The sequence below is a fragment of the Xenopus laevis genome, chromosome 9_10S, assembly GCF_017654675.1.
Source record: "Xenopus laevis strain J_2021 chromosome 9_10S, Xenopus_laevis_v10.1, whole genome shotgun sequence".
In the NCBI taxonomy this organism is placed as follows: domain Eukaryota; kingdom Metazoa; phylum Chordata; class Amphibia; order Anura; family Pipidae; genus Xenopus; species Xenopus laevis.
In genome coordinates, this window is record NC_054388.1 from 77,020,525 (window position 1) to 77,164,703 (window position 144,179).

Here is a 144,179-nt window from a genome sequence, read left to right on the forward strand (position 1 = left end):
GGACTAGGAAATTGTGATGCCCAAACTTGTCTATGTGTAATATTAGTAGTGTAATATTAATATCTTCTACCCCTGGTATTACCACATGATTCAATATTATAGCCTTGCTGTACATATACAGGATTTTTTATCCAGAAACCTATTATTCAGAAGGCACCGAATTATGGTAAGGCCGTCTCCCATAAATGTCATTTCAATCAAATAATTCACATTTTTAAAAAGCATTTCCTTTTTGAAATAAATAAACAATACATTGTATTTGATTCCCAACTAAGATATGATTAATCCTATTAGGTTTATTGTTTAAATTATTTTTAAGCAGACTTAGAAGGTATGAAGATCCAAATTACAGAAAGGTAACAGGTCCCATACATCATTTCTGTCTCTAAATCGCTACAGTACCAAATATGTGTATAGAGTGCCCATGCATATGGAAAAGTAGACAAAGGCATCTTTGTATTCTTTTTGAATGCTTGCATTTTATTATAAGTCATACAGAACAGTTCTCTGTTACTAAATATATTCCGATTTAATACAAATATGTTATAGCGCTGTGGTTTTTATATGGCCTCGCTAAGTTTTTTTTTCCGCTGTCAACAATAGTTTATGTAGGATGAAAGGCTGTTGAGGTCAGAATGTTGTTTATAAAGATAACTAGAATTCCATGCATAAAGTATGGCAGAACTGTGATTTTGAGAGAAAAGAATCAGACTTACCAACAGGTTTACAGTTTCCTATAAACAACAAAAGGGGCTTAACTTTAATTCCTTGCTGTAAATACTTTACTATACTTTCTATGCTCCCTTTGATTCTCTAAGTTGGCTGCAGATGGAATGGTCACCCAGATGCTAGATACACACTTGTACACTATGGTAAGTATACACTTTTGCTTTCTTTAATTAAATTTTGCATAACCATCAATCATTGTCCTGCTGAGGGGAACCTGCATAATTGCTGTCTTGTAAGTTACATACTGAGATCCATAATATATGTCTTTTAATTACCCATAATTTCCTTTCTTTTTTGAAACTAATAACACGACTGTCTATTGGGACTAAAGAAACAAAGAATAGGATGAACTATATTTAACATTAAGAATGTATACCTTCCAGCCATGTTTGTTTAAACTGCACACGTATTTTAATTAACAGATGCTTGGAGACACAGAACTCTTATGGGAAGGAATGTCTCTGCCTTTTCAAGACCTTTTCTTGTACTGCACTCTCTTGTGGTTTGATTATTAAATACAAGAAAAATTACAATGAGAAGAACTTAATTACAGCTGCTTGTACAATCGGCTCCCTCCCAGCCCCTGATTAAACAAAACAAGTCACATGAAGATGAAAAAGGAGCTAAGGGACTGAAAAACCATCAGCTGTGAAGATCGGTGACCTGGTCATAATCCTACTTCTTCACCCTAGAAACAGTGCAAGATTATATTTAAAAAAATGCAATTACTTCTTTCTCTATATATTGTGGATTAGGGAGCGTTGCATACAAAAGTAATTTAGAGTTGGCTATCCAAAAGTAAGTAGTGGCAATAGATTAACCTTCAAAATTACAATTTAAAAAAAAAAAAAAAAAAAGTTTTTTGCTATAAATGTGTATATTGTTTAATTTTGACAAAACAGGGCATTCCTGAAAAAATAGGATGGGATTATAGTTGCTTTCCAGTCACTATGTACTTACCTGGATCAGTTAACAGCATAATGGATGCCAATTTAATTAATATGATACCCTTGTGTGACCTTATTCTTAGCCAGATGATCAGATCTTGGCCATCACTTAGGTGGCCAGATATGAAAAGCTTTACCTAAGGACACAGTAATTAGTGGAATTGAAGGGCTCATATTAAAGGACTATTCTCTTAAGGGTCAGGGCACACAGGCAGATTCGGGGAGATTAGTCTCCCCGCGACAAATCTCCTCTTCTTCTGGGCGACTAATCTCCCCGAACTGCCTCCCCTGCCTTCCCGCCTGCTAAAATGAGAATTGCCGACGGGATGGCACTCTGTGAATCATTTTCCATAGTCACTCGAAATCGGCTCACAAGGAAATTTTGGGCGACTTCGGAAAACGTTTCGCTCCGAGTGTAATCCTGCCGGCGATTTTCATTTCAGACAGCAGGGAGGCAGTTCGGGCAGATTAGTCACCCGGAAGAAGAGGAGATTTGTCGCCGGGCCCCCGAATCTTCCTGTGTGCCCTGACCCTTAGACTTAAACTGACCATACACGGGTAGATTTAAGATGTCGATATGGCCCCTTCAGACCAAGTCAGCAGCTTATCTCCTCATGTCCTCCCTGACTGCTTTCTTTCTATCTATATGATAGGTTTGAAATTCCTGTCAAATGGGCTTGTATAGAGAACAATTATGATGTGATTGTTGGTCCTTGCACAATCAGTAGGATTTGGCATACAATGTAGGTGGCCAAATAGAGCAAAGATCTGCTTGTTTGATGGCTTTGTCAAACAGGGGATCGTAAAATGTATTGGCCAAAGTGCTTACAGGTATATACTGAATCTATATTAAGCTTGGTTGTAATTTTCTGTAATTATGCCCAGAGATTTATTAGAAGGCAATATTATATGGCTTTCATCTATATGCTTATTTGTGCAAGACAAAGTAGTATTGGGCTACGGTATTTCCAAAGTTTCCAAAATGTTCTGTTGTAGTCAGAGGAATTTTAAAATAGCTAAAAAGATATTTCTTTACAAAGTAAAATAGTAAATTATTAGTGAAATCCAATTACTTCACTAGCATTTCTCTGACTCCCTCAACAAAATGATTAACATGTATTGAAACATAGTGGGGCTCATTTATAAACTTAACACAGAGCAGATTGGTGAATATATTTGCCCTGCGCATGGTTACATTTATAAAGCTGAATAAGAGTGTGTGCACTGAATGTCAAATTTTTTTCACAATGCGAATGTCTATAATAGCTTTTTAAATATGTCAAAAAATGCAAATGGCGCTTGAATTACACCACAACTTTGGTGGTGAAGAAAATATTCGAAAAAAACTGAAAAATATTGAGAATTTACATTACTGTCTACACTATTTTCATGCACAATAACCTTGCACAGTGGGCGCACTCACGCAAACACCCGTCTCATTTGCGAAAATGTATTCACAATGCAAATTCTCAAAAACCTTAAAGACAGGCACAGCAGTGCAATATATTAACGTTCAGGAAAAAGCATGTGCAGTACAACCATTTGTGAATAACTATGCACTGGGCGAACTTTATAAATGACCCCCAGTGAGTTTATTCTCTCATAAAGTTCTTCATCCTCCCACAGACATTACTGGAATTTTATTTGGTCTAAGATGGGAAAATAAATATCATCAATATTTTGACATAAAAATAGTAGAATTTAAATGACATATTTCCATTCAAATAGAAGAAGCAAGAAAAAAATGGAGAATTGTAACCAATTGCAGCCCAGTGAATGGACATTGCAAGATGTACTATGTTAAATCTATGTCAAATTCACATATTCATTTTCTAATCTTTTTGAGATTGCTCTGTGGGCAAAACACATCTGCATTGGTTGTTCTTCACATTATTATTTGCAAAGCATGCAATTATTTCAATAAAACTTCTAGAGGTTGGTAAATAAGTTTAATACAATAGATCAAAATGGAGAAATGAAGAAATCCCCAAAAGGGGGGGGGCATTCAGCCAATGAGATGTTAGTGACCAATACTAAACTTAACAAGGAGGAGAGACCCAATATGTAGAACAATACACAAGCTAGTAGAAGCAAGAGTCAGGGACAAACCTCAGTGCTCGAGCAGCAGCATTACTAATGCAAGGAAATGATGAAACAAAAGAGCTAAAATAGGAAAGTTATCACTAGCTCAAATCCCAATAATGCCTTTGAAATACTAAGCCTTCTCTGCCCTTAACTGAATATGGGTTTTGTGCCTTTCTGTAAACTTGTTATTCATTTCCCTTTATTTTACAGTGATGACTAAAAATAAATACATGTGAGACTCTGAATTATTTACATATTGTAAGTCAAACAAATCCTTCTTATTAAATAGAGGTTAATCTTCCTGACTATATTGCGGTCTGTTGGCCTCATAATTTAGTGTCTTAACTGCTTTGCATTTTAACATTGTTGGTATTATTTTTAGTTTGAATTGTAGCCCAAAAAGCTTTTTAATAAGATAAATGTTGACTTCCAAAAAACAAGGTGTCTGTCGGTCCCTTTAAACATTGTTTCTGAAAGCTAACTTCAAATGATTGCTTGTTCCTAGATGCTCTCCCTCACTTGCATGTTTAATTAGCTGCATTAGAAATAATTAGGTCCAGCAGCTTTCATACATAATTGCTTCCTCTTATATTTGAGCATGATGTGATTTTATTGTTTAAAACATATTTTTAGTGTATTATTAACAATAATAACCTTGTTTAGAGTAGAAACTTTTCTGTTCTATTTGTCATGGTAATTGTCCTTCTATGGTATAGAAAAATCTAGGCGACTCGTAACATAATCCTGTTAATATGCGTTACAGGTTTACATCCAAATCCAGCCAATTTATTTAACCTACTTCTCCTAAACAGGTACAAACATCCAAAATGAATATGCAATTTTGTTCGCTATATGCCATGCTCTTTATGGCTACAATTTTTCTTTCACACATATCTTGCATTTGTTTAAAAAGTTTCTAATCTGTCCCTTCATCAGCAGGGTTAGGACCATTAAATGTCTTGAATATACTGGGTAGGTCACACCACTAATTGCAACTGCATCAGCCAAAGGAAGTTTGACCATTGTCTGCAAGTGCAGAATAGGACAATTGTGTATGGATTTCTGGATGGTAAAGATGAACATATCCTAAGGTCATTACAATAAGGCCTATGGCCATTACAATGCTCAGCACAACCACCAGGTACTCTGAGAATATTATTAATTGGTACCCCTATGTTTGCCACAATTATCAAATTACAGCAAACTATAGTAACAGTAAGGTAAGGTTTTAAGGTTAAATGAAAGGCACTTTACAAATTTATTACAGCCATGAGTATGACAGTCACAGGTCAGCATTTTGGGGGATAAAGATCACCTTTGTCCTTTCAGTTCATCTCCTCTTTCTTGCTTTTTGCTAACTGTTCTACATCTCTTTTCTCAAAACACAAAAATAAAACATTAAACGAAGACCGCAAAAAGCCCTTAAGAAATACATTTTTTCAACATTTTATTTATTTTGCACTGAATCTAATTATCCCTAATCCTGATAGATTTTATGCTTTTTAAAATTCTTCGGAATGCAACAAGATTGTAGGAGTGAAAATGCGTGGGGACTGATTGAGAGAGCGTAATTAATGTGAAGAAGGTAATAATCTCAATCATTTATTTCCGCAGGAAAAATGTGCGCAGCTAAACTTGAGAGAAAAGATCATTTGTATATAACATTAATATTTATATGCAGTTATGGATATAGAGGGTGCTTCTGTATTGTGACCCATAAACCAAAATGTGTGCTCTATGAAAATCTGCATAACACTGAGAGCAGTCCAAACATGAGATTTAGCACAGCCATTAGAATACGATTCCTGTCTTTTTGGAGAACTGACTACAGACCTCCACAGACATTTAAAAAAAAAAAACAGTACAGATATGAATCAAATACAACTCTTAGGGGCACATTTACAAAGCTCGAGTGAAGGATTCGAATTAAAAAAACTTCGAATTTCGAAGTGTGTTTTGGGCTACTTCGACCTTCGACTACGACTCGACTACGAATCGAACGATTCGAACTAAAAATTGTTCGACTATTTGACCATTCGATAATCGAAGTACTGTCTCTTTAAGAAAAACTTCGACCCCCTACTTCAGCAGCTAAAAGCTACCGAAGTCAATGTTAGCCTATGGGGAAGGTCCCCATAGGCTTGCCTGAGATTTTTTGATCGAAGGATATTCCTTCGATCGTTGGATTAAAATCCAACGCAGGATTTGCGCTAAATCGTTCGACTTCGATATTCGAAGTCGAACGATTTTAGTTCCTAGTCGAATATCGAGGGTTAATTAACCCTCGATATTCGACTCTTGATGAAACGGCCCCTTAGTATTACTTGCGGAGGTGCCCATAGTTGCTTAACAAATGTCTTACCCTAAGGAAGCTAATATTTTTATAACCCAAACACTTAGAACAGCTGTAACATTTTATTGTCCCAACAGTAACACAAATGTAGGATCTATTGTCCAGAATGCTCAGAACCAAGGGTTTTCCAGATAAGGGATTTTTCAGAATTTGAATTACCATACAATCTGCTAAGAATCATGTAATCATTAAATAAACCCAATAGGATTATTTTGCCACCAGTAAGGATAAAAGTGATACTGACACTAAAAATCTACTTTTTAAAATATGACTGTACATTAAAAGTTACCTATAGAGCATGTTGATTGTTTTTTGCTGAGAGGTTTGTTTTTGTAAGCAATTGTTAGTTGAAGTTTCTAAACCTGACTGTTTTGCCAACCTGACTGTCCCATCTGAGCCTGCCAGTTAAAGTTTCTCATACTAACGGACTCCTGACGCACTAATATGGCAGCCCCCTAATACAGGAACACGGGGCATCAGGCAGGTAATGTAAAAGCATTGCGCAAATACTTTATGGCAAAGTTATAAGTTGCTTTCAAAAGCAATATTATTATAGATGTAAAAAAGAGTTTAATTTCTCGTGTCAGTATCTATTTAACTATATTTTAGTTGGTATCAAGTACAAGGTACTGTTTTATTATTACAGAGAAAAAGGAAATATTTTTTTAATTTTGATTTAATTAAAATGGAGCCTATGGGAGATGGCCTTCCCTTAATTCTGGATAATGGATTTTCAGATAACATATCCCATATCTGTATAGAGTTACCGTATATACCAAGAACTGTATAAGCCGAGTTTTTCAGCATCTAAAATGTGCTGTAAAAGTCTACATCGGCTTATACTTGAGTCAGTGGGCAGTAGCTGAGATTGCAGTCACTTTTAATCATTAGTATACCAACAGTTTGCTTGGGGAGAGCCTGTAATATCACACAGCGCCCTCTGTTGGTTATATGAAAGAATAACAGTGACTGCAATATCACACAGCGCCATCTGTTGGTTATATGAAAGAATAACAGTGCACCCTCTGTTGGTTATATGAAAGAATAACAGTGACTGCAATATCACACAGCACCCTCTGTTGGTTATATGAAAGAATAACAGTGACTGCAATATCACACAGCGCCATCTGTTGGTTATATGTAAGAAAAACAGTGACTGCAATATCACACAGCACCCTCTGTTGGTTATATGAAAGAATAACAGTGACTGCAATATCACACAGCGCCCTCTGTTGGTTATATGAAAGAATAACAGTGACTACAATATCACACAGCGCCATCTGTTGGTTATATGAAAGAATAACAGTGACTGCAATATCACACAGTGCCCTCTGTTGGTTATATGAAAGAATAACAGTGACTGCAATATCACACAGCACCCTCTGTTGGTTATATGAAAGAATAACAGTGACTGCAATATCACACAGTGCCCTCTGTTGGTTATATGAAAGAATAACAGTGACTACAATATCACACAGCGCCATCTGTTGGTTATATGAAAGAATAACAGTGACTGCAATATCACACAGGGGACAGGGGTGACGAACGGCAGTGGGCCTAGGGGCGCCCACTATGTAAATCCGGCCCTATTTTTAAGTGTTCTCAGAGGAGAAGAGTTGGGCTTATTCTTTAAAAATCCAATAAATTAGACATCCACAACCAGCATAATATTATAAGAATCCAATTTTATCAGTAATGAAATGAACCAAAAAGATTAGTGTGCCATAGTCAGAGATGCTTTGGTTTGCTACTCCAGTACATTGTAATGTGACCATAGAACAAAGACATAGTTACATAGTTACATAGTTAAATCAGGTTGAAAAAAGTCCATCAAGTTCAACTGCTCCAAATGAAAACCCAGCATCCATACACACACCCCTCCATACCTTCACATAAATTCTATATACCCATACCTATACTAACTATAGAGTTAAGTATCACAATAACCTTTGATATTATGTCTGTCCAAGAAATTATCCAAGCCCCTCTTAAATGCATTAACAGAATCAGCCATCACAACATCACCCGGCAGTGCATTCCACATATCAAGTTGTTCATGGGTTGAGATTATGATTTTAGTCACTGTAATTCACAAGTAAACATATTAAATTAAGACTAAACTTTTCTTGCCTGATAATATTTAAAATTAAAAAAATATAATATAAGGAGGGGTTGGTTGTATTTTTTTCCAGCATGCCGAGGACTGTGGTTCTCACACAAATAAAAGGCATGTAGATATGTCAACAAGATACTATATATTCACAGCTGGAAATCTCTGACAACACAACTGTTTGTATCTCCATGACTTTATGCAGAGAGAAGAGTTCTTTGGCCCCATGCTACAGGTTAAATGAAATCAGCTACAAAGACCTATCAATCCTCACTCACCATCTGTTCCCATGGCTGTTGTGTGAATCAAAATGAGAAGACTATACTTTTGTAAGGTGTGTTCAGACAGGGAGGAGATGCCAAACCCTGCTGACAATGTTTGGATAGTCATCAATAGCAAGTGTAAGGCTGAGCAATTGGTCACCGCATATGGGTTTGTTATATAACTAGTACTTGATTAATGTCTAGATCAATGAGCTTGTATAGAATGATCGATTCTGTCATTAACAATATCTCCAAGTTGATCAATTATAGTGTGTCAATAGCATTCAAGTCTCATTCTGCTTAACTAAGAGAGAACAGTAAACACAAGTGCATTCACCTCCTTCTCTCTCTGATGTTTCTTTACTGATTTATAAAACAGATCTGTGGTTAGACCAAAGTTAAGCAAAGTGGAGCCTACTGAGAATGCTTTTTAAGGCTCAAATTGATTTTTTTGCATGAAATCCCAGGAGTGACTACATTATCTCTAACATTCTAGTTATTTTGTTGGAACAGAGACAAATATCTAGATTATTTTGTCATATGATTTTGTTCTCAAATCAGCTTTCTATTATTTTTCAAGTTCACTGACCTGGTTCAGTGTTATTAAATTCATGTAGCTGTAAACACAACACATTAGGAAATATAAATGCTAATTGGGAACAAATAAACAAGAATTCTTTTTATTAAAAAAAAAAAAATCCTTGTGTTCTTTAGATCCCCTGGGCAGAGTAACAGAAATAGCAGAAAACAGGGGTTCAAACAGGGACGACAGCTGCAATGAGTGATTGCAACCAACTGTTTCCATATGCTTTGCAGTAATATAATCCCCTCATCAATGCCCTGGTACCTTTTATTTATGCAATATAAGTATGTATTACAGACTGTTTTACACTAAATTTCAGAATAGCTAGGATAAGAGAACATAGATTAAACTATTATTGGATCCTTCATGTATGTTTAAAGGAACAGTAACACCAATAAATGAAAGTGCATCAAAGTAATTACAATAGAATGTCCTGCTGCCCTGCACTAGTAAAAGTTCTGTGTTTGCTTCAGAAAGAAATAAGCTCCTGTGTAGCCATGGGGCAGTCATTTAAGCTGGAAAAGAGGAGGAAAGGCACAGGTTACATAGCAAATAACAGATAAGCCTGGTAAAATACCATTCTGTTCTAGAGATATTATCTGTTATTTGATACGTAACCTGTACCTTTTCTCCTTATTAATATTTTGGTGTTGCTGTTCCTTTAAAAAACAAATACAATTAGATATGTAGTGAAAATTGGTGTATGGACCTGCTGTTTCAAAGCACAGATCTCACTGATTTTATTACTTTATATTCAGGGCCGGATTTACATAGTGGGCACCCCTAGGCCCACTGCCGTTCATCGCCCCTGTCCCCCCTCCTTTATTCATGCACATTTTCATAATCTGGACTGGAGCAATGGGGATTGGCGCACAGGAAATATAAAAAATGATTGTACCTCCAGCGCATCCCCCAGTGTTTTTGAAACAATGTGTGTGTGGTTGGGCAGCATGCCGCCCCCCTAAAGTCCTGCCGCCCCAGGACCTGGGCCTAGGTGGCCTTTCCACAAATCCGGCCTGTGTATATTACCCTTTTAGTACTTTTAAATAAACACTGCAGTGACTGACTCCAATTCCAGTCCATTTGTTCTACTTCAGGGTGGAGCTGCTCATAGAGGCAGGTGTGTGTACAGTGCCCAGATAGATTAACATTCAACTTTGTTTCTATGTTAATTGGATCAAAGCATTTATTGGTGGCAGGTACCATTTTATGATACCAGTTATACTATTTTATGATACCAGGTTCAATTAGCAAAGTAAATGATTGAGGCTACGGAGCCTTTAATCACATGGGGCACTTGTACTGTCAGGATAACGATGGTTCTGAATTTGCACTATTAAAAGACTTGGAGCTGCTAGTGTATCTTTATAGATACCTGTTGTGAGATATTATAGATATAATATGACATAGATATAATATATAGATTAAAGGGGTTGTTCACCTTTAAGGTAACTTTTATTATGTTATAGAATGGCCAATTCTAATCAACTTTTCAATTGTTTTTCATTATTTATTTTTTATAGTTTTCATAGTTAATTGCCTTTTTCTTCTGGCTCTTTGCTGCTTTCAAATGGGCGTTGATGACTCCCTTCTAAAAAAAAAAACAAATGCTCTGTAAGGCTACAAATGCATTTTTATTGTTACTTTTTATCACTGATCCTTTTATTCAGGCCATTCTATTCATATTCCAGTCTCTTATTCAAATCAATGCATGGTTGCTAGGGTAATTTGGACCCTAGTTACCAGATTGGTTAAGATGCAAATGAAAGAGCTGCTGAATAAAAAGCTAAATAACTTAAAAACCTTCAATAATAAAACATGAAAACTAATTGCCAATTGTCTCAGAATATCATTCTCTACATCATACTAAAAGTTATCTCAAAGGTGAACAACCCTTTTAAGCACTTCTGCTGTGCACTCAGGTACAGATGCTATCTTCATAAATGGCCTATAAATAGCTTATAAATGAAGCCAAAGTGGCCTTATAGAGCAACAGCATTAACAATAGCTTAGTAAAGTATGCACGAACACACTATGATGCTGAAATCTATAACAATGGGCTGATAAATAAATCTGGAGATTTAAACCTCTTGGGTGGGAAAGTGTGTCCCTGTGATTGGGGTCAGGCACCAGGCTGCCAGTCAGTATGAGACAACACAAATGTGATACATCAGCCTCACAGGCCCATCAGCAGAGAGCAGACAGCTTTCCACTGGAGACTGTCGTCCAGCTGTAATGTTCCACTCAAGGTGCAAAGAGAGATGCTAAGCTGTAGAAAGGTGTCGATAACCCTGCATCATATTTATACAGATACAGATACACTGAGCCAAGGGGCACAACGATGCATGCAACAAAGCCTCTTCTATCATGCTCCTTATTTCCATATATCAGTTTACAATTCATTGCCTTCATGTCGAGATCAATATTACACACCAATTAATCTTTTGAAAAAGGAGAGCAGATATACATAAAACAATGAACATAATGTAGAAAAAAGAAGATAATCATGAAGAAGAAATACGAGTTTTAAATTATTGTTTGAAATGAATGAGTGACTTGTATAAAATAAAAATGAGTAAATAACATGAAGCAATTAAATACTTTGTTCTTTCACAAGAGTTCCTATTAAGGAGAACATCGGATCAAAAAAGTGGGTGAAATTAATTTTGATTATGGAAAATATAAATCCTTTTTTTTTTGCTCAATGTTACTGTGGAAACCACTGGGGAAAAAAAAGAGTAATGTACAGGGTACCCTGGAATTAACACTTATGTTGAGGAGTGAATTACACACATTAAGGGGCACATTTACTTAGTTTGAGTGGAGGAATAGAATAAAAAAAACTTCGAATTTCGAATGTTTTTTTTGGCTACTTCGACCATCAAATTGGCTACTTTGACCTTTGACCTTCGACTATGACTTTGAATCGTACGATTCGAACTAAAAATCGTTCGACTATTCGACCATTCGATAGTCAAAGTACTGTCTCTTTAAAAAAACTTCAACCCCCTAGTTCGCCACCTTAAACCTACCGAAGTCAATGTTAGCCTATGGGGAAGGTCCCCATAGGCTTAGCAATCTTTTTTTTGGTCGAATAAAAATCGTTCGATCGATGGATTAAAATCCTTCGAATCGAACGATTCGAAAGATTTAATCGTTCAATCAAACGATTTTTCGTGCGGCGAACGAATTTCGGTAAATCCTTTGACTTCGAAGTCGAAGGATTTCCATTCAACAGTCGAATATCGAGGGTTAATTAACCCTCGATATTCGACCATAAGTAAATTTGCCCCTAAGATGCACACTATTTAGTTGGTGATCACAGGGACACTGGAATTCTGGGTAAAACACATGCATTGTGGGTAAAATACATGGAGTCCAAATTATTAACCAAGTTCCCCTCCCAAGAAAATCCAACATTCAAAGCACATTCCTGCTGTAATGCAATGCCATTGTTCTTGATGCTCCCATGTCCCCTTTGATACACTCTACACAATAATGACTTACGTCATAATTATTATTATCAGAAGAGCAAAACTGCAGAGACAAGTGGGATCAACCCTAGCTAAGTGTCAGGCATATTCTTGGGTTTAAAGGCTCAGCATAATAACTGAAGCATTTGAAGAAAATGAAAAACCTTTTGCATATTATTTATGAGGCTGTAAAACTACAGTACAGGTATGGGATCCATTATCCGGAAACCCGTTATCCAGAAAGTTCCTGATTATGGAAAGGCTGTCTCCCATAGACTCCATTATGATAAATGAATCCACATTTTTAAAAACGATTTCCTTTTTCTCTGTAATAATAAAACAGTAGCTTGTACTTGATCCAAACTAAGATATAATTAATCCTTATTGGAAGCAAAACCAGCCTATTGGGTTTATTTAATGTTTACATGATTTTCTAGTAGACTTAAGGTATAATTATCCAAATTATGGAAAGATCTGTTATCCGGAAAACCCCATGGCCCACAAATTCTGGATAACAGGTCCCATACCTGTATATATCATCAGCCAAACTAAATATAGATAAAGCCCCCCTTTTGTCTCATTCTTGTTGCACTCATACACTAATTAAGCTGCTTACCCCACACTGACTTAGTTTCCCATTCTGCTCATCTGCTAGCACAACCTCTGCTGCTGCAAACATCTTTGCCATGAGGTAGTGTGGTACATACAAATGGGAGCTGAGCATCCTCACTGCCAGATAATACTCCGGGCAAACTCAACAATCGGACAGGAAAATCAAGGAAAGAAAAGGACCTGAGAGATTGACTTGGCATGTCAAGCAGATATTTCACTGTATACAACTGTTATACACAGAAACACATTCAGTATATCAGCCCTGAGCTAATCTTACATATTTAATATTTAACTTTTCAGATGGTATGTTCTAATGAGTAGATGCACTCTTTGACTTCTTCTTCAATTCAAACTGTGTTTGTATGTTATCCATCCATGTGTACAGTATATCCATCAATAATAAAGTGCTTTGGAATATGTTGGTCTTATTTTAAATAATAGTAATAATGATTCTGCCATTATTATTCATAAAAAAAATGGAGCAGCTGTAGCAATGAAGGTGAATTTGCACATAACACGTGATACGGGAATTAATAGCTGTATATCCATTAATGTTCCACACACAGCTGTTCCTTTTCTGTCCTTTTGATTTGGAACACTAGCTCCACAAACAACAAACCTGTCAGTGATTGGAATATTTACCCATCTGCTCTTGATTTAAAAATATACACTGTAAAATATTCAGAAGCAACTTACATGCTTCTCTTTCAAATTAGATTTGACATATACATAATGGATCAATACAGTAATAAAAAAAAATTCTCATTGAGCTTTATGTGCTACATAATGCTGCTCTCTATTTTTAGACAAAGGGAGCCCCCCTCTATATTAAAGCACCCAAAGCAATGTAAGTTAATAGGGCTTACCCAAGATCACAAGGCAGCTGGCACAAAAAACTAGGCTTCCCATTATACTGCAATCCAACATGGAATTAAAGAAGCTCAAGAGCTTGCATGGGTGATAAAGAGATTGAGTAAATATTCACGAGAGGGAATCATTTTCAAATGAGAGAATTTGATGAACAAAGTGTAATGCACTGAAACTGGAAATAGAGGCATAATAAATAGAGCTGTGTGTACATTTATAGAATAAATAACTTTGCTTAATAGTGAGCTTGGAAACGTGGAAATTTGTGAAGGAAATTATTTGCACAAACTGCATGTCTGTAGTATTCAGATAACCCCTAAAAACTAAGGACATCTCTATGAAGGTGAAGCGATAGACTTTGGAACCAGAATTACAGTTTGTCTTTATCTGTAGGATTATTGGCCAGATGCTGTAAGGAAGGTTGTAAAGAAAGTGGCACCTAATGTGAGGTTATATTAGAGGTTAGGTTACATTACAGACTGACTCCTCAGGGGTTGGGATAGCTGAATAGAGTGGGAAACCAGCAATCAAGGTTGACTGGATACCGAAAAGTCTTTAAATAGTATTGCCCAGTCTTCTTGTGAGGCACCTCCGCCGTAGGTGCAAATAAGTAATCCACCAAAAAATAGAACACAAGAAGATAGGCGCTGAGGCAGGATTAACTGCTAAATCATCAGTGTTTATTTGCCAACACTACATGTTTCGAACCATAGAAGGCTCTTTGTCAAGTGTGGAGACTATCAGTGCATCATTACTTAAAAGGTGTTAGACAGGAAGTGACACAATATAATGGAAACGAACTTTCCAATTATTAACCCTTGCCTAAAAGATTAGTGAAAAAAATTATTTAGAAAAACATACTGAAGCGTGACAATGTCAAATACAGATTTTTGTTTGGTACAAATAAAGTCTTTTGAAGCGTTTCAATGGTGTCTGTTGTGTGTCTTTACTTTTTGCGATAAGTCTTTAAGGTGGAAGTAGGAAAAACAGTGACTGTGAAGATAAAAATATCATAGGGAATAAAAAACAATTTATTATCCAGGTTTAGTACTGCCTAAAAAAGCCTACCAAGCCCTCTTTTCATCACAAATTCTTAACAACAGAGTTCCATTAGTACGAAAAATTACTAGGCCTTAAATGCCATTGGTTTATTATATATATGTTTAACAAATTTATTGAGCCCATACGTTACCATTAGAAGTTTTCAAACATATCTTGGCTATTAATACTGATCAATATCTGGAAGAGAAGAGTAATGCACATATTAGGACCGTTTATAAAGAACTTTTTATAAGAAACTTTTTACGCTCCAAGACTCATTCAAGCCTTTTGGATTCATAGTGTTTAGTTTCTTAATCCAGTACATTTCCCGTTGTAACAATTTGGTTTTCGCATCCCCTCCCCTAGGAGGGTTTTGTACTACTTCTAGTACAAGCCATTTCAACTGATTGACATTGTGTTTCATTTCTGCGAAGTGCCTCGCAACTGCTGTATCTGTGTAGGTGTCTTTTTTATAATTTCGGATATACCCTCGATGTTCCTTAATCCGTATTTTTATTTGCCTAGCAGTTTGCCCTACGTATGCCATTCCACACGGGCATTTAAGTAGGTAGACTACGTTGCATGTGTCGCATGTTGCATAATTTTTTAAAAACAAGGGGGTGCCATATAAGGGGTGATTAACCCTATCTCCCTTGATAATAGATGCGCAACACACACAATTAAGGCAAGCAAATGTTCCCTTTTTAGGTTTTCCCAAAAATCTTTGTGTGCTGCTCTTTGGGGGGTCAATTTCAGATGGGCATAATATGTCCCGTATGCACTCGCCCCTTTTATAGCTAAACATAGGATTATTAGGGTAACACTTCCCTATTGTTCTATCCTGCTGGATAATGGGCCAATATTTTAACACAATTTTTTCTATGGCTTTACTATGTGACCCATATGTAGAAACAAATGGTAAACTCTTTTTCTCTTCTTTTTTGGTTTTATACATTAAAAGGTCTTTTCTATCGACTTTGTTAGTCTCTTGTATACAATTATGTATTTGCTTGCGATTATAGCCTCTATCTAGAAACCTTCCTCTCAGTGTTTCCGTGGCACTAATCAGGCTCCCTGTGTTTGAGGATATCCTACGAGCCCGTAGGAACTGCCCTCTAGGGATAGCCTTAATTATATTTGGTGCGTGAAAGCTGTTTAGCATGTAAGACATTGTTCCTGTCAGTCTCCTTACGATACAGGCTGGTGCATACTTGGCCCTCCACAATTTCAAGGTGTACATCCAAAAAATTCAGCGTTTTACCTCCTACTTCCAATGTAAATTTAATGGTGTTATGTGCCTTGTTTGCTTCATTTACCATTTCATGAAAGATATCTAGGGGGCCTTTCCACAGAATCAAGACATCATCGACATATCTATAATATTGGTATATGTACCGCTTAAAGCGACTTTCTAAGAATAAGGTTTTCTCTAAATGGTACACAAACAAATTGGCAAAAGAGGGTGCTACCGCAGCACCCATGGACGTGCCCTGGCGTTGCCAGTAAAACTCTCCAGCAAACCTGAAGTAATTTCTTTGTAGTACCATTGTAAGGGAATCAAGTATAAAGTATATGAGGTGTGGAGAGAGATTAGTTTCTAAAAGGGCTTCTTCCACCACCCTTAACCCCTCATTCTGTGGTATAGATGTATACAGGCTCTGTATGTCTATGCTTACAAGCTGGACATCCAATGGTAGATTCTGTATTTCATTCATTTTTACAAGTAATTCTGTGGTGTCTTTAAGGCAAACCGGTATCCCCTTTACCAACGGTTGCAAATAAGAATCTACAAACTTAGATAATGGTTCCAAGACTGAGCCCAGCCCTGATACTATTGGTCTACCTGGGGGGTTTGTTAGACTTTTGTGAATTTTTGGGAGTAAATATAGTACTGGTATTCTTGGAAATTCAGTAGTTAAATACTCTTTAACATTTGTGGATATTATGTTACTAACCCATGCCTCATTTATCATTAGGTCAATATCTTTCTTAATCTGGGCAGTAGGGTCACCGGCTATTTTTTCATAGTGGCCAGGGGTAGTTAGCTGGTTAAAGCTTCAGTTATATAGCTTTTTTTATCCATCACTACTGTAGCCCCCCCTTTATCAGCTTTACGTATAACAATGGTGTTATTATTTTTTAAAGCAGTTAAGGCCTTGCGCTCTATATATGAAAGGTTTGCCTGTGGTCGTTTATATTTAGAAGACTCCCAGACTTTTTGAACTTCATGTAAAACTACGTTTTCAAATGTATTGAGAGAGACATTATCAAGGTCAGGTACAAAAGTACTATGTTTCTTAAATATGTCCATGGGCGCAGCTATATTCAAGCTTTCACTTGGTGCTTTAGTTGAAAAATAAGCTTTCAATTTTAAGTCTCTCAAAAATCTTTGAAACTGGATTTCCCAATCAGTATAGTCTGAGATATAGGAGGGGATAAAATTTAAACCCTTATTCAGCACGCTCAGTTCTGCATTAGACAGTTCCAAAGAGGAAATATTAATCACAAGGTTCTTTACCTGCTCTACTTGCGATTCCTCTTTGGGTACTGTGTTCTCCCCGTATTGTCTTTGTTGCGGCTCTTTTTCCGGTCCCCGTCCTGTGTATTGTTGCGCTGCTCTAAAAAACAAGAAGACGCAGAGGAGCTGGATGATGCCTGTGATGCGGTCAGTGACTCCTCGCTGCCTGTACTTAGGCCGGGTAAGACGCTGTGTTTCTTTCGTTGCGCGTTCGCCCCTTGTTTGCCAGCGTGTTCTACCATCGGGTGCAGGTTTCCTCTCTGTGGACGGTCGGAGGATTCGGGCAGTCCGGGTCGTGATTGCCTCTGTGTCCGCTGCCATTTCCGTTCCTCCTTCCACGAATACAGTCTGCCTTCCCGGTAGTCTTTGGCGTCCCGTTCAAACTTTGCGCGTTTTTTTTCTTTGATACTCTCGCGTAATTTCGCCAGCAGTTGGTTATGCTCTTGCAGGCACTCTTTAACCTTTTCTGCTCCGCGTTCCTCTAGCAGCTTGGTCTGCAGTTCTGAGATTGTTGTACGGATATCTTGTAATTTTATGCTAAGTCTTTCAACGGTTAACACCATTAGGTCAATACTGCATTTGTTACAAATCTCTTGCCACTTTTGTTGCAGGATTGTATCTTCTGCACATAGATTAGGTTTTAATTCCGATCGCAAACCTCTGGGAATACGTCTGACCTTTATGTACTCAGCCAATGTGCACACGTGTAAACTTAGGTGAGTTTCTTTTCTTTGATAGTATAATAGTTCTTTCGCCAAGTTGTTTTGTGTGGGCTGGTTTTCAAATAGCGAGGTTTCTGCATTTACCTCCGCTAAGATCCTATCGATGTCTTCATCCTTATAGGCGAATGTCACGGCTCCAAAATTAGGTGGGCTGGAAGCAGTGTCTTCTGACATACCTTTTCTTTCGTAATAACGGTTACCAGTCTGGCGGAACAATTCACACAGCAATCAAGGTTGACTGGATACCGAAAAGTCTTTAAATAGTATTGCCCAGTCTTCTTGTGAGGCACCTCCGCCGTAGGTGCAAATAAGTAATCCACCAAAAAATAGAACACAAGAAGATAGGCGCTGAGGCAGGATTAACTGCTAAATCATCAGTGTTTATTTGCCAACACTACATGTTTCGAACCATAGAAGGCTCTTTGTCAAGTGTGGAGACAATCAGTGCATCATTACTTAAAAGGTGTTAGACAGGAAGTGACACAATATAATGGAAACGAACTTTCCAATTATTAACCCTTGCCTAAAAGATTAGTGAAAAAAATTATTTAGAAAAACATACTGAAGCGTGACAATGTCAAATACAGATTTTTGTTTGGTACAAATAAAGTCTTTTGAAGCGTTTCAATGGTGTCTGTTGTGTGTCTTTACTTTTTGCGATAAGTCTAAGTGGGAAACCAGTAGGCTTACAATTTTACAATTACAGTAGCCAGTAGGCTTACAATTTTATCAGGAAGGGTGGTTTATGATATCAAATACTAAACTTGCACTATGGTGTAAAGATATTATTATAAAGAGATTTAAATGGACTGTATCGCCTTTACTATAAACATTGTGGAGTTTTTTTATATTCATTTAAATATGTGTTCTGTCATTTCTTGCAGATACTTGTAGAATTTCATACTGTCCAACATTTCATTAATAATAAATTAGACATTTTATGGCATGTCGACCATCTGTCTGGCCATGACAAATTATGCACAGACAAGTCACAATGTGCCACTGACCCAGCCCACTTTGTGGTAATCGATTGACTTCCATTATACATGGTTTATACATGCTTCTCTCTTTTTAATATTTAGGTTTTTTTCCAAACCATGGGGATAATAGGGAATAATAAGAATAATAGGAATATGAATTGTAGTTGTCAGTATTCTGCAGACACTCAACACTCCCATGTCCCACCACCCTCCCATGTCCTTGTGCAGCAGTGCACCCCATGTTCAAGGCGGCTACAAGCATTCAATGTGATGTCAGTGGATAAGCAGGAGAAAAATAAAAAGCAAAGGGACATATATATAGAGTGGTGAGAACATGAGAGAATATAAAGAGCAGAGTTCATAAGGAATATGGACAGATCGTGGCAGAGATCTGAGAAAAATTAGAGGGCCATGTCTGACCCCTCCTATAATAGCCATATCCGTATGGTTGTCCAATTGTAGTGCACAGTATATTGGTGGATAAAATGCTGACATTAAAAAAAACAGGAGCAGGGGCGTAACTAACAGAGGAAGCAGACCCTGTGGCTGCAGGGGGGCCCAGGAGGTATAGGGGCCCCATTAGGCCCTAATTCATATACAATTTGAATAAATATTGGATAGACAGGCCAACCTCTAGTCATTTTGGTGGCCTGAAAAATAATTTGCTGTTGGCCCTAGTAATATCTAGTTCCACCTCTGAACAGGAGTATCTAAGAAAATCTAATACTGCTTAATTTTGTCCTGGATTGAATGAATTTTGGAAGATACCTGTAGTTAACAATTTCGGGAATTGTCGCTTTTCAAGAAAATGCATTCTGCATTCAGTACAAGTCAATTGATACAATTTCTAAATGCCCCTGTGAGCCCCTACCTACATCTGACTTCAACTTAATTTCGGTTAGTCTTTTTTGAATTTCAAAGTTTTTTCAATTCGAAATTCGACCCTCGATAAATATGCCCCTAAATGTTGCAGAATCGTAACAGTTTAGAGTCTGCACCTGAAATTACTGAGCTGCCTGACTGAGACACCAGAGACACCGACATTAAACTTTAAACTTTGATTTTAGAAAAACAGTAAAAAATAAATAATGGAAAGTAATTGAAAAAAGTCTTTATTTCTGGGGAACAATCTGAAAACACCAGAACTGAAAAAAGTGTTTGGAAGGTGAACAACCCATTTAAAGGAATGACAATATAATGTACTGTTGCCCTGTACTGGTAAAACTGGTGTGTTTGCCTCAGAAACTCTACAATAGTTTATATAAACAAGCTGCTGTGTAGCCATGGGGGCAGCCAATCAAGCACAGGATACACAGTAGATAACAGATACGTTCCAAAAAATCCCATTTGTTTTCTGCTGTGTATCCGGTGTATTTTCTCCTTTTTCAGCTTTAAATGGCTGCCCCCATGGCCACAAAAGCAGCTTGTTTATATAAACGGTTGGAAGAGTTTTTGAAACAAACACAAGCACAACAGTACATTATATTTGCAATACTTTGAAACACTTTCATTTTTTGGTGTTACTGTTGCTTTGATGTGTGAAAAAAGTCAATGAGTGATTTTTCTTGCAAACTTTGAGCTTTTTTTTTAGTCGCACCTTTTTCTGTGCAAAATACAATGAAGTCAATTGACATTTTTTAAAAAAATGTACAGCAAAATGGTGCGTGTTGATTTCATGAAAATTCTTGCCGATGGGGAAATGCAGAATTTTGACAATGAAGCCATACCTGGCAAAAAAAGTTTAGCTCGTTGCAATTCCGAACGCCTAATATCTGGGTCCATATTTTGGTTTCTGTGGTTTGTAATTTTGGAGTGTTCCAGGCCAGTTGGAGGATTCCAGGCCAGTTCCTGCAATATAGCATTATTACTTCAAAATACTAAATACTATCTGAAAATAGTCACATGCTGAGTTCATAGGTTGGAGAATGATACCAAACAAGAGGGGTGTCTGCTAATCTATCCCAACCCCCATCCTGCCTGGTATCATCACAAAGATCACTTTCTGTATTCCATATATTGTCTCAAAACGGATTCCCCTGCCTTTGGTTATGAGCTTCCTGATCTGGCCCCGGCAAATCTTGTAGCAAGACGGATCCGCCACCTACTTACACAGCTCCCTGCTGGAACCCTAATTATTATATTGTGCCCAGTTTAACTCTTACAATGCTAAAACACTACTGCTCTCACATGACAGTATAGTTGATTTAGTTAGAAGTATGCCTGCCCCTGGTCAGTTAGTGAAATTGAGGCTTTTCATTGTATGGTATAATTTAATTTTAACTTGTGTTTCATCAGGAACAAAAAAGATTGGCTGAAGACAGAAAAGTAAAACAGGTTTCTCATGGCACAGTTCTAAAATCGAATACACTTAAAATTGATACAGAAGCTCATAGCGGGAACAGTAACAAGGTGTCAGCATTGCCCGCAGCTTTATTGTACTGAATTTCCTTCATAATTCAGTGGATTCCTGCAGGGCAGTTTGCAGGCAGAGAAGGTGTTAAGTAGGCAGTAAGCATACTTCTCTGTTAACTCTTTCCCTCACTGCAGGAGTCTGAGGAAAATGATAGAATTGCTGTTCTCTTGCCAGGAGAGTGACATATCAAGCCACACACCGAAGCATGAACTAAATCCAAAGTGATTTCACTGTGCACTGTAATAAACTGATTAGCAGGTAGAACTAAAGCTAAAGTGTGAAATAATATACTGTATGCATGCTTAATAAGCAATAATCAGGCCCCAAAGGAACAGCAACAGAAGCAGGCTTTAATGATTAGATTTTATCTAAATAGGAGATTTAAAGGACAAGGAAAGGCTAATACACAGCTTGTGGCAATTTGTTAGGTACCGCTCAGGCAATTGAAAGGTTTACTTTTTTTACATGGGCTGGTGCCCCAAAAATGCACTGAGCCACTGTCTACATTTCCCAGTGAAAATCTACACCAGACTTGCACATGCCCAGTACAGTAGGATTGGGAAATTGATAGCATGTATATACTATTAGCGATTCTGAGGAATTGAAGGGTGGGGTGTCATCAGACCGGCTGCCACACATTTCCTTATTTATAAATATTTGCTTGGCTTGAATCATTTTGATGTGGGACCTATTGAAAAAATAAATTTTTGCCTAATTAAAGAAAATATAATATGAAGCAACTTTCCAATATAAATAAATAATTCTTTTAAAATTTGGTAAACGTAAAAAGCACTATCTGTCTTTCCCTTGCTGTTCTCCACACTGCTGATTCTGACTACTGACATAATGTAGCAGAAGCAAAATCATTTGCGGACCTGTGACATTTCCAGGGTTGAACTGGCAAATTAGAATACAGGTGAAGCTCACCAAATATATTTATCGGATTTTCCCACGGGGTATCCTGTGTCTGATATCCCAATTAAGTCAATTTGTAGAAGTATAAAAGTGTGGGACAAATCCAAGGCAGCAATTGGACTGCAAAACTTCTTTATTGGGGATTATCTCTACTCCCCAATTAAGACGTTTTTCAGTCCAGTTGCTGCCTTGGATTTGTCCCACACCTTTATACTTCTACAGGGTTGAACTGGAGCATCCAGGGCCCCCCTAATGCAAACTGACCTCCTCCTGGCACCCAACCTTGCACCACTTCCAGCCTGCTCACCCCCCATGCGTGCACCAGCACATATGTCCCTCCTCCATTGTGATGGGGTTCAGCTGGGGGACAGGAGAGGGGGCAGTCTGGAAGGGGAGCAGGTCTGGGTCCAGTCAACACTGGACATTACTTGAAATGGAATTGTGACTGGATTAGAGATTATTGGGGGAATGTAATAAATGTCGCAAAGAGCAAAACAATTCGCACCAATAACAATAAAAGTCCACATCTCGCAATGTAATATTGTTCCTTAAACTGTTATTGCATTGCGGATTTTAATTGCACACTCTTACGAAGTGCTTGAAGGTGTCGTAATCTTTTGGAGCAAACATAACGACTTTTTCAGTGAGAAGTTTTATTACATTTACTACACATTGGATATTCGCAAACGGTATTCCACTGTCGGAAGTGGTCAATAAACAATTTCCAGGTTCGCAAAGGCTATATTAAATTCGAGTAAAGAAAAATTTGTTCGCACAAAGGCATAACTTTTTGCATTGTAAATAGGTTTTCCGTTACCGACTTTTATTACATTCCCCTGTAAGACTTTTGGGCCCATTTATAAACACCAGCCAAATTTGCACCTGGGCAAATGTTTCACTCTACTGCACATGTACAGTACACCTGGCCCAAAGCTACAGACAGGATCCAAAAACAGGAAGAGCATTGCGATGTGGTGCACATAGTACAGTATCTGGGGCCAGAGCAGTTTTCAGCAAACAGGAGCATACGCCTGGGATCTTAGGTAAGTGATTACAATTTATGAGGTGCCCATATTGGCACTTATACCTTACAATAGCTCATTTGAGTGACTTTAGTGAACTGGGTTGCCCCCCCCCCGCCTCTTGCAAAGCAGCTTCCTTTTTAACCAAATGGTAAATAATGATCCAAAATACATTATCAGCTTTATAGAGAGAACTCTGCTGAAAGCAGCTCAGCTACACTTTCAAGCTGAAGGCACAGAAGGATTTTGCAATTAATATCAGAAAGAAAACCCAGTTTAACCTCTCTAAATGTCACCCGAAACATTTCATAGTCCCTCTACATATTTTTCTCTAAGCCTTTAAACCTATTTCTCTGCCAACTCTTTACTAAATGGATTATGTATTTGTGTGAGTTTTCCCTTCATGCCTTTTGGGAAGAAAAATAGCAATTTGTAAGCCAGAACAGCTTGAACCAAACAATAGAGGATCGTCGCTAGGTTCACATATAAAATATACTCCTAGTAGGTCACTTATTATCCATTGCTTAAGAATGCAATTATTATTTTTTTTTTTGCAGAAGAGATCTGGAAAATAGGAAACTTGTAGAGAGGATTTGGAAACAACACATTTCAAGCACTGCCAAGGTCACACAGCAATGAGAAGGTTAATGAGTCTGCTTTCTGAGCAACTGCACCTCCTATGGTTTAGCTGTAGTCTAGGATGAATCCTGTGCTGCTGTCAGGGAAACCAGCGCAGCTCCCAAGGTAGAAGTGTTTATGTCTACTTTCCCCTGTGCTGGATCTTGCATGTGTTCTTCGGAAGGAACCCCATGATGAAATGCAGCACTTTATTTCTTATGTGATTGTACTCATTGTGGCACATTGAAATGTCATATGATTCCTTGTGGAGGAACACATGAGAGGTTTACTGCAAGGAACCAGACAAAGAAACAATTGTCTGTAAGAGCACTTGCATTTAATCAACTTAATTCTATACAGTACATGTATAGCGTCCGTTATCCGGAACCCCGTTATCCAAAAAGCTCAGAATTTACAGAAAGGCCATCTCCCATCGGCTCCATTATAATCAAATATTTCAGATTTTAAACAATGATTTCCTTTTTCCTTGTAGTACTTTGTACTTCTTCCCAGCTAAGATGCAAAACAATCCTTTTGAGTTTGATTAATGTTTAATTGATGTTTTAGTAGACTTAAGGTATGGAGATCCAAATTATCAGAAAAAAACCCAGGTCCCGAGCATTCTGGATAACAGGTCCCATACCTCTATCATTTTTATTTTCAACCCATTCTGGTGGATTGTATTTTCCACCTTACTAGGTGGCAATTTTTTACACTGTGGCTTTGTTTACATATAGTTTTGTCATTTATTTTGTGCATACCTTTCAAAGTAAAGTCGTAGAAGACTGGGTTTTAACACATAGGGCACTTGCTGATAAACAGTCTAGTTTTAGGAATATTATGGACTATGTTTCTCTGTATTTTGTCATACCCTTGGAATGCTGGAATCTAACTGGTAAGTTAAAATGTCAGATTGTTGTGGATAGGGGCAGTGTCAGACTGGGATGCCAGGGGCCCACCAGATAACCTTAAGGTGGCCATACACGAGCCGATAAAAGCTGCCGACAGACCGAGTCGGCAGCTTATTGGCCCGTGTATGGGGCCCCCCGACGTGTTACCCGATCGAGATCTGGCCGAAAGTCGGCCAGATCTCGATCGGATGGGATTAAAAATCCTGTCGGATCGCGGCCGCATCTGTTCGTTGATGCGGTCCCGCGATCCGACCGCCCATTAGGCATCGTTAGGATCTGATCGTTGGACCCTAGGGCCCACGATCGGATCAGCCCGATATTGCCAACCTCAAGGTGGGCATATCGGAGGGAGATCCGCTCGTTTGGCGACATCGCCAAACGAGCGGATCTCTCCATGTATGGCCACCTTAAGGCTGAGGGTCTACTTTCCAAACTATTATACCTCCTCTCCTCTCTCAACTTCTTTATTCTCCTAGTCTCTTTTCTCTACATACTATACTCCATTCTTCCATTATTAGGCCTCTTTGTTCCAATAAAGAAATAGGGAATGACCACGAAATAGGCCAAATGGTTAGAAGCAAGAGGCCCACTGACACCTAGGCCCACCGGGAGTTTTCCTGGTGGGCCGGTCTGACACTGATAGGGGGACTAAATGTATGTATACAAACAAAAGTTGCATTCCATGTCCAATGATATTAATGATATACAGTATGAGGTATCATGCAATAACAAAGGAAACAGGGCCCAATGATTTTCAACCCAAAAGTACTTACTGATGTCCTTGCAGATTAGATGGCCCCTGTGAAATGTTGGTTATGGTCATATTGTATCCAAATGTATAAAGAACACCCAAACAAACCAACCAAACACCCTATTTGATGTTGCTTGTGGCCCAAAGCAGAGTCTAAGTTTTAAATTTCTAGCTTGGAGGCATATTTTGGAGTTATAAAGACACAAGTTTGTTGCCAAATAGTGCCTCCTATAGGCAATGCACATGGGGCTACCAAACAGCCAGTCACAGTCGCCCTTTCCAATTTATATCTAGATGCATTGTAGTCTGAAGATGAGGTGATCTCCACCAAGCAACAAAGCATTATGTCTGACATACATGGATAGACTAACAGGGCCATAAAGGTTATTATTCTCTAATGTGAGATGCCAAAGCAATAGGGCTTCATTGGTAATACCCAATACTAAGCACAGTGACGGTATAAAGACCATTTCATTTGATGACTCTTCTGAAGGGGACAACTAAAGTTCAGAGCTCAGAGCTAATTCCAAGGCGTTTAACCTAAAAATGCAATGCAAATAGAAAAATTAAAAATGCAAATCATTTCTCTTTTACAGCTTTTAATGAAAAAAAGAGAAAGTATGTTTTTAAACTAAAAGAATATTTAGAATGTGTTTTCAGCATAAGTTCTATTAATTTTTCACATGCCAAAAAAGTTTATATACAGTAGGTACATACTGCCCCTTGCTGAATGTTGCTTGTATGTAATCTTTAAAAGCTGCATGTTGATTACTGATTAGCCATGGCTCTATAACTTCAAATGTACCCTGTTTTATATCCATAAAACCCGAAAAGGGCGATCTTACCCTGCGACTTATTCTGTGTGTGGTGCTGTACAACAATGAGATTTGCATAGCTGAAAATACTTATTGTGATTTAGAAAGGTTACCTGAGGACAGCCTCACCACATGATACTGACTGCCTTAATACGCTGCCTTAACCTGGCACCCCACAGATTATAATGACAATAAGATTGCAGAAGTAAAACTCCATGCGATGTTAAAAAGCTTTTGCTAATAAACAGAAAAGAGTCGAAGCTGCTGTGCTTGCAATGGAAGGGTAAGCTTCTTCAGGGACACACATCGCTGCCAAGCAATATTATATCAAACAATTCATACACAAATCACACACCATATTCAGGGACAAGGATAAAATTACCAAACATCTCCTCCTACAACCACAATACATTTTTGGCAGTGCTGTCTTAACCCAACTTCTCCCACTCTTATTGGTGTTTTATTAGGTTTGTTTACTAAAAAAGCCATAAACTGACTAATTGTACACCTTTCAGGAGTAGTACAGGTACAGGATATGTTATGTAATTTGGATCAGCATACCATAAGGCAGTGATCCCCAACCAGTAGCTCGTGAGCAACATGTTGCTCTCCGACCCCTTGGATGTTGCTCCCAGTGGCCTCAAAGCTGCAGCTTATTTTTGAATTCAAGGCTTGGATGCAAGTTTTGGTGCATAAAAACCAGGTGCAGTGCCAAACAGAGCCTCAATGTAGGTTGACAATCCACATAGGGGCTACAAAATGGCCAATCACAGCCCTTATTTGGCACCCAGGAACATTTTTCATGCTTGTGTTGCTCCCCAACTTCTTTTACTTCTGAATGTTGCTCACGGGTTCTAAAGGTTGGGGATCCCTGCCCTAAGGTCTGTTAAAAATAATTTAAACATAAAATAAATCCAATATAATTGTTTTGTCAACAATAAAGATTTATGACGCTTAGTTAAAAGGACAAGGTACTATTTTATTTTTAACAGAGAAAAAGAATATCATTTTTTAAAATTAGAATTATTTGTTTCAAATACGTAGATGGGCTTCCTCTAATTTCATGCTCTCCCGTGTGTGTAGTTTTACTAAGGGATATGGCACTTAAGGCAACTTTGAACATTTTATAGTGTTTTGGCACCTGCCCCTAACACTGGAAATTACACAGAAGGCAAAATGCTATTAGTGTCTCTCCATAGACCAGGACTATACTGTTACATCCATAGGTCAAGCAATTACTGTTTGGGAATGTTCACTGGTATGATTTTGGGCAAAGGAAGGACATCTCCCAAATAGTCCATTTTAATCAAATAATTCAGATTCTTTCTCTTTATCTCTGTACTAATAAAACAATCTTGTACTTGATTCAAACTAAGATATAATTCATTAGGGATTTTGCCTTTTCAGCAGGATTTGTATGAATCCTCATGCCTGGCTGAACCAAATCCGAATCTATAAAATCAAGTGACTTTACCTCATATAAACAAGCAAGTAAAAAAATTTTTCTGAACGTGAGTGTTTCTCTTTAACCCCTCCCATCCCTGATTTGCATATACATATTAGCATTTGTTTCAGTATTCGGACTGTCGGACAAATCTTTCATGATGGATTCAAGGGTTTGGCCGAATCCTGAAATAGTGGATTGGGTGCATCACTATAATTCATCCTCATTAGAGTCAAAACAATGCTATTAGGTTTATTTGATCTTTAACTTCACTTTAAGTAGGCAATGTATAGAAATCCAAATTACAGAACGATTCCTTATCTGGAAAACCCCAGTTCGCAACTTGCAGGTGTTTCAAGCAAGCATCTCCTGAACAAAGCTCTAATTAAAGGGATACTGTCGAGGGAAAACATTTTTTTTCAAAATGAATCCGTTAATAGTGCTGCTCCAGCAGTATTCTGCACTGAAATCCATTTCTCAAAAGAGCAAACAGATTTTTTTTTATATTCAATTTTGAAATCTGACATGGGGCTAGACATATTGTCAATTTCCCAGCTGCCCCAAGTCATGTGACTTGTGCTCTGATAAACTTCAATCACTCTTTACTGCTGTACTGCAAGTTGGAGTGATATCACCCCCCTCCCGTTTTCCCCCCAGCAGCCTAACAACAGAACAATGGGAAGGTAACCAGATAGTAGCTCCTGGTAGATCTAAGAACAGCACTCAATAGTAAAAACCCATGTCTCACTGAGACACATTCAGTTACATTGAGAAGGAAAAACAGCAGCCTGCCAGAAAGCATTTCTCTCCTAAAGTGCAGGCACAAGTCACATGACTAGGGGCAGCTAGGAAATTGACAAAATGTCTGGCCCCATGTCAGATTTCAAAATTGAATATAAAAAAATCTGTTTGCTCTTTTGAGAAATGGATTTCAGTGCAGAATTCTGCTGGAGTAGCACTATTAACTGATGCGTTTTGAAAAAAAACATGTTTTCTGATTTCAGGATCCCTTTAATGAAGATATGTACTATGTTGCACAAGTAAAGTTTCCAATAACAACCAGTCAGCAGTCATTTTTAAACAGTCTAATACATGCTAGAAAATGACAATTAAAGGAGAAGTAAAGTCTTCTTCCACTTGGGGGTGCCAAACTGTTAGGCACCCGCAAGTGATTGTATTGACTTACCTGAAACCCCAGGTCGGTGCTCCTATCAGCAGAAAATGTCCAGCTTCTTCTTTCTTCTCGCGACTGTGCATGGGCATTATGGTGAAAAGCCGAACTTTAACTAAAAAGTTGGCTTTTTTATTCTACTGAGCATGCGTCTGCCCGGGAAATTTAAAGAAAGAGGAAGCCGGAAGAGAATCGCTGGAAGAATCCCGGGCTAGTGCAGTTTTCTGCTGATAGGAGCACTGGGCCCGGAGTTTCAGGAAAGTAAATACAATAACTTGGGGGTGCCTAATATTTGGCTTCCCCAATAGGAAGAAGACTTTCCTTCTCCTTCAAGACCTGATAATTGATTCACCTGTGCAATACAGCACCTATGTTCATATGTCAGTCTATTGTATTGTCTACCAGGTCTGCAGGATCTGGGTGCTCAAGGCAAATAAGGCAGAAGGGGGCAAACATTTTTTTCTAAGAATGTAAAAAAAAAAAATTGCATTTTTTCTGCAAATGAATAAAATGAGGGGGTTTTCCATTTCTGGGAGATACAGATCTTAATTATTAGAGATCATTTACAATGTACAACACAGTGAGCACAGTGCAAATGATGTCTGCAATGGGCCTTTTTTTGCACTTTGCACCCTATGTTCTGCATTGCATAAATTGCCACAGGCCTCTGTGCTGCGTTTCGGTTCTGGAGTTTATGAAATATGTAAGCACAATTGTAACATTTGAGGGGATGATTGCTGCAATAATAATAACCTCTGCACCCATCTTTGAGCTTAATTTAGCTCTTACAGGCATTTTTGTATGCTGCTATGCCGATGCCTTCCGGGGAGCTCAAAAGGAACACACTGAATAGATGATTTAAAAAGCAATTACATGTGTTTTGACATAAGCCACTTGCCAGGAGTGTGTCATGTCACACAAATAGGAATAAAAACATTTACACTTAGCTATACAGAATGCAGAGGCACATGCAAGAAAAGAAAATGAAATACACTGCTATAAATTAGACATCATTAGGGGTGATTATTAGCCAACAGGTTGTCCAGATAAATGTGGCTCTGCTGTAACACTTGCTCTTGAATACAGTTGGTTGCACCTTTCAACTACCTGGCACTTTGGAGTGACTTCCTAGATAAATTGTTCTATAAGCTGTAGGGATCCCTGGTGGATCCTTTGGAAGTCTTCGGGGCCGATTCACTAACTTCGAGTGAAGGATTCAAAGATAAAAAATTTCGAAGTTTTTTTTGGGCTACTTCGACCATCGAATGGGCTACTACGACCTTCGACTACGACTTCGAATCGAAGGGTTCGAACTAAAAATCGTTCGACTATTCGACCATTCGATAGTCAAAGTACTGTCTCTTTAAAAAAAACTTTGACCCCCTAGTTCGCCATCTAAAAGCTACCGAAGTCAATGTTAGCCTATGGGGAAGGTCCCCATAGGCTTGGCTAACTTTTTTTGATCGAAGGATATTCCTTCGATCGTTGGATTTAAATCCTTCGAATCGTTCAATTCGAAGGATTTAATCGTTCGATCGAAGGAATTATCCTTTGATCGTTCGATCGTACTATCTGCGCTAAATCCTTCGACTTCGATATTCGAAGTCGAAGGATTTTAATTCCTAGTCGAATATTGAGGGTTAATTAACCCTCAATATTCGACCCTTAGTGAATCGCCCCCTTCATGTTCATCTACATAAGTTCATTGCTTGACTGCTCTGATCAGATATAGGAATAGTAGCAGAAAAGCAAGTTATGGATGAAAGAAGAGATCTCAATCCTGTTTTACAATAATAACAGAGTGTAGGAAAGTGGTTTTCAGGTTGAGTGAGTTAAATCCTCACTGGTTCAAGATTTGCTCAGGTCAGTGTTGCAGACAAGTACATGGTTTGGGCAGTCACAGTGCTATAGTTTCAAGGAATATTTAGGACAACAAATTTTATTTTTTTGTCTTCTTTGTGCCCCCTGTGGAGATGAAGCCACAGTTGAGGAAGCTATGGGTTAAGGTCAAGGTTTATTTTGAATCTTTTTTGTAGTCTGTGTGATCAACAAATTCTTTTGCTAAACTTTGCAGAAACAATGTGCACGTTGTGAGAGCAAGTGCTGAATTGTGCATCATACACAATATATATATATATATATATATATATATATATATATATATATATATATATATATATATATATATATATATATATAGACAAATACAAGAGTCCTCTGCACTCAACCCATTATCAATATATTTAAGACAGCGACATTTTGTGCATACCGCTACTAAAAAATGCCTTACCCTTTAAACAAAACAGGGATTGTTTGTCCATATATTGCAATATATTTAAGCTGGCCAACTACGTCAAAGTCATCCCATATCTGGCCAGTCCTATGCTCGATTGTATCTGATTCATTAAGAATTCTATTGCTTCATTATACATTTTACAAAGGGACTAAGTTTTACCTGCAACTTACTTGCTGCTTTCAAAGTAAACCTCCATACTTGGCTGCCCTTTTATTAGACACCAGTGGGATCACCTGACTATAGCTGGGAGGGGTGGGAGCTACAACATGGAGCTGGTCACTGCTCCTGTATAACTATAACAAACAAGGGAAAGTTGTGCTCACCACTGTTTTTTATATATATATATATATATATATATATATATATATATATATATATATATATATATATATATATATATATATATATATAAAAATATAAATGCTTTGGGTGTCCGCACTCGATCTCCAGTAGAGCAGAGGTGCACGATCAATGTTCATAATATGCGGTGGGATCGAAACGTCGGATAACAATGCTGTGTTACCAATAAAAACACTTTATTCACTTCTACAATGAGTGTGCTGATCCATTACTACTGTATATATATATATATATATATATATATATATATATATATATATATATATATATATAGATAGATAGATAGATATATGCTCAAAACTAGGGTTACCTAATTTTCTGGACAAAAGAAAAAACCCCAGGCATCTTATCTCTTTCCAGTGGATAATATTGACAGCAAGCATAATTATTTTAGCAGGTAGCAACCATATTGAAGACTCCAAAGCTCATTTACAAATGCAGGAAATGTACAAATCAAGTCAGGCACTATTTTGTATGCACTTAATGCTGTTAATAAAGGTGTGTAAAAATGTCCATCAACATGCACATAATATACCGTTTTTCCCTGCTATGATGATTGGGTGCACAAATGCAAGATAACCTGGAATACTTGCCTTGAGGAGGCGGAATTCCTGAGTTTTTAATTAAATTTCATTTTGCAGATTGCATGCTAATGTTGTTATTAACCCAGCATAACCTGGTTTGAAGGTGATTCCATATGCACAACAACTTGGCTAAATACCTAATTAAATTCAAGCAAAATAAAAATGGTCACATCATTTAGTTAGTGGGTTAGGTGTCTAAGAGAACGGGCCCAAGGTATGGCTTCAGACAGGTAGTGGGTTAGAGCAGGTTCCTCTTCCCCAAAGGTGACTCATACTTGCCGACCCCTTCCCCAATGGTGGCATCAGTGGTGTAACTAGATATTACTAGATAAGTAAATGTCTTTCCAGTGTATACATATATTCTGTATTTTGTTCCATCTAGCAAGTCTGCCATTTTTTTCCTTTATACCCAAGAAATGATTTCATGCTCTAAGAGGAGTGATGGTGGCCTTTCAGCCTACTTTTCCATTTCCTTTGTGTTCTGAATAAAGAAACATCTTTACTGATGCCTGTCAACAACAATGTACAATTCTAATACAAGAAAATCATACATGCTGACAATTTCACCTTTCTTTTTTTTTCTTCTATGTGTTGCTTTTTGAAACTTCGCATATACAATAACAAGGAATGGGGGTAGGAGACATGATGAAGGAAACATTTATCCATTACAATACTTTACATAAAAAATATCTTTTAAGCATCAAATTAAATGTTTAAAGGGGCAGTATTTTAAATGGGCACAATATACAGGACTTTTGTTAAAAATATATTCTGTGTATAAAACAAACAAACCATTGGTTTTTATCCTTAATATCGCATCTTCCTCCTCTTGTAATCAATAGAGTTTTTTAAAGTACGGATTATGACCTTTGTATAAACAAACCCCTCCCTTCTTACAGCTGTGTATTATTTCTCTTATTACAGAGAAAAAGGACATCATTTTTAAAATGACAAAAAACTAAAGACGCATCGCACGAGCAAGCACTGCCGCAACAGCTTGTCTTTATGGGGCAGCTTAGGGGGCAGGTCTGGGCAGCTTAGGGGCAGGTCTGGGCAGGCAGGGGCGGGGCCCACCAGGTTTTTTCCTGGTGTTCCGCTAGTCCAGTCCGACCCTGGATAGATATCCTATTTTTCTTGCTCCTGGTCCATTAAACAACATTCATGCCATAAGTACCTGGTAGGACCTGAGTATCTCAGCAGTGCAACTGACTATGAACATTTTGTCGCATTTGGGGGAGCACAATTAACCAGGGCTGTATTTAGGTCCGATGCCACCCTAGGCATCGGACCTATACATGCCTCTACGCCATACTTCCGCAGTATTGCTCTGAACCCCTCACCCCCATCACCGGATTTCACTGGAAATCCGTGGCGGAGGGTGGGGAGGGTTTTAAAAAAAATAAAAAAATAAGCACCCGGAGGGCCACCCCAAAACCTTTCATCAAGACAATGCCAAACTACATTCTTTGCATATAGCAACAGCATGGCTCTAAAGTAAGAGAGTCCGGGTGTTAAACAGGTCTGTCTGCAGTCTAGAACTGTCTCACTTTGAAAACATTTGGCGCATTATGTAGGGAGAAATAAAACAAAAAGATCACAGACTGTTGAGCAGCTGAAACCCTATGTTAGATATAGACATGCCCCTGTCCCAAATTGTTTGAAAGATGTCGCTGGCATTTAATTAAAAAAGAACATATTTTTTTAACAAAACAATACAATTTCCCAGTGCCAACATTTGTTATGTTGTCTTTGTACTATTTGCAAATAAATATGCTTTAAATGATTTTTCTCCATCTTTTTGGAAATTGAGATAGACTGCAGAACAGCCAGATCCTCAGCTGTTCTTCTATATGCCATTACATTGGTAGTTCACCTTTAAGATTTAGTATATTAAAGAATCACCAATTCTTAGCAACTTTTCAATTTGTCTTCATTTTCTATTTCTTATGGTCTTTTAATTATTTGCCTTCTTTTTTTACTTTTTTTCAACTTTCAACAGGGGATCATTGACCCCAGCAGCACAAATCTATTTCTCTGTGAGGCTCCAATTTTATTGTTATTGTTGCTTTGTATTAATAATCTTTCTCTTGAGGAACTCTCCTATCCATATTCCACTGCCTGGTTACTAGGATAATTTGGACCCTTGCAAAATCAAATGTAAATCAAATGTAAAACTGAAGAGCTGCTGAATGAAAAGCAAGATAATTAAAAAAAACACCGAAAGTAAAAAATTAAGACAAATTGCAATTTGTCGCAGAATATCACTCTCTATATAAATGCTGTGCCGACTTCTGTGGTACCGAGGGCCGGAATTTTTCTGGACTACATGGTGGAGGGCCGATAATGGAAGCCAGTGTTGACCCTGCCCTGTTTATAACCACACCCACTTTAAACCACACCCATGTTACCACAAGATCATATCCACATTAATGGTGGTAGCACACCAAAAAATTAAATGGTTGGTGATCACTGCAGGGATTTCACTTATCACTCATATGTGAAAAAAATTGTCACATTAAGACATACTCTTAAATACATACAGTATACCTCCTCCTCCCCTGTGGATAACACAGCACCCCCAGCACATGATTAAATGCTTTAGGGCCCCTAACAATAATTTTCAAATGCTAAAAAACCCCCAGAACAAACACTACCAGGTTTATGTTCCACAGGCAGAGCAAGGCACACAAAGGGAGCATAGGGCAGCCAGAGTATGGCACACACAGGCAGAGTATGGCACACCCAAGGAGAATAGGGCAGGCAGAGTATGGCATACCCAGGGAGCATAGGGCTGGCAAACTATGAAACACACAGGGAGCATAGGGAAGGCAGAGTATGGCACACACAGCACGCATAGGGAAGGCAGAGTATGGCACACACACGGAGCATAAGGCAGGCAGAGTATGGCACACACAGGGAGCATAGGTCAGGTAGAACAGAGCAGGAGACAGGGAAACCTACCAGGACCAATCTAATATGTACTACATACAGTGACACAGTGCTGGGGCCCCTTCAGTAGTTTGTATGAGTGTGAACAATGATGGGGATTACAGTTTGAATTTGAGATTTAAACAATGCAGGGGCCGGTTAATCTCTGTAGTGATACCTTTTAAATCGTATACATGGTAAGCAGACACAGCAGGTAGACTTTCATGTGGGGGGCCACACAAGGTGGGGGGTTGTGGGCCGCCAGTTGGGCAGCCGTGATCTATATCATACTAAAGGTTAATTTTAAGGGGAGCAACCCTTTAATGATGTCAATATTGTTATCTGCTTTCTTGTTGGTGGGGTTACTACTCTGCAGTTTTAGCTAGTATGTAAAAAATTGAATTGTACAAAAAGTGTTGCCAATGTAATTAACACAGAAATGACGTATAAAATGACTGCTTGCCTTTCTAGTGTTGGGAAAATAATTGCTAATTTACAAAGATTCAGTTAGAATGACTCTGGAAGGGCAGTGTACCATAGAGATGTATATTTCCAATTTGCCAGAACTGGATGCAGCTGGGTGAAGCATGTACATCACTGTGTTCTTTGCTTAGAAGCTCAGGGCAATAAGAAATGTGCCACTGGCCTAACACCACTTGCAACCAGAAAATAAATGCATCAGAAAAGGCCCCTCACAAAATCAAAAATACATTTTGTAATTGCTTTGATGTCAACTGTAAATGTAAATGTATTCATGATTCATGAGCAGCAGCTCTGACTGCAGATCCCTTTGTGACTTTCTGATGGACATTGCTGTGAATAATAGCTGGGAAAAAAAAGCTGTTTGATGAGAACAAGCAATTGACACAGGCTACAAATTCAGCTTTGAAATATTTGCAATAAAAATGAGATGAATTCTGGAAAATATATATATTTTTTTAATTCTTCAATTCTCAGATATTATACCGAGTACGTTTGTTTCCATGGAAACTTTGAGTCATTCTCACTACTGAAATTTATGACCCTTTGATCAAATTGTAGATGATCAAGCGTCCGTTCCTTGCTTATTTTTAAGTTACATGTTTTGTTTCACCTAAGCCTATTTTAAGGCTTTATGCATTTTATACATTTTCGCCAATAAAGAAAATGTCAGTAATTTATAAAGCTGGAAATAACAGTACTTTTTCCAAGGGTATTAAATACACCTGGCTATACATGTGGCTACTTTTTAAGCAAATGATTTTCAAAGGGAAAGCAGGCAACATGATAAAACAATACAATTAGCAATAAAATGTGTCCAGACAGCTGAAACTGCGGCTTGATGATCAATACACGGTAATGGGGGCATTTGCCAAGGGCACCACTGGGTTACTGCCCTTTCATCCGCAATGACATTTAACTAAAGCAGCCCCCAAAATGTCAGGCCCCTCATTTTAATTTGTAACAAGAGCTTTATCACTAATCTTTTATTATTTTTTTTTGTTCCATACCTTATTCTTTTCTTAAGAGGAACACAGCACAACCAAGATGGATTATCTACTTCTGCCTGGTGTAATTTTCAGTGTTGGGCACACAAATGATGCCTGCACCCAATTCTTTAGGCACAATTGCGCTGCGCTAATTAATGCAAATGCTGTGAGAACCCCTGAGTTACCGGACAGTCAGGAGTTCCAGGATTCATTGCTCCCTGCGTCTATAGACACGTCAAAGGGATTCTGTTATGATTTTTATGTATTTTTTATTTCTAAATTACACTGCAAACAATTCACTCTACAATATAAAATTTAATTCCTGAACCAGCAAGTGTATTTTTTTAGTTGTAATATTGGTGTGTAGGCAGCCATCTAAGTTTATTGTGCCTGGTCATTTGCTTTCAGAAAGATCCAGAACTTTAGGATGGAACTGCTTTCTGGCAGGCTGTTGTTTCTTCTACTGAATGTGTCGCAATGGGACCTGGATTTTACTATTGAGTGTTGTTCTTAGATCTACCAGGCAGCCGTTATCTTGTGTTAGGGAGCTGTTATCTAATTACATTACCATTGTTCTGTTGTTTGGCTGCTGGGGGGGAAGGGAGGAGGTGATATCACTCCAACTTGCAGTACAGCAGTAAAGAGTGACTGAAGTTTATCAAAGCACAAGTCACATGACTTGGGGCAGTTGAAAGTATGTCTAGCCCCATGTCAGATTTCAAAATTTGCTCTTGCTCTTTTGAGAAACGGATTTCAGAGCAGAACAACACTATGAACAAATGCATTTTGGAAAAAAAAAACATTTTTCCCATGACAGTATCCCTTTAATATCCGATTTTGAACTGAAGGCAGGGAAGACTGTGCGCAACTATATGGGGGGGTCTGAAGAGCGCATTTGAGTGAAAGTACCTTTAATGAAGTAGTTGTGGGAAAGAGAGAAAGTTACCGAAACTGTGTCTAGGGCCATTATTTTACACCATCTCTGACTTGGAGTCACCTATTCAAATCAAGAGGAAAAATGGTTGCATAAGCTCTGGATAAAAGTGTTTTTATCCCACGCCATTTTTCGACCACTACGTTAAAAACCTGCATTTGACACTGGGCTTCCAGTACTAATAGAATAAATACACAGATTTAAAAAACATTGCATTTTATGTGGTTATACTTGGGGGCAGATGTAAGAAGGGTCGAATATCGAGGGTTAATTAACCCTCGATATTCGACTAGGAACTAAAATCGTTCGACTTCGAATATCGAAGTCGAACGATTAAGCGCAAATCCTGCGATCGAACGATCAAAGGATTATTCGTTCGATCGAACGATTAAATCCTTCGAATCGAAGGATTCGAAGGATTTTAATACAACGATCGAAGGAATATCCTTCGATCAAAAAATCACAGGCAAGCCTATGGGGACCTTCCCCATAGGCTAACATTGAGTTCGGTAGCTTTTAGCTGCCGAAGTAGGGGGTCGAAGTTTTTCTTAAAGAGACAGTACTTCGACTATCGAATGGTCGAATAGTCGAACGATTTTTAGTTCGAATCGTTCGATTCGAAGTCGAAGTAGTAGTCGAAGGTCGAAGTAGCCCATTCGATGGTCGAAGTAGCCCAAAAAACACTTCGAAATTCGAAGTTTTTTTAATTCGAATCCTTCACTCGAGCTTTGTAAATGTGCCCCTTGGTGTATGTTTAGGCTATTGTTTAACACAGCTTTAGAAATAGGCCCCTCCGTCCAGTTTATTTTTAGTTCAGTAATAGAATCAATCTTCGTTCTCCAGTAAATATTAAACCACTCTGTCGTTGTACAGCAAAAAATTGTACTAAAAGCCATACAAATGCAGATGTTTCAGTATTGGTTGTATTTCATGCTTATTATAGTTAATGGAAAGAAGCCCATGTTTCCCTAAGATAAGAAGATTAATAACTTCAAAGAAATCCTTGCAATTTTAAGGTATATGTGTGTGTATATATATATATATATATATATATATATATATATATATATATATATATATATATATATAGCAGCATTTAGACTGAGATTATTCTTCTGCCATACATGTTTAGGGATAAACAGACATTGCACTTCTGCATAAACCCCACTGAGCTGCAGAAGCTTTATACTGGCCACATGGAGATGTGATATTACAGTCAGATCTCTGGAGTGGTACATCCAAATAAAAATCATATGAAGTGAAATGATCAGTTTTATCAATTTTACTGCTTGAAACTGTTGCCCTAACTACAGTATAAAAGAAATGATACTGATTACTTGTTCCAGTCAATTTCATGTATAGTGTCCTGTCTCAGCTATAAAAAGTAAATGGTCATTGTCTCAGTTGGTGTATTATCTACTTTATTGTATTTCTGCTGCCTAAAACCACAAGAATGCATGATGAGGGCTCCTAATGCACAATAGTCCCTCTGATCCCTTGGATCTTCAAAATGATGGACATCAGAGCTATTTTCAGTGACATAACTAGAAGTTACTGTGCCCACGGCTCCATTCCCAAAGCCCCTAGGTAGATCAGTTCTGCACACACATATATTAAAACTGTCATGAAGCAACTGGGCCTGCTGTCTCTATGCTTATGCCCCTACCTGAATGTATCGGTGGCATCCTGTCACTTGTTTTTCATGGAGGATTTTAGACTAATTAGATTTGTATCTGCAAAAATGTTTTTAATAAAAAGATAGTATTTAGGGATTTACTCAATTTACGGATTAGCTTTTACTCTACACCTTTTACTTCATGCTTAACAAACAAAGCATAGGGTTCATATCAATGTTACTCAGCTTATAGGTGTTATTTGCTCAAACTCCCTAGCTAATATAAAATTAAGGTGAGCTATATGGCTAGAAGTACCCAATGCAAACAGAGTAGCACACAGTCTAATTATAGCAGGTCAAGACGTGGCAGAGTGAGAGCAAAAAAAGAAAAAAATATGATAAAGCATAGGAGTGAAAGAAAAGGCAGAGTAGGGATAGACAGAAGGTATCAGCAAGAAGGCAGGTGTGAAGACTCAAATAAATGTACAAATGGTAGGTGGGGGCAAGGGAAGCTCATGGGTAAGGCAGTAAAAGAAGTTGCACCTTATGCGAAAAGCAAAACATCCCTACTGAGCTCTATGCAGTGTTTCAAACTGAAGATTAGAAAGGAAAGCAAGAGTTGAAAAATGAAAAGAAACCATGTCATTTTTAAACATGTGATCTCATGTAAATGGAACCCTTACTGTGTTATTTAACAACACATACGTAGTAAAAGGCAGAATATCATTTAAAATATCAAGAACACAAATTTTGTGATTGTTTCAATAAACTGCACTGTTACAAATGTCGAAAAATCCCAACATTTAGCACTGCTAAGCAAGATATGTAACTAGTAGGGATGCACCGAATCCAGGATTGGGCCTTATTCAGCAGGATTCGGCTGAATCCTTCTGCTCGGCCTAACCGAATTCGAATTTGCATATGCAAATTAGGGGTGGGGAGGGAAACCACGTGATTTTTTGTGACAAAACAAGGAAGTAAAAATTTTTTCACCTTCCTACCCCTAATTTGCATATGCAAATTAGGATTCCGTTTGGTATTCGGCCGAATCTTTCACAAAGGATTCAGGAGTTCGACCGAATCGGAAATAGTGGATTCGGTGAATCCCTAATAACTAGCCAGGCAGGTGCTAAAGGATTTCTTTCAAAACACTTTATTTTCATGGCCACAACACATCAGACTGCCTAAAGGTGACTATCGTACAAGAGTACATACATGGTATAGCTTCCTGTCTATCGTTGCGTTTGATTGGCTGATATCTTGAATATCCAGAATAGCAGAGGAGCTGCAGCTTCTCTTTTCTCCCTCATCTACTGATGTTCACAGTGTCAGACTGGTCTGCCAAAATAACAGGATCAACAGCTTCTCTTTACTTCTTCATCTGCTCATGTCGGAGTCGGCCTGGACTGTCAAATTAGTATTGTGTATATCAGCAGATAAGGAAGAAAAAGGTTGGACTGGCCAGACGAAATACTGGAGCGACAGCTTCTCTTTACTTGCTTATCTACTGATGTACACAGTGTCAGACTGGCCTGCTGAAAAAGCAGGATCACAGTTACATAGCTAAGTTGGGTTGAAAAAAGACCAAAGTCCATCAAATTCAACCCCTCCAAATGAAACCCAGCATCCATACATACATAGACTCAAACTGACCCCTCCATACACTAACAGAAGCTATATATTCCAATAGCTATATTAATTGTATATTTTATTATCACTATAGCCTTGGATATTCTGCTTTTTCAAGAAATAATCCAAGCCATTCTTAAAGGCATTAACAGAATCAGCCATTACAATATCACCCGGCAGTGCATTCCACAACCTCACTGTCCTGACTGTGAAGAACCACCTACGGTATCTCAAATGAAACATTTTTCCCTCTAAGCTAAAGAAGTGGCCTCTGGTGCGGTAATCCCTTTTATAGAAAAAAAAAAAGATCTTCTATAATGTCCTCTGTGGCTACTAAAGCAAATAAAGTATTGTCTTGCATAAAAAAGGGCATTAGTTCAAGGGATGAAAACATAATTCTACTTCACAAGTATCTTTTTTCCACAAAGAACTACCCCAAACTTGACAGTCTACCCTCATAATTTAAATCTTTTTACCAGTTTATTTGCATAACTCTATTTCTGCCATAAATGCATACCTTGCATTTATCAACATTGAACCTCATTTCCAGTTTGCTGCCCAGAAATTATAGTTCTGCACAATTTTGTATCATCAGCAAAAATAGAAACAGTACTTTCAATGCCCACCTCCAGCTCATAAATACACAAGTTAAAAAACAAGTGACCTAGTACAGACCCCTGGGTTACTCCACTAATTACACTGGTCCAATTAGAAAATGTTCCATTTACCATCACTCTTTATAATCTATTCATCAGTCAATTCTCTATCCAAGTACAAGTACTATGTTCCAATATTCCTTAATTTAACCATTAACCTTCTGTGTGGTACTGTATCAGAATCTTTTGCAGATTTGAGGTTCCTGCTCATCACCCCATTAAAGGCAATTAATTTAGTCTGGAATGATCAGATATGCATAAAACCATGCTGGTACAAACTCATAGTATAATGATTTGCAATGAAGTCAAGCATCTTATGCCTTAATACCCATTCAAAAAGCTTTCCTACCACGGACATCAAACTAACTATAGTTTTGAGGCTGAGAATGGGATCCCTTTTTTTGATAGAGATACCACATTAGCAATATGCCAGTCTCTTGGAGCCAAACCAAACCTCAATGAATCCTAAAAAATGAAGTAAAGAGGTTTGGCAATCACAGAGCTAAGCTCATTTAGTACCCTTGGATGAATACCATCTGTTCCCAGGCTTTTGTTTATCTTTAATGTTCTAGTCTCTTTTGATTTCCTCGTGTGAACCATACATCATTAGTTGTATTACTGGAATTGGGACTATTAAGAAGGAAACCTTCCTTAGTTGTTTCCTCATTTGTGACTGTAGACAGATGAAAAATAACAGTTCAGAATCTCTGCTTTTTCTCTGTTCTCATCGACCGACTGACCACTCTCACATTAAGGATCCCACCCCTTCCTGCTTCATTTATTTAGTGATTTACATATTTAAAAAAGAATTTTGGATTCATCTTAATCTTTATTGCAGTACCCTTTTCTATCTCGATTTAAGCTTCTCTGATCACTTTTTTGCATGATTTATTGGCTTCCTTATACTTGACAATGGTTTTGGTTGTCCCGGTTAACTAGAAGGTATTAAAAGCACGTCTTTTCTTTCCAACCGCAACACCAAGTTTGGTTTTGTGACGACTTTCCTTGCTCACAAGTGGAATACACCGACATTTATATTTATTAAACAGCATTTTAAAGACATCCCATTTTTGTTCTTTGTTTAGCCCTTTGAAAAGCCTTTCCCGGTTAATATGTTGCATATTTAAGTCTTCATCTGCTCATGGACTATACACAGTGTCGGACTGGCTTGCCAGGATAGCGGCTCCTCTTTACTTGATCATCTGCTATACCTTCCACAGTGGAAAAGTTCTTTGCTATTACTACCACCAGAATATTGTTGGCTATACCAGTTTTTACCATCACTTTTAGGTCCCTAATGGTAAATAATAATGATTTTCTGGATAATATTTATTGTGGTGGCTACAGACCTTAGACGAATACCCTCTGTGGCTCAAAACCCCTTTTGTAAGGGCACAGACATAATTATTCTTGCACATAATTATTACTCTCACTGTAAGTAACAATTATTGCCCATCTGGCACAGGCATCATAAATACTAAAAGAATGCAACTGGAACATTTGAATTATTCCTTTGAAGCTTCTGAAGTCTGGTTGCGATTCCAATGTCCTTGATGCTACTGGGTGCATTTCTGCACTAAGCAAGAAACACTGTGGCTCAAACAATTACAGAGACAGTTTATGACAAAATAAATCAAATGTTTTTTAATGTTATTCGCCTAGAATCAGGTCAGCAATTTGAGAATGAACATTTTCCTGTCTGGCTAAGATGCAGTTTATGTAAGAGATTTTAAATCATTTTAACAGAAAGACACACAGGGAAAAAAAGCAGAAAATCGTCACTTATTGTTCTATCTATTGCATTCAACATTTTGAGAATTGTTGACGAGATCACAGGCATTGAGAGCAAGGAGAGGAAGACAGTACATTCAGAGCACTCATTTAATTATGTCCCTGTGCTATGGAAGGTTCACTACCGCTAAAGCACTCAGCTTACTGGGGAAGTCAGAGAATGTTTTCTTTTGTAGTGGAAAATACATGTATTTTTCTCCCTTAGTAATGTAAGTGACTGACATTATTTAGCCATAACGATATCAACAGAAAAAAAAGTTAGTGGCGTAGTTGGAGCCTAGCGGTTTAAGAAACTGTGTAAAAAAATATAAATTAGCTTAAAGTCCTGAGGGCTGCATTCTTAAAGTGTGATAAAAGTTCTCATTTAGTTAAATCTCTATGGTTTTATGTCTGCCTCTGGCGTGTGCACCAGATACAGTAACATCATTACTATTTAGGTCTCTTTATATTAAAGATGTATTTATGCTTTTTAGTCACTGCAGTAGATTTACTCCATATCTATAGCTGGCCATGCATGGAGTTAGGTGGCTGACCAAGTTGCTAGGATATTTATTTATGTTTCAATTAACTCTTCGATCATCACTCTGGACTAAAAATTATGAGACTCATCAGTGTTTGAGGAAGGTGAAAGGAAATTTATTAGGCCAGCTACATCTGTCAGAATTGGTATCAACCTATATGTATCCAGTATAATCCTTAGGAAGTACAGAAAATGAAATGTGCCTCGTTATGGTATGCAATTGCAATGTAAGGTTGGCTGAATGCAACCCACAGTAGAGTCCTGCAGCGGGTCGGGTACCCGCAAAAACCTGTGGTACCCTGCGGGTAGAAGTTCCGGGTGCGGGTATAGATGCAGGTCGGTGGTGCTGCGGGTTTGCAGGTCGGGCTGCGAGTCTTCTCAATAGTGATTTTTACTCCTTTTTTCTGATCACGCCTACAGCCGATGATGTCACTTCCGGTTTACAATGACAGCACTTCCTGATTCTTGATGGTCAGCGGGTCCCGGTTGCAGATAAGGTACTTGCGGGTCGGGTAACAGGTCCAAGCGGGTAAGAATGCGGGTCCGTGTTCCAAAAAAATCGACCCGCGCAGAACTCTAACCCATAGTTGTAGTCAGGAGCCATCTTGCATTAGTGGTCTTCTAAACATATGCCACTCAGCCTTCTTTGTAGTAAAAATTCAAACCAAAAAGCAGTGCCTTGTGGGACTCTAAATACATTGTCAGCGTCATCCAGCCTACACTGCACCTATCTTGCTGATAGTTGGTGTACCGGCTAAAAAGAAGCTGCATCCAAGGTAATGGAGCTTTTTGAGATATTCGGTTGTTTATGTACTACCCATTTGGCAGCATCTGTTGTATCCATCTGTACTCTGTCCCATGAGGTGATTACATATGTCCATATCACTGGGATAAATGCCAGTGATATTGTAATGTATTGGAGATAACAATAATTTGTAGGTGTTACACATTAAAAAGCAGCTCTAATGGAATGACTTTTTTGAATCTGTGGGAAGTTGATAAATCATTGCATAATTATTTGGCAGTTAAATCTGCTTGTTCATTTGCTGTAGGTCTCTGTATTAAAACAAAATGACGACCATACAGATTTGATTTCCCCAGTTGCGGGAATAAACAAAGCCACTACCATTTCTAACATTTGTAATTCTTTTTGTCAGAATGCATATTTGAAGAGTAACTGATTTGGAGCGGATAAATCAAAGCTTGTTAGGGAGCTTCCCAAGTTGAGTTCTCCACTCTTTAATTGGAGGACCCCCTACTGCTGCCAATTTCTTCAGTAAAAATGAGGGTTTCATACTAGGAACATCAGGATTAGCTTTGTGATATCCCTCCAGTACCATTAGCACTTCATGCAAGCCAACAGCAGAAGCATGAAACATAGGACCCCCTCTATGCTTAGGCCATCCATAGCCATTGTTGTATATTACATCAATATCTTCAGGGCCGGAAGCGATACCATCCTCCAGGATCCTGAATCCTTCATTTATCAGAGCATATAAGCATCGTTGTAGAATCTGCTCTGGACTTATAGCTTGCTGTTTTATGTGATAAGTATTTCTGTACTTATCCAAGAAGTCCCTGATCCAAGGATCAGGGCGTGCATTTCTGCCACCAGGTTTTTCATATTGGTACCAGCCTTTACCACTTTTCTGCCCAAACCTGCCCAACTCGCAGAGCATGTCTGCAAGCGGGCAGTATCTTTTACCTTCTCGCTGCCTTGCAGGAGTTCCTGGAGGAACTCTGGAACCTGTTAAGCCCTTCTCCATTCTCGATCTCCAACCCACATCCAGCCCAGCCAAATCCATCATACGGAATGGCCCCATGGCAAAGCCAAATTCCTCGAGTGCTTGATCTACTTCTTCAGGATAGTAACCTTCTTCCAACAGATAATTTGCCTGATCAAGATATGGACCCAGCATTCGGTTGCCAACAAAAAGAGGGCAGTTTCCAACTAGTACAGCAACTTTACCCAAGGTTTTTCCAAGGCTCATGGCTGTGGCAATGGTGGTGGGTGAAGTGTGACGACCTCGGACCACTTCCAAGAGTCGCATGATATTGGCAGGGGAGAAGAAATGAGTGCCAATTACTAGTTCAGGCCGGTGTGTAACTGAAGCAATTTCATCAATGTCGAGGCCTGAGGTGTTAGTACACAAGAAAGCATCAGGCTTCATGACTGATGAGAGCTTACGGAATACTTCTTTTTTCAGATTCATATTTTCATAAACAGCTTCAATAACCAAATCCACCTCTTTAAGGTCTTCAAAATTTAATGTGAAGTGAACAGAACCCAGTCCATTTCCATCTGGTGAACTACTTCCTTGCTTTTTTAGCTTCTCAGCTTCCCTTTCCAACAAACCATTTACAGCCTTTTTCCCCAAATCGAGTTGCTTTGTATCTTGTTCCAGGGCAATAACAGGAATATTTGCCTTTGAGAGAGAAGTGACTATTCCTCTTCCCATTGTCCCCAGTCCTGCAGAGGAAAATTATAGATTAGGATTTTAACTCTCAGTAATACAAGATGAAAAAAGTCATTTGGAGCATAAATAAAATGATGCTATATTGTTTGTAATGGTACTCAGAACTGGAGATGTCTTGTTGTCAGAAATATTTTCTTAAAGGAGAAGGAAAGGCTAAAATTAAGTAAGTTTTATTAGAACTTATAAATAAACCCTCAAAGTAATGCTGCTCCGAGTCCTCTGTCAAAAGAAACATCACATTTAGTTTATTCTATTGTGTACAGATGGACTTTTGTATCAGACTTCCTGTTTTCATCTTAAACCTCCAGGGCACGGCTTTGAGCATGCTCAGTCTGCTCCTCTCTCTCTCCCTCCTCCCCTTCCTGCTGTAATCTGAGCACAGAGCTATGAGTGAGCAGGGAGAGACTCAGGCAGGAAGTGATGTCACACCAAGCCAATATGGCAGTTGCTATCCTAAACAAACAGAACGCTTCAAGATCTGTTTACTCAAGTATGGTAAAGCATTTTACAGAATAAATATAGTGTTATAGCTTGTACTATTGTGGCTAATCTATTGGCAATAAACTGCTTCAGTAGCTTTCCTTCTCCTTCAACTCATTGGATAAACATGTGGATAAAATGCATACAATCCTAGATTATTGCACATTTTCCAGAAGGAAATGAGTTTGAGAAATAAATGTAAAGGAAATTTTCTCTTAAAACATTCTATATGGGCACTGTAGAAAAAGGTTATCGACTACAGGTTAAATCCTCTAAAATTCCAGGAAACTCTGCAAATTGACTTTCTGGATTATATGAATTTGTGGTTCCTTCAACACACTAAAATTCACTTTAAATGCTGAACCAGTGAAAGACGTGGGGGTAATTTACTAACTCATAGCAACCAATCAATAATTAGCTTTGTCTGAATTACTACACATTGCTATTAGTAACTGCACTGGCGCAGTCCCGCACCTGTGTTAATAAAAGAGCCCTATAGTGTTTATTTACTAACACTCACACCAAGATATTTTTCTAATTTTAAGTAATTGTTCAATTTTATGTTTAGTTGAGTAATATGGTGGAATGGTAGTGCTGAGTAACCATAATGGAAATAATTGTAATTCTGTGGTCAGCGCCGTTATTCTGTACTAATAATATGTGACTGTGCACTTCAGTACTGGCAAAGACAACAGTTCTACTGGCACAACAAACAGAAAACTGTAAGCCAGGAGAAAAAACTGAATCTGGTGATTAATCAAATTAAAAAAGCTTCCACAGACAAATATTCATTTATCACAGAATATGAAAAATGAATATCGTTATTACATCTGAGAGATGACAAAGCTTCCATAAACTTATTCATATGCAAGTGCAAACAAAGTTCTCTCTGGCTCTTATAGCTTTGTGCGCTTTGTTTGCATTGTCAAGATAAACAAGACATAGCATTTCGTGAGAGTTCACTCACATACTAATTGACTTCATATGACCTATGCAAACTGGCTTTTCACCAACACACTCAAATGAGACCACCTTATGGAAAGTTTGAGAAAGTCCCAGGACCAAAGGACACCTCTCCCCTAATGTATCATCCATGCCTGACTCTTGCCTTTCCTTGTCTATTCATGGTCGCACACAAAGTCAAAAGCTATTGTCAACATTGGCCACTTTCTTTCTGTAGCAAATGAGAAACCACTTGCTTCTGCCATAATCTTCTCTCACCTAAACCACTGTACTCTTCTGCTAGCTGGACTCCTAAACTTTTACCTTGAATGCTTCTTTTTTTTCATAACAAGCAACTCTTTTTAGTTGCTACTCGGGTTGCCATCTTTTGCAACTGGTGGATGATGTGGGGGCAGGCACAGGGCTCAAAATGGGCAGAGCTATGAAGCAAAGGGGGCAGAACTATGATGTAAAAGTGCTGTGACATTGGTGGCCAAAGTGCGGAGTAGACAGGGTAAAAGAAGTAATGGGTATATATAGACAAACTGAATCGTAATTCCCAATAAAGTTTCTCTTGGAGGCACTAATCAGTTAACTGTATTTCCTGTGCCCCGAGAACTAGTTTATTTTTAAATTCTTACAAAAAGCAAACCTGTGTGCATCTAGTGTCATATTGACAAATAACTTTAATTATCGAAAAGTTTTAGAAATTTGTTTAGATTTTCCTTTCATTAGTCTTTTTTGTATTATCAGTTTCCCTTTATTCAAACCAAAGTTTTAATCAGACTATTTAAAAATATAGTGGAGAATAGAAAGATTCCCAGTTACAACTGTAACCTAATTTTGAACATGACCAGTTCTATGAGCCAAGAAGCACTGCGCCCATGCCTATGAGGTACAAGAAATGGCATGTGCATTGCTGGAGAGAAGTATTTAAAGGCAAACTAAAGCTTAACTAAAGAAGTAGGGTTGATATATTGTAGATCATGTTTTGTGCTTCTGTACCAGCCCAAGGCAACCACAACCCTTTTAGCAGTAAAGATCTGTGCCTCCAAAGTTGCCCCAGTAGTTCCCCATCTTCTTTTCTGCTGATTCACTGCACATGCGCATGCTCTGTGCTGCTGTCACTTACTGAGCTTAGGAACCAACTCAACATATACAATATACATACATTATATATATATATATATATATATATATATATATATATATATATATATATATATATATATATATATATATATATATATATATATATATATATATATATATATATATATATATATATATATATATATATATATATATATATATATAAAGAGCAAAAAAAGCCAGCACAGCTCGTTTAAAAAGTCTTGTTGCCTGGGTGCTAACAGCAAAATAGTAATGTATATCTGGAAACAGGCGAGCACACACAGGTCTTAATTGAAAAACAAAAGGTGTTTATTAAACAAAAAACTGACGTTTCGGCTAGCACTCTAGCCTTTCTCAAAGTACAAATGCACACTAAAAACCAACCTTTTAAACCCCCAGTGGCGGGAAGGGAGGGAAAGTGATGTCATAGGTCAGGAATGTTAAGTGGATAAACAGTATGCAACAAAAGGGGCGTGGGAGTAAGGTGAAGTGAAACCATCAAAGAAAAAAGGGGAGGTTAATAATATATACATATCAAGGCAAGCAGTAATTGCAGAAAAAGTACATGTTAACATTAATATATACAGAGACTAATAAAAGCTCCAACGCAGGGAGCTTAATGACCTCCCCACCCCAATTAAATTCACTGCTCAGATCAACTGCAAAGAAATACCCTTTTTGGACATCTTATTATCTAAACAAGAAACCACATTGAGCACGACAATCTACCGCAAGCCGACTGACCGCAACACCCTGTTGCATTATTCTTCCTGCCATCCACCACATTTACTCAAAAGTATCCCATACTCACAGATGGTACGAGTAATACGCAACAACAGCAACCCAATACATCTTGCATCACAGCTGGACGAGCTAACATTACGCTTTCTACAACGTGGTTACTCTGCAGATGAACTGACAGAAAGTCGTAACAGAGCAGCCCAATTGACTCACGCTGACCTCATTTCCACACCAACCCACGCCAAGAAAGCCAATGATGACCGTCTTACTTTTCTTACCACCTACTCGCCCAGTACCAAAACTTTCATGCAAACAATCAAGGATCACTGGACGATTATTCAGAGGGACAAAACTCTTCCACCAATCTTTAAACAGTTACCTAGGTTATCATACAAACGTGGCTCTTCTTTGAGAGATCTGCTGGTCAAGACTGATCCCACACCCTGCTATGACACCTCCAAGACTTCGACCTGGCTGTCAACCCCCAGAGCCGGGTGCTACCGCTGCTCTGACTGCACCACCTGCAGACAACTGATCACAGGCTCCTCGTTCACCCATCCACATTGCGATCCAACATCGGGTCACTTGCACCACCAAGTTTGTCATCTACATCATCAAATGTCCATGCGGACTTTTATATGTGGGCAAGACTATCACCACCTTTCGAGACCGCATGGCCAATCACCGCTCCTCCATACGGACAGCATTACAAAAGGGCTCAGGAGACACCCCGGTCTCTCAACATTTTGTCTCCAATAGACATACCTTAGCGTCCCTTAGGAGCATGATTATTGACCATGTCCCGCCCCTGGCACGAGGGGGCGACCGAGAACGGCGGTTACTACAACTTGAGCTCAAATGGATACACCGTCTGGATACCTTGAACCCCAAAGGACTTAATGAGATGATCTCATATGCTCCATTTTTCTGAACAGTCATAATAATCTTAACCATGCATTTCTGTTGATAGTTTCAATACGTTTACCTGATACACACAACTATATGCTACATCGATTGCTGCCAGACATGATTAACTGCGACCCCGCTGGTTTTTCCTTTACCATGCGTTAGTTTCCCTCTACCCTGTGTTAGTTTCCCCTGTTTGTTACCCACCCCCTGTCTTTCCAATACCCCCCATGCTCTGGCTTCTGGCACATATGAGGCATTCCTTGTGGTCTCTTAGACCCTATTTGCAGCTAGGTGGATGTACCCCCAATGATACACTTCCAGTCGTGCACATTACTCGGGAGGGTCACGTGTCTGAATGCCCCTGCGATCTCAAGGTGGATGACCGGACCCCTTGCCCAGTGCACTTCAGGTTACAGATGCTGGTTCTCTTTGAACATGTCCCCCAGGACCTACCATATTTAAACCTGGCTCTTTCACCATAACCTTTATTAAAAATAATGGTCTAGCCAAATTTAGGTTGAGCCATCCACTTTAACAGCATCACTTGGCATTACCGTTGGCTTGCTTTCTAGCCACTCGGACAGACTCCGCCTCAGCTCAGGAGCACGTATCATCAGCTCAGGAGCACGTACCATCGCCTCGCCACTTTCTGCCACTGCCGATACGTACCCATACCCACCCTTCCTTATGTTCCTTCCTTATGTGTACCTCCCCTCGCAATTATCATGAGCCTGCAGCACGATACACATTCATCTCCCTTTTATTCACAGCAGACTATTCCCCATTCAGTTCCGTACCTAATACCTGTAGATCGCTAGTTGTGATCCTGTTATCTATTACTTTGTGATTATTTTTCTCCTGTTAGAAATAAGTGAACTTTGAACTTTGATCCTTGAACTTGATCTCGTTGCTATCCTTCCAGGCCCTAGCGACGCTCACCTTCACATTGAGTTTACAGCCAGCCTGAACTACACCAGATCTATTGCTGATACCACACCCCTTACTTCATCTCCATAATGACCATTCCCGCGGACTCCACGCCTTGAATACAAGCGAAACCTCTCTGCTGTTTCCCCGACTGATATCCACGGTAGCTCTCAAACAGCCGCAGCACCACTGGATGCTCCACACCGCTGCGCACTCTAAGGCGCATCACGCTACCGATCTCCTGCCTCTGATCTGATGGATCTCACGGCCCACAACAAGGTACACCACGATCCAGCACTTTTACGGCCGGACCAGTCGACAAATACAGGTAACCGCTGTGGAACCGCCATTACATCTGTCACTACTTGACATTTCCCTCCATGATGACCCACCTGGCGATCAATGCGTTAACTAACAGACATCACACAATGTTTCTTTCCCTCAAGCGTAGATACAACTTTGTATCGCTTTATACATCTACTTTGTCAAGGGACTTGTATCTCTATTATGAACTCATATATTTTTATGTTGCATTGACTTTGAGTAACGAACTACCGATATTGTCTAAATTTCACTATTTGTGTCAAGTCAGCGTTGGAGCTTTTATTAATCTCTGTATATATTAATGTTAACATGTACTTTTTCTGCAATTACTGCTTGCCTTGATATGTATATATTATTAACCTCCCCTTTTTTCTTTGATGGTTTCACTTCACCTTACTCCCACGCCCCTTTTGTTGCATACTGTTTATCCACTTAACATTCCTGACCTATGACATCACTTTCCCTCCCTTCCCGCCACTGGGGGTTTAAAAGGTTGGTTTTTAGTGTGCATTTGTACTTTGAGAAAGGCTAGAGTGCTAGCCGAAACGTCAGTTTTTTGTTTAATAAACACCTTTTGTTTTTCAATTAAGACCTGTGTGTGCTCGCCTGTTTCCAGATATATATATATATATATATATATATATAAAAATGTCACAATATAAGGCTGATTGGCAACAAAAGCATCAGAATTTAAAACAGCTGCTCAGAGCCCACTGAGCATGTCAGTGTCGCTTTCCAAGATGGTGACCCCCTGTGACAAGTCTGAAGTCCTGGATCATTGCTGCTATTAACAATCTGAAACTTTAGGCTGGTGCAATATGTTTAGCATATAAAAAACGGCATTCTCCCTCAAGGAGAACTCTTGGTTTATAAATGATAATACTGAATACAAATGATATATATATATATATATATATATATATATATATATATATGTGTTATAACTTACCTATAACAGCTGCTGTACGAACTGGACAGGGTCTTACATTGTCCCATCTCTCGCCTGAGGGTAGTGTCCACTTGCCGACATTTCTCTCAGCGAAGAAAGCATACTGTTGGGCTTGAGGTTGACCTGTAGCCCAGAGAGATGCAAACAGCTGCCTTTCCTTCTCTATGCCTCGCTGATAAGGAAGTTGTGCTGAGGCTCTTACAGCATCAATACAAGCCAGCGGTGCTTGTGCTCCACGGAATTGTCGCTTTGCTTTTTCTAATGCAGTGTCCAAGAAGGCATCAACATTGATATTGTACTGAACAGTGTTGGTGCTTAGTCTTCTACTGGCCAATGGTTTTCCTAAGAATTAAAAAGAAAAACAGATGACAAACACTTTTTTTTAGAGGTACAGTATAAGGAGAATTCCTACACAAAGGCAAATGAACCGCTCAATGCTGTGATATAACTGTAGAGCAGACACTGAGATGGGATGAGAATAGGTTATTGAAAATGCCTCCAATGCATATCTAAGCTTTCATCCTGAACATGGCCCTCAGAGACTTATTGGTAGAACAACATGGCATGTGGTCTACACCACCAAACATGCACATACCACATTTCTTTTCCAACCTCTTCTCTGTTAGCTTCTTCTACAATCCTTACAGGAGAATTCAACCTGTTCATAGAAAAACCTGTACCCCCACCCCAGGTAGACCCCCCTCCCTCCTCCCCCCAGGCTAACTACCCCCCCTGGGGAGATGCTCCTTACTTACCCCTCGGCGCAGATTCTTCCAGCGAAGTTCCACGCATCCATCTTCCGGGTCCTCGGTAAGCTGACTGAGAGATCGGAAATTTACGTATAATTTCGTGCATGCACAGAAATGCTCCAACTGCGAATGCACAGAAATACCGATCCGGTCAGCATACAGAGGATGTGGAAGATGGACGCGTGGAACTCCGCTGGAAGAATCTGCACTGAGGGGTAAGTATGGAGCATCTCCCCAGGGTGGGGTAGTTAGCCTGGGGTAGGAGGGTCTACCTGGGGTGGGGGGGTACAGGTTTTTTAATGAACAGGTTGAATTCTCCTTTAAATGAGAGCTAACAAAGCATAAGCACCAGTTTTACCAGTGCAGCACAACTGTACATTATATTTGTATTAGTTTAAGACACTTTAATTTTTTGTTGTTACGGTTCCTTTAACTTGCAATGCTAAGGTTGAGCTTATTCTTTGACACAAATGTTTTTGTTTTATGCTCATTACCTTTTCTATGCAGGCTATGCCAAAATGGGTAACTATGATTGTCAGCGAGGGCCTTTGAAATGTAGCTAGCTCTAGTAAGGGCATTGCTTAATTTTAGGACTGATTTATATCCTCCAGTCTTGTACCATGACATTTTCACCATGAATCATTTCAAGATGGAGTGAAAAAAACGCCATCCCTTTGTTTAAATTTAGAGCAGGCTGAAGCCCTTTGCTCTATTGGTCCAAGCAAAAGCAACCTCTTGTGACTTGTATTATATCAATTCCAATCTATCTTTATACTATATACTGTATCAACTCTGTATATTTCTGTGACCTTTAAATGACAGACATGGAAAGAGGTGATATTGCTGCTAGTTGTGGTCTTTAGGTTTCTTATGTACAATAAATTAAAAGCAAACACATACTTATGTTGCTGGATAATTTAAAAAATATTATTATTAACCAAATAAATTGTTGTCTTGTTTAGGCCTTCAGTGCTCTGGTGAGTATGTTGTAGATCACAGATAACACTCATACATTGACTGTGCAAGTTATTGGCCAACAAATCAATTTGTCATAAACTTTACAATACAGTCTGCTGGGGAATTTTAATTTTCATAACCCTGAATGCATGCATATACATGCGTATGGGATGTGTAGGATGAGTAATCCGGAAACCCGTTCTATAGAAAGCTCCGAATTACGGTATGGCCCATAGACTCCCTTATAATGAAATAATACAAATTTTTAAACATGATTTCCTTTTTCTCTGTAATAATAAATCAGTACATGATACTTGATCCAAACCAATATTTAATTAATCCTTATTGGAAGCAAAACCAGCCTAATGTTTACATGACTTTCTAGTAGACTTAAGGTATGAAGATCCAAATTACAGAAAGATCCGTTACCCAGAAAACCCCAGGTCCTGAGCATTCTGGATAAGAGGTCCCATACGTACTAATGCCATGGTGACCATAACATGCATATTCTAAAAATACCAAGCTGGTAAATAAAAAAAAAAAGCAGTAGTCACCCCTCCTCTAGAATGTAAGTGTTTGCTAACCCCATCATTCTGTTCTGTATTAAGCAGAAGGAAATCATTTATTATACTGGCAGATTGTGGTATATCCGATCACATTTATTATGGAGTCTAGTAGGAGGGAGTGAGTGTAAAATGTTTGTTTTCTTAACTGTAAGCAAAACACATTTTAAGCTAACACTATTTCATGGGCTCATGCTGAGCATAGATGTTATCCAGAATGCTCAGGACCTGGGTTTTCCAGACCAGGGGTCTTTCTGTCATTTGGATCTTAATACCTTATGTCTGCTTAAAAATAATTTCAACATTAAATCCCAAAAAGATTGTTTTTGCTCCTATACGGATTCATTTTATCTTTATATGTTTATGAAGCCTGCCTGCTTCCCTTAAAGGGATACTGTCATGGGAAAACATTTTTTTTCAAAATGAATCAGTTAATAGTGCTGCTCCAGCAGAATTCTGCACTGAAATCCATTTCTCAAAAGAACAAACAGATTTATATATATTCAATTTTGAAATCTGACATGGGGCTAGACATATTGTCAATTTCCCAGCTGCCCCAAGTCATGTGACTTGTGCTCTGATAAACTACAATCACTCTTTACTGCTGTACTGCAAGTTGGAGTGATATCACCCCCTCCCTTTTCTCCCCAGCAGCCAAACAAAAGAACAATGGGAATGTAACCAGATAACAGCTCCCTTACACAAGATAACAGATGCCTGGTAGATAGGGTTGCCATCTGGCCGGTATTTTACCAGCCTGGCTGGTAAAAATGATGGCTGATCCCAATGTTAATAATATGGAAAAAAGATAAATATATAGGAAGGCCTAACGTTAGTGAAAATTTGCCACCGTGACGTAATTTCGTTACTTTGCAGACGTAACTTCGCTAGCAAAGGAGATAGACTCTAGCGGTAATTTGCTCCCTTACGCCTGGGGAAGTTGCGCTCTGGCAAATGGACGTAACTACGCTAATTCACTAAGATGCGGATTTTACTGAACGTTACCTATTGTGCCAGACTTGCTTTCGCCACCTCAGACCAGGCGAAGTGCAATAGAGTAGATAGGAGTTCCTCAAAAAATAGTTGAAAAGTCCCAAAAAACACTGGCGCCTTTTCATTTTTCAGGGTGAAAGGCTGAAAAAGATCCTACCATATGGCATACAAACTATACACTGAGCTCATGTGTAGGGGAATATAACAACTCTATTTTATTTTATTAAGGTTTTCCGGGCTTGTGTAGTGTAATGTATTTGCTGCAACATATACGTCCATTGTACTTTAACTTTCCACCATATGCAAATTAGGCAACGCTCGCGCAACTTTGCTTCGCTTGCCGCAGTAACGCTAGTGCAACTTCAAGCGAAGCGGACGCTTAGTGAATCTACCCCATAGTGTCCTGTTCTTAGCAACTTTTCCAGGCCTGGGCCTACGACGGCAAAATAGGAGGGGCAGCCGCTTTGTGAGGAGCACTGGGGACGTGCAGCTCCCGGAGAAAGTGCTGGCGGGCAGGTGCTAGGACCACATATCCAAAGTCCTGTTTTCAAATTTACAGCGGCCTGCAGCCTCCATCATGAAATTAATAATAATGTGGCCCCCCAGCACAGTGCAATTAGGAATCGTGTAGCCGTAATATTTGGGCACATTAGTGAAATGATCTGCCACTTGGTAATACTGCTGCCTGTGTTCTGAAGGTGTTAGTAATAGACATGTACTGGCACATAGTGACGCCCCACTCTCACATACTTCTGACGGTGCAATAGGCATACTGACGTGCCAGTACAGTAAAGTAAAGTAAAGTAGTATGTGAGAGCAATGCATCACTATGTGCAAGTAAGTGTCTATTACTTACACCTATTACCGTTATAAATTTTAAAAACGGGCGCATTTGGCCCGCGGGCCGGATTTTGGCCTACTATATAGGCTCTCTAATATTCATATTCCAGTCTATCATTCACACCACTGCCTGGTTGCTAGGGTAAACTGGAACTAGCAACTTGATATCTGCTAAAATCTAATATGGCGAACTATTGAACAGAAGTTAAATTATTCAAAAAATTAAAAATCAAAATCAATTGCAGATTGTCTCGGAATATCACCGTCTGCATCCTAGATTGAAAGGTATACTACTCACAGACATGAATCAGTCCCATTAAATCTGTGTACTGATCCAGTTACACCAGTGTTTGGCTCTTGAGTCAATTTAAGAAATATTTTCGCAGAAACAGCAATGAACTCAAGAGCTTCACATGTTTTATTTACTTATTTTGCCTACCCAAAGATAAAAAGCAAAAAGTACAAATTTGGCAAAATTAATCAGTAAAGATGGAATCTGCTATCACCCTACTTATCATTGCTGTGCAGAACCCTTCTTTTACTTTGCTAGTGGCCTCCCTAGCTCGCTGCATACTCCCATTCATTTCTCTCTATGGTGTGCAGCTGTGCAACAGTCAATTTTGAGCACAATTATAACCCAAGAAGCTGAGAGATGACATGTGGAACCATCCCTTTTATCTGCTGCAATTTAGGGAAGGCCAATGAAAGAAAGGATTTTGAATTGCTCTGCTTAGCACTAAACACAACCTCATTTGAAGACTGCTGGTTGCTAAGCAGCTCTGCCCAGTCCTTCTGTCCTTAGGAGAGAAATAAGCAGCATGTAAGCATCACAAGATGTTCTCAGTCAGCTCCCCAAACACTCTTACTAGCTCGGAAAAGTTTTAGCTGGGCAGGCAGAAAAGTGCTTGATGTCTAGGAAATCAGAATTACTTGGGGCTTTACTATTTGGCTGGAAACAAATGGAAATAACAAACAACAGAGATCTAATGGTAAGAGTGCCACTGTACTGATCCATGCAGTAAGCTCCATTGTACAGGAATAATCATCAGTCCAGCTTCAGTCAGTACCAAACAGCTACTATCCATCACCTCTCAGATTCTTTTGCTTTCAAATGATATCTGCTAAAATCTAAACTGGAGAACTACTGAACTGAAGTTAAATAATTAAAAAAATGAAACAAAAATGAAAAATCAAAATCAATTGCAGATTGTCTCGGAATATCAGCTACTATCCATCACCTCTCAGATTAATTTAATTTCAAGCGACTAGTGCCTTAAAGCACTGATGATCCCTATCGCGGGTTATGGAGACTTTATGGGCAGATTTATAAAAATGTAAGATTAGAGCTCATCTCAAATTCATCAACTTTATACTAATTCCTTTTGGATTTGTAGAATTGTATTTATCAAAAGGCAAACTCACATTTTTACCAATAAATATGATTCTAGAAAGGGTGACTATTTCTGTTGAGCTCTAATCTCACCATAAATTTGCCCCTTAGCTGCCACAAAAATAATCTGGATTGTATAGCATCTATACTGTACGATTTAACCCCCAATTACTTTAATAGCTTACCGCATGACTCAGGCTTGCACTCCACTTCTTTCAATATCAAGCTGGCTGGGAATAGATTATGGCAGAGTAATTGGCCGCCATGTTCCCAGAATTACTCCGTGCCAGGTCTTGTCCAAAGAATTTGGGTCTTAAAATGATTCAAGGCTGGTGGAAAATTTAAAAAGTGGAGCACAAGCCAGAGATATGAAGTAAGCAATAAAGTCACTAAAGAGTGCCTAACACACTGACAACCCCCCCCCCCCCCGCCAGTTAATATCTGCACTTTCCAGCCCTCTCACTGCCATGGGCATCGCTGGGGAAAACAACCATTTCCCTGGTAATTATTTTTAAAGGGATACGGTCATGGGAAAACATGTTTTTTTTCAAAACGCATCAGTTAATAGTGCTGCTCCAACAGAATTCTGCACTGAAATCCATTTTTCAAAAGAGCAAACAGATTTTTTTTATATTCAATTTTTAAATCTGACATTTCTCAAAAGAGCAAAAATATAATGGGGCCGATGCTACTACATGTAACGTTTTCCATCAGACACAACATGACTGTTGGATGTGAACACTGCATCTTCATCAGACAAGATAAAAATGGATGGTGTCAGAAAGATTTTTTTTCCTCATTGAAATACATTGACTGTTGGATGTAAACGCATGAACAAAAGACTCCATCCAGACAACTTTATCTGATCCGACTTTACATTGTAGCCTAGGGGGATAAGATTTTGCAGCATTTTACAAAATCTTGTGCTGTTGCATGGTGTTGCATGGCAGATCAGATAAAAGCTTAAGGGCAGAGACACACGTAGAGATTCGGGGAGATTAAGGGAGGAACTCCACTGTGCGGCTCGAGCCGACAATGAAACACATGCGACGTGTCGGATGTTCTGAAGATACAGGAAGTGAAGGAGAAATCGTAGGTGAGAACTACATTTATTCGACTGTCGGATGAAAACGTGTTGCGTTTTAGTTGCCCAAAGAAGAGGCAATCTGTCGCCGGGCGACTAATCTCCCTGAATTTCCATGTGTGTCTCTTCCCTTAAACTAAGCAGAAAAGAGCTATTAAGCAAGGCAGAGGGAGAAACGCTACAAAGCAAAGCAAAATCCTCAATGTATTTGATAAAAGTATTTGCTTTACAAAATACTGAACTGCATTCCCAACATTGTCACATTAAAAATGAATGTTTATAGCATTTATGTCACAAATTCCCATTTATGCCTTTTATCACCCTGAAGAAACCACATAAAAAAACCTTTATCATAATGCTTCAACAGAGATAGGCAAAAACTGCAAGGCAGCAGATATGCTACAAAAGAAAGTAACAGAACATCCAGCATGGCTTGTAAAACAACTAATAGATCATCATCTTGCTTAAAATGGTACCTCAAGACAATGGCAATCTACTTACTGAGCAAATATACCATTAATGTCTCTTTGAAAACAGTTTAGCAAAAGAATGGCTCAACATCTCCCTCTAGAGGCATTTTGTATTATTTTATTGGTATATGGAAAGAAATGGTCAGAAAATGTGACTGATTTCTACCATACTACCCAACTCTCTAGCAATGACAGACCATCTAGCGATCTACACTTGCCAAATAGTGTAGCAGTATGGTTGTCCACCCAAATGTTGGCATTCCTGCTCTATAAAAGATAGTTCACACAACATCTTTTAGAGACTTAAAGGGATACTGTCATGGGAAAACATGTTTTTTTTAAAAAAAACGTATCAATTAATAGTGCTGCTCCAGCAGGATTTTGCACTGAAATCTATCTTTCAAAAGAGCAAACAGATTTTTTTATATTCAATTTTGAAATCTAACATGGGGCTAGACAGTCAGTTTCCCTGCTGCACCCAGTCATGTGACTTGTGCTCTGATAAACTTCAATCACTCTTTACTGCTGCACTGCAAGTTAGAGTGATATCACCCCCCCCCCCCAAGCAGCCTAACAACAGAACAATGGGAAGGTAACCAGATAACAGCTCCCTGGTAGATCAAAAACAACACTCAATAATAAAAGTCAAGTCCCACTGAGACTGATTCAGTTACAATAAGTAGGAGTTAACAGCCTGCCATAAAGTATTTCCATCCTAAAGTGCAGGCACAAGTCACATGACTGGGGCAGCCCAGAAACTGACAATATGTCTGGCCCGATGTCAGATTTCAAAACTGAATATAAAAAAAAAATCTGTTTGTTCTTTTGACAATTGGATTTCAGTGCAGAGGTCTGCTGGAGCAGCACTATTAACTGATGAGTTTTGAAAAAAACATGTTTTTCCATGACAGTATCCCTTGTTTAGTGAGGTCGCCAAACGAGCGAATCTTAACCAGATATGCCCACCAACGGCTGGGCGATAACGGGCGAAGCTGATCGGATTACAATGCTCAAATAGGCGCCGGCGGGTCGCATGATCACATATACTAGCCGGCAATCAAACTTGCCCGATTTTTGGACTGATATCGATCGGGAGGACCCGTCGGGAGCCCCCACACACGGGCAGATAAGCTGCCGAATCGGTCTAAAGGACCAGGAATTAATCTGCCCGTGTCTGACCACCTGAACTCTGGGCTCTTTGCAACATACTATTATTTTGTGGGCAAGGCTAAGGATGCACTTTCTACTTCAATTTCTCTACCTATGGGTTTTAAGAGTGTTGTTTTTGCTACTATGCAGAGAGGTACAAGGCTTTTTATACTATGACCAGAGGGAAACAACTTTGTAACTAAAAACCCCTGTTTTTCTAAATACATGCACTTACATATATATATATATATAAAGTACTTATGAGATGGGAACAGGGAATGTGCATTGATTAATTGACAAAATCAGTAGCACTTCCATCGTATTTAAACACATTTTTACTTAGCCTTGGAGTGCACCCCTAACCCTCCTCTTTTGTATTTTGAGGTGTAGGAAGGGGTCAGTGAACTGTAACGCACGCAGTGTTTGAAACAATGAATGACATGGTTCTTGAACCAAATAAACTATTTCTTAAAGGGGATGTATTGTCAAAAATTAAAATCCCCCTTTGCCCTTGGGGAACTGATATAAGTCTTTTTCTAATTGCAATCAATTATTTTTTATCAGCGGTTTTCATTTGCGCTTCAGTTTAAAGTTGATCGCGATCCGTTCCCCCACATACCTGCTCTTTCAGCTGCAAACAAAATCTTCACGGCCGTCCCAAAACCGTGGCTGTCTCTGCTGTTTGACCCGCCTACCTCTTCTGCTGTTCCCGCCCGCCTACCAATGAAGGACGAGTAGGCAGTCTTGTTTGCAGAATGTCACTCCCACCGTTGCTTGACTGGCTACTCGTTTTTTCGTTGGTAGGTGGGCGGGAACAGTAGAAGAGATGGGCGGGTCGAACAGCAGACATGGCCACAGGCCGTAAAGGTTTTCTCCATTTCATTTAATCTCACAGCTAAGTTCTCTTTTTCTGAGACTATCCTTTTTACTCTTGAAAATTGTGATTTTGGTACTGATCGCTTTATGTGAGGTGGGTGGAAGGAAGAATGCAATAACAAAGTATTTTTATCCGTCGGTTTCACATACAAATCGGTTGCTAATCTACCTTCATATTTGTATACCAAAACATCCAATTGATACTTAGAAGATCATGCTGTATGGTAAATTTCAAAGCTGGTAAATATCCATTTAATTCTCTACGAAAATATCATCTATGTAGTGATAGCACGCTCTACAGTGTCGCTGGAACAGATACAGAATAGACTGCTGATTGAATCACTGATTTACAGAATAGACTGCTGATTGAATCACTGATATTAAGATAAGATACAATATTGCAATTAATATGATTTATGATTTATATCAAGATCTATAATTGTAAGTGTGGGAATACAGAGAAAGTTATTAAGTCCATTGGATATATATGTTACTTTGCAATATGGATGGTATAATGTATGATTCTACAATGTTTGCAATACTAGTGATTGCCACTAGGAGTTGTGGGTATAAAGGAAGTGATAAGGATACTTTGTTTTTAGCTTGCTACTGTTGGGATAAAAGTGGTTTTAATACATAAAATTGGAGTGCTGCAATTCGTGTATAAACTGAATGGAGGTATGTGAAGGTGAACATACTTTGTTGCGTGCACCCAAGAAAGTCAAAAGACTATTTAGCATATAGAGTGCTGGATAACTGCTGTAAAAGGTGCAGTTCTACTGCTCAACAACAGGAGTGACAGAACTGAGCAAAGAAGCATCAGGAGACACTTCCAGCACCGGTAACACACTTTGCTGTTCTGTTCAGCCCCCGCCCAGATAAAACAACTTTTATTATGATGAAATCTAGAAAATATGTACATTTAAGAGTGAATCCAAAAGTCTTATTTTCATTACCATAACAGCCTTTATTCTACTAAAACTGTGAAATATTTAGGTCGTTGCAGGAAAGTTAAGACATTAAAAAAAACAAAGCAAAGTCCTCTGGGGCTGTGCAAAGCTCTGTGCCCTGATTAAAGGACTTTGGACAAACATCATGTTAAATATTGTCACACGTTGAACTTTCTACACTTTGTTCATATAATATGGGAAGGGGAAGAATAATTTACTAGCTGCAGTAATATAATTGTGCAATGTACAGAGTTCACATAGAGATCTACAGTTTACCTATAACTTTCCTGGCCATCTGAACAGCTGCATCAATGGCACTGCTTTGCACAACTTCATCAACGATGCCCAGCTGGAATGCTTCTGTAGCAGGGACATGCCTTCCTAAATAACAAAGCACAAACATGTCACACAAGAGGAGATTTAGAAACCATCACTCCTATTTGATGATGTAATAGTTTGGAACTTTTGTCTCTCCTGGGTTTAGCATCCCCCTCCCTTATCATTCCCTATTTTTTTCTTTTCTGCTCTATTTCAATTGTCATATTGTACGCAAATATCTTAACTAGATAACTAAAAACTTATAACTGAAACTTTGCTATGTGGCAAGGGGAGAGGGCACACCAAAGTTCCTTTGGGAAAATAAAAATATGAATATGATAACTGAAATATCTCTTGGGTGTGGGTTGAGAGCCACACATGCCTGTATATGGAGGTAAGTGTAAGAAGTGTAAGTGATAGAGATGCACCGAATCCAGGATTCGGGCTTTTTCAGCAGGATTCGGATTTGTCCAAATTCTTCTGCGCGGCCCAACCAAATCCTAATTTGCATATGCAAATTATGGGCGGGTGGGAAATCGCGTGACTTTTTTTCACAAATCAAGGAAGTAAAAAATGTTTTCTCCTTCCCACCCCATAATTTTGCATATGCAAATTAGGATTCGGATTCGCCCAAATCTTTCACAAAAGATTCGGGGGTTCGGCCGAATCCAAAATAGTGGATTCGGTGCATCCTTAGTAAGTGAGCAGAGGAACTAGAGAAGTGGTTGTTCCAATATATTTGTGAGGCAACGCTCAGCATAAAGGTCAACAACATTGCTGGGATTGCTTTAATATTGTGCTGTTTTGGAGGTCTGGATATTGAAGAAATGAATGTAATAAAATATAGTAAGTACAGATCTATAAGCACAAGGTAATTTGGGAGGATGAAACCTCATGGACATTACTGAACCATGATTTTGCTATTTTAGTAGATGCTCCAAACTAAAGAAGCAGAAAATTAGATGGGGGTTTGGACTTTAGTCAGTGCCAATAACTACTGTGTGCGTAAAGAGAGAAATATAGTGTGTACCACGGACAATAATATCCAGAGCAGCAGGAATGCCTATTAAGCGGGGCAGACGTTGGGTTCCTCCAGCTGCTGGGAGAATTCCAATTAACACCTCGGGGAGACCCACAACTGCCTGTAATGACAGAGGTAAGATATATTTTAACTATGTATAAACATGCTAGCAGTGATATAGCTTACATTTGCGGTATATATTACATAGAATTTTTTCCTTTTCCCATGGTAATCCAAGGAATTTTGCCACCAACTGGTTAATCCACTGTTGCTCCCTGAATTCCATCTGGACCAGAGGAAAACCACATCTAAGAGTATCCTGGCGTATCCAAAAGCAGATTAAATTAAATTTTGTAATGAACCATATGATGTTTCAGGCCACTTTCAACAGGCAGATTTGATTACCTCAAAATTTAATTTTAAAGTTTAATGGTCTTGTCGCTGGGGGGGTTTCAGTCTGGCAGCTCAGTGATCCAGGAGCAGATTCTGAACTATTACAATTCGCCACATTTAGTTGATACAATTAGTTGATGCATTTCTCAGCAGCATCTCTGGAATATTAGCAACTATTGTATTGTAACAGCTGCTTTTAATGAAACTCAAGGATTCTGCTCAGCAGGGACAAAGATAAGAAATTTATCAACTAAATGCATCAATTTAAAGCAGTTAAAGAGTCGGTGACCCCCCCCCCCCCCCAGAGCTTCTTTAGAAGGTGAAAAATGAAACTTTACACTTCAATATTAGGAAAACGGTCACAAATAGAAAGTTATTGGAAAAAGTATTTATTTCTGGTGAACAATCTGAAACCAACTGAACTGAAAAACCCTTTTAATGCGTATATGCGTATAATCTGAAACAGTGCCCCCTTTTTCCTTAAGTGGTTGTACCATAGGTGAGTACCTACTCCTATTTCCCTGATCACATAAATTATACACATACCACTGTATATTTTTTACAGTCCTTTACCAGATAAACAGGTAGAACAATAAAAATACAAATAAATATCTGGGATTAATGGACTACTTACAATCTAAGCAGATACTAAAATGACTGCACCTTTATATGTGCCACACGATAGTGGCAGGATAATGCTAATTCCAGACCTCCACCAAGAGCCACCCCTTCAATGGCAGCCACCACAGGCTTCTTGCTGCTTTCTATTTCAGCATTTATACCTTCTAAAGATACAGTTCTGCGAGATGCAGAACTAAACTCACGAATGTCTGCTCCTGTGGCAGAGAAACAGTAAAGAAGAAAAAATTACGGCACAGATTCAACCAATGACAGAGATGTTAAAGCAAAGTAAAGACAATCATACCTGCACAAAATTTTCCATTTGCTCCACACAGGACAATGGCCTCTATTGATGGGTCCTTTATGGCCTCTGCAAATTCCTTGATTAGTGCCTCACAGACAGGAGTGCTATGTGACAAATAAGCACAGAATGTGGCAAAAAAAGAAGAAGGAAATATTCCCTCTTTTGTTATAAATGTTATTTTATCTAGTTTAGAAATATTCATTTATGAACTAGATCACCTAGTGGTCATATTTTAATGAAATGACAGTATTGTTAGTTGAATGTATTAAATGATAATTATGGAGCACAGGATCTCTCTGGATTGTGGCAATATTCTAAATAGAGAAGGATCTTCTGATACATTACAACCAAACACAGTGTACATTTGAAACCAGCTCTGCCACTTTACAGGGAAATAAACCTAAACCTGGATTAGGATTAAACATTAAATATTTATTTATCTTGCACCTTCCCTGCCAAAGCATATTTACTGCTAGTTGCCATACAGCATATTCCGGCCATGCTGTAAATGTATACATCTATAATACACAAAAGCCATGAATATCCTATAAATTATATCCTTATAAACGGTGAGTTCTGATGTCATCAGTTATAAACGGTGAGTTCTGATGTCATTTTTGTCACATGACTCACTGAGACTTGTGTATTATAATAAATTGTATTTATTTAAATAGGTGTAGTATTGAGTAGCAGCTAAACTGGCCAATATATAATGAATAAAGTACCCCCAGTTGCAATACATGAGGATATTAGAAGTTACCTCGGCGTTCCATACCTGTACGGACTCATGTTTTTATATGGTCATGAAACTCCTCTGTAACTTATAATATCCTTATATTTTACAAGAGGGGGTACTTTATTCACTATATATTGGCCAGTTTAGCTGCTACTCAATACTACAGCTACCAGCAATTTTGAAACAAGTCTATATTTCCTAGCATTGCACCTTTGGTATCATGCACATCCAGGAAAAATACAGCCCATGGATATATTCTTAAATAATCCTGACAGCCATATTGTGCAACAGCTGGAGGCTGCAGGATGGAGATCACTTCCCCTTTAATGGAAGAGCTAAAGGTACTGGGAAACAAGAGGGAACGATGCAATGTAAGTGCTAGTTATAAGGCTATTAGACACTCAGTGGCGGGTGCATAGCAACTTAGATCTGGTTTGTGTGCAAGCCTCATTTCCAATCACAGAGCATTGTGCAAAGTGTAATTTAGCTTGCAAATCAGCAAATGTCTTTTTTTTAGCAGATAACTGCAGCCATTCACCAGGTGACATATACAGCCTATTGTGCTCAATGCACTAATACACACACACAAAGTAGTGTCTATTTTGTTAAAAGGGTGGTTCACCTTTGAATTAACTTTTAGTATGTTACAGAATGGCTAATTCTTATCAACCTTTCAATAGGTCTGCATTATTTATTTTTTAAGTTTTTATTTAGTTATTTGCCTTTTTCGTTTGACTCTTTCCAGCTTTAAAATGGGGGTCGCTGACCCCATCCAAAAAACAAATACTCTAAGGCTACAAATGTATTGTTATTTACACTTTCTATTACTTATCTTTCGATTCAGGCCTCTCCTATTCATATTCCAGTCTCTTATTTAAATCAGTGCATGGTTGCTAGGGGAATTTGGACCCCAGCGACCAGATTGCTGAAATTGCAAACTGGAGAGCTGCTGAATAAAAAGCTAAATAACTCAAAAAGCACAAATAATAAAAAAATGAAAACCAATTGCATATTGTCTCAGACTATTACTCTATACATCATACTAAACAGTAATTTAAAGATGAACAACCCCTTTAAATTTCACCCAAGCTGATAACTTCGGAGCTATTATCTGAGCAACGTTCTGTCAATATTATCAACATATGCTCAATTTTACACCTAAACAAAAGTGTTGCACTTGCCTTGAGCTTTTGCGTGTTTAATCGGTAACTATAGTAACTATGGGACTACAACTCCCAGAATCCTACAATGAGCAAAGGTCGAAATATGTCATTTGTTATAGTTCAAGTACCACTAGGAACATAAAGGTCGAGAATTGCTGGTTTGTACTTTATGGATCATTGACTTCAACCCACTGAACAACTTTAGATGAGATCCACCTGTCCCACAGTGCATTCACTTCTAAGCCTTACCTCAAAGCATTGACAGGAGGATGGTTGATTTTGATCAAAGCCACCGTACGTGACAAGCTTCGTGTAGCAGCCATCACCACTCACTGCTGTACAGGTACAAAGTTCATGTGCACAAACACTAGGAACCTGGTGCCGGTAAGTTCCGCCCCTTCCTTTTAATTGGTTATTCAGACACTTGACCAATCAGCAGCTCAGTGGGCGAGACTCCTTAGTGAAAAACAATACATTTGTATGAATTAAAGCAGAAGTGCATATTTGTTAGTCGATGTTTATTCTGATTTGTTTGTTTATTTCTACTCTTACATATCTTGGCAGGTTTAACAGAGACTATACTAGCATGGCTAAACAGACTTTGATGGAGGGTGTTTGCTGGGCTTTGTAATGTTTAAACCCACATAAATGTATGAACAAATAATTTGGGGGGGGGGGAGAATTATACATTTTCATAGACTATGCCCACTCCCACAAAAAATGTAAATTTTTTTGTATGAAAAAATCTTATAATATATAACAATCTAAACAGGTCCAATATCGCTTAACAGCAGATTAGTAGTCAGCACAACTGCAACTCACTTCTTTGGCTGGGTGCACGTCCTCCAATGGCCACCTCCCACTGGTAATATTGGCGAAAAAAGTTAGTCCAGCACCCACTGTTTAGTGAATAAAACGGCCTTTATTGGACCAAGGGCATTACAGCAACGTTTCAGACCAACTGGTCTTTTATCAAGCATTGATAAAAGACCAGTTGGTCTGAAACGTTGCTGTAATGCCCTTGGTCCAATAAAGGCCGTTTTATTCACTAAACAGTGGGTGCTGGACTAACTTTTTTCGCCAATATCGCTTAACAACCGGTTATTTCATGAAAAATACTTATCTTCCTAGCAGGAACATATTCTTTATTCGACTGATTCTTTATTCGACTGTATTTTAACAGTGATTTAAGTTTACAAATCCATGTTATGGAATTGGCCCTTCTAGGAAAGATTTCCAAGGTTCCAACACTTTCCAATATCTATCACTTGTAATATGATTTATATGTGGAATCTCCTCTTCTTTATATAATGGAGGCGTGGGTTTACAATTCCTTGGAATCAACATTTTTGCAGCATTTAACAACTGTAAGGTTAGTGTATCTGATAGCATACTATTCTTCTCTAAGCTTATGTTCAATAAAATTGAAGGTATTTCTTTAATTGTAATCTTTGTCACTTTCCCTATATCTGCTAAAATTTCTTCCCAGTAATCTTTTAGTTCCAGGCATGTAAACCAAATTTTCTTTTTTATAATTGTTTAATTATATCCACAAAAAAGCTCACCCACTTTCTAGTCATTCCTATGGGATTTTTAGAAGTGTATTCATCAAATGGTGAACTGTAACTATCACTCACTGATAAATACACTTAATTATGACACAATAATGTTTTGGATGCTTGATAAATGGGGAGGATCCCCCGATATGTGTGGAGATCTCGATAAACCTGAACTAGTAGCACATCTGCTGTCTGTGAGAGCTATCTGATTCTTCATTATGTTATTTTGCATTAACATCTGGCCTACACAGAGTAAAGAGCACACATTTTCGGGACACTGGGACAAAGTCTGGGTTGGTGGATGATCCCTGAGAACAGAAAACTAAAACCCATGTATGACATAGGGATGTTTTATATTTGCCTATATTGCCCCCAAAATGGTCTATAAATACAAGATTTGTGTATTATTGTTATTTATATATATAGAGAGAGAGAGAGAGAGAGAGAGAGAGAGAGAGAGATATGTATATATATATATATATATAGATATATATATATAGATATATATGGGGTCATTTACAATCTTAAGGGGCAAAACTTAGGCACACAACTGCACCTATTTAAATGTTACATTTAAATCGCTCGCTGACTGCACAGTTAGCCTATTTCACTGCCTTTACTGTTTGAGGCACAGGCGCAGATCACTCACACTCATGAGAGCCTGGTACCTAAAATCTGCCTGAACCAGGTGGTCAATGCTTTATTAAGATATAGAGTATAGTCAGTGGTTTTCACTCAAGTATTCATATACAGATCCATAAGATGTACTATAGAGTAAGTATATTTGTTTGTAGCAGAATGAACAAGTTTCCCATGTTTGTTGCATTGCTGCATTGTAGATACATCTGTTTGAGTGTGATTTTCATTTGATTTAAAAACTCCCATAAAGAGCTTAAACTGTGCATTGTGTTAATGGTTTTCATTTTGGGGTATGTTATAGGGTCAGACATATGAACTTAGTCATAGCGTAAAGAGACAGAATCCACATGTTTACAAGTATTAACAAATGTCAACCTATGATGGAGCCTATGTTGTATTTGTGCAACCAAGGAGAGCAGCTTTTTAAAAATTTCTAGGACACTCACTGTTGGCAGAGTGGAGTTTATATTTGGGTATCGCTTGGTTTAACTGTAAAAACTGTATGAGCGGGGCTATGTGCAATTTCCAGTTCAATGTAATGGATTTCCGGGCATGTGCAAACAGAATAGATATTAAATGGTTAACATTTTAATAGTCCTTCCCACTGGATATGAAAAATTTAGATGTCAAGTTGAAAGCCAGTGTTATATTAAAATATTAGCAGAATGTGTTTGAAACAATCAGAAAGTATATTCCATGGGGGAGGGGGGCAGAGCAAGTGAGCATGGAGTTACAAATCAGCGGTTGTATATGGTCAGATACACAGAGGAGGGGGCCATAGTTTAAAGGAGAACTAAACCCTAAAAATGAATATGGCTACTCATGCCATATTTTGTATACTTAACTTATTGCACCAGCCTAAAGTTTCACCTTCTCAATAGCAGTGTAATGTTCGGTATCCCAAACCCAGAACTAACTCCAAGGTTCCGGACTCAGCCCACTTTTCTGCCTATAGCAGCAGCCCTTGATGGTGTCAGGTCTTATTGCGGGAGAACCAAGGAGAGAGTTCTGGGCAAGCACAGGAACCAAATGTGTACGGATAGGATGGGGGAGCAGTAGCATAGTCAATGAACAGACCGGATGAAACCACACGGACAAATTGGTGCCAAAGAAAGTAGCAGAAGCAAGGTCGGTGTCACAGGCCAAGGTCATACACTAAGCAGAATCAAATGCGGTACCGAATATTAATCAGGAAAGTCGTCAAGCCAGGCAGGGGTCAATAAAGGCAGCAAGAATACAGGGTCAGCACAGGCAGCAAGAATACAAGGTCAGGGGCAGGCAAGGGTCAATACACAGGAACTCAATTATAACTCAGACTAGAAAGAGCATCCAGGAACTCAGAAGGAACTTTTACATTGGGCAATGCATGAAAGGCACCTGTGCTTTTAAATATTCTAATTTCTCACGCATGCGCAATGTCCCACTCACACCAGGAAGCGAGTGGCACGGTCAGGCCTTCAGTATGCGCATTAGGGCACCAGAGGAAGGATGCTGTGGCGCCCCTGCCGCGACGGACTTACCAGCACACACACACACACTAGACCACCAGGGTGAGTTCTCACAAGCAGCAATGATCCAGGACTTCAAACTTGTCACAGGGGGTCGCCATCTTGGAAAGTGTCTGCGACACTAACATGCTCAGTGGGCTCTGAACAGCTGTTGAGAAGCTAAGCTTAGGGATTGTTGCAAACAGAAGATGCCACAAGGCTCATTATTAAATTCTGATGCTAGTTGCACCAGTTTCTGTGCTGCCATGTAGTAATTATCTGTATTAATTAATTAATTATATTGTGAGTTGGTCCCTAAGCTCAGTAAGTGACAGCAGCACAGAGCATGTGCAGTGAATCAGCAAAAAGAAGATGGGGAGCTACTGGGGCATCTTTGGAGACACAGATCTTCTCTGATAAAGGGCTATGTTTGCCTTGGGCTGGTACAGAAGCCTAAAACATAATGTATAACATTTCAAGGCTACAGTTTTCCTTTAAAGAGGTTGTTCACCTTCCAAACACTTTTTTTCAGTTTAGTTGTTATCAGATTGTTCACCATAAACAAAGACTTTTTTCAATTGCTTTCCATCTTTTATTTTTTACCGTTTTCCCAAAATTGAAGCTTAAAGTTCAATGTTCCGGTCTCTGGAGTTTCAGACTGGCAGCTCAGTGATCCAGGAGCAGCTCAGGTTCCAAGGTACATTTGTCAGCTTTTGTGCACCTTATTATCTGTGTTGTTGCTGACCTTGGACTGTATAGACTTATACTGTATGAGATCTTAAATAGCTGCACGCATTGGGCGTCCACAGAAATTTTTTCCAGGGGGGGGGGCAAATTCATCAACGACAAGCAACATGTTTTCCTAGACTAAGCTTTCACATTCACTGTTATTTGCTTATTTTCACTGCTTTAACCACCCTCACTCAACTACTGGCTGCGACATTGTGTTTTAGTCCCATTAAAATTTGTTGGTTTTTTTTTAGGTATGAGTGCTTTATTTCTATGTGGCCATTGGTGCAGCTAAGAACCCTGAATCCCCTATTGTTACTACACTGTTAGCAGATCAGCTGCAGTGTAATTAGCTAAACCATTTTCTCAGTCAGTGGCAAAGACACTATATAACTATGAGCAATATCTTCTTTTTCTTCATAAAAAGACAGAAAAAAAAAAGATTCCAATGACTCTATTCATTTCCAGTTATTCTGTCCCACCTCTTACAGACTTACTAGGGTCCAAGCCAGGTTTCACAAAGGACACTCTCATTGGTACATAGTTCTGCTTTAAGAAACTACACTGATGTAGTACAACCTGCTTCACATACAGAGAGGCCAGATGTAGTCCTGTATGTTGCTCTTGGTCACAGATCCATTGTTATAATACAAGTCTAATAGACTTGTGTAAATGAGGCCTATCTTTATAGAAGTATTTGGCACTTGTATTAAAGTGGTGTTCACCTTTGAGATAACATTAGGGGGCCGATTCATCAAGAGTCGAATATCGAGGGTTAATTAACCCTCGATATTCGACTAGGAACTAAAATCCTTCGACTTCGAATATCGAAGTCGAAGGATTTAGCGCAAATTCTGCGAACGTACGATCGAAGGATTATTCCTTCGATCGAACGATTCGAAGGATTTTAATACAACGATCGAAGGAATATCCTTCGATCAAAAAAACTTAGGAAAGCCTATGGGGACCTTCCCCATAGGCTAACATTGACTTCGGTAGCTTTTAGCTGCCGAACTAGGGTGTCGAAGTTTTTTTTAAAGAGACAGTACTTCGACTATCGAATGGTCGAATAGTCGAACGATTTTTACTTCGAATCCTTCGATTCGTAGGCGTAGTCGAAGGTCGAAGTAGCCCATTCGATGGTCGAAGTAGCCCAAAAAATGCTTCGAAATTCGAAGTTTTTTTACTTCGAATCCTTCACTCGAATTTAGTGAATCGGCCCCTTAGTATGATTTAGATATTCTGAGACAATTTGCAATTTGTTTTCATTTTTTGTTTTTGAGTTATTTGGCTTTTTATTCAGCAGCTCTTTAATTTGCATAGTAAGCAATCTGGTAACTAGGGTCCAAATTACCCTAGCAACCATGCACTGATTTGAATAAGAGACTGGAATATGAATATGAGAGGGCCTGAATAGAAAGATCAGTAATAAAAAGTAACAATGCATTTGCAGCCTTACAGAGCATTTGTTTTTTTAGAAAGGAGGAGTCAGCGACGCCCATTTGAAAGCGCTCAAGAGAAAAAGGCAAATAACTATAAAAAATAAATTATGAAAACCAATTGAAAAGTTGCTTAGAATTGACCGTTCTACAACATAATAAAAGTTACCTTAAGGGTAAGGCCACACGTGGAGATTCGGGGAGATTTTGTCGCCTGGCGACTAATCGCCTCGTCTTTATCGCGACTATCTCCCCGAACTGCCTCTGCGTTTTTTACCATAGGCTAGAATGCAAAGTCGCCTGCGCTAATGCACACGCGGCGATGCGTTTTGAATAGTCGCCCAAAGTTGCCTCAGTGAGGCGATTAGTCGCCAGGCGACAAAATCTCCCCGAATCTCCTTGTCTGGCCTTACCCTAAAGGTGAACCACCCCTTTAATTACATTAATTAAGATTGTGTAGGGAATCCATTGGAACTGGGTGAAATGACAAATATTTTTTTGTCCAGGTGTGTAAAACCACTGCAAGTATGTGCAAAATAATTGCAAGTGCCATTAAGTTAGGCACTCCCCCCCCCAAGTGACTCCAAGCCAGCCCTCCTCTTCTCTAAACAAGGGGGCACATTAGTATAGAATATGTCTTCAACATCATGCTGCTTTTTTCCCATGTATTCCCTGTGCCCAATAAAGTTGTGGGAATGCACAATACAGTAATGACAAAAACATTTCTGCCCAGGGGATCAGGGCACCAGACATTGCTGTGCTTTGTCTTAACATACCCCTGGTTGTTGTGTTTTCATAAAGAAGAGGATTACCATCCCAACATAGGAAGTTAGCAATTACAGTCACTTTGGGTGTCCTTAGCAAATTACCACCCAATCAGTGATTTGGGTTATACTTCTCTTTTAACGTCATCCTGTTGCTCATATGCTGCATCTGCATCAGACAGTCGTGTCGGATCAACGTTGCAACACCATACGTCAATGCATTCACTTACCTTATTTCCGTTGCATCTGATTTGACGCCTGCATTTTTGCGCAGTGTGTCGGATCGCTCCAAAATCGTCTGTGTAGTCCTACCCTGAGTCTACAAGAAAGTCATGTACACATGAAATAAACCCAGTTGTCTGGTTTTGCTTCCAATAAGGTTTAATTATATCTTAGTTGGGATCAAGTACAAGGTACTGTTTTATTGCTTGATACGTTAGAAAACTCATGTTTCTAAATCAGTCAAAAGCTTGCACATATTAGAAAGAAGGGTCACAACTAGTGTTCACGGTTTTGAATGAATTGATAGCATATGCTCCATGCTACTAACATTACCCTCCTTCTATGGTGTGTAACGGTTGATAGACTTGGAGGTTGCATTAAATAGAGTGGCTGGTTGTGACTAGTGATGAGCAAAATTCTTTGGAGGCATTCACTGCAAAAAAAAAAAGACTCCAATAGATTCAGAGTGAAAAAAAATGTGTTGCCTGTAGACTTCGATGCAGTTTACAAATTTTCAGCGAAACGGGTCAGATTAGCCATCACTAGTTGTGACCCTTCTTGCTAATATGTGCAAGCCAGGTGGCAGCTGGGCATTATGCCCGGACAAAACAACCTGGGGAGAACACAGAGCTATTCTGACTTCCCCTCATAATAATTCAGTCGGATTAGTGTTTGATACTAATAGCTTTAATTATAAAATTATAAGTAATTGTCAGTTTCGACTGGCTGGTCATTTCTTTAAAGGGGTCGTTCACTTTTAATTTAACTTTCAGTATGTTATAGAATAGCCAATTCTAAGCAACTTTTCACTTGGTCTATATAATTTATTTTCTATCGTTTTTTTTTTTTTTACTTATTTGCCTTCTTCTTCTGATTCTTTCCAGCTTTTAAATGGGAGTCACTGGCCCCATCTAACAACAGATGCTCTGTAATCTTTCTATTCAGGCCTCTCCTATTCATATTCCACTCTCTCATTTAAATCAATGCATGGCCGCTAGGATAATTTGGACCCTAGCAACCAGATTGCTGAAGTTGCAAAATGGAAAGCTGCTGAATAAAAAGCTAAAGAACTTAATAACGACAGATAATAAAAAACGAAAACCAATTGTAAATTGTCTCAGAATACTACTTTCTACATCATACGAAAAGTTTACTCAATGGTGAACGAACAACCCCTTTAAAGGAGAAGGAAAGCTACGGAGGTATTTTATTGCCAATAGATTAGCTGCAATAGTGCAAGCTAGAATGCTATATTTATTCTGTAGAATGTTTTACCATACCTGAGTAAAAAGCTCTAGGATGTTTAGGATAGGAGCTGCAGTATTAACGTGGTGTGACATCACTTCCTGCCTGAGTCTCTCCCTGCTCTGGGCTCAGATTACAGTAGAGAAGGGAGGGGGAGGAAGAGGAGCAAACTGAGCATGCTCTTGCCCAGGGCAATGAGGTTTAAGCTGAAGGCAGGAAGTCTGATACAGAAGCCCAAGGCTTACTTAGTTTTAACCTTTCCTTCTCCTTTAAAGGCTGAAAGTGTGCACAGTTTTCAAAAAAAAAAACACCAGCACACATTTAACTTTACATTCGCAAAGACTTTATTACCGATACTCCGCTTGTGCTCCTCTTCTGAAAAGGCGACGATCCATCTGGCGGCGCTCGATTTCTCCTCCCTGCCTTCTGTAAGAGATAGCCAGGGAGGAGAAATCAAGAGGCGCCAGATGGATCATCGCCATGTTGCCGGTTTTTTTTTTCGTTAAGGGCAAACTAATTTTTAATAAAAAAAATTTCATGTTACTGTTCCTTTAAGTGGGAGAAATAACAGCCTGCCAGAAAGTAATTCCATCCTAAAGTGCAGACACAAGTCACATGACTGGAGCAGCTGGGGAATTGACAATATATCTAGCCCCATGTCAGATTTCAAAATTGAATATAAAAAAATCTGTTTGCTCTTTTGAGAAATGGATTTCAGTGCAGAATTCTGCTGGAGAAGTACTATTAACTGATGCGTTTTGGGGAAAAAAAACATGTTTTCCCGTGACAGTATCCCTTTAAGTTAAAGTATACCATACCTATAAACACTGCTTTATTTTAACATGAAATAATGTTATTATTATTATTATTAAAAAAAAACCTCATGCCTAACAACATCAGTGCCCTTGCCCTATACTTGACCACACTAGAAACCAATACTGAACATTTGCTACAATTTACCCTGCTATGTGTCTGTCATGTCCATAATGTGACAAATGAGGCGAGTTCCTCATCAAATGTGTCTTGAGCTGTTGCTATTAGATACACACATCATCATGCCAGGCAATTATAATCACCTTCTAGTTGGCAGCTAAACAAGAAAAGCAAGTGCCCGACTGTCCGCTGTATTAGTGCAGTGTAGACTCTATGTCAACAACACATTGGCCACACTTTGTAAATCTGTGCCAAGTGCTTCAGCCAGACTGGATAAACGTTTGTAAATTCCCTTTCGGACTGCAAGTGCCGTCTCAGCCGACAAATGTCTATGTGCGTCGCCCCTTGTCACATGAAACAATCCCCAAGCCTGTGGTCCAGTACTGCCACAGTAGCTGAAACGCTTCTAATGTAACATAGTCCCTGTACTTCCGGTCCCGCAAACAATTCCTCTCGGGTACTCGCGAACCCGTGCATACTCGGTTCCTACCCGCTCCGTAATACTTTCCCAGCTCTAGTCCGGCACCATGCGCTCCTTGCCCGGCTTCTTCCTGGTTTTCGGCTGTGCCACGTTTTACCTGTATGCTCTCAGCACTAAACTCCGGCCAGGCCGAGGACAAGAGGCCGAGAGGTAGGGGGTGCAGTGAGAATATATTTTATTGGGCGGGGGGGTTGTTGTGTTATGGGTATGTGGAATTGTAGTTCAGCAGCAGTAGCAGCGTTAAAGCTTGGTGTAAGAGATGGACATAGTATGGTGTAAAGTTGTAGATGTGGCATATTAAGGGAAGGGGAACTAGCACTATGGGTGCAGAAGGAGAACCAGGTTGTGGGGCGGAGGGCAGGTCCATTTATTGCCAAGTGGGTGAAGACACAGGTAAACAGGGAACAGGAATGTAGCACTAGAATAACTGCAAAAGAGTAGCACCCCCTGCAGGTTTAATTTACTTGCTGGCGCCATACATCTCTTCACTAACTGTCTCTAGTTGGATGTGGAATGTGTAGGGGTTTGCTACAGCTCTAGGGTGATTTAGGTATACATATCTAAAAAAAAAATGCTGAAGAATCTGCCTGACACATTGCTAGGGTTGCCACCTGGCCTGGCCAGTAAAAACGATGGCTGATCACAATTTTTATTACGGTAATAGGGAAGAAAGATACATGTAAATATATAGTAAGGCCGGTATTTTTTTCCAGAAAAGGTGGCAACTCTACACATTGCACACATGGCGTAAGGAGACAAATGGGAGCACTCCCCCTCTCTCACCTGCACAAGTGATTCAGCAAACCTTTATGCTTGCACGTAACACGCCCCCGGTCCAGGCCAATAATGCTCCGCAAGTTCTGTATTGTCTTCACATTGCACACATGGGCCTGTCATTTCTATTGCTGGAGAACAATGAAAAATAAACCGATAAAACCAAGGGTGAAGGCACACAGATTGATTAGTCGAGTTGCCTCGACTTTTTAAAAAACGCAGTCGCCATGACTGATCACGTGTGTCTAGACAGTGTTTTCTACTGGCCACTTAAAAGTCACTATAGCCGTTATTGATAGTTCCGATAATGTATAATTGTGATTTGGAGCACCAACATCTCCGGAACTTTCCCACAAAGTCCAATGCCTTTCAGGAACTGTCCTACAAAACTTGGGACCATTTGGAAATAGGCTTTCCTTTCCTGGTGTGTGGGTCTGTGATCCTAGGGCATTAGACCTGATGGACAGTTTTGCTTTTTTTGGCCATGGGGACAGGGTCTATATATATATATATATATATATATATATATATATATATATATATAGACAAATACAAATATACATATATACATATATATAGTGAATAAAGTACCCCCACTTGTAAAATATAAGGATATTATAAGTTACCGAGGAGTTTCATGACCATATAAAAACACGAGGCCGAAGGCCGAGTGTTTTTATACAGGTCATGGAACTCCGAGGTAACTTCTAATATCCTCATATTTTGCAACTGGGGGTACTTTATTAATTATAATACACAAGTATAATGCAGAGTTTCTTTCAGAGTGCCCCTTTATTTAATTCTATTAGTAGTAAACACTGCTTATATCAGTAATTTGCAAGTGGCTGTTTCCCCACTGTTCTCTCCAGCTGGCCATTCACAGATAGACTACATTTCCAACTTTTCTGCCTCTTTTTGGGCTTGCTTTATCTGAACTCAGAATTATATTTTTATCAAGCAGGATCTGCAGAAAGATCATTGGCCTGTACCTATAAGGGAGACTGTAAGCCAGGCGCAGATAAATCAATGTTTTACCTTTATCCTGCACTGTGTAGTTTTTTTCACAATGGGAAAAAAAAGAGAACATTTCTTTAATTTTTTATTTGTCGTGTTTTGTCTGCAGCAACTAATACCTTAAAGTTTAACTCTTTTCCTTCAGTTTCCTAGATTTTACATGATTTTTATCTCCTGCTTCCCTGAAAAATTTAAAATGTGTATACACAAGCTTTGTCCCACTTTTCCTTGTTGATTTAACTAGCTAAAGTTGTTTAATTGCATATAGACCTAGTACCAGTATATACTATAGGTAAAACAACTCCCAGATTCAAAAACAGAGGAAAATAATTGCTGCCATATTGAAAATGTTTTGATATTGTTTGCATGTGAATTAGCCATAGAGGGAGGCTGGGATAGAAAAACATATATAAACATATAAAAGTACTGAGAAAAAAAAAATATATTATATACATATAGTAAATGCAATAAGTGGAGCTTTATCAGAGCAATTAATGTATCAAAAAAAGTATGTGAGTTTAGGTTTAGGTATGTGGAAGCTCATTATTTCTCACAATCATATCTGTCAGTATGAGATAGAAATGAGATCTGGGTGGCATCCAGCCTAAGAGTAGGCAATCTCCCCTTACATTGATTTAGTGTTTTTGTTTTTTTATAGCTGGACTATAATAAATTTGTTAATAAGGGCTATCCATGTTTTGCAGAGTCAGCTTATTAAAAGATAGCTTTCAGCAGAGTAATAGTTCACCAATACTGTGCTTGTTATATATTAGACATTCCAAATCCTGAAGATTGTTTCTCACAAAGCTAGACATTGCATCATTGCAATTAAAAATATCCTGTGACCGTTTAACTAAGAGGTGAAACCCATTCTGTCCGTATTGAGTTTTTCCCTGGCTAAGTTTAGCAGGAGCTAATGTGTGTGAAATGAGATATAGAACATTACGTGTGGTTTTCTGAGCAGTTCAGGGCAAACGATTTACATGTGGACCTGTTTAAGTCTATGTTTATTGCTATGCCCTAGTGTGGCCTAATGATATAATATGTTATATTACTATTTGACAGGACACTTTTATTTGATTTATATGCAGACTAGTGGGCATTGCTGCGAGACATTATTACATATTGCTGATGAGTTCCTTATTTTATATTATTATTATAATATCTTATCTTATAATATCTATAATATCTTAATTTAGAACAAACTAATGAATTTCTTTATCTTTCCATTGCTATGTCACTCTCATATTGTACAGATCGCTGGTATTTCCATCAGACCTGGAGGAGTTACGAGAACTGGCAGATTTTTTGCAGCACTATAAAAGGGAACACCAGACATATGTTATGCTCCTGTTCTGCAGTGCATACTTGTACAAACAAACCTTTGCCATCCCTGGATCCAGCTTTCTGGTAATGGGTAACGACCTGCTAGACCTTTAGTACAGTAAAAGTGTGTGATTTAATCTTAAAAAGCAGTTGCCAATCATGGTTTATCATCTAAAATCTAGGTTTTTACTGATTTTGGACCTTGCTTGCTCTGCCTGAGTTGTGTATTGTCTAGGAGTTACTGTCTCTGTTCTAACATGTCCCCTTCTATAATTCATATTTTATTCTGCATCCCACAGTAGAGGTAGTGCTTCAAACAATCTGTGGCTACCTGGTCACAAAGACTGTAGCTAGAATAATGTAATACTATATTTGGCAGCTTCCTTGAATGGAGGATAGAGTGGACCTGTTGTACCTAATCACTCTCTTAGGATAATTCTCACAGAGACAGGAAAGCATGCAGGCTCCCTCGCAGAGTCTGGGCAAAACTTCTGTTAAACTTAAAGGGGAACTATCGCAAAAATGAAAAATTAATATGAGCCTAATTATATTGAAATAAGAAACTTTCTGAATATAATGGTTGCTAGAGTCCAATTTACTCCAGCAACTAGGCAGTGGTTTGAATGAGAGACTGCATACCTTCCAACAATTTGGAAATAGAAAGAGGGACAAACGTTTTTGACAACGCCCATTTTTGTGACCACACCCCCTAATTACCATGTTCATTTTACAAAATTTGGCAGGTTATGAAAGTGAACACATTTTTTGTGGTTTTTATGTGTTATTACAGTTAATAAAGGTGAATTGCCCTTTAAGCTGCAAGTCAGTTTCCCCAAGATACCTGTTTATCTTAAATTGTTACAAAAGTGTCTATTCTTGGCTTTCTGCCAAAAGCCAATTAGGTTAGAAACTTTGTATCTTTTTCTGGCTGTTCAGTGCAGGAAATCAGAGAAAGTCAGGACATTTCAGTAACAATCCAGGACTGCTGGGTTGAGCTGTCAAAATCGTGACTGTCCCATGAAAAATGTTGTGAGGTATGAGACTGGAATATGAATAGGAGAGGGCCTGAATGGAAAGATAAGTAGTAAAAAAAAAATTTAAGTTGTAGTCTCATCAAGCGATTTTAAGCTGCTCTGGTCAATGACCTATGATTGAGAGTTGGTAAGAGCAAACAGAGGAAGGCAAAAAATGAAGACCAGTTGACAACTTTTTTTAGAATGGGACATACGTAAATGTAATTTAAAGGGGAACTACTACTCCTTTTTTTCTGCAGTGATTATCTGCTTCATGTACTACTTAAAATAAACAAAAAAACATTGTTTCTCTACAGAACTTGCTTGGTGGAGCTCTATTTGGGCCTTGGTTGGGCCTTTTCCTGTGCTGCGCTCTAACCTCCATAGGCGCCACGTTTTGTTATCTCCTTTCTAATGCATTTGGCAAGAAGATGGTTGTGATGTACTTTCCTGACAAAGTCTCCACATTACAAAGCAAGGTAACTGGAAAGTTATTTGGCACCCTTATACTGTATACACATGAAATAAACAATGCACATATATGGAGAATTAAAGAATTGCATGAGTGTTAGATGAAAAGGTAGTCATGTCTAAATGCATGCTGACCTTATTATAAGATGGGGGTAGGTGAACACATTTTGGCCTTAACTTAAGTTCTTTAATAGCATAAAGCTGGCCATAGACGTGCAGATTTTATTCTTTGTGTGAAGAATTCTCATTGTTTCAGTCTAACAATCTACCACCATTAACCATTCAGATTAAGTAGGAAAAATTGACAGCAATTGTAAAGTTATGTCCGACAAATCATAGTGACATTTACCCATTGATATCGTCAGGCAATACATGCAGAGATTTTATCGATAATATCGCCAATATAAATCTTTTAACATGTCCGATCGACTAAACAACCGGTTGCCATGGTACGAAAAATGTCAGGATGCTCCACATACAATCTGAAAATGATCTCAACTTTCTTACAACTGTATATTTGCGTGTATGGCCAGTTTAATGTTTGCTTATAAAACACAGCAAATGCCATGTATCAGGACAATTTTGTTTTCAATCTGGTAGGAACTTTAGTAACAAGCACAAGAGTTTAGTAAATTGTAACCAGGGAGATGTTGGCTTTCAGTATTCGGATTTCAGTAGACAAGGAATTTCATTCATTAGAAAAATGTGTTAGAAATTTATTCAATTTTAAGAGAGCTTTGTGGTATTTTTGCATCTAGTGTAAAAAACTTTCATGAAGACCTGCCTTACTATTAAACATAGAGTGCACTAAATAGATACAACTATATATATGTATGTGTATATATATGTATATATATATGTGTGTGTGTGTGTGTATTATTTCCCTGTTGCCTTTTTTTAAGGTTGAAGAGAATCGTAGCAGCCTCTTCTTTTTCCTTCTCTTTCTTCGCTTGTTTCCCATGACACCCAACTGGTTCCTGAATCTGACTTCGCCTATTCTCAACATACCCATTGGACAGTTCTTCTGCTCTGTCCTGATTGGTAAGAGCTTTTTCGTTTTCCTTTCTGCTTCAGAGTTCCAGCCAACACGCCTCAATCATTATGCTTCTATATCATATACAAATGAGAATTTACTTTATTTAGAAGAGCTGGGAGAAATATGTTTCCCAGTAAAGAATACAACAAGAGCTCATCATAAAGCTAGATCATGTATGACAGGAATAAGCAAAATGTAATAAAGTCAAAGATTCCATAAAAGACAATAGGTTTTATTCACTAATCTAGGTGCTAATCTATAGAAGTGCAGTTGCCGACTCCAACCAACTCTTTGTAGACTTTTCAAAACTGCCGGCTTCCCATCTGCCAGTCACTCTGACCCTGGGCAGTAATCCTGAAGACATTAGTAATTGAAGCTTTCAAAATGTTAAGCTGCACTTGAAACTAGTATATGAGAACCTAGTCGTGGGCTGAGAGTTAGGCAAGGGGTTTAATGTGGAAAAGAAAACTGCATGGCCTAGGATTGTGTCTATATCTAAATTCTGTATTGGGTGCATCCCTGCTTAATTTGTTACTAAACGGCTACTTACAAAAGGCATTGTTAAAGTAGAAGGGAAGTTGAAAGCACTGGGGGTGTCAAATGTTAAGCACCCCTCAGTGACTGCAGTCGGCTACCTCTTAGGCTAGTGCTCCTGTCAACAGAAAACTGCACCAGCCCAGGGTACTTCTATAGTAGCATCACAGAGAAAAATTAGCTTCTGCCTTCTTGTTGGTTGGTTTTCACTCTACTGCGCAACGCACTGGCCTAAGACAACAGAAGAAAAAAGAAGCACAACATGTTGCTAATAAAAAAATAGGCCTGTGTAGTTTTTAGCTAAAAGGAACAGTGGCCTGGGGTATAAGATAAGCTATTATAATCACATTTGACACCCCCCAGTGATTTTAACTTGCCTTCTCCTTTAACTTTCCTTGTCCTTTGAGTGATGTCATTGTTTAAACAGTACCCACTTTATATACATACCTGGCATTTAGCCTCTAACAGGAAGCCTTACCTTTCTTTCTTCACAGGCCTTCTGCCATATAACTTCATCTGTGTTCAGACAGGCTCTATTTTGTCCCAAGTGAAATCACTGGATGATATGTTCTCCAGTGTAACTATCCTCAAGTTACTGGCAATTGCACTCACTGCTCTAGTCCCAGGAGCCATTGTCAAAAGATTCAGTCACCAGAACCTGGAACAAAATAAGGATCTCTTTTTGAATGGCAAAAAGTCTCTGTGAGGCTTCTTGCTGGTTGAGATGTCCTCTCCATACTACTTCTCCATGAGAGACTGAGGAAATCTGTAATCGTTTCTTTAGCCAGGTGAACCAATGTCTTAATCTGTATTATTTATTATTTCATAATAATATTTTATTGTCTTAAACTGGTAATGGCAGGTATGTGTTTCTGGTCTAAATCTTATATTGAATCGTGAGTTCTCAAACATTACTTTTATATGGTGTGTTCAGGAAAAAGCACGTTTGTGTGCAATGCAAAGTTTTTATTCTTATAAGAGTTAAATTTACTGTCTTGCTGCTGTGAAATGTGAAATAATTGCTGCTGTCTAGGCCGTTCAAATTAGCGGTCATAGGAGATATAGATGTTCAAGGCAGATTTAAATATATACTTATATATATTTTTGGGATTTTGTATTTGTAAAATACACACATACGCTACAGGTAAGTACCTAAATAAAGAGAACGGAGTCCTAGCACTACAGCACCTCCATACTATCTTTGTCTGTGAAATTCCTTTTTGCCCATACCTGAGGACGTTTGATAACTGAAGTCAAGGGATTCTCACCTGCTTGCTGTTCTGAAGCAGTGCTCATACATGTTTATAATGAACACTTGCTGCTCTTCATGGTCACTTCTGAGATCATTCTGTCAGCCTCTGCATGCAACATTTGATTGGTTATTGGTCTTCTGGAATATAGGACATTTCCCAGTTGACTATATACATTTTGTGTAACAAAACTTTCTTTCAGTACTGAAAATGTATTAATTGGCATTACTACTTTTGTGATAATATTCCTAATTTCATTTAATAGCTTCAGCACCCGATTTAAAGGACAAGTCTGAATCACTCTGGGTGCTTGTTTGTTTTTGGCACCCCCCCCCCCATCCCAAGTAAATCTAATCACTTATCTGTGGACCCCTGGCCTGGGCTCCTGTTGTTGATACATGCCTTAAAGTGGGGTATTCTTCAGTGAGTAAGGATACACACAGGCACACCTTGGGAGCCTCTCTTTATCTTGAAATAGTCTGTGCGCAGTGGTAGAAGGGTAATGGCAACCCATTTGTTTTACTGGTACAAGATGCACAGAGATGCAGTTCAACACAGCAGCGTGCTGCTGTTTTTTCAGCAAGAATAGAGCTGGCCATGGGTTCAAAGATTAGTGATTATACTGTATACACTGGGATTTGTACTTGGACTTTGTAATATCAGAAGTTCAATACACTTGCATACATAGGCAGCATTATGGGTGTTAAATCCATTGCCTTAGCCAAGCATATCACAATCAATCAAATCTGAGCTCAACGCAATTTTCCATGGTAAATATTAATACAGATTCCAGACAAGTGTAGGAAATATGAAAATGTATATGTAGTATATAGTAAAATGTCTAATCATGGTTCTGTATCACAGTCTTCTATTTATTCATGCTGTTTTATCATTGTGTTCCATAGTATGTTTAAATGGACTCCTTTTCTTTATGGTTGTCGAATTTAAAGTGTACAGTAGATAGTGCATCCTCTTTTATATACTATATGTTCCTATTAATATATCAGTGAGTAAGAAAAATTGGGGTGTCTACTGTAAAACTATTAATTGGCTCCAACCATCTTGCTATGCGATTATTAGGATGAGAATGTAGTTCCTATCCTCACTCACTGGTGTTTATGTGCTGTGTGCATTACAGTTGTGATGTTATGTGCAAGCGATCACAATCTGTTCAACACAACAGCACAAAAGAATTCAGGATTAATGGCTGAAATGCTCAGGATCACATTTTGTTCATGTTCATACTATTTCAGTGCATCACAGAACATATTTAAATTGGATCAGTGGAAACTATCCAAGCTACAATTTTGTAAGAAACTTAATTTCTTGAAAGTTAATATCTAAAGATTTAGGACCTGTTATGGTCCCTGCACTTGCTTTGCATTATGTTCATAAAGGAATCTCTGGAAAGCATCACATGTTTGTTGTTGCCATAGAAATGAGACACTTACTGTCCTTGTCTGTGTGTGTGTAGAGACAGTCTGGAGTCAGGCAGGCCTAACCAACCACACAGGGTATAATATTAAAGAATTTGTTTCCTAATAGATGCAGATATAAAAGGTATTTATTTTTTAAATCATCCAACAAGGTCCTGGTCCAGGGTGGACAATACTTCCACCTCAAAAGGATTCTTTGTGGTGTCTGTTGTATATAGAAACTCTTGTCTTAAAGGAGAACTAAAGCCTAAAAGCAATATAGCTAGAAATCCTTTATTTAATCTACTGAATTTATTGTACCACCCCAGAGGTTTAGAAGCCTTGTAGCTAATGATTCAGGCGTTCTAAGTTGTCCGCAGGAGCTCACCATTTTTTGATCTAGTTAGGCTTATGTTTTGAGTATCAGTGACACTGCACATGTTCCGTGTGCTCTGGGCTGTTGTTGAGAAGCTAAGCTTAGGGTTAATGAGAGAGCATCAAAACAATGGCAGAAAAGTGAGGTTAAATATGTCAGTTGCACTGGTTTCTATGCTGCCATGTTATGTACAATTAGTTAATTACTATTTGGCCTTGTATTGGGTATATGTTGTGCATATATCCTGTATATTGTAAGTTGATCCCATCCCAATGGCAGCTGAAAGTAGCCCAGAGCATGTGCTGTAAATCAGAAGAAGGGGAGCTACTGAGGGTGTTTTTGGAGGTGCAAATCTTCATTTCTAAATGGTTGTGGTATCATTGGGCTGGCACAGTGCCTATAACATTGGGTATTTTCCTCAGGTCAAGTAACCCATAGCACCCAATGAACTAGTAGCATATATTCTTCTGTCTACCTTTGCGATATTTACAATCATGATTGCGAACAAACATATAGTCATGTCATAATATTTTTATTTGATTAGGAATAGGGCTAGAAGCAGCCCTATAACTAATCCATAGCCTGCAAAGTTGTGCACAGAAACTTGCCATCTTGGATTTTGTTAGCCCATCTTTTGAGTGTCATTGACACTGCACATGCTCAGTGTGCTCTGGGCAACTGTTAGGGGGTAGCAGAGGTTCGTCTGTTATAAAGACTGAAGCTACAGGGCTGAGTATTACATTCTGATGCAGAGTTTACTGGTTTCTGAGCTGCTATGTAACCAGATGTGAATGGATTTACTAATAAGAATGGTATGGTGTTTTTTTTAATTTAAATTGTAAGTCAGTCCTTAAAGGGGTGGTTCACCTTTAAAGTAACTTTTATTATGTTATAGAATGACCAATTCTAAGAAACTTTTCAATTGGTTTTCATTATTTATTTTTTATAGTTATTTGTCTTTTTCTTATTATTCTTTGCAGCTTTCAAATGGGCATCACTGTCCCCTTCTAAAAAAACAAATGTTCTGTAAGGCTGCAAATGTATTGTTATTGCTATTTTTTATTACTGATCCTTCCATTCAGACTCTCTCCTATTCATATTCCAGTCTCTTATTCAAATCGATGCATGGTTGCTAGGGTAATTTGGGCCCTAGTTACCAGATTGCTAAAAATGCAAATTGAAGAGCTGTTGAATAAAAAGCCAAATAACTCAAAAAACACAAATGAAAACAAATTGCAAATTGTCTCAGAATATCTAAATAACTCAAAAACCTTCAATAATAAAAAATGAAAACAAATTGCAAATTATCTCAGAATATTACTCTACATCATAATAAAAGTTACCTCAAAGGTGAACCACCCCTTTAAGCTCAGGTAACTGACAGCAGCCCAGAGCATTTGCTGTTAATCACCAGCAAATGGGGAGCTATTGAGGGCCTATCTGGAGGCAATGTTCCCTCTAAGGTGTGGGTTTGTGTGCATGCACATGGATTTTGAGGCCAGCACGCACAAAAAATTGTGTTGGTTCTCACCTGACAAAACTGTTTAAAGAACTGTACACAAAAGTTTTAAAATGTGCACACAAAAGAATTTTTGTAGAGAAGGAACTAGAAGGGACATCGTTTGGAAGCAAAGATCTTCACTACTAAAGAGCCCAAAATCCAATTCTAGCTTGCTTTTTTGTTTAGCTATAGGTCTCCTTGTAACTCCTACAAGACTTTATTAATCCTGTACAGGGGGTTAACTGACATTGTGCCTTAAAATTATGTATAGATGAAACATCAAGCACTGAAAACATGTCTTTTTTTTTTCTTCATTGTTAATGTTTTTTAATATATGGAGGAATTTATATTCATATTTAAGAAATCAAGTATGTGTCTGACAATAAATCAATATTTGTCTCTAATGGAGATGTTTGAGTCCTTTTTACCCTTTAATTTCAAATTGCAAAACATTGGTGGTAAAACACATAACATACTAGAGAATACAGGTATGGGACCTGCTATCCAGACTCCACAGGACCTGGGTTTTCCGGATAAGGGATCTTTTTGTAATTTGGATCTCCATATTTTTAAATCTACCAGATATTAATTTAAACATTAAATATTTCCAATGGGATTGCTTTGCCTCCAATAAGGATTAAATATAGTATAGTACAGATAAAGTACAAGGTACAGGTGTGGTATCTGTTATCCGGAAACCCATTATCCAGAAAGCTCTGAATTACAGAAAGGCCATCTCCCACAGACTCCATTATAATCAAATAGTCTAAAGTTTAAAAAATGATTTCCTTTTTCTCTGTATATAATAAAACAGATCCTTGTATTTGATCCTAACCAAGATATAATTAAGCGTTATTAGAAGCAAAACATGCAGTGAATAGGGTTGCCATCTGGCCTGTATTTTACTAGCCTAATCAGTAAATCACCTGCCAAGGCCGGTATTACAAATTGGCTCTGCCCCTTTTTGCGACATGGCCCGCAGCTCCGCCCCTTTTTGCGTCACAACCCGTCCCTTTTGTTTTCCGCCCCCACCATTGGCCGGTAAATTTTTTTTTTAAAAGGTGGCAACCCTAGCAGTGAATAAACTACAGTCTATGGAAGATGGATGTTCAATAATTCAGAGCTTTCTGGATAAATATTTGGCGCTCACTAATACAGTATGGGCACGGACATTATTAGTTGGGCTGGTGGTGGCTGTTTGGGTCTCTGTGTATTTAGGTATTTAGTTAAGTTGATGGAGCAAACTAATAATCTATTATATCACATGACTAAGAAAAAAAAATAAAACCTCTATAAAAATTGAATAGTTAAAGTGGACCTGTCATCCAGACACACAAATCTGTATAATAAAAGTCCTTTTCAAATTAAACATGAAATCCAATTTCTATTATTTATTAAAGCATTCATAGCTGTTGTAAGCTCATTTAAAAATCTCAGCTGTTAATCAAATATTGTCTGCCACTCCTCTATGCCAGTGACATAGAGGCGGGGCAGACAATTACTTTCACTTTCCTAGATGTCAGTACTCTCCACACATTCCTCCGTTCTCTTTACCATTTAATTGTGTAGCCAGTGCATGGGGTTGGACATCAGGTCCCCCATTCTGGTGCACAAACAAGATTCTGAGATGATACAAGGCTTGCCTTAATAACAGTGTCCACAAAATGCTTGCTATAATTTTGAAATCTCAGACTGAAGGAAGCAAGATTCAAATAATTTATATAGTGTAATTAAAGTTCATTTTGCTTGACTAATGTGATAAAATAGGATTTTGAATAATTGTTTTGGTTGACGGGTCCCCTTTAAGCATCCATTATAACTAGGGTGCAATGTTAAATCAATGACAATCTGCTGCAGATTGAATAATATTTGATGGTGGTAAACTAAAGAGTAAACTAGTTGTTGCCAACTTTTCCCAGCTGACCAAAGCCCTGCGGAGGCATATGATATGATATTAAATGACTTATCACAGTGCTTGTTTACTGGAAAAAGAAACACACAAAAATGAAAGGCTTCCAATTAAGGTACACTGGCTTTTTATTCCATGCATTTGTTTGCTTTGATATTTCTGAATTCCCATTCCTATACAGACATCAAAAACAAAAGGTCAGGCTGGTATCATAACTCATGTTTAAGCAATTCTAAAAGGTCTGGTTGTTACATATGGGTCAGCTGGGATATGGAAAGACAAGGTAAACAGAACTTTGCAGCACATGTGTTGGATAATGGCTTCAAATAAGGTGAAATGCTTCTTTCCTCCTAAACCATTTACTGCCAATGTCTGATCAATGATTATTCTTCAGTCACGCCATCCATACTTGTACATAGGAGGCTTTTCATTTAACAGCGGATCTTGCTAAGATAGGGACCCCTACAGAAATCTAATTGACTGACCCGTTTCATGTTCCTTTACTTTCACAGCATGGTGCTTTATAGCCTCTGGTCTCCATAAATTATCTGAATACAGGCCAGAGTTTGACAAGACAATATACTGGACATGTACCAAAGGCAGATGTGGATTGTAGGGAGTTTAGGTTTAAGTACAGACTGCCAAATGGTGGGATCTGCTGTAGGAAGCTGCAGACTTAGGATAAAGACACATATAATGCTGGCAGTTTGGCAACTTTTTTTCTTTTTACCTGCTCAAAGTGTGGCAGCAAAAAACTTTAAGTCTCCCACTTTCCAGAATTATGTGTGCCTTCAGCCTTTAGGGGCCACTGTGCCATAATCACCATGGGCCAAAAAAATGTATGGGAGAAAGCAATCAAAGTTACCATTAATCCAAGACTCTCCATTAGCTATATGTGTATGTCTAAAGCTGCCCATACACAAGCATATTCTGGCTGCCCAATCAGTCATACTTCGAGATAAGCCCACTGGGCCATGTATAGGACGAAGTGATAACCCCCCAGCCTGATATAATATAGGAGCTCATTCAGATATTGATTGGGTTTAAGGTTGCCACCTGGCCGGTAAAAATTATGGTTGATCCCAATGTTATTAATAGGGAAAAAAAAGATATATATATATATTAAGGCCAGTATTTTTTTCTGGAAAAGGTGGCAACCTGGCCCGGACTGGATCTGTGGGTTCTGGCAAATGCCAGAGGGGCTGCTATAAGGTCCCATAGAAAGTCACTATTTAGTGGGCTGGTGGGGGCTGTTTGGGCCTCTGAGTGGACTGATTGGGCCTCTGTGTACCTTAAATGCCAGGGCCTATTTTAATTCTCAGTCCGGACCTGGTGGCAACCCTAAGTGGGTTGGGTAATCCCATGGACTACAGGCTGCGTATCGGTTTCCAAACAAATGGATTTTAGCTGTGTGGCCAAATTAACTGCAGCAAGCAAAGCATGGAAGCGGAGCTGCTGTGTGACAGGACAACATATGTCAATTATAAATATCATCCAGTTATGACATGGTGCAAGAGTGATGCTGAGAGGAAGCCATATTGATTGTGTGCCATCACACAGCAGATCAGTTTCAGCCATCTCCATGATAGAAATAACATATTTCCACCTATTTTTAATATGAATAAATACACTAAAAGGACTATGCCCACAACTTTCATTCTACCCTGTATTTATATATAAGGGGGTCCAATAAAACTACCTGCATGAGTCACACATCCTCTGCTGCAACGTGAGATGAAAAGCTTATGGTTACATTCCAAATTAATTCCTGACTTCTGCAGATCTTTTTATTCCACAAATCTGTCTCTTATGCCACTACCATCTGCCATAAAAATTGATGGTGAAATCACTTTGTTCACTTTCCAGATTAAAAACAAAAAGACAAAACCATAGAACAAATAAGTGAAAATCAACGTGCGTCCATCGATAAACACAGATACATTCTGATCTACAGAAACCAAATCACAGAAATAAAATTAAATCAAATGCCATATAACTTAAAATCTGAATGTAGTCCTGCTACATGACCAAAACAAAGGTAATAATTTAAACTTTCATAACAATACTGTTTTTCAGAATAATGAAACATTTCCCTTCATTAACCCCTTCCTTGTCTAGGAGCTTAGAGCATAGTTATTTAAGACAATGAACTACAAGTCCTTGACACAAGGGTGGAGTTTTACATGTAGGATTAACCCAATTGCTGCTGGAGAGGAAACATATCTTTTACATAAAAACTCATGTAGGTGGAATGAATTAAATGGCCAGTTTAATCATAGCATTTATTTTGGTATGCCATGTTTTTCTATTGGTTAATACTACAGAGATCTGATTTTAAAGGCACTATACTGTATTTCATTAAATAGAGAATTATTTTCATTTGTCTTTGCTGGAAAGAATAAATTATACAATGCCATGTCCTTTTTTTGTTCACAGAACGTTCCTTGTCTACATATTAGAATTAATCAGCAGTAATGGGAGTTTGCCCAGAGCCTCTCAGCAGAAGGGGCAGCGGGATAGATGTAAATATGCAGGAAAGTAATATTCTAGGCAGCATAAAGGATATGTATATTTGTTTAGGGATGGGCGCATAAACCAAATAGGTATTACGTAGTTGACGCCTCTATTATATAAGTATAATAGTTTTAGCAGAAAGGGGCTATATACAGTCTCAAGCAGCTATAATATTATTCAAGGTTTGGGACTGTTTCATATTTGTATTTAAAAATTGATTTGCTATTTGTGCCGTTAACCTGAGAAGAAAACTAGAATTGATGGTATTGCTACCCTGTGACATTTATGGAACAATGACAGCCTTTAGGAAGAGGTGCCCACTGAACCTCCCTTACCTGAATACTACATGGGGGTTATTTACTGAACTCCGAATGCCAAAAATCCCGAAAAATTTGTGTTATAATTTTTCGGGATTTATTAAACCCGAGGATAGAAAAAGTCGGCATCTCAGACCTGCCGAGGTTGCATATAAGTTAATGGGAGAAGTCCCATAGATATTTTGATCTGCGCTGGGTTTTGTGCAATAATATAACGATTTCATGGTTTTCAGGAAAAAATCTGGAAAAAAAAAGAATTTTCGGGTGGAAAATCCGAAAATTTTGTATAATTTGTTTTTTCTGTTTTTTTCCCGCAAAAACTAAATTTGTAGGAAAGTGTATTAATAAATAAGGAGAAAAAAACCTGTGCAGATTTGGGTCGGAGTTGTTTTCAGAAAATATTGAGATAAATTCGGAGTTTGATAAATGAGCCTCCATGTGTCTATCAGTGTCATATATGTCACTTGCTTTTAGGCAAGAACATCTGCTCAAGGAGCTTCAGTAGGGACATGCAGGGTTACCATCCAACTTCTGTTTATCAGAACAGTGTATAAGACTATTCATTGTAGTTTTATACACTGATATTACAAAGTGAATCTTTCACTTTTAGGTGTCTATATATATATATAATGTATGTACTGGAGATGAACAGAATCCATTATTGTTAAATATGGACAAATACAAAACCCTTATTTGGATTCATATTTTAGCAAAAAAAAAAAAAAAATCTGTTCCTGTATCACATGACCTTCAGAGTTTGGTCATCTCAAGACTAAGTGCTCCTTTGCAGAGTCGGTTGCATTAGGACTGATCCTTTTCTAGGCAGACTGGTTCCCTCCAGCAGCACAAGGGCTGAATTCACAGAACTGTGTAAACATAATAACTGAACAGAACAGTGTGCCAGATTCAGCTGGTCATTTAGGATTTGCCATGGAAGAAGCCACGGGTTTAACTCAGATGTGGCTTGGGCCATAAAAATTAAAAATCCCAATTCTCCTGAATCTGTACCCTGAGGTTTTTCAGGGAAATAAATTACATGCCATACAAAAAGTGTGGCTGAGAACACATGTAGACCATTACAAAAATAACAACACATAATAACACAGTCATTGGAAGAGCGGCTCATTCCGTTTGGTGAATTCTGATTGGCTAATACAGTTTGCAGTTATGTGACAGAACTCACTCTATGCTCTTTGGTAAGCTAAGGGGGTACAGTGATAAACCCCCTAATTACCACTAATACCAAGTGAAGTCAAAGTTAAGTAGCATTTGTCAGGCACAACCAACAAATAAAATCAGAACATGCAAATTAGCCAGCGAGAATCTCAATTTCCATTGATGTTATTTAAGCGGAAGCTTTCAGGTAAAGGGGGTTTCTGCTGTACAGCGGTGCAGGACAACAAGCTACAAGTATTCAGGGGCAGACAACATTTAGCAGAACTTCTAGCATCTTTCTCATGATGACACTACTTTTAAGTAGTTGCTTTTATACATGTTAACTCTGTTTGCTGGAGGACATATCCAGGGCATGTATGTGGAAGTATCCCTCCATCACTTACCTTTGTTTAACTTCTGCACAAAAACTGCAGAACTTATTCAATTGCACAACTGAATATTTTTGGAATGAGCCGCTCATATACCTGAATCCTGACCTCGTGGTCACCCCAGACTCTAAAGTCTTCCCTTGCTCTAGAACAGTGATCCCCAACCAGTAGCTCGTGAGCAACATGTTACTCCCCAACCCCTTTGATGTTGCTACCAGTGGCCTCAAAGCAGGTGCTTGTTTTGGAATTACTGGCTTGGTGGCAAATTTTGGTTGCAAAAAAAACATCTGTACTGCCACACAGAAACTCCTGTAGGCTGCCAATCCACATAGGGGCTACCAATAGCAATCACAGCCATTATTTGGCAGTGTACCCCCAGGAACTTATGCTTGTGTTGCTCCCCAACTCTTTTTACATCTGAATGTTGCTCACGGGTGAAAAAGGTTGAGGACCCCTGCTCTAGAATAAAATAATAGTGCCTTTTCACATTAGTGTTGGTGATGTTCCTTCACATCATGTGCTTTATGACAGTTTTGTCAATACCAGTCCATTCTCTACCTGGGATGTATGTGATCGCTCTTGAGTGCAAACGTCAGTCACCTCTTGACTTTCTCAAAATGCAGTTGGGTGTCCATGAGAAAAAGAAAATGAATGCAATACACAGGACATTTCCAAGTACTGGTGTCTGGAGTCTGCAAACTATAAGTTTGCCCAAAAACCATCGGCCAATAGTCGATTTACTGTTATCCTCCTGCTGGGCTGGGCACAAGAGATATGTTCTCGGTCTCTGCCAACTGCCTTTGGATGTTAGGAAGCGGTGTGAAATGTATTTCTTTCCATTCAGTTTAACATGGGGTTTCCCAACATTGGGCTTGAAATGCAAATATAGATTCTTAAAAGGTGCTGAATATAATGCAGAGGCCTCTGGCATTAAAAGTGATTGTTGAGGCCAGAATAATATGTAAATATCTGATCTTCCTTGCTTGTCTCTCTGCATTTTTGATCCTCCTGTGTGCCAGTTTGTGGAGAACTTCTGTCCATGGAAAAACAGGAAGTGGTCATGTTCTTCAGCCACTATCATCCCATGTTCAAAACTTTGTTCTATTTCTCATCTCTGACTTCGCAAAGAGAAATAATAAATCCTATTATTGAAACTAGGTTACAATTGTAAAAAAAAACCAGAATTTGGTCCAAAAAAACAGCAGCAAGTCTAACAAGAATGTATTTACCAGTCAGCTGTCTTTTCCTTTGTTTCCTCTAAGATTTGTTTTTATGTGGTGCTTTAATCTAGTTTATTCTATTTACTATTTCATCTTCCTGACATTACAAAGGGTCCAAACTCAAAAGAATAAATATGTAATTTTACAGTATTTTTATATTTCATGAAAATATTTATCCCTGCCATTTTTTGAAATGCTTCCTCTGAAGCTAGTTAATTTTGGGGGAAGTTTCCCACAAGTCTTTGGGCCCCCGTTATTGCAGATATTGTTAGCCGTATTCCTGCCAGAGGATGGAGGACCAACAATGTATTGCCTTGCAAAGCCTTGCTGTCCCTCATCCAGCAGTGGGAGGGCTAAAAGAAAGGGTTACAAAAGAAGATATAGGGCAAATGCTTAATCCTGGTGAACACCATGAGAAGAGACCTGGATAAGGAGGATAACGGGAAAATTGAATACTGTTCCATGACTGTAGGCTTCTCACCAGGTGGAGGAATTTACTGGATTGTTGGTTCGTACGGTTGCGTCAGAGCATTCTCCTTCAGAAGAGTCACAGTCTGACTCTGCATTCTAAAATAAGAGGTAAGAAAAAGATTGCTTGAAATATATAGTTACAAATGCTTTATCTGAGACATCGATGTATCTACATCTTCTACAGATCCATACATTCTTGTAAGGAATATATTACTTAAAAATAAAATAAATTACCAGTTTTTACACCTGAAGGGCAATGGCACAGAGGACAAGACAGGCAATAAAACACCCCTATTTTCTCTACCACCAGCAGTAATGTGAATTGTTCTTGGGAAACTATACAGATCGCAAAGTAGCCCACAGAAGAGATGACTTCAGACTACGTATATGTGAGCAGTGATGTGAATTGCCTGTGGGAAAACTAGGGATGTTTCTTCGCCTGCAGTGGTGCAGATTCCCCGTGGATGACACTGTAGCTTTCCAAACTGGGATGTAGCTTTTTCATGTTTAAAAGAGTTTACAAACCCCTGATTTTAATCATTAGAAGTAATAAAAGTTGTTTTTTATGTTATTTATCTGTCCACATGTAAACTATATCTTAAATGACTCTTCAGTATTCAGTGGCATAGCCAATGAACTATTTTTTGGAAGGGTTCTATGTTTTTCTAGCAATTTTTGTGTATGTGTTTCAAGGTTTACCTGTATGTCATGTCTGTTTCAGAAGTCGCTTTGTCTCTTTGCACACCTGCTATGATGATAAGTATTTTACAGATGCATTACTTCCCATTACTGTAATAAATGTGTGATGTCTGCCCCCTGTAGTTTAGGACAAAGCCTATACATTAAAGTGCAATGGCAGCATTGGCAGGCTGGGAGATAAGTTAAGGCAGCAAAGAAGCCTTAGGAAGAGTTTGTGACAGTTTTGTATAGCTTATTTTACAAATCTATGCAGTTTTTTCTATATATGCTAATTTCTAGTATTTTACTATAGAAAAGCAAAAACTAACCTTTGAGCATTTTACTCACCTCATAGTTGTGCTCCTCAGGGCACAGTTTCCCAAGAGACATCTGAGTCTTGACACGTCTCACTGCACACTCCTTATCTGACAGCCCATCTGACTGCATGGAGATCTCAATGGGAATCTCTGGAGTCTGGGACAACAGATCATCCAACTTGTCAACCTGCCAGACCTTGTTGCCACAAGCCACATCATCAGGGCTGTTAGAGTGGTCACTGGTGTTTCCTTCCTCCCCATCAGACACAGAGAAATTTTCAGAACTGAATGTAGAATATGACTGGCAGGTACTCATGCCTCGAGGAGGTCTATGTCTCCTGGGGAATTCCACCTCACTGTCCACCTCCCCTTCTTCTCCTTCGGATGAGTCATCCCCATTCTGTGAATTGATAAACACAACAATATTGACTACTTAACTGTGCATAAGGTTTGGCTATCAGTACTTGTTTAAGATGTAACCAATTGGCTATAAGATGTAACCAATTTAATTGGAAATTTAATATTGGAGTATGAATAGATATTTCCCTCTTAGTAGTGCAGGAAAGTTGCACAGGTGTGTTTGTTTTAATGGAGAAGGAGTAAACTAAGTGAAGGAACAAGACAGTCCATGGATCAGACCCAATGTGCTTCTGTTCAGGAACTTGAAAATGCAGGCTCCATTCAGGACTTTTCTGAGTATTAAGCCATTTTACCAAATAGGCCTGGGTATAACGACTCACCAAATGCAACAGCACCCAAACTCTCTTAAAGGAGATATGTAGAAAATATGGGAAGAAGTCGAGAAAACATAACATTTCTTGTGCCATTAAGCAAACCTTAACAAAGGCATGGACAGAGGAACCTTTGGGCATTTGTTGTTAGCTGTGGCTATTAGCACATTTACAACCAGCTAATCCTATATATATATATATGTGTGTTCGTCTGGGTGGCACACCGTATCACATCGATTACCTGGGTGCACGGTATATATATATATATATTTTTTTAATTTATTTATTTATTTTTCCATAATAAAGGTTATGTTTTGTCTTAATTTTACATATTTCCCACTGATCTCTCTCTTTACTTACATGAGGGTCAGGGGTTGAAGCAATTGGTCAGTCTGTATCCCCTGGTCTTTCCTCTACAATAAAGGCTCTGCATACCTTGTATATCTTTAATATCATTATTAAATATGCTGCTATGTGCTTCTGTTTCTTCCCACTGTATCATTAGAATGTGATTAGAATTTTAAATGTTATCAGATCAACCAGAAATTAAGTTCTGCTCTTACAAATACAATTATGCATATAAATAAAGCTCCCTGTACTGATTAACCTATGCTGAACATTTATAGTAAAAAATATAAAGGAGGATGTTAAAACCATTTGGTAGGTTGTCAGTGTAATTGGTTTAATGAGAGAAAACTGCAGATGAACTGTGTAAATATCAATAACAAAAGTAGCTGGGCATAATGATCGATCTTAATCATCAATGGAAACTGTAAGGAGACATAGACATTAGCAGGTCTTGCAATGGTGACTTGGACATTTGCATCAAAATCTTCTAATTTGCTCTCTGAATGCCTCAGTACACTGAGCTGAAACCTGTCCCTACATTTTGACTCTCTGTCCCTAGAAATGTATGTCTATATAAATAAGGGAAGAAAAACTGGTGTGTTACCTCAACCTCAAAGCTGAGATTTAACAGGTAAATTGCAAAAACACCAAAATAATCAAATTTTAGCCCTGTTCCCTATCTATCCAAATTGTAAAACCATAGTGTGCCTCAGTGCTGTCCCAGAGCAAACATATGTACAACTTTACTGAACTTAAGCTACTGAATGACATTGATGTTTAGATATTCTCATTTTAAATTATCCAGGAAACTGCCTTTTCATTTCCGGTAAAATGTCACTGAACACTATAATAGTGGTGCCAGTAATGCTAAATTAGCTAAATTCAAAGGATTTACCTTTCGCAGAGTATGTATCCTACGCGGTAGTGCTGGAGGGGTGGGAACAGTCAAAGCACTAACACCAACTGCAGCCTTGAGACTACTAAATTGTTCTCCTCCAGTTTCCAGTTTCTCATAGTCCTCCTGTACTAAGTTGTGTCTTGGAGAGTCGGGAAGGTCTCCATCTGATGTTCTGTACTCAGCAGTCACAACATTTGTATTGTTCAAATTCTCTGTGTCAATATCATGCTGAACAGAAGTCTCAGTACATCCTTGGCTGGGGTTGTAAGGATGCTGCTCACAGTATTCATATTCCCTTTCAGGCTGGATGCGACTATCAGCCTCGAGTGTGCTAGAGAGAAGGTCTGGGCTGAAACCAGACATACGCCTGTGAGCATGGCTGCTTAGAGGACTCCTTAGTGCAGCTGCTGGACCAAAGTAACGTAGGTTGTTAGCGCAGTTAGCAATGTTCTGCCCATGAACATTTAGAGTTTGGTGGCGAGTTGGCATTACTTGTGAAGTTTCATGGTAAGGGCTACATGGAGTGACTGGAGGGGAAGCTGGAGTCTGGTGCTGAGAGGACTGTTGGGAAGGTGCTGGAGATTCCTGGTATTTCAGCACACCAACAAAATCAGCATGGCTGCCTTTGCTGTTACCTCGACGGTGACGTGGTTTGCTTCGGTAGCGGCCCTTTCCCCCTCCTGAAGATGTTTTTGGACTCCCAGAAATGGGGGATGCACTGGCAGCACTCCCTTCTGCATTAACAATGCCATCAGATTTTAGAAGGTCAGGCCTGTTCACAAAAAGTCTGAGTTATAGTCAGGTTATCACACAGTTATCATAACAGTAACAGAATTTTTAAGCCGCTTACCGTTTTGATTGAGATGGCACCCTTGAGGGAGGACCTTTCTTTTTGATAAGCTTCTCAAAAGAGTTGGGATGAACAATGGGCCGGACAGGATGTCTTTTGTAAGTCCCTGGGTATTTCTTCTCTACAGTTTGCTCCCGCCTTACACAGAATAGTTAGAGAAATGGTTACATATTTCCAGATGTATTACACCTATTTCATTTTAGCAGATGTCACTGCAGAAATCCAAAACATGTATCTTTCCAGTTACTTAAAATGTCTCCAATATGTCTTTAATCAATCCACTGATTTCACAAGGTATGATATGTTATTAGACATAATACAAAGGTAAATATCCTTCTTTGCAGAAAACAGTATTTCTTTCACCAGTATTAGTCGTTCCACAACTATTTTCAGCCACAGGCACCTAGTTATCAAGTAGTAAAATCTTCCTTAAATTGGAAGTAAAGTCTAAAATAGAATAAGGGTAGAAATGCTGTATTTTGTATACTATATGTAACATAAACATAAACTTACTGCACCACAATCAAACAAATGATTTATGCCTTCAAAGTTGGCCGCAGGGGGTCACCATCTTGTAAGTGTGTTAAACATCATTGCAAGACCAAGACATGCTCAGTGTGGTCTGGACTGCTTAGGGATCGTCATAAATTATTAAAATAGCACAAATCAAATAATATCTGCCAGAAGCCGATACAGCAAGACTGATTAATATATTATAATATATTATATATCTATAATCAGAATAGGCAGACTGCACTGGGTCCTGTGTTGTCATGTAATCTAATGTGGATTTTATACTTTTTGTATTGTTTAATACAAACGTTCTCCAACTCTCCAGAACCAGTGGCTGCAGCAAAAAAATCCTCCAAATAGAATCCCAGTTTATCTGTTTAAATCTGGCTCCATGATCTTTGTCCCTGCAGCTGGAGTTGGAAACAGTAAAGGGGATGTAAAGGCAAAAATAAAATCCAATACAAATCTCTACACAGTCACCCACTGCTCTACAGGGAAACAAACAAAGCTGCTTGAGTTCTGCATGGCTGGGAAGTAAGGCAGGGGCTCCCCTGCTGTTCGTAAGTATGATTGTTTCCCTGCAGAGCAGTTAGGGACAGTCTTACAATTTATATCCACATCAGTAAATGAAGGGAGAATTTCACTGCATTCCATTTGTATTAAAATGTTACACATTTTTTAAATATGTTGGAGGTTTCTTTTTCAAAAATTGGATTTTATATTTTTGCCTTTACATGCCCTTTAAAGTAATATATAGTAGTCTGTAAACTATTTATCAAACAGCCCTAACTTAATCTCCTAAAAACATTTAGCTGAAGCTCAGGAAATTTGGTTGGACGGTGGTCAAGGAAACACAAGGGACAAACAGCGTTCCGATTTATGGCTAACAGGAAACAATTTTAAATATATACTCAATTTATGAAATTCTACATGATTGTAAGAATATGTGCACAGCTGTCAAATGTACTTACCTGACAGAAATATTTTCAAGTAAAATTTAGAATTTATGAGATATTAGATACTGATGTGATGTAACTGTACACCTGTGTTTAATTGCATGCACATACCTGGTGAGTTCCTTTTCTCGCACTTCTAGCTGCAGCATGATAGAACTCAGCTCCATGTAAAGGTTGTTGGCTCTCTCCAGTTTGCGCTCATAATGTTCACGGATATCTAGTGCATGCCTGTTAAAGGCAGAAAACATCAGGGTTTTTATCACAGTAAGCACTGTAATATTTACAGGTTTAGGCTGGAAGAAAAAACGGAGTGGCTTCCCAAGAGCCATTAAACCTCACGTGACTTGCCAGTAGAGGTTATACTACAAAATGAATCAATGAATGAATACAGCTGATTTTGACTACATCTGTTCTCCTTGACCTCAAAGATCATCCCTTTGCAATACCTGGTTTCATTATTTGAGCCCAAAAGCACCTTTAAACAATAGTAATTGTTAAACAAGTGGGTCATTCTGGAATATCAGTCTGCCCCAATGTTACAGTGTATACAATATTTTGTACTTGTGCTCTTCCAGTAAGGGATAATGTCACGGGAAAAAAACCTTTTTTCAAAATGAATCAGTTAATAGTGCTGCTCCAGCAGAATTCTGCACTGAAATCCATTTCTCAAAATGAAATCTGACATGGGGCTAGACATATTGTCAATTTCCCAGCTGCCCCAAGTCATGTGACTTGTGCTCTGATAAACTTCAATCACTCTTTACAGCTGTACTGCAAGTTGGAGTGATATGACCCCCTCCATTCCCCCCCCCCCAGCAGCCAAACAAAAGAACAATGGGAAGGTAACCAGATAGCAGCTCCCTAACACAAGATAACAGCTGCAGGCACAAGTCACATGACCAGGGGCAGCTGGGAAATTGACAAAATGTCTAGCCCCATGTCAGATTTCAATCTGTTTGCTCTTTTGAGAAATGGATTTCAGTGCAGAATTCTGATGGAGTAGCACTATTAACTGATGCATTTTGAAAAAAAACACGTTTTCCGATGACAGTATCCCTTTAGTTACTTGATTGCTGTATATTGGGGGAGCATCTAAACTTGTCGAGCATGACCTTAATGTCAGAGGAAAGAACTGGTGAGAGGGATTACAATACAACAAACTCCACAATCTGAACCCCAGCTCTGTAGGACCTGCTGTATTGAAGTAACTTCATTGTCTATGAACATTCAATTCAACTCAAGTGTTTGGGACGAGACACCTATTCATGGTGGAGAGTCATCCTGCTGCTATCAGCCATATCTATTGCCTGCATGACCTGAGTTGGAACACACCTGAGCTCCTCTCTGCGCCTTCTGATTAATTCTTCATCAAGGCGATGAATGCAGGTTCCTTCACTCTTGATCTTCTCAAAATGCTTCTTCACTTCTTCTCTCCACTCAGCCTGAAAAAGGACAGACATGTTATATAAATCATACACAAATGTCTTTACTTTTCACACATTCAACCTTCAATTGCATCTACTAACAACTATAAATATAAGCATAGTTATATGCTATATATGTTATAGTTATATCACAGGGTCATTTTTAGGCAGTTTGTCTGAAAAGTTTTCTTAGTATAGTCAACAAACATGAGGCCAAAGGCATTCCCCATTGTCTTTTATGATAATTTCCTGAAAGCAAGCACTTTCCGTTGATTCTCATAGAGGGCAATTGAGGGTATTGTCCCTGCATGTTTTGGTTATCAAAAAACTCAACAAGCAGTGGGTCAGATTGCCCAGTTTTCTTTCCCAATAATGTCAACTACATGATCCAAACAGTGGCATTTTGCATAATCACAGAATAATGCTAATATATAAAGGTTATTGTTTGGGTTCAAAATATATAAATGTACAAAATCTGCTAAGGAAAACAAAAAGTGAAACTGACATTTTAACACAAAACAAAAAGGAAACACTGTATCAGTAAAGCTTTTACTGAACCACAGTTCCCAGAATCCCTCAGACAAAAGGAGGCTGTCAAATGGTTCTGGAAGCCATAGTACAAAACACAGAAGGCTACAAGTCGGACATTGTGGCTAGATCTGTATGTTATCTCAGTCTTATCATAAATCCAGGTATATTTACGTCAGCTTACCCTCTCAAATGTCCACTAGGCAATTGTAATACTCTCCATGTCATATGGAACATTATTTGCATAATTTGCATTTCTGTCACAAGAGGCAGATTTGGCAAGAAACAGGCAGACAATTAGTTTATTTAAATACTGAGCTAAATCTCCTGCCAAATGATATGGCTGTGGCTCTAAAGGTGGCCATACACGGGCCGATAAAAGCTGCCGACAGACTGTGTCGGCAGCTTATTGGCCCGTGTATGGGGGCCCCCGACGGGCTTCCCCGATCGAGATCTGGCCGAAAGTCGGCCAGATCTCGATCGGATGGGGTTAAAAATCCCGTCGGATCGCGGCCGCATCTGTTCGTTGATGCGGTACCGCGATCCGACCGCCCATTTGCGAGCGCTAGGATCCGATCGTTGGGCCCTAGGGCCCACGATCGGATCAGCCCGATATTGCCCACCTCAAGGTGGGCATATCGGAGGGAGATCCGCTCGTTTGGCGACATCGCCAAACGAGCGGATCTATCCGTGTATGGCCACCTTTAGTCACAGCTGCATCTCCAAACTTTACATTCAGTCCACAGCCACAGTCTACAGGTAGCCCAGTCATTTTCAGACACTAGAGATTTTGTTTCAAGCCACTTTTTGGCCAATCGTTTGGCAATCCCACACTTAGAATAGCATAGCCCATATGCATGCATCTAAAGAAAAAGGCACATCATATGTTGTCTTTTTTTTTATTGTTTATTATATCTGCTGCCTGTTTGTGCATAATTGGGGAAGTGTATGAAGCCTTTCTACATCAGGTCAGAGAGTGATAGGCAACTTGGAATGTCTGGCATGTGCTTTCACAGAGACAAATCCTTTGGCAGTGTACCTATGTGAGTATGCCGAATCCCACTAATGGATTTGTTATTAGATCAAAGATGGTCCAAACTTTTATAATTAGCTAAGCCTGCAGATTTGCGGGGATTTGATCTTCTTTCCTATTATATATAGAAATTGTACCCCAAGTTCACAATACAAATAATTTTAGCTGGAACGTGATCCCACTCACTTTTTTCTGATTCTTGATTTTGCAGAGCTATCCTATTCTTCAGCTTGTCGTACTACTGGACAAAGGTTTATGGGGTTTTTTTTAGAAAAGAAACTGGATGAAACAAAACTTGTAAGTAGCGATGGGCGAATTTGGGGCATTTCGCTTCGCCGAAAAATTTGCGAAATTCGCCCATCACTACTTGTAAGCAATGTGTAAAATATTTGTAAGCATGCAAGGGAAAATGAGATGTAAATGTACAATCTGAGGGTTGAATGCAATTAATGTTTAGTAAGGCACAGGAGGAGAGGCAGTGTTTTGAAATACTCCAGCTTTTAAGAGCCCATTAAAGTGTTCTTAAAGAAACTTAATAACGCAAGAGGAGAACAATACACTCAACAACACTTTAGCTATTATGGTTGTCAAGAGAGAAGTAAAATGAAATATTTCTTACATTTAGAATTTTCTGAGTCATGTTTTGCTTGCATCATCTTTAAAGCTGGCAGCCTGTGCTGACTTACCCTTGTAATCTCACTTACTCTCACCCATTCTGAAGTGCAAATCCCTGTCAGGACTAAGCGGCTTTTTAACACAATGTAAGACTTGGCTGAGGCCTTTTTTATAACTTTATATAACCGAGTAATAGTAACAGTGCTTTTAGGTTTTTCCTAATAAACAAATATTAAGATATTTACAAGAATATCCTTTCCAAATCAGGTTATTAAATTCTCCATCCTTTATTGACAGTTTCTATTAATATTTGCAATATGACTGAGTTACATTTTTTTTATTATCCTCTCTTTTTCTACCTTACCATCTCCAGGCTTCCTGACAACAGTTATGCATACTGTGCATCTGTATGATTATATCCGTTACAGTTAGGCAAAAAATTGCACACGCACACCTGGCCTCTCCAAAAGGTTACATACGGTGCCTGGGGTATAGGAAGACGGCCCCTCCACAGTTAATGAACACAAAGTAACTCCAGCACACGTATCCAACAATACAGTTAATGAACACAAAGTAACTCCAGCACACGTATCCAACAATACAGTTAATGAACACAAAGTAACTCCAGCACACGTATCCAACAATACAATGTTTCGGGGGCGTGCCTGACGAAGGGGCACGCCCCCGAAACATTGTATTGTTGGATTGACATTAAACATGGGAGCAATCCCTTGAGCATGTTACGTGTGCTGGAGTTACTTTGTGTTGTTTATCAGTTACAGACCTTGCTGCCTCACCTCTGCTGCAATTAACTGAATTAAGGGCTCCTTTTAAGAAGCGGAAATCTTACCTGGGATTTGAAATACGTCTCCTGAGGGGTCCCCAAGACATCAGCAGCGGCAATATCTAAGTGCATAAGAATTTGCCTGAAAGATGGCCGGTTGCGTGGTTTACTCTGCCTATGGGATAATTATATCATGTCAGCAAATTATGACCTACCAATTCAGGAATACTTGGGAGCTGTTTTTTTCTGGATAATAGTACCTTAAGTCAGCAAAAAATAAATCCAATAGGATAGTTTTGCCACCAATATGGATTCATTAAACATAATCCAGTCCAACCTGAACTGGATTATGGTTACAGGTAATTCTGTAATGTACATAAGCCCTTAATATTGCAAGTGCAGTAATACATTTTTCTGTATCTTTTCTAACAAAAATGGTCTTTTGTATTTGATAATACTGGGGTATCTTTAGTTCCTTACCAAGTCTGCTTCATGAGAATTTTAAAGCCATCTGGGCAAGTAGAAGGTACAGGAAGATGAAGACTATTGCTTCCCACTCCCCAGATAATAGCAGAGGAATCGACATCTTTGTAGGGGATTTCTCCAGTCAGTAGCTCCCACAGTAAGACCCCAAAAGACCTGGCAAAGCATAAATATATAGTTATTCTACATTATTCTACTACATTAAGTCTACTATATAGACTTGTGTAGACTTTGGGACAATATCAATCTCTGAAAACAATTTCTACTCAATGCTTTTACTTCTCTGCTGATTCCTCTAGATTTTTTTTAAAGCCAATATATGAAACATTGCAATATATTAGCAACCCTAAGGTCAAAGATATGCACCCACTAGTACATTACAACACTCTCCCAATGATAACTAAAATAGTTTTTACAGCAACTGCTGCTGGGCAAAATTTACTTAAAGGACCAGTAACATCAATTTAAAAAATAAATAAATAGTTTGTATAGAACAAAAAAAAACCACAAGGACAAATTAAACTCATTTTTTATGAACATATATTGCAACTGCTTATCAGTCATTATCCCACTGGGTTCTTTTTATACAGATTTTTTCCTACAACATTGATAAATAGAATTATTAGTATACAAACATTTGGAGGGGTTATTGATAAAAAAAAAGGTCCTTAACCGTACCACTGCTGTTTACCCTAGAGACCAATCAGTAGGTAGAGGGAACCCAGTGGAATAATGACTGATAAGCAGTGTCAATATTTGTTCATAAAAAAATGTCTTTCTCCCAGCATTCTCGGGAGACCTAAAATCATATTGCTATGGATCACAGAACCTTCTAGTTAATCCAGTATAATTGGAGGTAGTTTGGCTATACCCTCTGAATCACAAAGGCCTTGCCTACATCTATCTACAGCAGGGGTCCCCAACCTTTTTTTTTTTACCAGTGAGAAACTTAAAATGTAAAACGAGAAGGTGCAAAATAACGGCTGTTACTGCCCATTTGGTAGCTCCTTTGTGGACTGTCAGCCTACGGGAGGCTCTGTTTGCCAGTACACCTAATTTTTTTTGCAACTAAAACTTGCGTCCAAGCCAGGAGTTCAAAAATAAACACCTGCCTTGAGGCCATTGGGAGCAATATCAAAGGGGTTGGAGAGCAACATGTTGTTCGCAAGCCACTGTTTGGGGATCACTTATCTACAGTATGTCTCCTGTAAATCCATATACCTTGTTACTCCAGCAAAACTGGCATTTTAGCATGACTATACAGTTCCTGCTGTGAATGCGTGATGACACATGTTTTGTCGCCCACGAGAAATATTCTCCACGACGGGTGATAATGTGCCTGAAAATACCTTGGTATTCTTTGGTTAAACACCTATAAAGCACTTTTGCATGCTTATGCAATTGCTATGTTTTACCTGCTGCAATTTACATTAATGCTGGAATGAAGGTATTTTCAGGTAATAGTAGAGGAGGTAATGACACAAGGGGCCATATGAGGCAACAAAGTGGCCCATGTGCAATCATCAAAGGTCCAAATGCCTGGAATAAGAACACTCATTGCAGTACTTTCGTCATTTGTAACCCATAGCTACCAATCAGAGATTATATTTGCCTAGTTTAGTAAAAGTAAGACTGGAGATGGAAATAGCTGGTGAAGGAAAAGGAGCTGTGTAGCCTTACACTACCACTTCAAATGAAAGCTCTATTATACAAATATAATTCTACATCACAAGAACACAATGATCTGTTGCAGTATCATCGGTTTGCATATTATTAATGGTTATTCTTCCCCTGCCGCACAAGAAAAAAACTGACCAGATGTCCACTTTTTCAGAAACAGGTTCATTGCGGATGACTTCAGGGGCCATCCAGGCCACAGTGCCAGCAAATGACATTTTGGTACTTTTGTCACTGAGCTCCTTAGAAGTGCCGAAGTCAGAGATTTTCACAGTGTCTGCGTGGGTGACTAGGACACTGCAAAGGGAAAGTCACTTTGTGAATTAGCTTTTCACTTTTTGGGAACAGTTAAATGTATGACAATTCAATGCAAAAAACACAAAAGCAGACCAACATTGTTAAATGTGACTCAAACATATTTAAAGTAAAGTTTATCCAACATTTATTGGGCTGACAGTTAAATTTCATATTCAAGCTTCTTCTATTCACCCACTGGCCAGTGGGAATAGATGCTATAACTGAGAGTTGTTAAAGGGATACTGTCATGGTAAAAAAAAAAAAAAAAATTCAAAACGTATCAGTTAATAGTTCTGCTCCAGCACAATTCTGCACTGAAATCTGTTCCTCAAAAGAACAAACTGATTTTTTTATATTTCATTTTGAAATCTGACATGGGGCTAGACATATTGTCAGTTTCCCAGCTGTACCCAATCATGTGCCTTGTGCTCTACTGCTGTACTGCAAGTTGGAGTGAAATCACCCCCTCCCCTTCCCCTCCCAGCAGCCAATCAGCAGAACAATGGGAAGGTTACTAGATAGCAGCTCCCAAACACAAGATAATAGCTCCCTGCTAGCGCTAAGAACAGCACTCAACGGTAAAATCCAGGTCCTACTGAGACACATTCAGTGACATTCAGTAGGAGAAACAACGTTCTGCCACGAAGCAGTTCCATCCTGCAGTGCCGGCTCTTTCTGAAAGCACATTACCAGGCAAAGTGACCTGAGATGGCTGCCTACACACCAATATTACAACTAAAAAAAATACACTTTCTGGTTCAGGAATACAATTTTATATTGTAGAGTGAATTATTTGCAGTGTAAACAGTCTAATTTAGAAATAAAAACAACATCATAAAAATCATGACAGAATCCCTTTAAGGAGATGCCGCTTGTTCCTCCATGGTTTAAATGTTATAGAATGCATAATATGGTATGCACAAGCAATCAACACTAACACAAGCCACAAAACAAGATGCTACTTACTTGGGTGATTTAAGGTCTCGGTGGATGATTTTGTGCAGGTGGAGGTAGTTCATGCCACTAGCAATGCCAGTCGACCATTCCACCAGCAGTTTAGGGGTGACTTTGCGCCCTGCCCTGAGTACCTCATAAAGCTGCCCTTGGGCACAGTATTCCATGAGAATGCAGTAACAGGGTGCCTGTGTACACACACCTCTGCAGAAAAATATAGAAAAGATGAACATTAATCACTATACGTATCTAATTTACAGAGAAAATGATAAATTACTCTATATAATACCATTCCAACAATTTCTACACCAGTAAGTGCTCAGGACTGCTCTGGGAGGCCATGCCAAGTAATAAGCCAAGGTTTCACATATCAAGCAGCTTCACCCAGGTCAACTTTTTTTTTTATGATTGGCTGACCAGATAAGCTGTGAAGCCTTAAGGTGGCCATAAACGTAACAATTACGATCTTTCTTGGAAAAGATCGTTCATTTCTATACACAAGTGTAGAACCTGAATCGTCAGATATACAGATAGAAACAATAGAATTCTACCTGTATCTGACGATTCAGCACTAACAATGGCAGATTTTTGGATGCTTTGAAAGGCACCCAATTATAATTTTCCATACAGCCCGATCAACGAGTCGACCGATATCCAAGTCTTCTGCCGATATCGTTCGGCTCTTTTCCCACATACACGCACCGAATATTGTACGATATTATCTGTGCGTCTATTGCCACCTTTAGTGATTAAGGCTGAATATCAGATGCTGTCTATGGGATGGCTTTTATTATAAGTAAAAACCATTTAAATCCTGCCAGGACTAAGCCATGGTGATGTTAACAAACATGCAAACATAGAACAGCAAGACAAAAACAATATTTACTAATAAAAAGATATGTCAATTAGCAAATTAATTCAGAAAGTTTAATAATAGTATATAACCCAGTCCATATTTGAACAGATCAATGCGGCAGTTTTTGGCCTGTGCATGGGGCCAATTATTTGCACTTGGCAAATGAGTCCTTACATTTTTAGATATCTATAAACTAAGATGGATGCCATATTGCTTAGCATTGTGGTGATATACTACACATAGCAGTATATTTATCAAGAAGTGAAGTTACAGAAGTGAACTTTCACTTTCACCCTTTGATAAATACAGGGTCGGACTGGGGGGCCCACCGGGGCTACTGCCCCAGGGCCCCCTCCGGCCCCCCCTGCCGCGCCGGTGATGTGCCTGAGTGCATGTGCACTGCGCCACGTCAGTACCCATGCGCCGTGCGCACTAAATTATTTTTGTCGCAACCTCTGACAAAGGGGGTCGCAGCTTTAATAAGAATATGTGGGTGTGGACCTGGACCAGTAGGGCCCACAAGAGTCTGGGACCCACCGGGTTTTTTCCCGGTGCCCCGCCGGCCCAGTCCAACCCTGGATAATTACGCCTTCACTTCACTTTTTGATAAATATACCCCTAGAATTCTTTATCAGTAGAATAGCACCATTGTGTCATTATCACCAGCAAAGTGAAAATGAGGTATGTGTAGGCTCTATATTCTATTATGGGTAATGATACATGACTTACATGTCTGTATCCCGCGGTCTCCCTTAAACGGGGCGTACTTATTGTTATAACAGGCACTGGTCTCTATTCCAGTCACTACATTATCCAAAAGGCCAAGGGAGGTTAGGAAAGTGTCACGCAAACAGAAGTTAAAATTCACTTTATTTCAAAGAACTTTATTTCAGGCTATTTAAAACAATGAACAGGCATAATCATGAACATCCCATTCTATGACATGTGTGGTCAAGTGTGTGGGAAGTTCATGCCTGTTAATTGTTTTAAATACCCTGAAATAAAGTTCTTTGAATTTTAACTACTGTTTGCGGGACACTTTCCTAACCTCCCTTGGCCTTTTGGATAATGACACATGGCACCAAAATCCATTCCATGTCTGTACCCAGACTGATACAGTACTGCCAGATTTGCTAAAGGGCGAAAATTTGCCAGCGTGATGTCATTTTGGCACTTCGCCGATTTATTAATGGGTGGCATAACTTCGCTAGCAAAAGAGAGATGCTAGCGATCATTCGCACTCTATCGACAGGCAAATATTCGCTCTGGCGAATGGACGTAACTCCGCAAGTTCAATAAGATGCGGATTTCATTGAACTTTACCTCATTCACCAGGCTTGCCTTCGCCAGCTCAGACCAGGTAAAGTGCAATGGAGTGCATAGGACTTCCTCAATTTGTAGAGCAAAAAACTTTGGCGTCTTTTTTCAGAGTGATAGGCTGCAAAAGTCCGTAAATTGTTTTTTGGGTACCCGGGTTCCTACATACATTTTCTAACATATGGAACATAAACTTTACAGTGAGCTAATATGTAGGGCATTATAACAACTCTATTTTCTTTATTAAGGTTCCCTGGACTTGTGTAGCGTAATGTATTTGCTACAACATATACAGTACGTCCATGCAGCTTTATAAGTTCCCACCGTATGCAAATTAGTCAACGCTAGCGCAACTTCGATTTGATTGCCGCAATAAACGCTAGCAAAACTTTGCCAGTGTTAGGCGCCCTGGCTGCAACTTTGCATTTTAGTGAATTAGCGTTGTCCTAGCTAATTTACTCATGTGAAGTGTTGCGATGGCTGCACTGTACTGGGAATTTGCCCCACTTCTAAGTGCAAATAGAGCAGAACATAGCTACAAGATCAGGGGCTGTTTCTCAGATTGCAAAACAACCCAGTGTGGCTTTAGCCAATATTTGCACTTTTTATCTAGAATCAATAACTGCTGTTCTCCCCATCAAATCAGTGCCAATAAAAAGGAGATACCAAGAAAGAAACAGATTTGTTTCTTTCTCTGCGATATTTTTATGTGTGGTTTAAAGATTCCTAAAATAAAACCTGACAATCTGTAATCTTCATTTTATACTGTTCTAAAATCTGAGGTTGGCTGAGTCAATCTCATTTTAATTTTAAATGCCATCTTAACCCCTTGCTGATAGACTGTGAAAGCAAAGGGGCAAAGTGTTAGCCTATAACACAGCATGTTCCTTTTACAGCAAAGTCACTGAGTTTGACTGAAGTGACTGAGGTTGACTGCATAACACCCTACAGTGTTTTTAAACTTTGCTAATTTTGCCAGTTTTCCTCACCTTGCATGAACCCAGGACGTGTCATTTGTTGTTTACTGTAAAAGCCACACAAGGCTGACAGAGCAAGGGATAAGGGAGAAAATGGAAAGAGATGTTGTGGGAAGTACGGTAATGTGACTTGGGAGACAGCTAGTGTGGGAGCAGACAGACATAGAAAAGATAGCTAATTTACAAGTGCAATGTGCAAAAATCACATCTAAATTGCCATTTTATTTACAGTGAGCACCTATAAAATAGCATGTGCCTCAACTGGACTTCAGTCTGCCCATGTGGACACAGTCATGCTCAAGTTGTGGTAGTTACAGTGTCTGTGATACAGCACTAAACAGACGCAAGTCAGTTGCCTGTAGAGGCAACCCACGTAAAGGAACATCAACACCAAAAAATTAAAGTGTATTTAAGTAATGGAAATATAATGTACTGTTGCCCTGCACTGATAAAACTGATATGTTTGCTTCAGAAACACTACTGTTCATATAAACAAGCTGCTGTGTAGCAATGGTAGTAATTGAAAAAAGGCTATATGGCACAGAATAAAAAGTGGATAACAGATAGCATTATATTCTACAGAGCTTATCTGCTATCTGCTGTGTAACCTGAGCCTTTTCTCCTTTGAATGGCTGCCCCCATGGCTACACAGCAGCTTATTTATATAAACAATAGTTGTGTTTCTGAAGCAAACACAGCAGTTTTACTAGTGAAGCGCAACACTGCATTATATTTTTATTACTTTCAAACAATTTTAATTTTTGATGTTACCGGTCATTTAAGGGAACTGTGTAATTAACAACAACTCAATGCTTTGCTTTCACGTGCAGTGGGTCCTAAGAAGCATAATGTGATAAAGGTAAATAAGAGAGGAGACATATGTATCACATAGATAAAGGGCTGCTATTGACTGAGACTGTTGTGGTCCTCAAATGCAAAAAAAAATGAAAGGAGAGAACTGAGAAACAGGAAGAAACCAAATGTAGCAGTCACCTTCTAGAGAAGGGGTAGAATTGACAGCAATCGTAAGAAAGAATGACAAAAAGACAGGTTGATCTGTGGTTGAGGTGCTTACAGAAATAAGTCATTTGAATCTGCACCCTGGTATCCACACTTACAGTATATAAAGGTGTTACTGACACAACTTGCTTTGGACTTTCCCAAGCAGCCTCCTGCTTCTCAGATTATATTTGAAAGCTTACTTATCAACAACCCCAGACCTTCTACTATGTTATAGTCTTCAAATAGGAAAGTGGATATTGTCAAGTAGGCTGGAGGTATTATTGTAGGAGTGGCCTGCAGGGGTCAATAATTTGCGCTGCCCACTTCATGGAGAATTGTCTGTTTTCTCATAGCCTGACCTGGAACATACCAAAATAATATGCCAGCACAGATATTAAACACAATTCTGCAGGGAAATAATGGTATAGTTCTATTAAAATCTAACACCACGTAGCCTTGGTTGGGTCTGCTGCTGAATGTGAGCAGTGGAGAAGATTGAAAGGAGAAACCATTTCTAGAGATTAAACCAATTCTAAAGAGTAGCATTTTGAAAGCAACAAGTCAAAGCAGTAGTACTAATGCAAGAACAGGTTAATGATATAAAATAAAAGACTGTTTTGGCTAAAGGAACTTTATTACTCCAAACATACAAATGTAGTTATCTGAGGGTAGGAGCATTGAGTTGTTCTCCATGGTTGTTTCCATGGCCTATTACATTCCATTATCCATGCCCATAATGGGAATGAGAGACACAATGGTTTGTTTAGTATAAGGCAGCATCTGCATGCACATACAGAAATGTTAGTGAACCCAAAGAAGCAGTTTAAATTGCTACTATACACTGCTCTTTCATATACAGTATCAATTATACAAAAACAACTGAATAATGGAAAAAAAGATATAGTGGTCATGAAAAGCTACTTTTAAAAATATGTTTGACTAAAAATGCTGAGGGTGATGTTTATTTGCTATTAATTACAGAAAAGTAGCAACAGTTGGGCAGTTAAATCGTGAGGACCCCTATTGGAAAGGCATGGTACAGAATAACCAAGTACCAACTCCCAGGGGGTATACAGCTCAGAAGAACTTGACAATGCAAGTATGTTCCAGATTCTTACTTAAAAGCAATGATGTTGGGGTGCTTTAACTTTCGAAGGTGCTTGATGTCAGTTTCTTTCTGTTCCCTCACTTTTTTGATAGCTACTTCCTCCCCTCGAAACTTGCCAAGGAACACAGCTCCTTGTGCCCCACTTCCCAGCCACTGCAACTCAGAAATCTCTTCAAAGGGGACTTCCCATGTGTCTATGAGAAAGAAAGAGAAAGTACAAAAAGAATTAGAGGACGGCAGCCGCTGTTCAATCATTTTTAACTATAATTGATGACTATGAGCAATGACATCCAGACCAATTTCATAAGATTATGGGACATGCCCTTTGTTGATCATTGTTGAATTCACCTCTGATATTACAAGGAATAGCATGGTTCCTTTATAAGCATCATGAAACCCCCACATATATTACTATTAATAACATTGTATTACTATTAATGAATTATAATAGAGATCTATGACCTATATATTAAATGCATTCAGCCTCGGTCAATTGATTCACTGAGTTTATTATAATATGAATATAAATTTGTTCTTATAAAACAGTTGAGCACAGTGCATTGGTGAGTGTTGAGAAAGGTTTGTTAAAGTACAGGTTAAGAAAATAGACAGTGTAAGAGAATAGTCATAGCTAGACGTGAAACTTATGGGCAGATTAGTTCGTTTGACTTGACAGCAGAGCACATTGGGTAACAGTTTATTGAATATATGGCTTTGTTACATCTAGTGATATCATAAACCTTACAGAAAACAACAGTTTTATGGGAATTAAATATCATCCGGTTTTGCTATTGCTATATGAGCTTGTAGTAGGAGCCGAGGTAGTGTAAAAGTTTTTTATCATAACTTCAAATTCAAAGAAATGTATTCATGTAAACTCTGAATACAATAGTGATGCCTGAAATTTAAGATGAAGGGATCCACCCTTCAGCATTTCCATTCTTCATTCCTTTATTTAGCCTATTTCATATATTATCAGACAGGTACTCAGGTAAAAGACCTAATTGTCACACATGCAATTTTTGTGCCATTTCTTCATGTGTGTGGACAGCTGTCACATTAGTAACCTGGCAAGAAGTAAGCTGAAACACTCTCTTCTCCTCCAGCATAACATGTTAAGGATGAAAGTGGGTCAGCCAGTAGGAGGGGGCAGAAGAGAAGAGAAAGGTTGCCATGAAAGCTGGCAACAAGCTTACCCGTCTATATGTCATATTCTGAAACTAAAGCTACAATGCAGCGTATGGTATGAATTTGACTGTTTTGTATGATTGTTCAGAACCACAAGCCTAGTTATATGGTGCACATGTTACACAATCATAATGGCGTTGTGCCATACAGCGAAGTGAATTCTTGTGACCACATAACTGTCGTGGCACATTCAAGACAATTGTGATCATGATGTTGGTACTCTATAGAACACACTGCTTTTTGATTCCGAGGGACAAGGAGAAAAGGTCACAACAAGCTGATATGGTTATGTTAGTGAAACACTAAATAAAATCCCAATAGTAATAAGGTTAAACTTGCATGGGTCTGGATTGGTTCTTGCCGTTGCAAAAGCATGCCCTTTTGCCACTGGCCTATATAATTTCCATGAAGATTGAAGAAATTGAAGCAAAATGACAGCCTCAGCAAACAATGGCAGCAACTGACAGCTTTGTCCCTCTGGCGACAGTTTCATGCATGGCTCTCTTGCCATTTTATTTTGTGTATCACAAATAAACATCAGTGTCTCTACAAGCTTTATGGACTGAACGCTAGCTGTTATCTAACGGTTACTCCTCAATGGTTAACCTATTTTGAAGCACACTTTGTTGAATAACCTAATAAATTTATAATTACTGTATTTGGTGTATTAATAAATGTCATTAAGATGATCTAAGACAGGCACTCGGGAATTACTCTGGAAAGTTCGACACAAGTGTGTAAGGGCAATAATACATCAACAGCACAGGGGACAATTGTGTGGCGGGCCACAATTCCAGTTTGCAAGCAACAAATGCACTTGCACAAGCACATTCAGGTGATTTCAATAGGAAGTAACAGTGTATGATGGGGCTTCAGTTGATTTTCCATCACCTCCTTAAAATGAAGTCCACAGAATCACCCTTGAGCTTTTGCCCTAAAAAAAACAAGTTAATAGCAATACTATATGGATTTCTAAAAGGATCAAAAATAGAGACTGCACAGCCAGAGCTGAATGGGGACCAGGGGGATCATGACTGTTTCTGTACATTAGTAAAACAGAAAATGCTATCATGTCATCAATGTCTTATAATTCCTGCTTTGTAGCATATCAATTGCCATTGGTAACTTGTATTCTACGTAACAGTTGGGCCAGCAGAGGTCATTGTTCCACTGCATTTATAGATGTGAGATGGAACTAGTTTTTAGGAACAGTATAGCAGCTCCCACTCACAGAAATATGGACATAAATAGGGCTGATCAAGCAGAATAACTGGAAGATGGAAAAACAATGAAGCACAGCACCCAAGGACAGTTATCAAATTTGATGCCTTAAATCAGGGTAGAAGGTGAACGAAGAAATTCACCGTAGAGAAGAATTTATAGACTGCTTATGCACAGGGTCTGCTATCTATTTAAAGACAATGGTAATAAAACTAGTAATGGCACATGGGCAAAATTTTAAGAAATCTGAGTTTATGGACCAGTGTCTCACCTCTATGCCACAAGAAGCCTGATTCTCTTTAATAAGAAGCTACTATTGCTGGCAGCTTCTCTCGCAATTTACAGTGTCAGAAATTAATTCCGTTGTTTACTCCAAGTCCCAATTGTGTGCACAGAAATGCTGCCAGTACTATGGACATTCCAATACTTCCCTGATCCACTCAGCTCATTATTCACATAGTAAATATCTGGGTCACAGATGTGCAATTTATTTTATTTGCTGGCATCACAACATATAAGCAGCTCACTATTCTCTGTCTTTAGTTCAAAGATTTTACAGTACAGAGTATCCCTTGGGCTTAAAAGTCAGACAAACAAATACCCATTTGTACAGTACAGGATACAGGATCTGGCCATTGGTTCTGAATAGGAGACATTTTTAAATGGAAATTAATTTAGAAACTGGTTTGTCTATAGAGTTTATCTGTATATCTAAACTGTTCTTTAGCATATATCCGGGCAGTATTTGCAGATATAGTACTACTTTGGTGCTTTTTTTCTGTCAATGGTACCTAAATGTATTGGTGATCAAACTACCTGTGCGTGGGTGGTCTTCAGTCAGTTCCTTGGCCAGTTAATTGCTGACAGACACAAATACGGATATTGAGTGATTTTCTGCTCTCCCACCAGGAAGGCAAGTCTGAAGGTGTGACTGTAGCCACCTGACAGATGACAGATCAGCTCATATATGGCTAAAGATGGCAACATATAGAAAAATGTGATTGGGCAATTTGGCCAATTTCCCACAATCCATAAGCATGTGCATGTTCACAAGTGGGGGCTGTTTCAACAAAGTGATTTAATTGGTTCACAGAGACCTAGAATTTTATCAAATGTGGATGAGGCGTCAGACGCTCATGAAGTGAGGGTCTACTATTCAGATCTACTCATCAGGCCCATCAAGCACACAGATCAGTACTACTGGGTCATCACTGTAGATGGATTTAATGACCAAAATATTTTGCTGATCCTTAAAGTTAGGTGTAGTAATTTTCGAAGTGCTGTAATTAAAATGTTTTTGTATGAAGGTAAACAATGGGGCAATACATGATAGCCTCAATTTAAATATTGCCAGACTGTTAATTTTTATCAAGGTGATTAACATAAACCAGCAGCCTGGTGCAACAGGAACCGACTGTTACAGGAGAAAGCATAACTCAAATGGAATTGAAAAAAACCTTGTTCCCAATGTGAGAAAACATTAATAACCGTGGTGCAGATATGTGTGGCAGTATGTCACACCCGTTTTCTTTCTTCCCACGCACACACACACACACACACCCATTCCGTAGAGATAACAATGAAGGTAAATGGAAATATTCGATAAGACACCCCCACACTGTTGACATACGCAGTGCTTTTAGCAGTAGCAGATCAGCTGTTTTGTTCCTTTTGTCCCCCATTCCTGAGCTTCTCCACTGGAGATTGGACACCCAGAAAGCTACAACTTCTCACTTATAAACTGCCCTGGGATCAGATGGGAAATCAGGAAAATGTTAGCTGGACCCATATGCTAATTTTCTCTATGTTTGCTGTGTACTCAGTTACAGATAGTGAGAGTATGACTGCATGTCAGTAATATGAAAAGTAAAGGATACATTGGGTTGATAGCACACAAGGCACAGGAGGCCATTCATATGTGTATTATGTGTATTATCTGATTCAGTTTTAGAAATGCTAGCAATAGCAACTAAACGGTAAGTATACATTTTTTTCTCAAATCAGATAAGCTGCACAGATCTCCCTTTAAAATGAAGGTTCTACTATTCCTTGAAGATTTGTGTGTACTGTTCTGCATCCAAGCCCTTCAGAAGGCATCGCTGAAAGTGAATTTTTGAAGTCCGCTGCCTTTTGATAGTATGTAACACCTTACCTCAACATCTTAGCATTTGTGCTTTCCAGCATCAGATACAGCCACTGTTGCAGTTAAATAAATCCTTTAAGCAAATTAATTTTGACCTTTCTTACCTTGCTGCTGAAGTTTGTAATCCGTAGAATAAGCCTTTCCTATGATATTCCATACAGGTCGCAAACAGCCAAAAAGCCCCTCTAAGAAACCACCATTCCCACTCCCACTCCTAGAACGGCTGAAATGTATTCTAATGTCCTCATTTGCACTGTTGTTGCCTCCATCTCCAGAGTGACTGGAACCCTGAGGTGCTGTATTTTCAGGTTCATCTTGATCTCTCAACTGAAGCACGCTATTCTCAAACTGGTCTCTAGAGTCTTCACTGATAGAGTTCAGGACAGTGGCATTAACTGGGCTGTTGGTATTATCCAGGAAATCACACTTATCTGGGGTCTCTTTAATCTCATGATGGCCAATAGTGGTACAGTCGCCATAATCCACTCGGTAGTCTTTATCTTCCTGAATGGTATCAACAATGAGGTTGGGAGAAGACGACCAATTCAGGGGCTCGTGCGGGCTTGCCATGATATCATTCAGGTGCATGGGTTTGCCAAACCTAAGACTCTACTGTCTTGGAATTTTTTCAACTCTGGTTTGTCCTGGATTGTAGGACATTTGAACCTGAAAGGAAATTGAAGTAGATACATTATTATTGATCACTTCTGATAATAACTAGCAAACATACACACTGTCTTAGAAGTTTAAACTTCATCGAAAACACATTGAACATACACTATGATTAATTAGCTCCTTAGTCTTTCCATTCTTGCTTACCACAACCCCATTGCATCTTTTCCAGTAGTACAAATGACATATGCATATTAGGTCTGGTCAGGTCACCTGTATTCCTTATTCCCGGCCAACCACCGGGTTCACATTCAGTTCAGTCACATATTGTACAATTTAACTATAACCATGGATGGCGAAATTTCACTGCCCTGATAGAGTGGTCCATAATTAATTCATTGAATTTTTACACAGAAGGACAGCCATATGCTTTCTGGTTCAGTTGAAACACCATGCACACATAGATGGGGAAATAATAGCCTGACATTCTATTTTTACAGATCAGTGCTGGTGTGATGACTCCTGAGTAGCACATTAGTGCTGCAAAATATATTGGCGCTCTAAATATACATGTTGTTAATAAAAGTAATAAAATGCTCATACAAATTGGAGAGAAATGATCTTTCAACAGAAAACCATTTTGGCCTAATTGACTTCTGTGTGTGTCAAGCACAATTGTCACTTTGTATTAATTAAAAACACATAAATGATCTGGCAAATTTCAAACAAAATTGGCTTAAGATTGTACTAAAAATGTAGGTAACACCATTTATCCAGTTGGCTAGTCCTCTAACCCATATTTAAATTTAATCTCTTCCCCATGAATTGTAGTTGAGACCACTGTAGCACTGGGGTTACAAAGGTCTTAATATAATCTGCTCATTATTTTTCCTTGTTCAAAGTAGGACTGAAAAGTACCCTATGGCTGCCTGGGGTGCTGGAACTTGTACTGAGGTTTAACAACAGAAAGAGGATTCTTCTCTATACTACATTATTTTATCAATGTTGATGAAATTCACTTTTTTGTATTTTGACAATAAGTGAAGAAATATTTAAAAATGCTTCTCACTACAAAGATGTCTAAGACTAGGGAGAGTGTGGAAGCCTCTGGATTTGTGCACTTATCAATAAATAAAAGCAGAATTTCAATACAGAGTGGACAATTTGTGTAAATCAGTCCCTGGCTACCCTGATGCTCACGTTCAATTATGTAGAATGGCGTGTGCAGTAATTAACAGAGCGTGACCATATCACAGCAAAAGCGTCACTGACAGCTGCCTACCATGGCCTATCCTGGGGTTGAATAAACCCAATCAACTCAAAGTTAATTAGAGATGTTCATCAGGTCTGTTGTTAAAGGAAAACTATAACCCTGAATAATGTAGGTTTCTATAAATGTATAAAACAGCTCATATGTAAAACCATGCTTCATGTAAATAAACCATTTTCATTATAATATATTTTTAGTAGTATGTGCCAAAATACACACTGAATAGAAAATTGCCATTTTTAAAAAAAATAAGGTTGACCCCTGGGACCCTATGATTCACAGTGCACACAAACAAACCATACATGTTAAGTCACATGAGCCAATTAATGGACAAAGTTCTGTCTTTTACTCCCACACTTCTTCCTGTTACAGTTTGAGCTGCAGTTTTTCTAGTCAGGTGATCTCTGAGGCAACACAGAGAATATCATAAAATTGGAGCTCGATGGAAAGGATGTAAAAGAGCAATATACGCTGATATCTATATTCCAGTTTGGTAAAATTCTTTAAAATGCCACTTAATATAACAGCTATCTGTAGCTTAAGTATTTGGGGATATAGTTTTCCTTTAAGAAAGTCCCACTTCAATCTTGGGGACTGGCAATATCAGAAAAAGAAAACACTTGGCTAAATCTATTTTCAATGTTTGTCTGATTCATTCTTTGTATTTTTGTAAAAATATAAAATGTTTTTATAAACATACTGAAAACAAATTATTTATCTCACTACTGTTCAAGTTAAGTTATTTGTATATCACCAATTTGCATTACATGGGTCTGTCAATGGATAAGGTAATCTAATTGAGAAGTTTTAGTCATGGCTGTGCTGGCATTTGCTTTCTGACCAGGTGTTTCATAATTCTGTAAATATATTTACACTCACACAGCTTAAGGAGCAGCCAAATCAAACAGCATGTGACAGTGTAAAGACTCTAGGAAGCTAAAGGACGTCTGTTTCAAATGGACTAAATGTGTTGAATATCTATCTTCTGCTGCAGGATAGAGAAAAACACATCATTTGTTGTCATTTGTTGTGATTGGCAGAGTGATTCTGTGTGTATGTACACGTGACCCAGTATTTACAGGCCTCTGTGTGATCTGGCTTCCTATCCCAGAGCCAGAATAGCAAGATGAGTTCTACTACAAGCGGTGTAACTGAACTACAGCAGACCAAATGGGAGAGCATGGCAGTCCAAGTACCTGGATCCAAGGTACCAATTGTTTCCTAAAAGGAGATTGACAGAGTGGGGTTTATTCAGGGACTTAGCTCACTATACCATCAGTTCAGCTTTGACAAGTTTGCTACGCTAATACAAATAACAGATTGACTGGTCTGCGGGCCAATAGGCAAGTAATCCGAATGGTAAGGCCACACGAGTAGATTCAGGGAGATTTTGTCGCCTGTCGACTAATCGCCTCGTCTTTTGCGTGACTATCTCCCCGAACTGCCTCATCGTTTTTCCCCATAGGCTACAATGAAAAGTCGCCTGCGGTAATGCACACTCGGCGATGCGTTTTCAATAGTCGCCCAAAGTTGCCTCATTGTGAACTAGACATGTACCTCTTCTGCAGGCTACCCATGTTCCAGGCATTGTCTCCCTACTGCTTACTGGGTATTCTCTACACTGGCGGTGACCTCCAGGTGGTCAGTGCACGCTCAGTTATGCATGTGCATATGCAGTGAGCGGGGCATCAGCTTGCAAGGTTGGTGGGGACTGAAAGCTGGCTTGCCAGGTTGCCTAGGGCAGTCTCTGAATGCAGCTGCCAGATAAATTCTGACAAGGTGGACAAAACATGATATTTACCAAGCTACTTGAAGGAATTAATCTAGACATGCAATTTAGGTGAAGCATTTTTCAAACATAAGAGTAGGGGTTATGTAATAAAAGGCACTATGTTTGCCCAGGGGCAGTAACCCATAGCAACCAATCAGCAGGTAGCATTTACTGGTCACCTGTTTAAAAGCAAACATCTTATTGGTTGTTATGGGTTACTGCTCCTGGGCAAACTTGGTGCCTTAAAATACATATGGGGGTTACTGTTTTGTCTAACAAGAAAAGCTATTTAAAACAGTCCTTGTATTTACAAACCCAAACTCATCATTGAAATGCCCTGAACCTGAGCATCAATAAGCAATTGCTGTAAGGTGAATAGCAGGTTACAGGGATAAAATATTTGGTTCTCTATCAGCTTTTGTTTCTTATGTTTACCTGCTGTCCAGGTGTTTGTGTGTTAACATTCCCCTTCTCATTTATCAGCCGGATCCTGTCGTTTATGGAAAGTGGACAAACAAAAATGTGTGCCAACAGTTGGCCAAACACAGTGCTGGCAGAAAGATGCAACAGAGAATCCCTCATATAAGGTTTGGCAGGCGTTTGGTAAATATGTGAATCTAATCTTTCAGGTCCCCATTTAATATACATATAGGGTAGCCATACACAGGCTGATCATATATATTATCCAACTGATCACCTCTTTGACTGAATGCAGCAGTCCAACTGCACTAGACTTGCCTCTACAGAATAAATTTTAGATTATTTTTTTAAAGTTCAAATGGTGTTTATGCATCTTTTATTACATAAACCCAAATAAATAAGCTCATATCAAAAAAGGAATATATATTGTCCCTTTTAGTCTCAGATGTATAATCATCAAGAAACCTAAATAGGCCCACTATTAAAATGTGTGTAGTCATTTGTCCCACAGACCTTATAATGTCCCTCCATTCTTATATAATTTGGTCATCAATCATGTTATATTTCCGGATGTTGGCATTTCAATAATGCCACAAATTCGCAACTGGACTGGCATATAATACCTTGATAACATAATTCTGTATATAGGTTATAGGATCTGTTATCCTGAATCCCATTATCCAAAAGTTCCAAATTACAGGATGCTATCTCCCATAGACTCCATTATAATCAAATGTTTCAAAATGTAAAGCTTGATTTCCATTTTCAATGTAGTAAGATCCCAACTTATTGGTGGTAAAACAATCCTATTGGGTTTTATGTTTAAATGATTATTTAGCAGACTCAAGGTATGGAGATTCAAATTACGGAAAACTTCTTACCTGGAAAACCCTAGGTCACAAGCATTCTGGATAACAGGTCCCATACGTGTATATTGCTGCTTATGGACAAGGTTGGACTCTTGTTACAGTAGGAACAATCAGATACAGTACAGATATAATGATTAATTAATAATAATGTAAACAGAAGTAAACTTATGATAAAAACCTGTCTGAGACATTAAGGCAGGGATCCCCAACCTTTTTGAACCCGTGAGCAACATTCAGAATTAAAAGGAGTTGGGGAGCAACACATATATAAGAAATGTTCTTGGGGTGCCAAATAAGTGCTGGGATTGGCCATTTCGTAGCCCCTATCTGGATTGTCAACCTACATTGAGGCTCTGTTTGGCAGTACAGCTGGTTTTATGCAATTAAAACTTGCCTCCAACCCTGGAATTCAAAAATTAGCTCCTGCTTTGAGGCCACTGAGAGCAACATGTAAGGGTTTGGAGAGCAACATGTTGCTCACGAGCTACTGGTTGGTGATCACTGCATTAAGGTGTTACCAGTTATTTTTTTATTTCTTTATGCAAATATTATTATATTATAAATGTACTGCCAAAAGGGATATTCACAGTTTGCTGGATCTTGGCAGTAGTCTTTATGACATAAATAGTATGGGACCTGTTATCCATAGTGCTCGGGACATGGGGTTTTCCGGATAACGGATCTCTCCATAATTTGGATCTTATCTTAAATCTAAAAGAAAATTATGTAAATATAAAGTAGTAGGCTAGTTCTGCTTCCGATAAGGAATCAAGCAGAAGGTAGTGTTTTATTATTACAGAGAAAAAGCAAATCATTTAGAAAAATTTGGATTATTTGATTATATTGGAGTCTATTGAAAACAGCCTTTCTGTAATTCTGGATAACAGGTTTCCTGGATAACCTGTAGTTGATTCAAGTTGAAAGCGAATGGAAGAAGTGGCTGAGCTAATAACCACATTATATACTGAAGAAGAGCAACCTGTTTCAGTTGTTGCATCAGATCCTTTGTCTGCAGGCAAATCCATTTATCTATTTATGCAGACTCAACAGATAGTAGGGTAAGATGAATATGAAGGCAACAACCAAGGGTGCAGGCTTAATCTTGACATTATATATGATACAAAGCAACAAAACCGGAGGTGAGCATTTATCTATTTCTGCTACATGTGACCTTTCTACTATATGTAACCTCATTAAAAACATAGACCAACTGAGCTCCCACTGATCTTATCATCTGTTGCAGTTAATACAGGTTCTGATCCTTCCACTGCCTGAGCAGTACAGAGGAGCATGTAGGTACAGACCAGATGAAGAGGGGACTGACAAACACTGTGATTATACCATGTAACCATGTTATAAATTATCAGGGACCTACCCCCAGGGAGTTATTAGTTCACTGCCCACCCAAGCCCACTGGGGGCAAGGCCCTGCCAACTGTGTAGAATCCGCCCCATTTAAATAAAAATGCTAGGCTAAACAGGTCAGACTATGAGCCATCCAAACAAACCTCTAACCTCAGAAGTAACAGTTGTGTTTTTGGGCCCCCCACAAGGGCCCGTCTCTGAAAGGACTCCAGCGTCTATTCCTCCAATGGCAGTGCTGTACTAGCAATTCAATTGGGAGCATATGGAAAAGCATAAAAACAAAACCTTTGCCTAACACACAACATTTATCAGCTGCTCTTTGCTCCGTTGAGATAAAATTAAGGATTACGGCATAAATATGCCCTGTACTTTGACCCTATTTAAACTGGAATCACATGCTCAGTGTTGTCTCATGTTTAAGCTGAATTTATGTTTAGAGTGTACGTAGAACAAAAGCAAACACTGAGCATTTGGGGCACTTGATTGGAGCCTGCAGAACAAAATTTATTCAACCACCAGATGTCCAAATATGGGAACCGCAACACATAAAATATACGTCACAGATAAATCAATACTCACTCAACTATATTACTCATTGTAAGCAGTTTCCTTTTAAATTGCTTCTTTATAGAAACTACTCATTTCATCCTGTCAGTGGCTTGACTAGCTTTAAACTGACTGCTCTGAAAAGCCCAAAGAGATAAAGGGACACAATTAATGGTAGCCTTTCTTCAGAGAAGCAGGTGGGAGCTGATGGGGGTTAATGTGGTATATGAAGGCAATTGGTACAATGAGTTGCAATATCCAATCGCCCCTTATTTACCCTTGTAATATTCCTGCTCTCTGTGAGATTTCATGATCCGTTAGAAAGCTTCTATCAAAGAGGAGGTCTGTTTAGTGTATCTCAATGATGAACATGACACGTATGATGTACGAGACAAGAGTGGGTGTGATTGCTAACGGGATGCAGCCATGATTGGTCAGATTTGTTCTGAAGAGCTTGATGTTCATTTATTTGCAGATTCTCTGTGAATCACAGTTATGTAACCAACCTTTAATACATGGCACACATAAAAGATGCATTTCACCAGTTGTTACCCTGCAGCCTTTGCAATAAATGTCCTGTAAGCTGAAGCTCAGCCACCACAGTACTTTAGTATTTTAAAGGAATTGTTCAGTATAAAAATAAAAACTGGGTATATAATAATGTTTCTAATATAGTTAGTTAGCCAAAAATGTATGACTGGATGTCTAACATAATAGCCAGAACACTACTTCCTGCTTTGCAGATCTCTTGGTTTCCACTGATTGGACAGTAACCAATCAGTGACTTGAGGGGGGGCACATGGGTCCAAACTGTTGCTTTTGAATCTGAGCTGAATGCTGAGGATCAATTGCAAACTAAATGAACAGATATGCCCCATGTGCCCCCCCCCCTTATAGTCTCTGGGGCTCATTTATCAACACTGGGCAAATTTGCTCATGGGCAGTTACCTATAGCAACCAATCAGTGATTAGCTTTTTGAAGCCAGCTGCAAGTAGAACAATCAATGCAGCAATTTGATTGGTTGCCATGGGTTACTGCCCATGGGCAAAATTGCCCAGTGTTGATAAATGACCCCCACTGACTAACTCAGAGTTAGAGAGCTGAAAAGCAGGAAGTAGTGTTCTGGCTATTATGTACAGTCACTCCAGCCTTTATACATTACATTTTTGGCTAACAAAACATTTTTTATTTTGTACAGCCTATCTATTTATTCAGTTTTTATTTTTACACTGAACTGTTCCTTTAAAGCAACATATTTAAGTACATATTAATATGTTAGTGGAAAACAGCTCTGTTAACTCTGGCTCCCTTTGTTGTTGCTAGTTGCACAGTGAAGCCTTTAATATTGGCACAAAAATTCCACCTGCTGCATGGCTTATTATTATTCAAAATGTAAAAGTTTATTTCTCTAGATTGTGACTGGCAAATTAATAAACTGAAGCTTCATCCTAAACATTATTATGTCTTTGACATCATCTCTGGTACAGGTATGGGATCCGTTATCGGGAACCCAGTAGCGTAACTAGAGGGGGGCTTAATATATACCCTTTATATTAAGGTATAAAGATCCAAATTACGGTAAGATCCATTATCTGGAAAACCCCAGGTCTCAAACATTCTGGATAACAGATCCTTTTTTCCAAAGCGAGAATTTGCATGCAAGTAAATGTGCCCCCATTATTGGTCTGAAAATAAATAAATCCAAAAAGGTCTATGGCAAGACTATTTTCTTTGCTGATGTCTGATTTAAGAAACACATGCTACTGCAGAATATAACAGACCTTTGTCGGGTTGCAACAAGTACAGTATTTAACTGATGCAATTCATGTTGGTTTATTAGTAGCAGTAAGTTTGTCTAGAGAAGGTCTAATAGATAAATGTAATACAGAGCTGTTTGATGTGCAAACTGAATGCAGTCATATATTTAGACTGAGTAGGATGAAGATTAATGATGAGTATATCCAAATTGCAGTTAAATTGTGCTTTACGATAGCTCTGTGGGCTGCTTTTCCCACAAAGCTTTGTCAGTACGAGTGGGAAATTACATGCTTAATGCCATCTTAAAGCAAGACACTGCCATACCTCCCAACATTTTGGAAGTAAAAAGAGGGACAAAAAAAATTTCTTTGCACATAGCACAGCAAATATTTTTGACCATGCTCCTTTCTGTGGCCACACCCCCTAATTACCATGTTAATTTTACAAAAATTGGCAGGTTATGAAAGTTTGAAAATATTTCTCCTTCTCTAAACTGTTTTTTTGTGTCTCAAAATTGTTACAAAGTATCTTATTTGTACCTGTTAGTTGTTCTGTGCTCTCTGCTAAAAGCCAATTAAATTAGAAACTTTAATGTTTCTTTTTCTGGCTGTTCAGTGCAGAGAAAATAGGGTCTTTCCAGTACAAATGAGGGACGCAGGTTGAGCTGTCAAAAGAGGAACTGTCCCTCTGAAAAAGGGACAGTTGGACTTGGGAGGTATGCACTGCTTTTGGTTACCTACACATAAGGGGAACTAAAGACCAATATAAAATGAAACTCTAGTTGTAGTGTTAATTGCATAGAATACTGCTTGTCCTACACCTGTTTTAGGAAAATCAAAAGCTAAACCTCTTTCCATATTCTATATCTTAGGAAGAACACGGCCACTCAGTGAATATTTACCTCACATGTATGAGCTCCTACATGTCTAACATTGTACAGTAATATCTTAGCATTATTAAAGAGTGTACGATATTAAACAAGTCTACAAAAAGAGGTAACTATATGACAGTGTCCCTTTAAATGAGTCCAGGGCATTAGTTCTCCTTCAAGATTAATATTCACATTAGTACTGTTGTATCTAAATAAAATCCATTCAGCAGACTGAGATCTAATTAAGCAAGTCTGGCAAATCTTTCTTTTTCTACTTACTGCAATGTTTTGCTGGGAATTGTAGAGTGTGTGTCCTCACATTAACCTAATATACATTAACCATAACATATCTTTACAGAACTTGAAACTTTCAAATCTGTCTTGTGTTATCTAAATTGCTTAAAGGCAGTGTCAGACTGGGGGCCAGGGCAGATTCAAGTGCATAAGCCCCTGCTCAGTGATCACTTTCATTGGAGCCTTGGGTAAAAAGTGGCCCAAATTCCACTTTGCTACTCTGCAGTCCAGTAGGAGGTACAGGGGAACAGTTGAGTCTTAAGCTGGCCATAGACGCAAAGATCTTATCGTACGAATCGAGGATTCGTACGATTTTCGGACCGTGTGTGGAGAGTCCCGACATTTTTCGGCTGGCGAAGATCGGTAGTTTGGTCGATCGGACAGGTTAAAAGATTTCTGTCGCGACTAATCTCCCCGAATCTAAGCATGTGTCTCTGCCCTTAGGGCAATGTTAGGGCTTTGTTTTCAACTAAATGGGAACCATTGATCAAAATCTCTGGTGCTACCATTACGAATAACTCAATTAATGCCAAACATCCTCTACTTAGATGTTTTACTAACCATCTTTCACTAATCCCTCAATTGTTGACTTGTTGATTTTTTTTATTTTTTACTTTGCTTTCTAGTTTGGGGAGGTCATAATTAGCTTTCTAGTCTCCATCTTTATGCATTTGCTTTCATAGTGAAACATTCAGTTAACCTCCCAATAGCTGGGAGACCAGGGCATCATTTGCAGAATGTGTTCTGAGTCCCTAAGTGCTAGTAATCCTTTGGAGCACTGCACTAAGCGGATTTGGTTTAGGCACGCCATTGCTGGGAAGAACGGATTTCCAAAACACATAATACCCTTTCAAAATTACTTCCCCTTATAAATCTGATTTAAAAATGATAATAAAAAGGAGCTGCTGACAACTGAGAAATAACCATACATCGTTGAAATGATAGATTTAAGAAAGAAAAACTTTTAGACTGCTAAATCTGCATTGAAAGAGAAAGCTGATACCACACATACTGTGAAAGTAAAGGGTTTCTGTGCCAAGGGTGCACTGTACTAGAAATCATTCTCTCAGAGGCAGCTACACGTGCAGATATTGCAAGGTATTACTGAGCTCTCTTCCAGCAAATGATCATGTGCAAAAGATATTGGAGCCCGAACACGACCATCTGTTCATATTTATATACCACCTACTTGTCACCACCATCACATATATTTCCTCAGTAAATAGACTGCAAGCTCTGCAGTCCAGTTATTTCAGTACAGAAGATTTGAGGTTTCTCTGAAATAATATAAAAAAGCTGTCAGGGAGGCCTATTTATCAAAGTCCGAATTTATCTCAATATTTTCTTTAAACAAAATCTGCACGGGTTTTTTCTCCTTATTTGTTAATACACTTTATTAATTCGGACTTTATTAATACACAGGAAAAAAACAAAAAAAAAATCATGAAGAAAATGAATCCTAAGAATTTTTTGGATTTTGCACCCGAAAACTCAAATTTTTTAAAATTTTTGCCCGAAAACCACGAAATCTTGGGATTATTGCGTGAAACCCAGCGCAGATCAAAATATCTTTGGGACTTCTCCCATTGATTTATATACAACCTCGGCAGCTCTGAGATGCCGGATTTTTGGATTCTGACTTTTTCCAGCCTTGGGTATAATAAATCCCGAAAAAAATTTTCATACAAAATAATTTTTATACAAAAAAACAGGAGTTTTTTGGGTTTTTTGGCATTTGGAGTTTAGTAAATAACCCCCGAAGTGTAGATTATATACAAATACCTAGCATCCCAGTTACTAAACCTATTTAGTGCAATTTTGGTTCCAATTGGTGTGGAACCCTTTGAGGTTGAGGTAGTACCAGGGTTCCCCAGAATCAACAGGCGCACAATTTATAACAGGAAGCGGTGCCATGTGCAACTATGGGAGAATTCAAGGAACTGCTTTCAATGCAAGTAATGTACCTTTAAGGAAAATTGCCACAAAAACTGTGAAAATGTTAGCGCAGCCGGAACTGCACTTGCGTCTGTAAATCCACACAGATGTGACCCTTTTGAATTCATGGATTCAGGCCCATAATAATTCTTTCTCAATAAACCTGCAGCACATTCCAACCACTGAGATGCAATAAAAGGTGGTATGGCAACTCACACAGGGTGGATTCAAGCCCACACCTATTTTGTCCACATAAGCACGTAGCAATGTGTAGCCCATATTTATCTAAGGTAATGGATATAGGGACATGATTTGGAACCACACACAGTAAAAGATTAGCCAGTGTGGCACCAGATATAAGAATGCATTAATAAGTAGAATGGTACCATACAAAATGTAAAATAACAGGAGTAATGACACAGAACCACAATACACAGCTGGGTCTTGGGTAACAGAGAAGAACTGCATTAGTCAGCACAACAATGAAATTTGATCATTATCATTTTCTCCTTATATGCAGACTGAATATCTCCTTGATCCTTTTAATCTTCTGCTCTCATCACAGCCAACCCCCACACTGAGAATACACAGCTGCTCATCCACAAGTGCATTTAAATATCATTCACAGTGGCCAATGATTTCAGACGTTGCTGGGTTAGACTTATTGTAATGTAAAATCATGTCATGTGGTTTATACTTTAAATTTGTAATTTAATCTCACTAACCTGAGCGTATAATTCAAAGACAAGCAAGATTTTATGCTATAGAGCCTAAAAGTTGAAGGTCTGTATAAAATCATTTTGTCTAAGACCCACCACCACTAAGATAGACTTGCCTCCATTCCTGATGGGTCTCTCAGATAATACAACAATGGATAGAATCACTGGTAGCCACCTGCCTAGTCACAAATAATTCACTCTGCGATGCCATTTGGCTTGAACAAGTTAACAATGCAGCAAAAAAAGGAAACATAAATTATGTTGCTCAAAGAGGATCTATTCAGCTGTTCTGCTTTTAGCCTTTAGCAGCGTCTGCACATCTCTGAACCTTATAATATATAAAAGTACCACTAGCCAAATCCGGAAATCTTTAGGAAATGCCTCTGTTTCTCTTGCCATCCTCCCCCCCCCCTTCCACCACAGTAGAGAGGCCTGGTTTCGATAAAGCATCAGGGAAAGTAAAATGCAGCTGGACCGGATTTAGGAAATCAATAGGACTTCATTTTCTCCTTTTACTGACACGACTCCCGGGGACAGTAATATCTTAACAGCTGCCCACTCGCCCTTTCAGACACTCTCACAAAAGCATTACTAGGCTTATTTGTAAGATACTACTACTCTTGTTGCAAAACTAGAACAGGTATGAGACCTATTGTCCAGAATGCCTGGAATCTGGGGATTTCCAGATAGAGGACATTTCTGTAATTTAAATTTTCATACCTAAAATCTGCTAGATATCCTTTAAACAGTAAATAAACCCCAAAAATTGTCCAGTATGGATTAGTGCAGCTTAGTTGGCACCAAGTACTAGTTACTGTTTTATTGTAACAGAGAAAAGGGAATAATTGTTAAAAAATAAAATTTTTGCTTAAAATCAAAAAACTCTATGATGACTTCACACAACTTCGTCAGATGCTAATTCACTACTACTACGCTAATCCACTAAAATTCTGTCTCAGCAGTCGAACACTGGTGAAGTTTTGCTAGCATAAATTTGTCAGTGCAAGCATTTCACAGCGAACTTTTGCTAACATTAATTTCTGCCTACCAAAACTTTGTTAGTACACTTAAAGGAATTGTTCAGTGTAAAAATAAAAACTGGGTAAATAGATAGGCTGTGCAAAATAAAAAAAAGTTTCTAATATAGTTAGTTAGGCAAAAATGTAATGTATAAAGGCTGAAGTGAATGGATGTCTAACATAATAGCCAGAACACTACTTCCTGCGTTGCAGCTCTCTTGGTTTTCACTGATTGGTTACCAGGCAGTAAACAATCAGAGACTTGAGGGAGGACCACATGGGTCATATCTGTTGCTTTTGAATCTGAGCTGAATGCTGAGGATCAATTGCAAATTCACTGAACAGAAATGTCCCATGTGGCCCCCCTTCAAGTCACTGACTAACTCAGAATTATAGAGCTGAAAAGCAGGAAGTTGGATTCTGGCTGTTTTATTAGACATCTGTTCACTCCAGCCTTTATACATTACATTTTTGGCTAACTAACTATATTAGAAACATTTTTTATTTTGCACAGCCTATCTATTTACCCAGTTTTTATTTTCACACTGAACTATTCCTTTAAGCTTAGGTCATTTTGAATAGGGCGGGTACATATAGGTCTTATATACAGTATGTCTTTATTAGAGCTGTTGGTGAAATTGGTTGAAGTGGCCACTTATTATTAAAAATGTTCAAGGCAACAAAATGAAGGCTAAAGAGATCCTCTATTGTCCTAGACATGAGCCCACCTTAAAAGAAATGTGGCATGCCCATATGAATGGTTAAAAAAAATTTTAAAACAAAAATGGTTACAAGAAGAACTCTGTTATATGCGTATTTACATTGATTAGGTGGGTGGTTGTTTTTGGTAGGCTATTAGTCATTTTAAAACATCTAGGATATTACAACTGTGACATAATAAGAACAGCAGCCACTCATTATTGGAATCTCACAGCACAGCAGAGCTATTGGAAACATATCTGCTAACTACCTCAGTAATTTTAACCAACCAAGATATCAAACCCTAGCACAGAGCAAGGTTTATGTTGATATAGCCATTATTTGTTTGCACAGCACTCCCAGTGTTCTCTTTGTTATCAAGGTTATAAGAGAGGAAAATGCCTTGCTAAGCATTAAGCCAATGGTTTTCTGACTTCAAGCCACACGTTGTGTACTAAGTATATGGAGAATGCATATGATTTCTTGTCTTTGTCTATATGCATTTTGTGGTCACACTCTCACTGCACCCCACCCAATGGTTTCAATGGTTGGTGAGAACAACTTTGCCTTTTGTTATGATTTAAACAGAAACAGTGGTAATCTCCAGGTTCTAGCTCATCCATAGCTTCAGTCAGGTGATATCTGTGGTGTCCAATAAAAAGGGCAACCATTTGAGAGTTTTAACCTTGGCAAGCAAGTCGCAGTCGCGCAAAATTTAGTCCCTGTGTAAAATGTAGATTGAAGCAGTAGAATTCTTAATGATTTCGATAAAAGAGAGGGTAGGACTGGCCAGGCCAGGGATGACTTTGGTATAGTTGGCCAACTTGAATATATTGCAGTATATGGACAAGCAATCCTTGCTTTGTTTTTTTTTAAGGGTTTTATTGGTAGCTTTATGCACAAGATATTGCCATTTACAATAAGTGGCAAAAAGCAACCTCTTGTATCTTTAAGAGTCAAATTTTTTATATGTCCTTCAGGACTACACAATACTCAAATTATTAGCTATTAAAATCGAATTCCTTTCTGCCTCTATGCTCTGCCATTAAGGTTTTCTAGTTCATCCCATGGCCTGACAGCCAGAAGAATGGAATCTGATCTATCTCATAATACTATGAGGAGGTGCTTATAAGGACCATGTTAATTATAAGTTGGAATCTAGCATTTTTACTTCTTTAGCAGACAATTTTACTTCATGTCCATTGATGAGTGAAATTTGTCACCAAGTTTTGGCGCAATAATAATGACCATATTTTGTTGTGCATCAATAAACTGTTGTCATCTATAGACTTCAATGCATTTCGGCAAATTTTCTGCTAAGCGAAATGGATCAGATTCGCCCATCACTATTCATGTCTGTTAATTTGTTAATGTAATAAAAGTTACAAAGTTTGCACCAGGTCTAACATCTCAAACCAGCTACTCAAAATGAATCATTTACTGGTCACCTATTTAAAAGCAAGCACCAAATTGGTTGCTATAGGTTACTAGATATGCTGCAAACTTGGCTATCATTGCCCATTAATAGAACTCCAATGGCATCTTACAAATGGGAGGGCCTGACATATAAAGCATTTAATAACTAAACAAAACGTATTCTCAGATTGGGGAAAGTAGCATTCATTATTCTGCACTGTATATAAGAAAGGCATGTTACTAACTGTTCTCCATGTACTTTTCTCTGAAATATTGTCTGTTCCCTTGGAATCAAGTATATACATTTTTATTATATTCCCTCCTCCTTACAGCTTTAACATGTTATTATCAATCTTCTTAAAGTTATTTACTTAATGTGTGCAAGCATAAATCAGGATGCAGGTACAGGGAGACTAAACAGTAATGTGGGTCTTGCTTCTCTGCTAGAAGTCTTTCCCCTGCAGTGCCACAAATGTAGATGGAGTACCAGGCATGGAATGGGAATCAAAATAGGCCGCAGCATTTCAAGATCACAGAGGCCCACACAACCCCCACGAGCCCACTAAATAGAGAATGTAAATGGCACCTTACAGCAGCCCCTCTGGCATTTGCCAGAATCCACAGATTGCCAGTCAGGACGTGCAGAGTACATTACACTGGGTAGATTATAATATAGGAAAGAGCATAAAGGTTTCTGGTTGCCTGAGGCAAGGCAAGTTCATTTCAAACAATACTACTCCAGTAAAAGTAATCAGGGAATATGAAGCCAGCATCATATTTAATAGAGTAATGTATGGTCATCTCATTCTCATTACGTTGGAAACAAAGAAAAGGGCTTGATTTTACCTCAACCTAGCCTAAAGCCATTAGTGTACTAGAATTAGGAAAAGCATTTATTTTGCTTTGTCATATATACTATTTACAGCAAATACTGCTCTTGTGTGTATTGTCTCTTAAGCAGGCTGTAAAACAAGGGCACTGGATGGTCCAAGGGAGCCTGGCAAGAACTTTCCTATTGTTCCTGAATTTAGAACTGGAAGATGGACTAGGCATTGGCAGACACAAAAGTGAGAGCCGAAATCCAGATGTCTTGAATGCCTCAGTTTCCTATTGGAAATCAAAACACTGTTGTATGTTCTTACCCTAGAACTTGTTCTTTTGCAGAATTAAATCTGGAACTGTCTGAGGTACTGCAGGATCTCTTACACATATAGTTTTCCCGCTGATAAACTTTATCTATTTTTGCTTTGGACTTCTACTTAAAGCAGTTGTACAATTGACATAGTAGGACCCCTAAATGGCTATGGGCAATGGTCAGATCCTTCCAGCATCTGGTACATGCAAGAAATGCAGGGGAGAGACACATGACACTAAGAGGATTCTGAACTGAAACATGCCATACATCTGTTGAAGTATAAATTACATTTTTGTGAAGTTTAAGAAACATGGAACTGGCCACACAAAATATTAATACCCCTAGAACAGCTAAGGAGAGTGCTAAGGGTTTATTTTGTTTTTAATTCTGTAACGATATTGGCATTATTGGCATTTGCTACCTGACTGTAGACAGATATAGACAGGTTAACTAAGGCAAACTTATGGCAGTTGGCAATTAGCTTACTTTGGCTATTGAGCCTACTAGCTAATGTAAGGGGCCAAATTAATGGCTTCTGCGATTAACAAATAATCAGAGCTCACTCAAATGTTATGAAACAGGCTGTCAAATCCTCATGTTTCATGACAACATACGGTCGTGGATTTATTCCACACTTTAATTCAGTAAATGGCAAATACAGTATATACAGTATACTTACTAAACTCTGGAAATCAATGATCATGCTAAAGCATGTATGAAGCGTAAATGGCCTAAATTCACATTTGCAGCACAACCCAAGTGGGCTAAACACTACATGTACTACATGTACTGCATTGTAAATTGTGTAGGAGGTAAGGAATTCTTGACCTTTGCAATGCTACAATATCTGCTTTGGAACAAACGGCAGTACCAATATGTGCCATTACCAGTTTAACTTGGCTTAGTAATGCAGAGGCCTAACCAGAGGATTATTCAAATTAATTTTCATTAATTCATTCATTCATTCAACAGGTATTAAAAAAAAGCACAGCCACCATTCAAAATGGAATATTTAAAGGGGATGTCCACCTAATAATGATTAATTTTTTTCTTTGCATATCGTAATTTTGAGACATTCTCCAATACATTTTAAAATTTTTTAGTGAATTTAAAGTTATTGGAAAATTAACTTGCAAGTGAAAGCCGCTTGTCAGTGCTTTACTATATTGCCTTCTCAGTGTGCAAAACTAGAGAAACAATGTATAAGACCTAAGACCCTAGTTCATAGACTCTTCATAAGATTGAGACTGTCTTTGATCCATTGTCAAGATATCCATCAGGACATTTGGCCAGTGGACCAGGGGGGGGGTTGGTTCTGTATGTATGTAATGTTAATATTCTGTTGTAAAGTTAATAAAACACTAAAATATCTTGCACATTTATGTTATTCTCAGGTATGTTATATTTATTGATGTAATTGTAATTCGTGTTTATAATCAATTGTTATGCAAAGTTTTTTGGTGGATGTCCACTTTAAATGAGAAGGAAAGCTACAGAAGCATTTTATTGCCAATAGATTAGCTGCAATAGTGCAAGCTAGAATGCTATATTTATTCTGTAGAATGTTTTACCATACCTGAGTAAATAGCTCTAGAAACTCTCTAGAGAGGATAGCAGCTGCAGTATTAAAGTGTTGTGACATCACTTCCTGCCTGAGTCTCTCCCTGCTCTGGGCTCAGATTACAGGAGAGAAGGGGGGGGAGAAGAGGAACAAACTGAGCATGCTCTTGCCCAGGGCAATGAGGTTTAAGCTGAAGGCAGGAAGTCTGATACAGAAGCCCATGTGTACACAATAGAAGGAAAGAAATGCAGTGTTTCTTTTGACAGGGGACAGCACTACTTTGAGGGTTTACTGGTATATTTAGATGGACCTTTCTGATAAGGCTTACTTAGTTTTAACCTTTCCTTCTCCTTTAAACTCATAAATACATTATATATATATATATATATATATATATATATATATATATATATATATATATATATATATATACACATTTCCAGCAAAAAGGGGTGGGCTTGCAGAAATGGAGAATGGTTAGGCAGATCTGGGCAGGCTTAGAAGCCTGTGGGGTTAAAAAGGTGCCTGGGGGGGGGGGTAAATAGGTTGCAGACAACACAGTTGACTTGTATAAATATAATCATATCTAGTATCTAGCTGGTTGGTGCACAATAAATGTAAGAACGATTCGAAGGATTTTAATCGATCGATCAAAGGATTTTTCTTAGATCAAAAAAAGCTTAGAAAAGTGATGGGGAAGGTCCCCATAATCTAACATTGTACCTCGGTAGGTTTAAACTACCGAAGTATGTAGTCAAAGTTTTTTTTAAAGAGACAGTACTTCGACTATCGAATGGTCGAAAAGTCAAACGATTTTTAGTTTGAATCGTTCGAATCGAAGTTGAAGGTCGTAGTAGCCTATTCGACGGTCGAAGTACCCAAAAAAATACTTAGAAACTCAAAGTTTTTTTCATTCGAATCCTTCATTCGAGCTTAGTAAATGTGCCCCAGTATGTCTGCTAGCTTCACATCAGCACTAATCCCAGTTATGCATCACAGCATGCCTGACCTGCTTCTTTGCAATGAGTAAAAACTGCACTGAACACACTTCTTTCATGCAAAAAGAATCAATGTTCCATACAGCTGTTAAACCTCTGTTGGTAAATGAATCCCAGCAAAGTACAAATTCCATTAGTATTCCAGGAGCATCTTCATGACTAAGCCATAAAAAGACTACATTACACAGGACAATGTCAGGACGTATAAGCCTTGGAGCTGTATTGAACGCCACTGGAGCCCTTGCGGGTACACTAAATGGTTGCGGGGGACTAAATGGTTGCACCGCACAAAGTAGCACCTTCTTGTATCCCTTGTGCAACGCTGCCCTAGTTTATAAACCCTCACAATAAAATACATGCAAAAGACATGCAAAAATGTTATCTAAAATACAGCAGCCTTGCAGCAGGAAAGTGCAAGCTTTGAGAATATCTGAAAGCAGGAGGCATTCATGATAGAAGAGGGATTTAGTGTGTCCTAATGGAATCTGCCAGATCCCTGCTGCCTGTGCTGCTCAGCTGTGCCCTAGTATAGTCTTACAAAGGAAAATTACACTTCACTTAATAGGGAGGGGGTTGACAGGACAGGGGAGCTCACAATAAAGGCAGCTGAGACTCTGTATGGCAGGATCCATGGAGCAGTCGGAGCTATCAGGTTTCTGGTCCCACAGCATCATTTCCGTGCTTCAGAGATCTCACAGGACAGATGGACCATCAGCCCATCCATCTGTCCTTCATAGCATGGTCACACTTATTCTCCACCCCTCCACACTTCATCCATGCTCCCTTCGTAGGGAATATAACAAAGAGGGTACACTGACAGCTCATACTCACAGTGCTGCTGCATGAGACCACTTTCCATGTCGTCCCTTTTAAGATGCTGAAGAGGAGAGAGGATTAGCAGTGCACGAAGTAATCTAGATCTAGTGAGATGAACGGGGGCCTGGAGAATGAAATGCAAAGGGATGGGGAGATACCACCCACACAATTCTGCAGCCCACTGCAAACAGAAGCCCAGGACTTTCCTGACGTCAGAAGAGATTCATGAATGGAGAGGGATGGAGCTGCTTTAGGATTCAACACAGGTCTCACAGTGACGTCTGCAGTGAGCTGAGCAGGAGGGGGCGAGCAGGAGCCAATAAGGAGCAGAACCCACACAGCCAGCCCCCTTGTCACGGTCAAGCACCATCCTCCAATAACACCATGCTTAGCCATGCACCTACTACATACTGCTCTACAGTATACAGTATATATATATATATATATATATATATATATATATATATATATATATATATATATATATATATATACCAAACCGAGCAGGAACGCACAACCATAAATGCTGTAAGGGCCGGGTGCCAGTCTGTAAACACATGCAGAATCCCTCCAGTGACGGCACTCCAGAATCAATCACGCTTGGGTCAGTAGATGTCAATCATAAAGGTTTATTAAAGTGGACCAACGTTTCGATACCACACAGGTATCTTCTAACCTTTATGATTGACATCTACTGACCCAAGCGTGATTGATTCTGGAGTGCCGTCACTGGAGGGATTCTATATATATATATATATATATATTATATATATATATATATATATATATATATATATATGTATATATATATATATATATATATATATATATATATATATATATACATGGTCATACACAATCACAGACAAACACATGTGTCATATACTGGATTCAAATCCAGAGTAAATTCAGGTTTTTATAAAGTGATGGCAATTCTTGTCAGGCACAATGGAATCTGCAGAAAATCTGCATTTTATATATATATATTTATTTATATATATATATATATATATATATATATATATATATATATATATATATATACATATATATATATATATATATATATATATATATATATATATATATATATATATATATATATATATAGTGAATAAAGTACCCCCTCTTGTAAAATATATGGATATTATAAGTTACCGAGGAGTTTCATGACCATATAAAACACGAGGCCGAAGGCCAAGTGTTTTTATACAGGTCATGGAACTCCGAGGTAACTTATAATATCCTCATATTTTACAACTGGGGGTACTTTATTAATTATAATACACAAATTTTAGTGAGTCATGTGACAGAAATTACATCACTACTCACCGTTTATAACTGAGGACATCACTACTCACCGTTTATAAGGATATAATTTACAAGATATTCACGGCTTTTGTGTATTATATATATATATATAACAGCCAAAAATGTGCACTCCATTAAACAAGGTTACATGCCTGGCTGCTTTTCAAGCTTGGTGTCCAGATCAACTGGATTGCCAACATACCCAAAACACAGACACACACAGAAGCGTCTAGTCTGATAGACTAGATCCAATCCCATGAAATCAGTGACTGACTGCTGGGGTAGGGGATCAGTTGTGAATTTAGTTCACTTCAGTATTCCTGTTCCACCTACAAGCATATTACATTTACCTAACCTGGAACTGGCCTATTGAGTTTAGCCAGTTAAACATCTACACTGCTCCATCTGCTGGCAGAATATTACTATTATTATCCTTTAGGCATATATTGCTAAAATATTAATGAGCTTTAGAGGCATTTTACATAATTGACATCAACACTGAATGCAGCAGAGGACCTTATAACAATCACACACAAGCCCAATGATCCGTTTTATCAAGAGCCAATTAACTTGCCTACTTGCCTGTATGGTTTTGGAGAGTGGGCTCTCCTCCATTTTCCACAATAACTTGCATGCTTCTTGACACTGTCAATCAGCTGGCTTCTGCTACACTGTTTCAATAATCACAACCACTATGATTGCTGGTAATAGCAAGATACGGGCAAATGTATATTGGAAGCATACATAACAAGCATTGTTGTAACGGGAATCTGAAGAAAAAAAAAGCTTACACATCTACTTCACTGGAAAATCTCACCCAGCAGCTATACTACTGTTTATATTATAAATGTATTACTGTAAATGAAGTTCAGTGGTGTGTACTGTGTACCCTGGTGGAGGTACATAGCCATAGACTCTCTGTGTACATGTCACTCTGAGAAAATTGACTCTCAGATTCTCAGGGTCAAACACAGCCCCCGGTGATGTTAATGATTAATCTATAGGTATCTAAATAAGATGATGTTCTCTTTGTAAATGGATCGTGGGAGGCTTTAAAGGAAAATATATTCAATTTACAGTATAAGGAATATTTTCATTTTATCTCCCTTACATATATTATACAGTATGTGGTTTTAGTTGCACAAAACAGTCCACCTCTTAATATATACACACAGCAGTGTTAACTTAGCAGCATTTGTACATCTTGCCTCAATTTGAGCATACCCCATAGTTTAACAACTGCAACAATCTCAGTGGTGGTTTCACTATTGTCTGGAACAGTGCTACCAAGCTGCAGGCCCACAAGTCAGATGTGGCTATACAAGGGCTTACCCACAATGAACCCCACAATGAACCCCAAATAAATGAAACAAACATCACTCAATCTGTCTCGCCTGTGTTAATCACAGCCATCCATGAAAGTGTCAGTGCAACTGCCACATCAAAGAAGCCCTAATACTTATTGACTGTTGGGGTAGGTACATACAGCGGACTTTTTTTTCTTTATTTAACAAATGTGCTGTGCAGTGTAGTTATATATCACAGAGCAAAATGTGAATTCAACGTTTTCGAGACCCATTTATAAAATGTCTAATTTCTAATTAATGTGAGTTTATTTTAACTCAAATAAATTTGATTATACTCGAAATATGATTGGGAGGTTATTTAGGAATATAATTGAATATCTAAAACTCAAAAGAATTTTACCAACTTGAAAACTCAAATCGATTTTGATTCTAATTCGACTAAACTCGAGTCTAGTTTTTTTTTGTTACAAAATTCATTATATCAGTAGATTTAAAACAACTTAATAATGAAACTTTAACACAAAAAACAATTACTGCAAATGATAAAATCACTTAGAAGTGCACCCTGACCAGCTTTACATTAATTTGCTTTTAACATTTACATTTCCTTTCAGATAACTTGCAACTGGCTCTCTTTTTTTTTTTTTTTTTTGTGCTTTTTTAATCATTTACATTTTCTGTTGTGCAGCTTGGACTTTAGCCTGATTGCTATGTCTTATTTACCTTAGCAACCAGACAACAGAACATGGGATATGCTCCTATTCTCTCTTAGTTTGGGTTTACTTTACTTTATCACACACATGATTATATGTTCATGTATCCCAGAGAGCAAAACTAAGCAGTAATTATAACTGATAAAGCCAATAGAAATCACTCAAACTTGCAGTACATCAGTAAAGAGTAACTGAAGTGCTCTGTGGGCACCTGGGAAATAATATGTCTAACCCCATGTCAGATTTCAAAATGAAATGTTAAAAAATCAGTTTGCTCTTTTGAAAAATGGATTTCAGTGCAGAAGTCTGCTGGAGCAGTGCTATTAACTGATTTGTTTTGAAAAAACAGTATCCCTCCATCATGTAGGCCAGGAAAATTCCTGCCCTCGGTACCACAGAAGTTGGTCAGCACTGGCTTAGGGGACACTGGCCCTGAACCAAAGATAACAAGCACTCAGTGCTGCTAAATCAATGGATGGCATATGCCAGTACAAACAAACTAATTAATCTAGGTGTGTTACGCTTATGTTGTCTGTCACATCACTCCCAGGAATCTAGGATGGTCTCATGTTAAAAGAAAAAGCCAGCAATTACCATGTGATTGCATATAGGTCTTGTGCTGAACATAGCCTATTGCCTATCGTTATAATTAAGAAAGTTCTATGTTTTTGTTATTTCTGGCACTAAATATGAAACCAGTGTCACTTTAGTACTTCCTGTCACTTTTGGCTACACAGAACTTCAAAGGAGCTGAAACATTTGATTATCAGTCCACTGAAAAGCCCCTGATGCTGGGCTGCTCAAAAGGTGTATAAAGGCACTTAAATAGGTGCATGGGTCACAAACAAGACCTATGCAGTAACACAGTCAAAAGCCCATTAACTCATAGCAACAAGATATTAGCTTTCACCATCCCCATCATGCGAAGCAAAGCTTTGCGCTATGGGTTTGTGGACAAACATTTGCCCATGTTACTCTATAGTATCTATACAGTAGCTGTTGGGCCAGGAGGGTTGCAGATAGGATTTATTTCAGAATAATGTATTTCCTTTGGTTACAAGGGAATATAACGCTCACAGAAAAAACTGTGTTTTCTATCATGGAGAAGGGGAGTTGTTTGGGGATATTATAAAGATTTCTTGTAAATTTCTTGTTCTCTGATTTTGTTTCTTTGTATTCTCTGTTCTTTTTATACAATGTTACAGGAAGTAACTGGGGTCTAATTTCACCCTACTACACATGAAGGTGTAGATGTAAACAGTTGGTGTAGATGTAAACAAATACAAATTAGTATATAACACAATGCAAACTGTGAAACTGTTTTATATACAGTAATTTAATGTGAGACATATATCAGGGAATATATCGACCCTCTCTGCAAGCCCCTCTAGCATGAACAAAAGATTTAACAAATCTTCAAGGAGGACTAATGTCACAGTAATCTCCTATAGCCAATTTTATGGATTCATTAGTCACAGGATAGCCTTGTGGCTTTTGGGAGGACTAAAGCAGCTGTCCCGTAGACCTGGTCCTGGATACTTATGCCATAATTAGTTCCATATTAGCACAAAGACATTTGCAAACAGCTGGGCTGCTAAACACACAAGCCTAATACAACAGAAGTACTGGGGATTTCTTAATTCATTATTGAGACAATAGGATGGTAACATGACAATATAAGCCTATAAAAAAAACATACAGTATACATCCCTGACAAAACAAAAACAAAAATTATTTAACCTGTTTTGAACAAAGAATGTACACACAGCAATTTTTTTTTAAAACCACAAATGTCAAATCTGAATGCCCACTAGGACCTCACAGCCAAAAATAGATGACTACTAACATTTGCATTCAAATAAAGCTAGCCAGATTTGGTGAAATTTGCTCTTTTCGCAAGGTCACTAAATCACTGAAACCTGGCTCAACCTGGCCACCATTTATTTCCGGGGTCAGACGCATGTGCAGTTGAATGAAATAGCTGACTCTTTTAGTTAAAGTTCGGCTTTTTGTTCTACTGCGCATGCGCAGCCGCGCGAAGGAAGATGGAAGAGGATCTCTCCGTGGTGCTCACTGGTATAACCCGGGGTTTCAGGTAAGTCAATACA

At 38.6% G+C, this 144,179-nt stretch overlaps 3 protein-coding genes across 4 annotated transcripts in view; 1 reads left to right on the plus strand and 2 right to left on the minus strand.

The window, feature by feature from the left end:
• Nucleotides 1–43,443: 43,443 nt before the first annotated feature.
• Nucleotides 43,444–77,021, minus strand: ehhadh.S (enoyl-CoA, hydratase/3-hydroxyacyl CoA dehydrogenase S homeolog). Its single transcript, XM_018238966.2, has 9 exons — nucleotides 76,746–77,021; nucleotides 74,433–74,521; nucleotides 67,835–68,041; nucleotides 65,687–65,790; nucleotides 65,425–65,597; nucleotides 64,378–64,489; nucleotides 63,306–63,410; nucleotides 53,009–53,350; nucleotides 43,444–46,595 (listed from the first exon to the last, which is right to left on the minus strand). Exons 3-9 carry the CDS (start codon nucleotides 67,906–67,908, stop codon nucleotides 45,322–45,324), a joined length of 2,184 nt encoding a protein of 727 aa, XP_018094455.1. The 5' UTR covers nucleotides 67,909–68,041; nucleotides 74,433–74,521; nucleotides 76,746–77,021; the 3' UTR covers nucleotides 43,444–45,321.
• Nucleotides 77,022–77,108: 87 nt separating this feature from the next.
• Nucleotides 77,109–87,225, plus strand: tmem41a.S (transmembrane protein 41A S homeolog). Its single transcript, XM_018238967.2, has 5 exons — nucleotides 77,109–77,233; nucleotides 80,128–80,281; nucleotides 81,528–81,689; nucleotides 82,584–82,722; nucleotides 83,746–87,225. The coding sequence occupies exons 1-5, from the start codon at nucleotides 77,130–77,132 to the stop codon at nucleotides 83,955–83,957; spliced, it is 771 nt and encodes a 256-aa protein (XP_018094456.1). The 5' UTR covers nucleotides 77,109–77,129; the 3' UTR covers nucleotides 83,958–87,225.
• A 7,231-nt stretch (nucleotides 87,226–94,456) lies between these two features.
• Nucleotides 94,457–144,179, minus strand: part of map3k13.S (mitogen-activated protein kinase kinase kinase 13 S homeolog) — a 52,463-nt gene continuing 2,740 nt past the window's right edge. Inside the window, 13 exon segments of one of the 2 annotated variants that reach the window (NM_001172188.1) lie at nucleotides 95,283–95,864; nucleotides 96,795–97,163; nucleotides 98,738–99,512; nucleotides 99,591–99,728; nucleotides 101,171–101,287; nucleotides 102,392–102,501; nucleotides 105,510–105,618; nucleotides 105,924–106,082; nucleotides 107,742–107,900; nucleotides 108,867–109,058; nucleotides 114,125–114,308; nucleotides 118,771–119,332; nucleotides 138,756–138,971. In NM_001172188.1, coding sequence (NP_001165659.1) covers nucleotides 95,775–95,864; nucleotides 96,795–97,163; nucleotides 98,738–99,512; nucleotides 99,591–99,728; nucleotides 101,171–101,287; nucleotides 102,392–102,501; nucleotides 105,510–105,618; nucleotides 105,924–106,082; nucleotides 107,742–107,900; nucleotides 108,867–109,058; nucleotides 114,125–114,308; nucleotides 118,771–119,254 — 2,886 coding nt within the window. In that variant the 5' untranslated portion in view covers nucleotides 119,255–119,332; nucleotides 138,756–138,971 and the 3' untranslated portion in view covers nucleotides 95,283–95,774. 2 annotated transcript variants of the gene reach the window in all.

Coding starts and splice junctions, on each gene's coding strand:
- ehhadh.S (XM_018238966.2), bottom strand. CDS start 67,908: ATGGCTGCTACACGAAGCTTGTCACGTACGGTGGCTTTGATCAAAATC. Junction 65,791..67,834: donor CCTCCTGTCAATGCTTTGAG/GTAAGGCTTAGA, acceptor TTTGTCACATAG/CACTCCTGTCTGTGAGGCAC. Junction 46,596..53,008: donor TCGTACAGCAGCTGTTATAG/GTAAGTTATAAC, acceptor TTTCCTCTGCAG/GACTGGGGACAATGGGAAGA.
- tmem41a.S (XM_018238967.2), top strand. CDS start 77,130: ATGCGCTCCTTGCCCGGCTTCTTCCTGGTTTTCGGCTGTGCCACGTTT. Junction 81,690..82,583: donor TCTCCACATTACAAAGCAAG/GTAACTGGAAAG, acceptor CCTTTTTTTAAG/GTTGAAGAGAATCGTAGCAG. Junction 82,723..83,745: donor CTTCTGCTCTGTCCTGATTG/GTAAGAGCTTTT, acceptor CTTTCTTCACAG/GCCTTCTGCCATATAACTTC.